Consider the following 111,270-nt stretch of genomic DNA (forward strand, 5'->3'; position numbering starts at 1 on the left):
GGTTATCTGACTGTACCACGTGTCCTCTCTGTTATATACAGTGCGGTTATCTGACTGTACCACGTGTCCTCTGTTATATACAGTGCGGTTATCTGACTGTACCACGTGTCACCTCTGTTATATACAGTGCGGTTATCTGACTGTACCACGTGTCCTCTGTTATATACAGTGCGGTTATCTGACTGTACCACGTGTCACCTCTGTTATATACAGTGCGGTTATCTGACTGTACCACGTGTCCTCTGTTATATACAGTGCGGTTATCTGACTGTACCACGTGTCCTCTGTTATATACAGTGCGGTTATCTGACTATACCACGTGTCCTCTCTGTTATATACAGTTCGGTTATCTGACTGTACCACGTGTCCTCTGTTATATACAGTGCGGTTATCTGACTATACCACGTGTCCTCTGTTATATACAGTGCGGTTATCTGACTATACCACGTGTCACCTCTGTTATATACAGTGCGGTTATCTGACTATACCACGTGTCACCTCTGTTATATACAGTGCGGTTATCTGACTATACCACGTGTCCTCTGTTATATACAGTGCGGTTATCTGACTGTACCACGTGTCACCTCTGTTATATACAGTGCGGTTATCTGACTGTACCACGTGTCCTCTGTTATATACAGTGCGGTTATCTGACTATACCACGTGTCCTCTGTTATATACAGTGCGGTTATCTGACTGTACCACGTGTCCTCTGTTATATACAGTGCGGTTATCTGACTGTACCACGTGTCCCCTCTGTTATATACAGTGCGGTTATCTGACTATACCACGTGTCACCTCTGTTATATACAGTGCGGTTATCTGACTGTACCACGTGTCCTCTGTTATATACAGTGCGGTTATCTGACTGTACCACGTGTCACCTCTGTTATATACAGTGCGGTTATCTGACTATACCACGTGTCCTCTGTTATATACAGTGCGGTTATCTGACTGTACCACGTGTCACCTCTGTTATATACAGTGCGGTTATCTGACTGTACCACGTGTCCTCTGTTATATACAGTGCGGTTATCTGACTGTACCACGTGTCACCTCTGTTATATACAGTGCGGTTATCTGACTGTACCACGTGTCCTCTGTTATATACAGTGCAGTTATCTGACTGACCACGTGTCCTCTGTTATATACAGTGCGGTTATCTGACTGTACCACGTGTCACCTCTGTTATATACAGTGCGGTTATCTGACTGTACCACGTGTCCTCTGTTATATACAGTGCGGTTATCTGACTGTACCACGTGTCCTCTGTTATATACAGTGCGGTTATCTGACTATACCACGTGTCCTCTGTTATATACAGTGCGGTTATCTGACTATACCACGTGTCCTCTGTTATATACAGTGCGGTTATCTGACTGTACCACGTGTCCTCTGTTATATACAGTGCGGTTATCTGACTGTACCACGTGTCACCTCTGTTATATACAGTGCGGTTATCTGACTATACCACGTGTCCTCTCTGTTATATACAGTGCGGTTATCTGACTATACCACGTGTCCCCTCTGTTATATACAGTGCGGTTATCTGAGTACCACGTGTCCTCTGTTATATACAGTGCGGTTATCTGACTATACCACGTGTCCTCTGTTATATACAGTGCGGTTATCTGACTATACCACGTGTCCCCTCTGTTATATACAGTGCGGTTATCTGAGTACCACGTGTCCTCTGTTATATACAGTGCGGTTATCTGACTGTACCACGTGTCACCTCTGTTATATACAGTGCGGTTATCTGAGTACCACGTGTCCCCTCTGTTATATACAGTGCGGTTATCTGACTATACCACGTGTCCTCTGTTATATACAGTGCGGTTATCTGACTATACCACGTGTCCTCTGTTATATACAGTGCGGTTATCTGACTGTACCACGTGTCCTCTGTTATATACAGTGCGGTTATCTGACTGTACCACCTCTGTTATATACAGTGCGGTTATCTGACTGTACCACGTGTCCTCTGTTATATACAGTGCGGTTATCTGACTATACCACGTGTCCCCTCTGTTATATACAGTGCGGTTATCTGACTATACCACGTGTCCTCTGTTATATACAGTGCGGTTATCTGACTATACCACGTGTCCCCTCTGTTATATACAGTGCGGTTATCTGACTGTACCACGTGTCACCTCTGTTATATACAGTGCGGTTATCTGACTATACCACGTGTCCTCTGTTATATACAGTGCGGTTATCTGACTATACCACGTGTCCCCTCTGTTATATACAGTGCGGTTATCTGAGTACCACGTGTCCCCTCTGTTATATACAGTGCGGTTATCTGACTATACCACGTGTCCTCTGTTATATACAGTGCGGTTATCTGACTATACCACGTGTCCCCTCTGTTATATACAGTGCGGTTATCTGACTATACCACGTGTCCTCTGTTATATACAGTGCGGTTATCTGACTATACCACGTGTCCTCTGTTATATACAGTGCGGTTATCTGACTGTACCACGTGTCCTCTGTTATATACAGTGCGGTTATCTGACTGTACCACCTCTGTTATATACAGTGCGGTTATCTGACTATACCACGTGTCCTCTGTTATATACAGTGCGGTTATCTGACTATACCACGTGTCCCCTCTGTTATATACAGTGCGGTTATCTGACTATACCACGTGTCCTCTGTTATATACAGTGCGGTTATCTGACTATACCACGTGTCCCCTCTGTTATATACAGTGCGGTTATCTGACTGTACCACGTGTCCTCTGTTATATACAGTGCGGTTATCTGACTGTACCACCTCTGTTATATACAGTGCGGTTATCTGACTATACCACGTGTCCTCTGTTATATACAGTGCGGTTATCTGACTATACCACGTGTCCCCTCTGTTATATACAGTGCGGTTATCTGACTATACCACGTGTCCTCTGTTATATACAGTGCGGTTATCTGACTATACCACGTGTCCTCTGTTATATACAGTGCGGTTATCTGACTGTACCACGTGTCCTCTGTTATATACAGTGCGGTTATCTGACTATACCACGTGTCCCCTCTGTTATATACAGTGCGGTTATCTGACTATACCACGTGTCCTCTGTTATATACAGTGCGGTTATCTGACTATACCACGTGTCCTCTGTTATATACAGTGCGGTTATCTGACTGTACCACGTGTCCTCTGTTATATACAGTGCGGTTATCTGACTGTACCACCTCTGTTATATACAGTGCGGTTATCTGACTATACCACGTGTCCTCTGTTATATACAGTGCGGTTATCTGACTATACCACGTGTCCCCTCTGTTATATACAGTGCGGTTATCTGACTATACCACGTGTCCTCTGTTATATACAGTGCGGTTATCTGACTATACCACGTGTCCCCTCTGTTATATACAGTGCGGTTATCTGACTGTACCACGTGTCCTCTGTTATATACAGTGCGGTTATCTGACTATACCACGTGTCCCCTCTGTTATATACAGTGCGGTTATCTGACTATACCACGTGTCCTCTGTTATATACAGTGCGGTTATCTGACTATACCACGTGTCCCCTCTGTTATATACAGTGCGGTTATCTGACTGTACCACGTGTCCTCTGTTATATACAGTGCGGTTATCTGACTATACCACGTGTCCTCTGTTATATACAGTGCGGTTATCTGACTGTACCACGTGTCCTCTGTTATATACAGTGCGGTTATCTGACTATACCACGTGTCCCCTCTGTTATATACAGTGCGGTTATCTGACTATACCACGTGTCCTCTGTTATATACAGTGCGGTTATCTGACTATACCACGTGTCCTCTGTTATATACAGTGCGGTTATCTGACTATACCACGTGTCCTCTGTTATATACAGTGCGGTTATCTGACTATACCACGTGTCCTCTGTTATATACAGTGCGGTTATCTGACTATACCACGTGTCACCTCTGTTATATACAGTGCGGTTATCTGACTATACCACGTGTCCCCTGTTATATACAGTGCGGTTATCTGACTGTACCACGTGTCCTCTGTTATATACAGTGCGGTTATCTGACTATACCACGTGTCCTCTGTTATATACAGTGCGGTTATCTGACTATACCACGTGTCCTCTGTTATATACAGTGCGGTTATCTGACTATACCACGTGTCCTCTCTGTTATATACAGTGCGGTTATCTGACTATACCACGTGTCCTCTGTTACATACAGTGCGGTTATCTGACTATACCACGTGTCCCCTCTGTTATATACAGTGCGGTTATCTGACTATACCACGTGTCCCCTCTGTTATATACAGTGCGGTTATCTGACTATACCACGTGTCCTCTGTTATGTACAGTGCGGTTATCTGACTATACCACGTGTCCCCTCTGTTATATACAGTGCGGTTATCTGTCTATACCACGTGTCCTCTGTTATGTACAGTGCGGTTATCTGACTATACCACGTGTCCTCTGTTATGTACAGTGCGGTTATCTGACTATACCACGTGTCCTCTGTTATGTACAGTGCGGTTATCTGACTATACCACGTGTCCTCTGTTATGTACAGTGCGGTTATCTGACTATACCACGTGTCCCCTCTGTTATATACAGTGCGGTTATCTGACTATACCACGTGTCACCCATGTTATATACAATGCGGTTATCTGACTGTACCACTTGTCACCCCTGTTATATACAGTGCGGTTATCTGACTGTACCACGTGTCCCCTGTTATATACTGTGCGGTTATCTGACTGTACCACGTGTCCCCTGTTATATACTGTGCGGTTATCTGACTGTACCACGTGTCCCCTCTGTTATATACAGTGCGGTTATCTGACTGTACCACGTGTCCCCTCTGTTATATACAGTGCGGTTATCTGACTATACCACGTGTCCTCTGTTATATACAGTGCGGTTATCTGACTATACCACGTGTCCTCTGTTATATACAGTGCGGTTATCTGACTATACCACGTGTCCCCTCTGTTATATACAGTGCGGTTATCTGACTGTACCACGTGTCCCCTCTGTTATATACAGTGCGGTTATCTGACTATACCACGTGTCCTCTGTTATATACAGTGCGGTTATCTGACTATACCACGTGTCCTCTGTTATATACAGTGCGGTTATCTGAGTATACCACGTGTCCCCTCTGTTATATACAGTGCGGTTATCTGACTATACCACGTGTCACCTCTGTTATATACAGTGCGGTTATCTGAGTATACCACGTGTCCCCTCTGTTATATACAGTGCGGTTATCTGACTGTACCACGTGTCCCCTCTGTTATATACAGTGCGGTTATCTGACTGTACCACGTGTCCCCTCTGTTATATACAGTGCGGTTATCTGACTGTACCACGTGTCCCCTCTGTTATATACAGTGCGGTTATCTGACTATACCACGTGTCCTCTGTTATATACAGTGCGGTTATCTGACTATACCACGTGTCCTCTGTTATATACAGTGCGGTTATCTGACTATACCACGTGTCCTCTGTTATGTACAGTGCGGTTATCTGACTATACCACGTGTCCCCTCTGTTATATACAGTGCGGTTATCTGTCTATACCACGTGTCCTCTGTTATGTACAGTGCGGTTATCTGACTATACCACGTGTCCTCTGTTATGTACAGTGCGGTTATCTGACTATACCACGTGTCCTCTGTTATGTACAGTGCGGTTATCTGACTATACCACGTGTCCCCTCTGTTATATACAGTGCGGTTATCTGACTATACCACGTGTCACCCATGTTATATACAATGCGGTTATCTGACTGTACCACTTGTCACCCCTGTTATATACAGTGCGGTTATCTGACTGTACCACGTGTCCCCTGTTATATACTGTGCGGTTATCTGACTGTACCACGTGTCCTCTGTTATATACAGTGCGGTTATCTGACTATACCACGTGTCCCCTGTTATATACAGTGCGGTTATCTGACTATACCACGTGTCCTCTCTGTTATATACAGTGCGGTTATCTGACTATACCACGTGTCCTCTCTTATATACAGTGCGGTTATCTGACTATACCACGTGTCCTCTCTGTTATATACAGTGCGGTTATCTGTCTATACCACGTGTCCTCTCTGTTATATACAGTGCGGTTATCTGACTATACCACGTGTCCTCTCTGTTATATACAGTGCGGTTATCTGACTATACCACGTGTCCTCTCTGTTATATACAGTGCGGTTATCTGACTGTACCACGTGTCCTCTGTTATATACAGTGCGGTTATCTGACTGTACCACGTGTCCCTAAAAGAAAGAACCTGGCACTCAACTTAATGCTCGTGAGATTTTAATGGTAGTAGCCAAAAAAAACGTTTCGGTCCTATATCTGGACCTTCATCAGTTACGTACTATGATGAAAAAGTGAATGACTGTAGTGTCATATAAGGCACAGCATGGTCTGCGTCTGGTATTTGCGCAGATAGGTTTAGGCACACAGATTGGACTTATTAACGCTGATAGGTGCTGTGCTTGTGTCTAGACACGGAATCCCCGCTTGTCTGGACACAAGCACAGCACCTATCAGCGTTAATAAGTCCAATCTGTGTGCCTAAACCTATCTGCGCAAATACCAGACGCAGACCATGCTGTGCCTTATATGACACTACAGTCATTCACTTTTTCATCATAGTACGTAACTGATGAAGGTCCAGATATAGGACCGAAACGTTTTTTTGGCTACTACCATTAAAATATCACGAGCATTAAGTTCAGTGCCAGGTTCTTTCTTTTAGTATCACATGGTGTGGGAACCTACCTGGGCACCACTAGTAGTAGTGCACACGGCTTTATCTTTGTACCACGTGTCCCCTCTGTTACAGTGCAGTTATCTGTCTATACCACGTGTCCTCTCTGTTAAATACAGTGCGGTTATCTGACTATACCACGTGTCACCTCTGTTATATACAGTGCGGTTATCTGAGTATACCACGTGTCACCTGTTATATACAGTGCGGTTATCTGACTGTACCACGTGTCCCCTCTGTTATATACAGTGCAGTTATCTGACTGACCACGTGTCACCTCTGTTATATACAGTGCGGTTATCTGACTATACCACGTGTCCCCTGTTATATACAGTTCGGTTATCTGTCTGTACCACGTGTCCCCTCTGTTATATACAGTGCGGTTATCTGACTGTACCACGTGTCACCTCTGTTATATACAGTGCGGTTATCTGACTATACCACGTGTCCTCTGTTATATACAGTGCGGTTATCTGACTGTACCACGTGTCCCCTCTGTTATATACAGTGCGGTTATCTGACTGTACCACGTGTCACCTCTGTTATATACAGTGCGGTTATCTGACTATACCACGTGTCCTCTGTTATATACAGTGCGGTTATCTGACTGTACCACGTGTCCCCTCTGTTATATACAGTGCAGTTATCTGACTGACCACGTGTCACCTCTGTTATATACAGTGCGGTTATCTGACTATACCACGTGTCCCCTGTTATATACAGTTCGGTTATCTGTCTGTACCACGTGTCCCCTCTGTTATATACAGTGCGGTTATCTGACTGTACCACGTGTCACCTCTGTTATATACAGTGCGGTTATCTGACTGTACCACGTGTCCCCTCTGTTATATACAGTGCGGTTATCTGACTGTACCACGTGTCACCTCTGTTATATACAGTGCGGTTATCTGACTATACCACGTGTCCCCTCTGTTATATACAGTGCATATATCCAGCGTCAGCATGGAGTACCTTGGGCCCACCAGAAAAAAATAATTCTTGGGCCCACTATGTAGCTACATAGAAATCAATTCAACTCCGTCTATTGTGTGATAAAACATGCTAATATCACGGTATAATACAACCCCTGGCAAACATTATGGAGTCAGCGGCCTTGGAGGATGTTCATTCAGACAGGGCACAAAACTAAAGTAATTTCAAATGGCAACTTTCTTGCTTTAAGAAACACTAAAAGAAATCAAGAACAAAAAATGTGGTAGTCAGTATTTGTTACTTTTTTTTAACCAAGCATAGGGGAAAAATTATGGAATCACTCAATTCTGAGGAAAATATTATGGAATCATGAAAAGCGAACAAACAAACACTCCAACAGATCACTAGTATTTTGTTGCACCACCTCTGGCTTTTATTACAGCTTGCAGTCTCTGAGGCCTGGACTTAATGAGTGTCACACAGGACTCTTCATCAATCTGGCTCCAAGTTTCTGATTGCTGTTGCCAGATCAGCTTTGCAGGTTGGAGCCTTGTCATGGACCATTTTCTTCAACTTCCACCAAAGATTTTCAGTTGGATTGAGATCCGGACTATTTGCAGGCCATGACATTGACCTTATGTGTCTTTTTTCAAGGAATGTTTGCACAGTTTTTGCTCTATGGCAGGATGCATTATCATCTTGAAAAATGATTTTGTCATTCCCAAACATCCTTTAAATGCATGGGATAAGAAAAGTGTCCAAAATATCAACATAAACTTATTGAAGATGTAATGACAGCCATCTCCCCAGTGCGTTTACCCGACATGCATTCCCATATCATCAATGACTGTGGAAATTTGCATGTTCTCTTCAGGCAGTCATCTTTATAAATCTCATTGGAACGGCACCAAACAAAAGTTCCAGCATCATCACCTTGCCCAATGCAGATTCACAATTCATCACTGAATATGACTTTCATCCAGTCATCCGCAGTCCACGATTGCTTTTCCTTAGCCCATTGTAACCTTGTTTTTTTCTGTTTAGGTGTTAATGATGGCTTTCGTTAAGCTTTTCTGTATGTAAATCCCATTTCCTTTAGGCGGTTTCTTACAGTTCGGTCACAGACATTGACTCCAGTTTTCTCCCATTCGTTCATTTGTTTTGTTGTGCATTTCCTGTTTTGGAGACATTGCTTTAAGTTTCCGGTCTTGACGCTTTGATGTCTTCCTTGGTCTACCAGTATGTTTGCCTTTAACAACCTTCCCATGTTGTTCGTATTTGGTTCAGATTTTAGTCACAGCAGACGGTGAACAACCAACATCTTTTGCAACATTGCGTGATGATTTACCTTCTTTTAAAAGTTTGATAATCCTCTCCTTTGTTTCAATTGACATCTCTCCTGTTGGAGCCATGATTCATGTCAGTCCACTTGGTGCAACAGCTCTCCAAGGTGTGATCACTCCTTTTTAGATGCAGACTAAGCAGCAGATCTAATTTGATGCAGGTGTTGTTTTTGGGTATGAAAATTTACAGGGTAATTCCATAATTTTTTCCTCAGAATTGAGTGATTTCCCCTATGCTTGGTTAAAAAAGTAACCATTACTGACTACCACATTTTTTGATTTCTTTTAGTGTTTCTTAAAGCCAGAAAGTTGCCATTTGAAATTACTTTAGTTTTGTGCCATGTCTGTGAGCTGCTTTTTTTCTACAAAATTAAACAACTGAATGAACATCCTCCAAGGCCGGTGGTTCCATAATTTTTGCCAGGGGTTGTATAAGGTAGTACATGTCTTAATTATGTAGCAGGGGTTTGGGTAGCCCCCCTCAGAATATAATGTAGCCCCCTCATAGAATATAATGCAGCACCCCACAAAATATAATGCAACCCCCTCATAAGCTATAATGCAGCCCCCTCATAGAATATATTGTAACACTCTCATATGGCATAATGCAGCCCCTCCACAGAAAATAATGTAGCCTCCTCAGAGTATAATGCAGCCCCCCATAGAATATACTGTAGCCCCCTCATAGTGCATAATGCAGCTCCCCTCATATAGTATGATGTAGCCCCCTGAGAGAATAATGCAACCCCCAAAGAATTATAATGCAGGCCCTGAAAGGGTATAATGCAGCCCCCCTCCACCACATTATTGTTCTCCACCTCCATCATTGTACTCATTACCACCTCCATCATTGCCTTCTCACCCACCACCTCCATCATTGCCTCCTCCCCCACCACCATTGTCCTATCCGCGAAAACCATCTTTGTCTTTTACACCACAACCATCATTGCCTTCTCCCCCACCACCCGACCATTGCCCATTCCACCACCTCATCATTGCCTCCCCCACCACCATCATTGCCTTCTCCCCCACCACCCCATCATTGCCCATTCCACCACCTACATCATTGCCTCCCCCACCACCATCATCATTGCCTCCCCCACCACCATCATCATTGCCTCCCCCACCATCATCATTGCCTCCCCCACCATCATCATTGCCTCCCCCACCATCATCATCGCCTCCCCCACCACCATCATCGCCTCCACCACATCATTATTGCCCATTCCACCACCTCCATCATTGCCTCCCCCACCACCATCATCATTGCCTTCTCCCCCACCACCCCATCATTGCCCATTCAATCACCACCATCATTGCCTCCCCTACCACCATCATCATTGCCTCCACCACCACCATCATTGACTCCCCCCACCACCATCATTGCCTCCCGCCACCACCATCATTGCCTTCTCCCCCACCACCACCATCATTGCCAATCTCCAGTATCTCCAATACACACACACACCACTATCACACATACAGCACCACACACAGACAGCACTGCACCACTCTCTCACACATACACACAAAGCACCTCACCACATACACACACAGCTGCACACAGGCAGACAGAGACACACTCACAGCGTCCACTCACCTCTCCCCATGTTCCCAGCAGCCGCAGCACATCCCGGCAGCTTCCTCTCTGAAACATCCGTGCTGAATGATGATGTCATCCAGCGGCGCTGAGTCAGACAAGAAGTGCTGGGCAGGAAGGAGGACAGCGTCAGATCCCTGCAGCTTGGGAACGGAGTGGAGCTGCAGGGATCTGACGCTGTCCTCCTTCCTGCCCAGCACTTCTTGTCTGACTCAGCGCCGCTGGATGACATCATCATTCAGCACGGATGTTTCAGAGAGGAAGCTGCCGGGATGTGCTGCGGCTGCTGGGAACATGGGGAGAGGTGAGTGGACGCTGTGAGTGTCTCTGCCTGCCTGTGTGCAGCTGTGTGTGTATGTGGTGAGGTGCTTTGTGTGTATGTGTGAGAGAGTGGTGCAGTGCTGTCTGTGTGTGGTGCTGTATGTGTGATAGTGGTGTGTGTGTGTATTGGAGATACTGGAGATTGGCAATGATGGTGGTGGTGGGGGAGAAGGCAATGATGGTGGTGGCGGGAGGCAATGATGGTGGTGGGGGGAGTCGATGATGGTGGTGGAGGCAATGATGATGGTGGTGGGGGAGGCAATGATGGTGGTGATTGAATGGGCAATGATGGGGTGGTGGGGGAGAAGGCAATGATGATGGTGGTGGGGGAGGCAATGATGGAGGTGGTGGATCGCAATCAGGGTTCACCGCCCTTTAGGGGCCCACCTCCGGGGTACCCAATTCAGCAGCAACGGTGGGCAGTGTAAGCTTCAGCCTGCGGCTAACACTCCCCACTACTAAATGGGGGCATGAGGAAGCATGAATATTCATTTTTCTTTAGCAGTGGAGACAGGCTCCTGTCTCCAGCTGCTGCTCTCTGCTCTCTTGACTCAGGGGCCCCATAGCAGCTGAGTGTGCCGCTATTATCGACATGCCACTGGCTAGGGGCCCCTGGAGCAGTGGGGGCCCTAGGCAGCTGCTGGCCAATATGCCAGCAGGTGCCAGTGCCTGGGCCCACCGGAGATTCCTCTGGTTCTCCGGTGGGCCAGTACGACCCTGCACATGTCACCTCTGTTATACACAGTGCACATGTGTCACCTGTGTTATATACAATACAATCCAAACCTACAGGGCCCTGTGTGAAAAAGTAATTGCCCCCCCACCTTAAAACATAAATTAACTGTGGTTTATCACTTCTTTGGGAAGCGGAATTCAATTTCCCTAGCTTTACCCAGCTCTGATTACAGCCACACCTTTTCTCAATCAAGAAATCAGTTAAATAGGACCTGCCTGACAATGTGAAGTAGACCAAAAGTTCCTGAAAAGTTAGACATCATGTCGTGATCCAAAGAAATTCTGAGACAAAGGAGAACCAAAGTAATAGAGATTTATCAGTCTGGAAAAGGTTATAAAGCCATTTCTAAAGCTTTGGGACTCCAGCGAACCACAGTGAGAGACGTTATCTACAAATGGCAAAAATAGGGCAGGGGAGGTTCACCACTTTTCCATATCACTATGCCCCTCCCACTATGAACTAGTCCCAAATGTTAACTCTACCGTACCCTATCGTCATTATCTAACTACAGTCAACTATCTATACTACCTGTCTTATGTCCTAAGACCTAATCTGTCTTATACTATACACTACCAACATTACTGCTACACTTCACTTCACATGACATAATATATACAAAAGCCACATAACACTATGTATGTTACAATACAATGTGATTGGTGTCTTCATCAGGGGTAGGACAGTCCAGTGCACACCCGTTACATAGTCATAGGACCCAACTCATGAAGCTGTTTACACTAGAATACTAGAGTAAAACTACTTGAATTGTTGCAGAGCTCGAAGTTGTGTAAACATTTTGTTAATTTTGGCATTTTTATATCTGTCCCGTCCTGCTCCAGTTAAAAGTTACAAAATGTGAGTCTTGATGAATCTTGGATATGATATACTAAGTAACATATCGACCTGTATATTGGCTGCATGATACTATGTGCACATAAGTCCAATGTTATACACCGGAGAAGCAATGGGTTATCCATGATTTTATTTTCATTGTTGAGGAGTTCAAGTGTACAGTGGTGAGTTGGTCCAGTGATTGGGTGTAATAATAATAAAAAAGGAGTTGAAAGGTCACGCTCTGCAGAGCCACATACTACAGTGACATGTAAAAGTTTGGGCACCTCTGGTCAAATTGACTGTTATTGTGAACAATTAAACAAGTTGAAGATGAAATGATCTCTAAAAGATCTAAAGGTGAAGATGACACATTATTCTTTGTCACTGCCATGCACCCCCGGTCATGTCCACATTGACATAAGCTGCTGGCTTCTGATTGGCCGGCAGTGTGTATTACGGTGCACAGACCTGATGGGTCTGTACGCTGCAATACACTTCAGCTGGGTGTGCGTCCGAGGCCGGGCAGTCGTTACGCCGCTGTTTCCCCATCTAAGACACTAGCTATAAGGTTATTTTTTCAGTGACCAGTGCATCAGTACAGGATTACACTGTTACTGACTGCTCAACGTGTCTTCAGGCGTGTGCGATCCCATCACCGCACCATCATATCTTTTTAAAGCCTTAAAGGGGTTATCCCACGAACAAAGTACATTTTACTCAATGGATCTAGTTCAGCAATTGCATGTGTTAAAAAAATGTTCCTGTGCTGAGATAATCTTATAAATGTGTCCCTGCTGTGTCTTACCATGCTGGGAGATGGTCTGATCATACCACAGCTCCTGGGCAGCGGCGGAAGGAAAATAATTTACTGACATTACAGCAGGGGATGGAGTATTGCGGGTGATACAGCGCCATGTTCTGCAGCTGTTAGCCAATAAACATGCTGGGATTGCCTGCGAAACTCGATGCGTACCCGAGCCCTCCGCTGCACCATGGAGTGCCGAGCACGCTCACTCATCAGTAGTAGTAACATTCAGGTGTCAGTTTATTGACACCTTTCTAGATGGAATAACAGAGAACACTATGAATTGCATTCAGATTTCTAAAAAGAGAATATTATCAACCTGCTAAACATTACAGTGACGATATTTCAGTATTTATCACCTTGCACAAATACCTACAAGTAATGTTACACAAAAGGTTTTCACAACGTGTTAAAATCAGGTTTTTATATTTAATGTACAGTCACGGCTGAAAGTATTGGCACCCTTGAAATTGCAATTACGCTACTCATGTTTTGTTGTACACAAGTATGTTTCCTTTGTGTGTATTGGAACAACACAAAAAAAAGAGAAAAAATGGCAAATTGGACATAATTTTACACGAAACCCCCAAAATGGTCCAGACAAAATTGTTGGCACCATCAACTTGATATTTGGTTGCATATCCTTTGGAATAAATAACTGCAATCAATCACTTCCTATAACCATCAACAAGCTCCTTACACCTCTCAGCTGGAATTTTGGAGAACTCTTCTTTTGTAAACTGCTCCAGGTCTCTCATATGTGAAGGCGTCTTCTCCCAACACCACCTTTAAGATCTCTCTACAGGTGATCAATGGGATTTAGATCCGGGCTCATTGCTGTCACTTCAGAACTCTCCAGCGCTTTGTTTTCATCCATTTCTGGGGGCTTCATGAAGTGTATTTGGGGTCACTGTCTTGATGGAAGACGCATGACCTAGGGCACAAACCAGCTTTTTGACACTGGGAACTACAAACCTTTGGTAGTCTTCAGATTTCATGATGCCAGCCATGAAACCAATTAATTTGTTTTACATTTTGTATTTTTTTTTTTTCAATTTTCTATATCAATATCTATATTTAAAAAAAAAACTAAATAGAAATCTTGCATTTTTTTACACAGACCATTAAGTTTTATATTAGATTATGCTCGATTCATCTAGCACAGAGGTCCCCAACTCCAGTCCTCAAGGCCCACCAACAGGTCATGTTTTCAGGATTTCCTTTGCATTGCACAGGTGATGCAATTATTACCTGGGCAAGACCAAGGAAATCCTGAAAACATGACCTGTTGGTGGGCCTTGAGGACTGGAGTTGGGGACCTCTGATCTAGAAGACAGACATTCTCATTACAGATGGGAATACAATGAGAGATGTCCACTATCTGCAGCAGACAGCACAGAATCCGCCATCCACAATAGGTGATATTACAGCCCTTTATAATGTAATATGGGGATCCTTTTTGTGGAAGAACATTTTGAAGAATTCAGGTTGACCTGATGAACGTATCTTTATTTTATTTTCAATCTCCATACAATAGTTTACATGTCGCTAACATGATCAAAATATAAATATCCAAACTGAAATATGTATGAACGTAGGTTTGGTGCAAGTATAATTTGGTTTCTAGAGATAATCGTACATTTTACTTATTCATAACACTTCAGACAAATGGTTAAATGCATTACATCTTATAATAGCGATTCCTTTTGAACATAGTGCTAGCGCCAGCGCTAACAAATATATATATATATGAGAGTTTCTAACCACAATGAATGAATTCTGGAGAGTGCATCTATAATCCTAATCCAACCAAGAACCTGTAGCGTTTGGGTCATTCAAAAAAGTAAAAAAAAAAAAAAATCACTTTAAAAAAAAGAAGAAAAAACTGTACCTAAAGGATATTGGTATGAACGATTAGAACAAGGTGTAAGTGTAACAGAAGCAAGACAATGTTTCCAATTTAGGTACACCCACTGTATAGCAATATCCCTGTTCTCAATGTCAAGCTATCACAGCAACAGGATCCATGTCCAGTGTTATCACACGCAGCCTCGCAGGCAGCGTAACCTGGATAGGGCCTGGTATATTAAAGGGTAACTGTACTGTCAAGTAACTTGTCCTGAATAAGCTGTCCCGTGGGTGCACATCAGGAATTACTATTTCTGGCCATTGTATGACTTGTATCCTGTATTTTCACCAGATTTATCCCTCTGAGGCACTCTACTCTGCAATTGACTCTGAGCTGGTGGCTGGAGACTAGCTGCTATGTCTTCCATAAACAGTACAGCACGCAGAGAGGGATTCCTGCGCTTCATTCCTTTTTTAGCACACGACAAAAGTAGCAGCAGCATATAGACCAATATATAGAGCAGTACTGAGGGTATTATACCAGTGGGTCTAGATGTTATACCAGGGTATTATACCAGTGGGTCTAGATGTTCTACCAGGGTATTATACCAGTGGGTCTAGATGTTATACCAGGGTATTATACCAGTGGGCCTAGATGTTCTACCAGGGTATTATACCAGTGGGTCTAGATGTTCTACCAGGGTATTATACCAGTGGGTCTAGATGTTCTACCAGGGTATTATACCAGTGGGTCTAGATGTTCTACCAGGGTATTATACCAGTGGGCCTAGATGTTCTACCAGGGTATTATACCAGTGGGTCTAGATGTTCTACCAGGGTATTATACCAGTGGGTCTAGATGTTCTACCAGGGTATTATACCAGTGGGTCTAGATGTTCTACCAGGGTATTATACCAGTGGGCCTAGATGTTATACCAGGGTATTATACCAGTGGGTCTAGATGTTATACCAGGGTATTATACCAGTGGGTCTAGATGTTATACCAGGGTATTATACCAGTGGGTCTAGATGTTATACCAGGGTATTATACCAGTGGGTCTAGATGTTCTACCAGGGTATTATACCAGTGGGTCTAGATGTTATACCAGGGTATTATACCAGTGGGCCTAGATGTTCTACCAGGGTATTATACCAGTGGGTCTAGATGTTATACCAGGGTATTATACCAGTGGGCCTAGATGTTCTACCAGGGTATTATACCAGTGGGTCTAGATGTTCTACCAGGGTATTATACCAGTGGGTCTAGATGTTCTACCAGGGTATTATACCAGTGGGTCTAGATGTTCTACCAGGGTATTATACCAGTGGGCCTAGATGTTATACCAGGGTATTATACCAGTGGGTCTAGATGTTATACCAGGGTATTATACCAGTGGGTCTAGATGTTATACCAGGGTATTATACCAGTGGGTCTAGATGTTCTACCAGGGTATTATACCAGTGGGTCTAGATGTTCTACCAGGGTATTATACCAGTGGGTCTAGATGTTATACCAGGGTATTATACCAGTGGGCCTAGATGTTCTACCAGGGTATTATACCAGTGGGTCTAGATGTTATACCAGGGTATTATACCAGTGGGCCTAGATGTTATACCAGGGTATTATACCAGTGGGCCTAGATGTTCTACCAGGGTATTATACCAGTGGGCCTAGATGTTATACCAGGGTATTATACCAGTGGGTCTAGATGTTCTACCAGGGTATTATACCAGTGGGCCTAGATGTTATACCAGGGTATTATACCAGTGGGCCTAGATGTTATACCAGGGTATTATACCAGTGGGTCTAGATGTTCTACCAGGGTATTATACCAGTGGGCCTAGATGTTCTACCAGGGTATTATACCAGTGGGTCTAGATGTTCTACCAGGGTATTATACCAGTGGGTCTAGATGTTATACCAGGACAGTTAGCCTCAGATTCTATGCACCAGTCTTATGCAGCCTTATTGCCAACCTGAGATCCTTTGATATTTTATGTTTGACATTAAGATGCAGCGGTACAATAGTATAATATGACAATTAGCTATTAAATATCTTAGTCTGATTACATATGGGATAGTTCTCAGCTGAATAAATCCAGCACGGACAAAAGATTAAGAAACTTAAGCTTATTTAAGGAATGCTTTGAGGGAAAACAGATTGTCTTAATACTGTACCTTGGTACCTCTCACAGGCAGCTGATTGCAAAACACAGAGTGCCTAAGGCTCCAGAGTAAGAAGTCTAACATATGTTGTAGCATGAAATAAAATCCCTATATATGTGGAAGTGAGCGACCACATGTAACGTGTTTAAAAGAAAATTATATATATATATATATATATATATATATATATATGCACACTGTACAACAAATGAACTGTGCAACTATGGGTGAAAAATGAATTTACATTTCTAGTGCAAATATAAAAGCACTAGGTTACATAAGAAAATGAAGCTACCGTAATATATATTTGCATGATATTTCAGCAGAGAATAAATGTGAACATGTATCGATGAAACGGTTATTGTACAAGGCTGTGAAAAACAAATGCATAAAAAAAAACTCATTGTTCCAAAACTCACAAAATATAGAAAAACATTTAGAAACGTAAACTCAAAATGTAAACTAATACAATGTGATTATATATTCTGAATATTTTATGATTTTTTTTTTTTATTTATTTTATTCACCCATAGCAGAATTCTTTGGTAATAAAGCCGTCCGCTGATCAGACACATCCTCGCTGTGTCTGCTATCTGTGAATTGTACGTCCTGATATAAAAGCAAAGTGAGCAACAATGACATAAAGTGAAGTACAACAATTTACTCACCAATATTACATTCCGAGCCGGGTGAATGCCGACATTCTCAATATATGGTATTATTAACCATTGCATAGTATTTAGACTGTATTTTGCAGTTATCCAAACTCTCTACATCTTTGGTTTAATTACCGTACCATTTAACTGTATGTATACATATTCAGAAATACTGATAAAAGTACTGCTGGCCAATTATTTGGTTAGTTATTACTGATAATTTGGAGAGAAACTATTTCAGAAAACTTTTTTCTGTGTTACAGTGACCGTTTTGCATGGTGTGTATCCAGCTCCTGAGACCAGCATTAAATGCTGAAACAAAGGGACCAGTACTCCTTTGGCTCTAATCTGTTTACAGATCCACACGTGATGGTGTGCGGATCCATAGATTAGTCTGTACACACTGGTCTGCTCGTGTCTCATGCGGAAAACCAAGCAAAGTTGATCAGAGCTGAAGGTCCCAGCTCTTAGTGCTCATTTTTGCATTCGTCTGAAGATTTCGGAAAGTTTTCTGAAACTACAGGAACAGTTTGATGTGATACATAGTTTAGAAGAAATGAAAAATGACCTGAGAAACCCCACTCTATAGTTTCCAAATTTGGAAAGTTGCCCTAACGACCTATTTATAAGCACCATTGCAGGAGCACTATAGAGCAGGGGTGTCAAACTGCATTCCTCGAGGGCTGCAAACAGGTCATGTTTTCAGGATTTCCTTGCATTGCACAGGTGATAATTTAATCACCTGCAGAGAATGATTCCAGCACCTTGTGCAATGCTAAGGAAATCTTGAAAACACGCATGGTTTGAGGCCCTCGAGGAATGCAGTTTGACACCCCTGCTATAGTGTCCTTATATTTAAAGAAGTTTTCTTTGTTTTTTTTCTTCAAAAACTGGGGAAAATACAGGAATGTATCCAGTGAACGTGCTTATGAGCTGATCTGTTGTACTGCATTGTACTAGCTTGAAACTGTTAATAAATATCGATTACCTTGTATTATACAGTTTATTGTTTATTGCTATTACGGTATATTCGGCATTACTGGCTATAACTATGGATCTATGTAAGAAGACCGGTAACGGCAATTACTAGGTGCGCAAAATCTTGTACCAAATTCATTTCACAGTTGAAAATTAGCGTGCGCAGGTCGAATATGTGTAAATATGCACAAATTTTTTTTTATGAATCTATATCTAGAGGACGTAGCACTTCTTATAACTTGACCTTTCGTGTTTTTTTTTTTTTTTGTATTTTTATAAGACTTTTCTCAAATATGAGTCATTAGCAAATGTGATGATTCCCCTCAGCATTTTACTTTTATTTTTACCAAAGTGAAGGCAAAATCTGGTGAGATGCCAACAATGTGGGGGTAAGGGGAAGACGGGGTACTGATTCTATGCAACACACACCAGAATTGAAAAGTGGAGACTTGTGCTGGCATCTGAAAAGGATTTAGGGTGAACAACTACATTTGCCCGATTCACTGTTTTGTAGAGTCAAAGTACCTAGAATACAATTGGAGAAATGATTCACGTATTTCTCTCAAAAATTCCCCAAACGTGAAGTACAAATATGGTGAATTGATTCACCAAGGCATCCTAGCGTGCTGCTGACCAGCAAAACGCAAATGAGGTGGAAATCTTGAACTTTACTTCATACAGAATATTGATATTGTTGTCACCGTGTATTATGCAAAACAAATAAAGAAGGAAGATGCATCTTCTTCCAAAGAGTTAAACAACAAAAAGAGGACACAGCTGCTTCTAAAGGTTTAATCTACAAGAACAGGACATAGCTGCTTGTAAGGGGTTAATCCGCAAGAAAAGCTATCAGATGCCTGTAGAAGGTTTATCTTAAGTCTCCCCTATACTTTAAATGATTGTCCAACAGCCCTGGGTCTCTCATATACAGGTTCACTCCGTATGAGAAACTCCTCTCGCCGTCTCTTAAGTACAAAAAACATCCTAAATTGGACATGCCAAATACTTCTATTCTCAAAACTCTTTTCGGGATCAGTTGGGAGGCCCCCATACACATTAGTCTGTCAGCCAAAGGCGTCAATATCATTGTTAGTCTAATGTGTATGGAGGTCTTGCGTCTCTCACTACATACACACAGAATGCACAGCAGATACACTGAGCAACTGTGATAGGTTTTACCTCTGCAGCTGATTCTTTTAGTATCTCTTCTTTTTACTCCATACTACAAAGGAAACAATATTACCTTGCTTTGCACATCAGTACATCGAGCATGAAGAAAGATAACAGCACAGATCTCCCCTGTGTTTAAATGCTGCACACAATCTTCCCCCCACACAGTGGTCTCTCCCATCTCAGAGGCAGGAAGTCTTACACAACTGTTAAGATACTGATACAGCAGAGAGCTGACTTCAGCCTCCCTCGTTTAAAGGGCTCAAGCTTTTATTTCTAAATTAAACAGAAAATTCTTCCCCTTTCCTAATTATATATATTTAATAAAGAGTTATAGTTTGGTCTCTTTTTTACTTTATAACGTTTCCCATGAGATTAAAGGCCCTCTTTACAAATATATTTCACTTGCGCTACTCACTCGAGATATAATAAAACAATGCTCACGCCTTTGAATGTTGTAAAACTTCCTGGAACTTAAGTGACTGGTTGATACTAAAAAACTATGCTATTTTTTTTTCTCAAATCCAAAATAGACAATTTTATTTGGTTCATTGTGAACTTAAAGGGACACTGTCACCTGAATTTGGAGGGAACAATCTTCAGCCATGGAGGCGGGGTTTTTGGGTGTTTGATCCACCCTTTCCTTACCCGCTGGCTGCATGCTGGCTGCAATATTGGATTGAAGTTCATTCTCTGTCCTCCATAGTACATGCCTGCACAAGGCAAGATTGCTTTGTGCAGGCATGTACTACAGAGGACAGAGAATGAACTTCAATCCAATATTGCAGCCAGCATGCAGCCAGCGGGTAAGGAAAGGGTGGATCAAAAACCCCAAAACCCCGCCTCCATGGCTGAAGATTGTTCCCTCCAAATTCAGGTGACAGTGTCCCTTTAATGGGGTTGCCCCAAAAATAAACTTTACTAGTTTTGTGCAAAACTTGCAGAACATAGCAGTTTTTCAGTTGGATTAATTTAAAAGAAATACAGCTAAGGGATCCAGAGCCCTGATTTTTAATTCCTGGCCTACATAATAGCTGGAATCACTCCACCATCCATGTATAAGAGGAACCAAGAAAGGACGTGAGTAACTGAGCTTGTGTGACCACAAGCACTGGATACATTAGATGGACTTTCCAACGTGAATTAAAGGACAGTAGGGGACGCCATAACAAGTCTATATCCCCAATATCCTAATTTTTGGTTACCTGGTTGGCTGAGGACACTCTTACTCCTGTAATTATTTTTTTTAAATAGTTGACTGGTTTAGGGAACCTATTATAATCTGAGTTAGTAGAGGGTGGTCCTCAACTCTTGGCCAATGTGTACGGTGGTTACAAAGAGCAACTCTCACTCTATCAACCCCTTTTGAATGACCTCAGTATGCTCAATAAAATTCGCCTGCCGGACTGGGACCATTCCAAGATCTGCATCGCTCGTCATCTCGTAGCATTGTTTGTCATCCGAACGCTGAGCCTGAAATGGGAAGGCTGTAAGCCCATCAGCGTCCACTGATAAGCTGCAGTGCTCGCGTGACATAAACTGAAGGCATTCACAAGGGGTTTAGAGTGTCGGAACAACCACTTGAAAATATTGAATATAGTATTTCCATATGGGTTATCAAATATTTCTAGGTAAGGTACATGCAAGCTTCTACCAGTAATAAAATGATGATAGACTTAAAGAGAACTTCTCAGTTTTTGCTCCCCTGCGTATTCTGTTTTTTTGTTTTCTTTTCTTTTGATTTTTTTTTTTTTAAATCCACCATATAGTTACAGAAATATGAGGCTTTTTTTTGTTTTGGGCTAATTTTTATAATGTTTACTAAGGGGGCGTGGCTCACATGGTAATTATGCAGAGCAATCTAAACACACCCCTGAGGATCATGTGAGCCACGCCCCCTCAGTAAGGACCATAAGGAGGATCACTAAATAAAAAGCCTTATATGTCTGGGACCGTATGGCAGATATAGGTTAAAAAAAAGGTATTCTCAGGGAACAATGGGAATAAAATAATAGCTCCTCTTTGAACCACTGTGTCAATTACTAATACTGTCTTAGCAATGCTTTTACTCGATGCTACTATACGTCAGGGGAGAAAACTAATCTGATACAGAGAATAGTTGGATTATAAAGCCTACTCTTATAGTATGTGAATTATATTAATCGAATGCAATGTCTTCATATATGATGCACACAGTGCAAAAATTGGATCCACACCCATATGATCGATAACCGACGTATGACAGAGAACCGTGAACTCTAGGAATGTAATTAGATGAGAACGCATGTGCACAGGTAATATAAGACAACGTGCTAAGTGACCTGCTGTTTACCTTCACAACTAAACTGAACAATAAAATATATATATTCCTGATTCAGACAATAGAATAAATTCATACTTGAACTGAATGCATTAAAAATACGAAAGTCCTTCCTGAAGTTTTATAAGACCCCCACGTTAATGGCGTCCGTACTGATATACACTGCCGTCGTAGGCATAGGAGATAATAGTTTTGTTTTGCTTTCCTTTGTTCTGGATAATGGCATGATCAGCCTGGTAGGTAATGGGTAACGGGCTTCACCCAAAAGCACAATGCACCTGTATGCTGTGACGTCCATACATAGTCACCCACATGGTCCCATGTGGTCTTTTTTTTTTTTTTTACGAAATTCCAATAAGAGCATCAAAGTCAAATGTTTCTTCTCTGATCTTTACAGACATCTACGACAATGAACGAACTGCTGGTTCACCTGGGTATTGGAGGCAAAGGAGGAGCACCTCTCTCTTTTCTGGTAGAGCCACCTAGAATAAAAGGAAAAGAGCATGGATGCAATTGGTTCTCTATACCCGTAAAAGTAGAATGGAGAAAGCGAAATGGTTGCAAACGGTCCTGTAGTTTCAGGAGAGTGCGTGAAAATTGGGAACCTTCTTACACTGGCCATAAAAAAATGATTTTTTTCAAGTTTAGATTACGGTACTTTTACATATTATTTTGACTGTAGTTATCATCATTTTATAGTTCACAATGAATGCAGCTCATGTCGTCATATCAGAATTATGGCCCGTAGGCATGTATCACTTATGGAAGTAATAACTTATCTAGTTTTCCAATGTGACCGTAAAAAATATTGTCTGTCCGTGATTTTGTGATAATCTGTCAAGAAAAATAAAAAGTCAAGTTGGAAACCATGGATAGCGGCAGTCATGCCTGCCCAGTCCACTTCATGTACTACTTATTGCAGTGTCACATAGAGATGAGGAGACCCCCATTCTGCACTGTCTGGTATCCTGGGGTCATAGGATCCTTCCCTGTCCCTAATGCTAGGGGAGCCCTAGCTATCCCTGCTCCCCGGATTACTTCTGATGGTGAACATGCCAGGGCAATGTACCTTGCTGACCTCCCGAAATAGCACTATATCAGTCCCTCTCCCCCAACCAGAGAAGTAAGGGAGTAATAGTGTATGTATATACAGTCATGGCCAAAAATTTTGAGAATGACACCAAAATTATATTTTCACATGATCTGCTGCCCTCTGGTTTTTATTAGTGTTTGTCTGATGTTTATATCACATACAGAAATATAATTGCAATCATATTATGAGTACCAATAGGTTATATTGACAGTTAGAATGAGTTAATGCAGCAAGTCAATATTTGCAGTGTTGACCCTTCTTCTTTAAGACCTCTGCAATTCTCCCTGGCATGCTCTCAATCAACTTCTGGACCAAATCCTGACTGATAGCAGTCCATTCTTGCATAATCAATGCTTGCATTTTGCCAGAATTTGTTGGTTTTTGTTTGTCCACCCGTCTCTTGATGATTGACCACAAGTTCTCAATGGGATTAAGATCTGGGGAGTTTCCAGGCCATGGACCCAAAATCTCTATGTTTTGTTCCATGAGCCATTTAGTTATCACCTTTGGTTTATGGCAAGGTGCTCCATCATGCTGGAAAAGGCATTGTTGGGTGTTGTGAATTCTGTGGCAGAGTTCACTCCTGTGGTCACAAGTGGTACTTCGGCTGATTCTCTCTGGGATCTTCCGTTTGTGGAGGAAAGTGGTACTGCAGCTTCTGAGTTTCCTCCCTCAGGTGATCTGGTGAGCTCGTTAGCTTCTTCTCTACTTAACTCCACCTGATGCTTTGATCTATGCTTCCTGTCAATGTTTCAGTGTGGGACTTGTTTTTTCCCTGGATCATTCCTGCGGCCTGCTGCTCTGCAAAGCTAAGTTTTGCTTATGTTATTTTGTTGCTATTTTTCTGTCCAGCTTGCTTTATTGGTTTTTCTCGCCTGCTGGAAGCTCTGAGACGCAGAGGGACCACCTCCGTACCCGTTAGTCGGTGCGGAGGGTCTTTTTGTCCCCTCTGCGTGGTTTTTTATAGGTTTTTGTGCTGACCGCAAAGTTATCTTCCCTATCCTCGTTCTGTTCAGCTAGTCGGGCCTCACTTTGCTAAATCTGTTTCATCTCTATGTTTGTGTTTTCATCTTACTCACAGTCATTATATGTGGGGGGCTGCCTTTTCCTTTGGGGAATTTCTCTGAGGCAAGGTAGGCTTATTTTTCTATCTTCAGGATTAGCTAGTTTCTCAGGCTGTGACGAGGCGCCTAGGTTCTGGTCAGGAGCGCTCCACGGCTACCTTTAGTGTGGTTTGATAGGCTTAGGGATTGCGGTCTGCAGAGTTCCCACGTCTCAGAGCTCGTTCTATTATTTTGGGTTATTGTCAGTTCACTGTATGTGCTCTGACCTCCATGTCCATTGTGATTCTGAATTGCCTTTCATAACAGTTGGGTGCCAAACTGCTCTTGGACGATTGGGAGAAGTTGCTCTTGGAGGACATTCTGGTACCATTCTTTATTCATGGCTGTGTTTTTAGGCAAGACTGTGAGTGAGCCGATTCCCTTGGCTGAGAAGCAACCCCACACATGAATGGTTTCAGGATGCTTTACAGTTAGCATGAGACAAGACTGGTGGTAGCGCTCACCTCTTCTCCGAATAAGCTGTTTTCCAGATGTCCCAAACTATCGAAAAGGGGATTCATCAGAGAAAATGACTTTGCCCCAGTCCTCAGCAGTCCACTCCCTGTACCTTTTGCAGAATATCAGTCGGCCTCTGATGTTTTTTCTGGAGAGAAGAGGCTTCTTTGCTGCCCTCCTTGAAACCAGGCCTTGCTCAAAGAGTCTCCGCCTCACAGTGCGTGCACAAGCACTCACACCAGCCTGCTGCCATTCCTGAGCAAGCTCGGCACTGCCGGTAGTCCGATCCCGCAGCTGAAACAGTTTTAAGATACGGTCCTGGCGCTTGCTGGTCTTTCTTGGGCGCCCTGGAGCCTTTTTGACAACAATGGAAGCTCTCTCCTTGAAGTTCTTGATGATGCGATAGATTGTTGACTGAGGTGCAATCTTTGTAGCTGCGATACTCTTCCCTGTTAGGCCATTTTTGTGCAGTGCAATGATGGCTGCACGTGTTTCTTTAGAGATAACCATGGTTAACTGAAGAGAAACAATGATACCAAGCACCAGCCTCCTTTTAAAGTGTCCAGTGATGTCATTCTTACTTAATCATGACTGATTGATCGCCAGCCCTGTCCTCATCAACACCCACACCTGTGTTAATGGATCAATCACTAAAACGATGTTAGCTGCTCCTTTTAAGGCAGGACTGCAATGATGTTGAAATGTGTTTTGGGGGTTAAAGTTCATTTTCTGGGCAAATATTGACTTTGCAAGTACAGTAATTGCTGTTAAGCTGATCACTCTGACATTCAGGAGTATATGCAAATTGCCATTAGAAAAAATGAAGCATTAGACTTTGGAAAAATTACGGTATTTTTCCGACCATAAGACGCACTTTTTTTCCTCCAAATTTGAAAGGAAAGTGTGGGTGCGTCTTATGGTACGGATGTAGCATGTGGGGAGGGGGGCAGCAGTGAGTGGGATCGCACTGTTATCCCACTTCAGGATGTCCCCGCTGCCCAGAATCAGGCTGGAGAAACCATGTGCTCCCGATGATTAAGTGCAGTGAATATTCATTAGCCGCTCCCCGCCCACCTATCAGCTGAGCGTGAGCCAGGAGCAGCAAATGCTTAAGCAGGGACACACATGGCTTCTCCAGCGCTGATTCCTGCAGCAGCTGGGCAGGTCTGTGTGTCTGGGGGAGAGGAGGCAGCAGCAGGGGCCAAGGGAGAGAGGAGACGGCTGCATACCTGCCTGCCATGCCTGGGCTGGACGCTGAGTTCTGTGCAGGAGGACCTGTGATGATGTCAGGAGTGGGCGGGCTGGAGCATCACATGGCAGCTCAGAGCCCTCCCTCTTCCTGACATCATAACAGGTCCTTCAGGCTCTCCAGTCTCCACTAGAATCTGCAGCTGCTCTGTGTGCAGTCATGGGACGCTCCAGCTTTAACCTCACCACACTGTGGCTGGCTGCCACATTTAAGAGGTTAGTCTTTACAAAACACAATAAAGCACTCTGCCACTCCTTTGGTGAACTATAACTCCCAGCATGTCATAGGATCTGCAGGACATGCTGGGAGTTATAGTTCTCCCATGGGATTTTAAAGCAGCACTCCAGTGTTATTTTGCAGTGATGGAGTGGTGCTTTAAATATAAGCCCTGTGCCCCCATTCTTATACTCACCCTCCAGCATCTTCATACAATACTTTACAGACACCACACTGGTCCTGCAGCTTCCAACATATTATATATAATAACACCACATATAATAGTATGTCATTTATGGTATTAAATATTTTACCACATTTTTTAGCTTCAAATATTTTTTTCCCTATTTTCCACCTCTAAAACCTGGGTGCGCCTTATAGTCCGGTGCGTCTTATAGTCCGAAAAATACGGTAATATTTGTCTCATTCTCAAAATTTTTGGCCATGACTGTACACAAACCAGACTAACAAGGGATGATGTAAAGGGATAAATGAAAATACCAAACATACAAATATGCAGTCACAGACAACAGAGGGGAACACCAGGGAGATAAAAAAGGTTAATCAAATAGCAGAGGATGAGGATATGCACACAGCCGAAACACAAAGTAACAATCGCAGATCAACACTACAAACGCCTCTACCAACAGCCAACACCTCCACTCCACACCAGGCAGTACAAGACTAACACTGGCAGTCCAGATTGCCGTGGGCAAGTATATATAAGAGAGGGGAGTGGCCAATACTGAACCACTGAGACCATCAATGCAGGAAAGCTTCAGAGACTCTAAGCTGAACAGTTTAACCCATGCACTGCTAACAGTAACCTGCACAGTTTAATATGAAGAAGTGCTTCTAATCAGTGCAGGAGTATGTGAAATCAGACGCTGCGGTCTTCTGACTCCTCTGTGTTGTGGTAAAGCCATGACAGCAACAGTTTGATACTTACTTCGACTTTCACCTCTCACAAGTCTACTGGGGTAGGTTTTACTTGATGGTACATAGGGCTCTGGTGGTGGCAGATCAGAAAATGGATGAAATGTAAACCTTCTCTCCCATTCATCTTTAGAAAAAAATGAAATAAAGAAAGTTATTTTAGTGGTTACTATAAGTTTTGCAAACTATCATCATGGTGACAAATCCAACGTTTTGCTAAATCCGATTACTTCAGTGGGACTGGACAATCAACTAATGTGTTTGGTGATGTCACAACTCTCAGACTATGGCAGATGTCACCCCTATGTCAAGGCTAGAAAGGGATTGAAAATCTTCAATTTCCGCAGGCCTGATCCTTTCTTAAAGTGTTTGGGTGGTTGGAAAGAAAAGCTGTCACCACACGAGTGTTCGTGCCTCAATGCAATTGTCGTGGAACTGAGAGCAGACTGTGGGGAAGGTGATTTACAAATCTTTCCATTGGAATATATAAATAATAAAATACAAAAAAATTTTTTACTTTCTACTCTCTTACTATATCACACATTTTAACCCTATATCATACGTTCCATATTCTACATGTATACAATACAAGACTTTATCTTAAAGTATCCAGTCTTCGAAATATCTAAAAAAAAAAAAATTTTGTTCAGATTTCCAAAGCAACCACATATTGTAAATTAAGGTCCCATACAATCAATTCTTACAAAGTAATCAAGATCCCACTATTCTTGTATCAACCAACAACTTCACATCTGGTGAGAAGACCGGGCAGACACCCATATGAAGGCAGGTGAATTATTGCTTCCCCACTTTGGAGAGGCACAAATCACACATTTATGGCAGATGCCCAGACACAAGTGTGCGGCTATCATTACGTGATGGGTTAATAAAGAAACATATCAGCCATCCTCAACCTTTATGGAGCCCATGCACATTAGATAAAACGTAATCGAAATGGCCAATTTTAGCCATAACGAATGATCGTCGTCTGGTTCATCAAACATTCTTTTCGATCAACCACTGAACGGTGGTGAGTGCTCAAAACACCGGTGTACTTTTTCAACCGATGGCTGCAAATCCAACATTGGCCGATGCAGCCTGTGAAGTGTTCGGGTCATCGATGAGCAAATGTTTGTGGTTCCATTTTTATTCAATGTCTATGGGGTCTCAAAAAATGACTAACATGTATAATAACGAGGCATGTGTATTTATAATGGGCGCCACCAAATGCTTTCTAAGGTACAAGGTGAATAGAACATCTGATTACCGATTTCCATTTGTGCCGAGATGCTACAAGAGTATAGTATTGATGAACCACTTCATTCTTACCTTCACCAGAGTCTTGGAAACCATTTCTCATTGATGAAGGTGGTGGAGGAGGTGGCAGCGGTCCCAATCCTGGCCTTTCTGGAGGTGGAGGAGGTCTGGTGGCTCCACCTCTGGGGGATTCCATTCCAGGTCTTGAAGGAGACTGAAGACCCAGTGACCCTCGATGACCAAATCCATTTCTGTTGGCAGGAGGAGGTGGAGGAGGAAGGTGTTGTCCTGGTGGGAATCAAACGTATGGAGTTAGCGGCGTTATGCCTGTACATTTGGCAGCGAATTTGTATTACCGCCAGGTGACTGGCTGTGGTAATGGTTAGTGTGCCCACACTTATGTATTCAGTATATTACCCCAAGGTACTGAGTGAGATGCAGGACTTGGCATTGCTTATCATCAATACAAAATAATTGCAATTTCATTTTTTTTTTATTAAATTCCAAGTCATGATAATATTAATATTATACCGTAATTACTTTTATTTTTTGCATTCCTGGGCAGAATTGTTTTCTTATGATGACTGACCATTCTCCATCCGAAAAAGGCAATATATACGCACAACCAAAGTACTGCCCATTTACTCCTTTTTTTGCAGCCCACCTACTTAAAAAAGTCTTTGGCCCAGTTCAGAATTGCATATGTGCCGTGTTTTGTCTCATTTTGGGTGTTTTTCACCTTTTTTTCATTTGCGCCTTGTTCTTCCTTTAAGTTGTGCCCTTTTTAAAGTTTTTTTTTTTTTTGCCTGTTTTCTTCATCAGTGTGTGTGTGTGTGTGTGCATTGTCTATTGCTAACTGCACAATGAGTCATCTTAAAGGGGATGTACACTACTTGGACACCCCCTTTTCAAGCCCTATGTTTCCCCCCAGTAAAATAATAACACTTTTACTCCCCTGCTGTGCCATTCCAGCAGTGTTGGCACTGTCTCTCCTAGGGATCTCGACACACTTTGTGTCATGCAATCACTGTGGCCAATCAGTATTGAGTTCACTCTCCCCTCCTTCCTACAAATCAGACATCAGGAAGAAATGAAAGCTGCTTCTGTTGCTCTGTCGCTTCTTCTGGATGTCAAGTACGTCCATAGGAGAGGAGAGTGAAGCCAGCGCTGATTTGCCGCAGGGACCTAATGTCACGTGAGCCCTGAGAGAGCCAGTGCCGACACCGCTGGAACAATGCCCGCATTGGAGGTGAGTATAAGTGTTATTATTTTACTAGGTGGAAACATAAGGATAGGAAATGGTTTCTCAAAATAGTAGACAACCCCTTTAAAATCCATTAGTGAACTCATTCTCGGAGAATATATAAATATATGGTATATATTTTTTAGTTCCTTTGTGATGCTTTATAATCACACAATTCATCAAACTTTGCGGTCATAAAAAGAGTTACAGATAAAAGAGTTATACAGATTAAAAAGTTATACTGCCTATCAAATCTAGCTCACTAACTAATTCTAAGTTAAGGCCCCTTTCACACATCAGTTTTTTTGCCATCAATCGCAATCCGTCGAAATATTTAAAAAATGGATCCGGCGACTGATGCCAACAGATCGTTTTTTTTCTCATAGACTTGTATTAGCGACGGATGGCCTCACGTTTCATCCGTCGTTCGCCGGATCAGTTGAAAATTGTTTGTCCGGCGGCCGGAGACAACGGACAAAGTAACATTTTTTGTGTACGTCGAAAAAATGGACAGCAACGGATCCGTTGCCGTCCGTTGTTTGCTAGAATGGAAGCCTATGGCGTCGGATCCGTCACTAAATGACAGAATCCGGCGACGGATTCCATTTTTTATTAAACTTAGCAAGCTCCGATTCAATTAGCCAGATCCGCTAGTCGGATCCATCCAAAAAACGAATCCGTCACATCAGTTTTTCAAAATCTGCGACGGATCCGTCGAACCAACGGATTGTGACTGACGGCAAAAAGCTGATATGTGAAAGGGGCCTAACTCATTAATCAGGCAGCAATATTCAAAGAGCATGTATGAAGCCAATGATTCAATATTTTTTAAGAAATCCAATTTCAATAACTATTTTTAGCCCAAATACGTTCATCTAAATACATAAATAAGCCTCCAAAGGTATTCATACCATATCATTTAGGTCCTGACTATCCTAGGCATGCAATCAGTAACATAATATAGATGTATTACTTAGTATCTGGTCAATTTAAAGAGTATCTGTCACTATTCTGGACGTGTCTCTTTTAGTAAATACTTGAATTCACAGTGCAATAACAATTCTGGAGCATCTTTTCTAACATTTCTGTGTTCTGTCATTCCTCTGTTATTCCGACTAGAACTATATAAAATGACAACTGGGTGATACCAGTTGGGGGTGTGTCCTGCATCCTCTGACTCTGTCCAATCAGTGTAGCCAATCTTAGACTGTGTAGGGACACACCCCTTTGACAAAGGAAAGGGAACACCCAACTTATGCATATATTTCTAGTAGAATAACAGAGGATCGGCACAATGCAGAGTTATAATAAAAGATGGGCCACAATTGCTGTTTTATGGCAAATCCATATATTTACTAAAACAGACGTGGTGACCTATCCATTTTACCTGTGCTTTATTCGGTATACATGTAAAACACATGCATTTTTAACATTTACCTGCTCTTCCAGATGGCTCTCTCGCTGGAGGTGGCGGCCTGTCCATTGACGGTGGAGGCCTCTCCATTGACGGTGGAGGAGGTGGTGGTCCTGACCGTATCGTAGGTGGGACAGGTGGCGGTGCAGCACATAGGGTTGACAAGGATGTATTTCTTTGAGGAAGTCTTGGCATATCATCAAAGTTAGAAGGGGTAGGTGGTAATGGAGGAGGTCCAGTCCGCCCTGGAGGAAGAGGTGGTCCCTGAGAAGTTGTATTCGGTCTAGGTGTGTTGGGGACAGGTGGTTTATTGTTCTGAGGAGGTGGAGGCGGTGGAAAATCTCTGGAAAGAGGAGGCCGGTTCCCTGTAGGAGGAGGAGGTGGCCTGTCATCCATTTGCCTAGTGGGTGTGTGTGGAAGTGATGGTCTATTCATGGATGGAAGAGGTGGAGGAATTGTTGGAGATTGTCTGCTGTTTCCTCCAAATCCATGTGCTTTATGAGATGATGCCGATGGAACCATGGGTGGTGGGTTCACTTGCCTATTTGGAGCTGGTACTGGTGGTGGTCCTCTGTTGTGAAGACTTGAACTTATTGGTCTAGGTGTATTTGGTACTGCAGGTGGACCATGATCTGACCTGGAATTAAAATCATTTCTAGGAGGTGGAGGCATTCGGTTTCTTTGAGGTTCAAAAGCAGGAGCCCTTATTCCCATTGTAGATGGAGGACCTCTTGGAGAGGAGTTTGGTGGAGTAAAAGGTCTAGGAGATGTCATACGTCCACCAGGTGGAAAGATTGGTGCTCTGCTTCCTGACGGCTCTAAAAGAAAAGAATGAGATCCAGTTAAAAAAAAATAACGAATGAAAAAATAAATAAGCCAACAGTAAATTACAACATAAAACAACAAACAACATTAAATCATATTCAATATGTGATGGTTATCTGCATAAAGAATAAATAAATCCTAATTTATCGTTACAAAGATATTTAAAGGGAATCTATTAGCAAGATTCCAAGCTCCAAACTATTTATATGAGCATGTAGCTCTTTCAAAGACAAGTCCAGCACTGACTTTACATGACCGGTCTGTTCCTCCATTACTGAGAAATCAGCATTTGAATTGGTATACAAATGAGGCTGAAGTGCTGCAGTAGGTCTGAAGCCTCTGTCACTCCGTCTCTATTCCCCGCCTACCACCTACTTGATTGATGGTTCCTTTACATATAAGCTGTCAATTAAGAAGGAGATGGCAACGCTTGATGAGGAATAGAACTGGAGCGACTATGGTTACAGATCTACCATAGCACTTCAGCCTCATTTACATAAAGCTAATAATAAGAACTCATATATTATAACGTATCAAAACCATGATATGTCTTACCACTTTCTCGGCTTCCTGAAGACCGTAGTTTTGGCATCCCTCCTTGGAACAAGCCACCTAATCCTGGAGAGCCTCCAAACCCCCCACCTCCCGTTCCTCCACCACCGCCTCCACCACCTCCCGTTCCTCCACCACCACTGCCTCCAGAAGACGCTTTGGGCTCTAATAAAAAGAAGTAAGTAATTACATGACTTTACATCAAAAACCAATAGTAAATGGTCATACAGCAACATTTCTCTATTTTACACCAGTGGCTGCCATATAACGTACAAGACTCCATAGACAAAAAGGTACAATTATTATCCCCCTTCTCCATGCTTCTCCATCAGTTTTTTTCTGGATCTGCACCAGAAAACTACTTAACAGATTATAACCATCTTTATACATTGGTATTGTTGGATAGTACATGTTAATACAAGTTATTTAGCAATTTACTGATTATTAAAATTTCCAGTCGTTCTTGAGATATTTCTGCTGACAGCTCGTTGCCTTGGAGACCGACCACTGCTGCTAGATAGCAGAACATGAGCAGAACTTCTAGTGAGCTTCTAAGCACTGCTTTTGAAGCTGACCAGGATTACTGAAGCACACTTTTACCTCCTGATCCCAGATAATTTCAGCGCAGTGTTTACAAGCTAGACAAAGGCAGTGGTCGGTCTCCTAGACAACGAACTGTAAATAAAAGAAAAATGTTAATTTCTTAAGAACGGCTGCAAATTTTAATAAGCAGTGCATTGAAAAAGTTCTTGTTTTAACTAGCGCTATCTAATAACAACCATCTATGAAGATGGGAAAAACCCTTTTAACTCACATTAGACAGCTGTGGGATAATCATTTGCCCAACACCTATCTCTGATACACAGGAGTCTTCGAATAGGCCGAACGCTCCTCATTGCTGGCAGCAGATTATCTCCAAAAGTAGTCGGAAATCCGATGTGTAGGATCATCAGAGAGACCAGTGTTAAAGGGGTTGTCCAGAACTATTTTTTTTCTATGGGCCTAAAAGTTTACAAACAAGTAGTTGCTAACGGAGGCAGCTACCTTCATGTTATGCTCAGTATTAGCTCAGACTGGTCACCGACCGCTCGTGCTGGCGATTTAGCTGCTCCACGTCACCAGAGCTGCTCTCTCTCTTCTGGGCTGCTCTGTTGACGGGATGTGACTTCTGACGTCATGCTGAATTGCAGCCGGCTCCCCGCAGTTAGGTAGCAGGGAGCCGGCTGTCAATCATCTTGGCGTCTGCAGTCCTGCCTGTCAACGGAAGAAAAGCAGCTGCTCAGCGGAAGTGCTGAATTGCCGACAGTAGCCGTCTCTAACTGCTCTGTGCAGGCAGAGATCTAAAAACCATTAGCTATGACCAATGCGAAATCTGCTCCATAGGTGAAATATTACTAGGGAGAAAAATATTTTCCATCCCTGGTGGGAAATATAGCAGAATATAACATGCAGACGTCCTTATGTGTGCGGACAGCCTTCTCTGAAGCAGCACAATAAACTAATTGTCCTGTTATTATTCTCTCCACATAGCATTTAATTATGTCGTAAAATTGGATTATTTTTGGACCAGTTTTGAGTGTAGCCTATTTTACCAGTAGATGTTAGCACGTGCCAAAAAGGTCACTATTGTACAATCAAATATAATTACTCAAAAAATAATTAAATATATAAAAGTTTTCTGAATTCTATGGCTCTGATCACACCTGCATTAAGCAATTCCATTTTTCTGTCCATCGTTTTTACAGTAAAATAATGAATATTATAATGGAAACCTAAAATAGGTCCTTTGTATGCTGTGTGCTTCCATCGTGTAATAGATCCGTCCACCCCATGAATTCCGCTTCTCTGTTTCTAGTGCGGGAAAGGGAAGAGGAATCGCCTAATTCTGGAGTGAACAAAGGCCAAGTGTTGTAGATACTAAACTGAACCAAACTTAATTTGTAGAGTAAACTTACTGTCCAGGGACGGTCCACTTCGGTCATTGGTAACGGCCTTCTTAAGCTTTCTACCTTTATGGATATCAGACAGTAGAGCATTTCTTCCAGACTGCTCCGATCTGTTGAGAACAGGCTTTTCTGTATTTGCCTGCGGAAGACAGACCGTAAAAATAAGGAAAAGTGGATATAATAAAACACATCATCCAAGTCAACATATTGGCCTATGTTCACACGTTGCGTTTTTTTTTTTTTCTGCAGGCAAAACCTGTTGTCCTGGCAGTAAAGAAGCTGCTTCCAAAAAAAGCAGGCTTGGGTGCGTGTGAGCATAGCTTTACACATTTATCAAAAAACTAGTAATTTATGTCAATTCACTAGGGTAATCATTAGGACATTAAATATCTATCAAATGTGGCGCCATAATGATAAATCGGGCGCAAATTACGGCAACGACCGTTTTTAGGCATGGTAACATATTTCCAAATGTTAGATAAGAGCAAGAGACCAATGTGTCAAATGTCGCAAGTCAATGCAAATATATATTTTTTTTGCAAATTATGAATTTTTATGCAGAATAATAATTGGCTTACTTCCCAATGTTAGACAAGAGCGGAACACCGAGGTGTCAAATATCGCACATTAAAGTGAAAATGCGACTTTTTATGCAAGTGAAAAATAGTTGCAACATAAATGAATACATCTATTTCTGTAGCTGGCATGATTAAAGAATTTATTTTTAAAATTCTGGAGATCCCTTTATTTGTCTCAGTATATGACTTTTCACATGCTGTTGGTGATCTCGTATTTATTCGCAGTGGTGCGCTCTGCCCACACACACACACACACACACACACACACACACGCACTTTTTCCTGCTTTTGTGTTATTTGCATAAAAAGTCACAATTCCACATTAATGTGCAATATTTGACACCTCCGTCTTCCGTCATATATTCTTTAAGACATTTGATCAGTCTAGAATATGTAATTTTATATATAGTCTTTATTAACAATTGTTACCATTTTGCTACTAAAGAGTATTTGGAAGTCCTTCATCTAGCTGAGTACTTTGCAAAAATCTTACACATCCATCAGAACTCCTTCTTCTGATGGCTCCCTGCTCTTCTCTCACTGTCAGAGATAGAAGCAGGGGTTGTACGCAGATGTCTACTGCGTGCAGAGGGGAGAAAGCATGTAAAGTTTCAGGGAGGGCAGAGAAATAAGGCTGAAGAGAAGGAGGAAAGCAGATGAAAGGGAAATAAGTTGTAGATTGTAAGCTCTCAGAAGCAGGGTCATCTTATTTTGCTTTAATTATTGTATTGTTAACATTGTTACCTATGACTGTTGTGTTTGAAACTGTTAAACTGTAAAGCGCTGCGGAATATGTTGGTGCTATATAAATAAAGATTATTATTATTTATTATTACAGGGTAGAAGCTGTGCTGAGGCATGAGCTAATGAAGGCAGCAGCACTTGGATATGTGCAGATGTTACATTTAGCCTGTGAAACTAAGTGAAACACTCCCACAAGAGAAAAAACACTATTCATTTTATTCATAGACCCATACACTTGATTGGGTGTGTTTGATCCCCACATTAGATAAAAAATGGACATGTACCCTTTTTTTTTTAAAGAGAATCTGTCTGAATGAGGCTTTAAAGATAGCAGCAGAGAGGGGGTTGTACACAAATATCAAGAGTTGACAGGGTGGAGAAAGCATGTAAAATCTCAAAAAAGGGCAAAAAAAATAGGCTACAGACTAGGATAAAAGCACATGGAGAGGAAATAAGTGCAGCATTGCAGCTGTACTGATATATGATGTAATGAAGACAGCAGCACTCTGGATGCACACAGATTTCACATCCAGCCTATATTACTGGGAGAGACACTCCCACAAAATATAAAACTGAAAATTAGATCAGGCTGCAAACTGTATATCAGGGGGTGAGGGATGGGACAATTCTGAAAATAAATTAAGGCATACAGTTTGCAGACTAAAACATAGTGCAATTGTATTAATTTAAAGTAATCACTATATATGTAAAAATCTTTTTGGCACATGGTCTTTAAGGACTCTCTGTATGTGTCTTAATAGCACGTGGCTACATTCAAATGGACATTTATGCCTTTATATTGCAGTTACTAAAGCCACCAGCAGGGGTCTTCAAATGAAACCGTAACCAATATGGGAAAATATCATTATTGTTTTTTAAGGGAACTGTTAGGTAGGTCCTCCATGCCCTCCAACCCAGCAGCATTCACTTATGTATGAGTAAATTCACTGCCTAACCAGCCCCGTATAATATTTTACAGTAAAAATTAGGTTTTAAAAAAGCATTTATATTCTCCCCGTTTCCTATGGTAATTAGTGCTTTGACTACTCGATGGAGCATTAGTTTCCCCAGACTAGTCGGCCCTCTTTCCATGTCATCATGTCCCTGTGGGTATGATAACATAATTTGCATGAGCTGACGTCATCGCCAGCTTCTGTAAATCTCACGTGCGCCTCACGTTTCGGCAGCGTCACTGTGCCTTTGTTGCAGGGCGAACGCTTCCAGGCTTCAGAGGTGCAGTGCGCATGACTGGAAGTTCGGAAGCATCATTGCCCCTCTTTAGCTGGGTGATCACTTCCAGGCTTCAGAAGTGCAGTGCGAATGACTGGAAGTTCGGAAGCATCACTGTCCCTCTGTAGCTGGGTGACGACTTCTAGGTTTCAGAGGCACAGTGCGCATGACTGGAAGTTCGGAAGCATCATTGCCCCTCTGTAGCTGGGTGACCACTTCCAGGCTTCAGAAGTGCAGTGCGAATGACTGGAAGTTCGGTAGCATCACTGTCCCTCTGTAGCTGGGTGACCACTTCCAGGCTTCAGAGGTGCAGTGCGCATGACTGGAAGTTCGGAAGCATCACTGCCACTCTGTAGCTGGGTGACTACTTCTAGGCTTCAGAGGTGCAGTGCGCATGACTGGAAGTTCAGAAGCATCACTGCCACTCTGTAGCTTGGTGATCACTTGTAGGCTTCAGAGGCACAGTGCGCATGACTGGGAGTTTGGAAGCATCACTGCCCCTCTGTAGCTGGGTGACCACTTCTAGGCTTCAGAGGTGCAGTGCGCATGACTGGAAGTTCGGACGCATCATTGCCCCTCTGTAGCTGGGTGATCACTTGTAGGTTTCAGAGGTGCAGTGCGCATCACTGGAAGTTCGGAAGCATCACTGCCACTCTGTAGCTGGGTGACCACTTCTAGGCTTCAGAGGTGCAGTGCGCATGACTGGAAGTTCGGAAGCATCACTGCCCCTCTGTAGCTGGGTGATCACTTCCAGGCTTCAGAGTGCAGTGCGCATGAGTGGAAGTTCAGAAGATGGATTTTGAACTTCCGGTGATACACACTTCACCTCTGATGCCGGTAAAGCGTACACCGTACTACAGAGGAGCAGGGACTCTTCTGAGCTTCCGGTCGTGCGCAATGCACCCCTAAAGCCGGGAAGTGTACACCTGGCTAGAAAAGGCACAGTGACTCTGCCAAAATGTGAGGCACGCGTGAGATTTGCAGAAGCTGGCGATGATGCCAGATCCTGCAAATTATAATATCATGCCCACAGGGACATGATAACATGGTAAGAGGGCCGACTAGCCTGGGGCAACTAACGCCCCATCGAGTAGTCAAAGCACTAATTAGCATAGAAAACGGGGACAATATAAATGCTTTTTTCAACCTAGCTTTTAACGAAAAATGTTATACAGGGCTGGTTAGGCAGGGAATTTACTCATACATAAGTGAATGTTGCTGGGTTGGAGGGCATGGAGGACCTAACTGGTACAAAAGGTAGTACGTTACAAGCTGGTAGAGGATCCAGTACACATGAATAGATAAAATCAATGTTTATTCCACAATTGTTAAAAACGTCTTCATAAAGTATATTCCACAAAAAGATTAGCCAGAAGGTGAGAGTTACTACGCATTTCGACCCTTTAAACTCACTGGTTCTTTAGTCATAACTTGACTCTTTGACTAAGAACCAGGGAGTTCAGAGGGTTCGAAACGCGTAGCAATTACCATGTCTTTCAGACCTTTTGAACAATCATTTTGTTGATTATACATTGATTAAGATTTTTTTTAACAATTTTAGAATAATCATTGATTTATCTATTCTCGTGTGTTGGATCCCCTACTGCCTTGGCACCTCCTGTGTGAGATCTCCCAAGGCCTCCTGTGCACCATGTTTCCTGTGATTGCTGGCTGATAGGAGGTTGATTAGAATAATTTTTCTCCTCTTTTTTTATGAAAAGGCAAAAAATTGTATATATACAGTATATTGGAATAATTATACATAATAACACAATCATGTCAACTATATATGATGGACAAGAAAAGACGGTGCGGTAAATTCTAGGATCCACAAGATTTAGGTAAATCGTAGTCTGTAATTTGAGGTTAGAAAGCTGGAAAAACTATTAGCGCAGTAGGGTCTTGTCCGAGTACAAATGAAGAAACCAAAGGCGCTGGTGTTCTACTGGTGTGGATGTGTGACCACAACCACTAAAAACCCTCGAGGATGCTGCATACTTAGGGCTAAGGTAACATCAAAATAAAGGGTTAACTCTATGCTGCCCGGTATAAAAGATGGAAAAGAAGAACGATATCCAGGAATGCGGTCTATTAGTGAACGCGTTTCAGAGTTCCAAACTTTTCCATTGGGCACAGTGGTTTGTCCCGATGAAGAAGTTCGGAACTTCGAAACGCGTTGACTAATAATAAACCACATTCCTGGATATCGTTCTTCTTTTCCATCTTTTATACCAGGCAGCGTAGAGTTAACCCTTTATTTTAATTCTGATGTAGTATGTAATATGGGTCCACAAGGGATTCTGGATAGTACTAAGCCGTACACGAGCTCTCGAGCTCTCCACCCACAGCACAGATATGGCTATTAGCGTTCTAACTTACGAGAAACACTTGTTCAGGCAAGAAGAAAGCACCTGCCATGGAGCTCAATGGATATTAATACCATAAATAATGCATTCAGTTCTGATTGTATGTATCTGTATCTGTTTATTAGTCTGCGATGCTCTTTAAAAACCTACTTGTGCAAGTGTAGGCGGAGGAGGTGGGGGAGGGGGCACCGGCATCTTCAACTGGGCTCACTGTACCGTCTCCAGGACCTGCAAATAATAATATGTCGTTACTGTACATGCATCAATATGCCCTATTTTTTGCAGTATATTTAGAAAACCAGATACATAGAATACATGTGAAATGTTACATTTTTTTCCTCTTGGGATACCACCCTGGCATCTAGATTGCAGCTGAGTTTTATGTTTATATCTCTATGAACAGTGTCTATTGCCAGTGAGCTGCTTATCACAGGGGGTGGCTGAGTCAGACCACCTGGCACGAGACAGCTAGTCTCAGTAATGATAATCTTCTAGTGATAAAACCTTCACTGTAAAGTAAAAAAAAAAAAACAGCACACAGCCTGATAAGTAACCCATCACTGAATTCAGTGTTTCAACCCCAACCACAGGCTGTCCTCAGATTACATATCAAAAACCTGCTCAGATTCCCTTTAGGAAGCACAGTTATCTATATGCGGCCATGCAGTCACCTACAGACACTGCTGATTTTAGGGCAGTATGTAGGCCGTGTCTATATATACATGAGATATTAGAAGTCTTGTGCGGGGCAAGTGCTAATCGATGGAGTTATAAAAACTGTCTGCTCTCTACATAGCATAGGGTAATTATCGCTTTGTAAAACTGTTTGCATTTTACCATTCATTTCCACGCAGTAATCTGTGCTTAGAATTGCATCAAGTTGCAGTAAAGCGCACAAGTGGTAGATGGCCATGCATCAGAAAATGCTGCCATTTGGCTCCCTCAACACACAATTTTTCAGCATTTTTTTATTTATAACATACAGTATGTAATATGTTTTCTTAGGTAAAAGCCTGAAGGATAACAATTCTTTAAAAAAATGCCATGCCAAAATCATGCTGACTATATTAAGAAACTATATTTCCTGAATTTTATTAAATAATAATTAAAAATAGTTGAAAATACAAAATTAAGACATTAAAAATACTAGCGATCTGTGAGTCATGACATCATCCAACAGGTGTATAACAAATCAGATGGAGAAAATTAAAATATATAGTCTCAGCATTGAAAACGGATACTACCATGAGAGTATAATGCCAAAATAGTAAATGCTAAGCATACGATATAAGTATCCAAAAACGCAATACAAACAAATAAGAAAATGATGTCACATATAAGTAAAGATACAAAGGGACATTGAGATAACCAAAAAATATGCACTCGACGCGCGTTTCGCATTAAGCTTCGTCAGGAGGTGTTAGGGGTATATTTTCTTTATAGGTCTTCTTTAAATATTGTGCTTATTAGCTCTTTACCTGCAGCTCACAATACCAATGTAGGCTTGTTTTAAAAAAAGCTACAGACTTCCAAAACCCCACAAACGAAACCGCTTTGAATTTTAGATTTCACAATAGACTTTAATGTTACATCTGACAACAATTTTTTGGCCCAAAAAGTTGACACGATAAAAATTGCTACGCAGCATGCGGACTTTGAAATGGATTTGGCATTAAAAGTGATTACGGTACATTTAGGCTGAAAATCTATGAATTTTCTGCACAAGAATGAGCATTCTGCGGATTAATTGATGATCAAGCATGTTTTCCCAAAATTTGTGGTATTATTCATTTCAGTAAAAAAAAAAAATTATTATGTAAACTTTTGTATTTATTGAATCCAATAAAAAGTGAGAATCTGAAGGCTGAAAATGCTGATACTTTAGGTCATTTTTATGTCTAATGCTTCCCGTCACATATACCGGCTTCCTGTAAAAAAAAAAAAAAAAAAAAAGCGCTATAACAGGAAGGTTAGTGTTCTCTGCAAACCCACAGCCATCCTGTTCCTCTGATGCACACTCATTTCAACTACAGGAACTAACTGAGAAGACACAGCCCCGGCCTCCCCGAGAGAGGGGAGTACAGAGCATGGCTCGCGGCTCAATCACCTCTCACCAAATTCATTTCAAAGTGCTAAAATTGTAATGCCAACCAAGTTTTCTTCCAGAAATTATAAATATTCAATGTACAAATCGTTTTCTATGGCGATTACATATATTACTAATTATCGTGAAAGCTCATTATTCTGGCTGTTGCTAATTAACATAATTCTGGCTATATTCGCACTGACAGGATACAGGCTGCTGTAAAGAGCGTCTGGATCCAGACTTTAAATTAATTTTCAGAGACTGATAATTAACTTTAATTTCCTATGAAGCATTGCCAATAAGACTATACTTAAAGGAGTTGTCCACTACTTTTTATTGATTGCCTATCGTTAGGATAGGGCATCAATACCTGATCAGTGGCAGTGCAGCACCCGACACCCCCGCCTATAAGCTGTTATCGGCACAGGTAAGAGGCGGAAGTTCTTGAATGCTGCTGAAACCTAACAGCTCCGCCAAAACTGTAGTGGGCGTGACCAGGTACTGCAGATCCACACCCTCAAAAAGGGTGGATCTGCAGTACCTGGCCGAGGCTACTACAGAAAGGATGGAGCTGCTGTGTTCTGGCAGCATCTGAGAACTTCTGGCCAATGCAGGTAACAGCTGACACTCAGCACCCCCACCAATCAGATATTGATAGCCTAGCCTAAAAATAAGCCATCAATAAAAAAGTAGTGGCCAACCCCTTTAACTTTTTACAAGCAGAATACCGTTTTATCACCTATCCTGGGCATAGGTGATAACTTCTAGACTGGTGGGCTCCTACCGCTGGGAACATCACCAGTCGCCACAATGGGGCACTTTAATAATGGAGTGGAGCAGCAGTGGTCGTGCTCAGCTGCCGCTCCGTTCATTCTCTGTGGGAACTATCGGAGCGCTGTACTCTGTTTTCTCTGTCAGTGTCACAAATATTCATAACAAAAGGGCTGGTTTATTTGAGTTATAATATAGACATATAGGAGCAGATTCACCATGCTGTTTTTGGACAGAATTTTGACGTAAAACTGTTTAAAATGCCGAACATTTTTTGTGCAACTCAAATCCATCTCTCTCCTCGCTACTCCTCTGCTTCCCCCCTCTGCAAATCTCTGCACTGGCTCCCATTCCCTCAGCGTATCCAGTTCAAATTACTAATACTGACCTACAAAGCCACCCACAACCTGTCTCCTCCATATATCTCTGAACTAATCTCCCGATATCTTCCCTCGCGTAATCTCCGGTCCTCCCAAGACCTCCTACTCTCCTCCACACTTATTCGCTCCTCACCCAACCGCCTCCAAGACTTCTCCATAATATCCCCATCCTCTGGAATTCTTTGCCCCAACACGTCCGACTACCAACCACATTCGGATCTTTCAGACGGAACCTGAAAGCCCACCTCTTCAGGAAAGCCTACAGCCTGCATTGACACCGCTACCGCCTCATCACTATCGAAGCTACCGTCTCACCAACACCGGAGCTCCTGCAACCCTCAACCTATTGTCTCCTTCCTCACCATCCAGTAGAATGTAAGCCCGCAAGGGCAAAGTCCTCGCCCCTCTGTATCAGTCTCGGATTGTTAGTTTGTTTACTGTAAGTGATATCTGTAACTTGTATGTAACCCCTTCTCATGTACAGCACCATGGAATCAATGGTGTAATATAAATAAATAATAATAATAATACTTCAATCTGTTACAGGTTTACCACAACAGAGAGGAGTCAGAAGACAGCAAAGTCTGATTTTTCCTACTCCTGCACTTCACCTTCATATTAAACAGTGCAAGTTTATTTTAGCAGTGTAGGGATTCATCTGTTCTGTTGAGAGCTCCTGGAGCATTAGGGCTCTCAGCTGTGCACTGTTAGCCACTCCCATTTCCTATACAAACTGGGTCATGGCTAGCACTCATTGTCAGAGATTGCTTATGCTGCATGGCTGGTTGTTGGTGGTTATTATTGGAGGAGGCGTTTGGTGGATTTATCTGTGACTTTGTCTTGGATTTGGGTGTGAGATAATTCCCTTTCTTCTCCTACTTTGGTTTAATCCCATCCTCCACTCCCCGGTGTTCACCTTTGTTGTTTATATAAGTACTAGATTGTGGCCCGATTCTAACGCATCGGGTATTCTAGAATATGCATGTCCCCGTAGTATATGGACAATGATGATTCCAGAATTCGCGGCAGACTGTGCCCGTCGCTGATTGGTCGAGGCAACCTTTATGACATCATCGTCGCCATGGCAACCATTATGACATCTACGTCGATACTGTGCCCGTCGCTGAATCAGAAACGTGGGATTTCTACCTCCTTTATGACATCATCGTCGCTGTGCCCGTTGCTGATTGGTCGAGGCCTGGCGGCCTCGACCAATCAGAGACGCGGGATGCCTACGTCCTTTATGACATCATCGTCGCTGTGCCCGTCGCTGATTGGTCGAGGCCTGGCGGCCTCGACCAATCAGAGACGTGGGATTTCCAGGACAGACACAGACAGACGGAAAAACCCTTAGACAATTATATATATAGACTAGATTGTGGCCCGATTCTAACGCATCGTGTTTTCTAGAATATGCATGTCCCCGTAGTATATGGACAATGATGATTCCAGAATTCGCGGCACACTGTGCCCGTCGCTGATTGGTCTAGGCAACCTTTATGACATCATCGTCGCCATGGCAACCATTATGACATCTACGTCGATACTGTGCCCGTCGCTGATTCAGAAACGTGGGATTTCTACATCCTTTATGACATCATCGTCGCTGTGCCCGATGCTGATTGGTCGAGGCCTGGTGGCCTCGACCAATCAGACGCGGGATTTCCAAGACAGAAAGACAGACAGACAGAAAGACAGACAGAAAGACAGACAGAAAGACAGACAGACAGAAAGACAGACAGAAAGACAGACAGAAAGACAGACAGAAAGACAGACAGAAAGACAGACAGAAAGACAGACAGAAAGACAGACAGAAAGACAGACAGAAAGACAGACAGAAAGACAGACAGACAGAAAGACAGACGGAAAAACCCTTAGACAATTATATATATATAGATGATTGGTATTTTCCTTTATCCCTGTTCGTATTACCTTGTTAGTCTGGTTGGTGTACCACGGTATACTACTACTCCCGTCTTCCCTGGGTGGAGGAAGGGTACAGTCTGAGGGTGGATTCAGGTGCTAAGAAGAGGTACGTGGCCCCGGTGTCTTCATCATCAGAAGTAATACGGGAGAACAGGGCGAGCTAGGGTGCCCCTAGCGTTAGGGACACGGAAGGAGCCCCTGGTCCTAGGACACCTGACAACAGAGTCGTGACACAATCTTTGACTGGAATACATTTCCAAAGGAGGCACACAGCAGCTAAAAGTTGCTTCCAAGTCGTATAAATTTGGTGCATCTTATACTAGAGCACTATTCATCGAGACTGGAATACAAAACTCTGGTCTTTATGAATCAGGACCATAGTACTTTAAAAGGGGTTGTCCACACAAAAAAAAGTTCCCCATGGGCTTCGAGCTATAAAAAAAATAGCAAACTGCATGATACCTACCAGCACCTACCTGGCTCCAGTATAGACCGCTCCATTATCTGAGCTTACACAAGAAGAGGTGATGTCATCGTTCCACCAGCGAAAGGACCACTGCGGGCTGTGATTGGCTGCAGCAGTCAGGTAACTTGAATAATGGGTCATTTTAAAAACAACCAATGATGCGCTGATCAAGTCACCTGACTGCTGTAGCCAATCACTGGCCACAGTGGTCCTGCTACTGGTGTAACGGTGACATTTCCTATTCCCGTGTAAGCTCAGACAACGGAGCGGCCTCTGCTGGATCCAGGTGAGTATTAATAAGTTTTACATTTTTACAGATCCAAACCCCTGGGAAACTTTTATGTTATTCCCAGACAACCTCTTTAATTATAACATAGAAGCACTGATTGCATGGAAACAATAACAACTACTAGGACTTGGATTGTGAAAACTGACCACAGTGACTGGGTGATTTAATACAGGGCAAGTGCGGAGCAGTGATCCTTAGCTCGGGGTGGAGGAAAGCCTAGCTACGGGTCTGTATTGTGGTTTGGGTTGTATTATTGGGTACTTTCTGAGATGCATATTTGAAGCTGATAAGTCATATTTTGCTATAAATGAAACAAATGGAAGTGCAATTCCAGTAATAGAGGCTCATTGTCTATACGGCAGTGTTTGTGAATATGGTCAGAAAGAGGAATGCAGAGATTAATAGTCCTCTTCAAGTTCAGACGCTCTCCAGCAACAATCCTGCCATTCAGGAAAGTTTAGCAGAAGTTACTAAGAGGATAAAAAATATGGCACAAGCAAACTCTGACCCAATGTCGCATCTGTCTGTAAGATACCCATGTAAAGCACAATTCCGCACAACAGTTAGATAAAGCTGCTTCTGTTTAATGACGTGATTTATAGAATATTGTGTGACTGTTTCATTACATAAGATCAGATTTTATCTTTTAACTTTTATATGAAAGTTAAGTTGTTTACTTAAAGTTCAGGGCGATTCTTCATGATTGTAAAAAATGATATGGTCCCCCTCTAGAAACATCACACCTCTTTTCTATGGTATTTGGTATAACGCTATGTTAGCTGAGAGTTTTTTGATGCTTTCCAAAATGACAAGTTTTTCAAGCAGAAACCCCTTAAATAACGGTATGCGCACAAGGGAAAGTGCCTAAAAAAAGGGCAAAAAGGAGTGAACATAGGCACAGCAATGTAAAAATGACTTGCTGTAGATATGACGTGACTGGTCAATTCTTTTATGCATTTTCCGCTTGAAAGATGATCACTATTAATACATAAAATAAAAAGAAAAAACCACCAGGGGCGAGGCCACTGCACGGGATGTCCGAGGAGAAGTAAAAAAAGAAGCTTAAAGAGGTTGCATACTACTTTTACATTGATGACCTATCCTACGACACCCAGCACCCCTGCCGATCAGCTGTTATCGGTGTCGGCGTCCGGAAGTACTCACTTGCGGAGCTGCCCGACACCGATAACTCCTGATTGGTGGGGGTTGGTCGATCAGACATTGATGACCTATCCTAAGGATAGGTCATTAATGTAAAAGTAGTGGACAACCTCCTTAAGGAAAGCCACCGCCGGCGTTTTCCTGAAGCGGTTTTTGCAGAAAAGAACTCAACATAAACGCCAGTGTCTAAAAGACGTCTCAAGCCCACTCCCTAGGGATATGTGGTCATGACATCTTTTAAAGTTTGACACTTCATGAAACTCTGGTGTTTTTTTTCCTGAAGCTCCTTTGGTGCTCTTTTTTTTTAGGTAGTTTCCTGAGTATTTTTCCAAATGTTTTGCCTGCGGGTGGTCTTTGGAGAGTTTTCCCATGTTTATTGTGATGCCTTTTTTTTACTGTCCTGTTCCAGTCGTGTTTTTTTTCCTCCATTGAATAATAAAAAAATAGTTAGCATTTTTTTACTCAAAAATTGTGGAAAAAGTGTCCAAAAGACATCCGGACACCTTTCAGGCACCTTTAGAACTTTCTATTGAATTGTAAGGTACAGAGCATCATCCGAGCGAGAAGCACCAAAAGAATGGTCAGGTCACTTCTCGTAACCGCTTGACGTTTTTAGAAACCTGAAGGACTTAAAAGACACTCAAAAGCCTGAACATATGAACAGTGAGACTTTTTGTTTACATAGAAGTGCATGTGCTCATTGTTTTGAACATTTACTGATTGGATTTTCAGGTGATTTCTATGGCGGGATCTGCATGAAAAAGATGTGTGCATATAAACCAAGGGAGTTTTTGGAAGCATTGGAATTGCTGCTGAACCAAGATTACAAATGCTGACAAGTACATTTTACTACTGATACCTTAAAATTAGATTTGTAAAGAGTTAAAATTATTTTGGAGATGAGAAAAAAAAAACACATATGAAAATATTATCCAAAGGATCATAAAGTATTATGTGCACGCAATTTTCTGTCTCATGGGTCTTAGTAGGGTAATGGTCAGCACATCTGTCCAGAGGTTCACTTCAGGTTACACGTCCCGTTCTTTAGAAGGTTAGATCAGGCCTGCAGTTAGAAAACATCTCACTTATTTTTCCCTGTTAAAAGAACGAGTTACTTACGCCGGTCACTGAACACCGAGCCTGCAGCTGGCATTAATCTGTGCTGACTCCAGGCACCCAAGGAAGAATTTCTATATTCTGGAGATTTAAAGGCGTATACGGTACCTATCAAAGACAGAATGCTGTTTTCACTTGTGACTATGCTGTGTCCCCAATTTACCTTCTGTTTTTTTTATATAAAAAAGTCTTAAAGAACATGTACCAGAAATGCGATGTAGCATGGGGATGTCCGAGTACGGACTGCGACGTATAGACCGGCCGTAGACCTCCAAATCCAAACTTGACAGTTTCAAATGTACCCATGAGGCTATAAAATTCCGGTCAGGAGGCCTGAAATTAGCCGTATATCATAGTCTGTACTCGGACTGTCAAATGTGGATGTGTGAATCCGGCCTTACAGAGAGGATCACGATACAAAAAGTTCTACAAAATACAAACTCAAAGTTGGGGGATTGTTTAAGGGTTTTACACCTATGATTGTTCTACAGAATAAAAGCTCATTCACGTCAGTCATTGTCACGTATGAGAAAATCAGAAATTCATAATTTACATTTATTTAAAGTCACTTTTTTGGTCTTGTTCTATTCATTTGATTTTTTTATGTCAAATTCTTCAAACTGGCACACATGATCCATGGGTTTGGCTCAAAGTCAAAAAAGCTGTTAATTTATGTCTCTAATAACCATTTTATTTGCCACTCTTGAGCAACAAAAGTCACAAAATCTTCACCAAGCCATACGTTTGACTTGTGACCTCAAATACACTCCCTGACAGAAGTTATGTCGCTTATCCATGTTATGTAAATAAAAGCTTATAACCTGACGTTAAATTCATCCATTGGTTGAATAAATTATTCTTTTGAAAGCTGAAACCCTCTGAAATGTGGTTTAGATTAAGAAAATAAATTGGCATCAATGCAGAAATATTGATCAGTTAATGGACACAGAATGGTCAGATTTTGGCAAGACAAAAGTTTTGTCGCCCACAGAAAGTAATGTGATATTCAAACAAATAATTAACTTAAAATACAAATATATGTTGCATAATATTGGTGAATGAAGTTGTGGTGCTATTAGAGTCATATTTAATATTTTGTGTGACTTCCATGAGCTTGAAGGACTGCATCCATGCGGATCAACAATGATTCATACAATTTATTAATGAAGTCATCAGGAATAGCAAAGAATGCAGTCTAACATGCCTCCCAGAGATCATTTAGATTCTTTGGTTTTGTCTTCCAAGCTTTCTCTTTCATCCTACCCCAAACATGCTCAATGATGTTCATGTCTGGTGACTGGGCTGGCCAGTCCTTGAGCACCTTGATCTTTTTTGCCAGGAGGAACTTTGTTGTAGAGATGGATGTATGCGATGAAGCACCATCCTGCTGCAGAATTTGGCCCCTTTTATGATTTGGAATATAAGAGGTAGCTAATACTACTTGATATTTTAGGCTATTGATATTGCCTTCCACCTTGCAAATGTTTTGCACACCCCCATACTGAATGTAACCCCAGACCATGATCTTTCCACCACCAAATTTCTGTTTTCTGGGTGTATTTTGGATCCATTCGGGCTCCAGTAGGTCTCCTGCAGTATTTGCGGCGGCTGTGGTGTAATTCTACTGAAGATTCAGCAGGGAAATCCACCTTCCGCCACTTTCCAGCGTCCATCTGTTTAGCAGGCTGTGGGACTTTGCAAATGCCACACGTTTTTTATTTGCCTTTTGTTTAGTGCTGGCTTCTGGGCACTGATTCGACCATGGAGGCCATTTTGAGACAGAATCCTACAAACTGTTCTAGTTAACACAGGGACTTGAGGTGACCAGGCCTGTTGGAGCTCTGCTGCAGTGGAAGAGGGGCTTGCTTTAGATTTTCTAACCCACAAACGTTCCTCCTGAGCAGTTGTCTTGCGGGGTCTGCCGGACCTGGGCTTGTCAAACACATCTCCAGGCTCTTCAGGGTATGTACACATGTATTTTGGAGCTCTGTTGATTTTTCTGCAGCGGATTTGAGAAATCCGCAGGTAAAAGGCACTGCGTTTTACCTGCGGATTTACCGCAGTTTTTATGCGGATTTAGTGCGGATTCCACCTGCAGTTTACACCTGCGGTTTCCTATTGTGGAGCAGGTGTAAACCGCAGCGGAATCCGCACAAAGAATTGAGATGCTGTGGAATGTAACCCGCAACGTTTCCGCACGTTTTTTTCCGCAGCATGTGCACTGCGGATTGCGGTTTGCATAGGTTTACATTGTACTGTAAATGCATGGAAAGCTGCTGCGGACCTGCAGCTGCAGATCCGCTGTGGATCCGTAGCAAAATCCGCAACGTGTACACAGAGCCTCAAATCTTTTTTAATTCTTTGTACTTGACGCTGAGACACATTAAAGGTGCCAGCCACCTCTTCAGTGGATCTGGTCTTCAGCCTCTTGATAATCCAGGCTTTGGTCGCAGGGTGGATTTTTGGCATGTTGTCAGAGCTCAAGTTGCAGTTCAAGTGAAGGTCTGGGGTGCTGGGTTTCTTTTTTTACACACACTAATTAACCGATCATTTACTGAGCACAGGTGAGGATGTAAACTAAGATTGGGTGCATTATATGACCAGGCGACAACTTTTCTCTTACCAAAATCTGACCATTCTGTGTCCATTAACTGATCAATATTTCTGCATTGATGACAATTTATTTTCTTAACCTAAACCACATTTTGGAGGGTTTCAGCTTTCAAAAGAATAATTTATACAACCAATGGATGAATTTAACGTCAGGTTATAAGCTTTTATTTACATAACATGGATAAGTGACATAACTTCTGTCAGGGAGTGTACAAGTATAATTCAGAACTTTATAGTAATGGCACACTGACCTCAGAGTAATAATGCCAGATATAAAGTATCCCTAAGATACTGCCCTTTTTGTGCCCCAGACAAAAGTAGTGCCCCACATGGTAAGCATGCCTCCATGATGCACCATGTTGGACTCTAGGAGGGTGAATAAACAGCAATTGTTTTTTTACTACTAATGGAGCTTATAGGAAAAATGTATCTGAATGGGGTCTATAATGGTCTTTCAGCTTTCAGACTTCGGGCTCGTGCAGATGATGGAATTCTCAGTCCGTGTGCAACTTGTATGCACCACAGACCGCACACGGCGAGTACGTGGACCTTTTATAGCTAGTGTGTCAGTGCCCCAAAGGTCAGAGTTGGAAAAAAAAACCCAGTATGCGCTCTTCTGGTCTGATTTACGGACTGGAATAATATATGCAGGAATAGGTAAGGCTGTAATACGAACAAGCACAGAGAGCAGCACACGGAGCCATTCATGTGTGGAATTTACGGTCACAACTGGCCCAATTTTCAAAGTGGCCGTTTGAACCTGGCCGTCCTCTAAGAGGAACCATATGATCCAACATTGCCGGCTCCAGCTATGATGCAGCACAACATCTAAAAATCACAGCTATGTCCATGACTTATTTCTTAGTTTCCTGCATGCACCAGCAACTAATTTTCTTGTAGAGAAGTAGAAGCTTGCAAAAGCAGAACTTCAGCCATCATTGGATCAGTTACGTGTACAAAGTCCAAGAGAAACTTTTTATTTATATGCACGTTGTCATAATCCAGCAGTAGAGTGCCATAAATAACCGCGCTCCGGTGCTAACACCGAAATCATTCTCAGAAGAAACATTTCCTGTGTTTAAATAACAGTCAGTAAAAAATGTAATTGGAAACGATGAGAAAACTAGAAATGAATAAGGAAAGACGCCGTAACTCCTGAATCGGCATTGTACAGTCATGGCCAAAAGTATTAACACCCCTGCAATTCTGTCAGATAATACTCAGTTTCTTCCTGAAAATGATTGCAATCACAAATTATTTGGTATTATTATCTTCATTTAATTTGTCTTAAATGAAAAAACACAAAAAGAATTGTCCTAAAGCCAAATTGGATATAATTCCACACCAAACATAAAAAAAGGGGTGGACAAAAGTATTGGCACTGTTCGAAAAATCATGTGATGCTTCTCTAATTTGTGTAATTAACAGCACCTGTAACTTACCTGTGGCACCTAACAGGTGTTGGCAATGACTAAATCAGACTTGCAGCCAGTTGACATGGATTAAAGTTGACTCAACCTCTGTCCTGTGTCCTTGTGTGTACCACATTGAGCATGGAGAAAAGAAAGAAGACCAAAGAACTGTCTGAGGACTTGAGAAACCAAATTGTGAGGAAGCATGAGCAATCTCAAGGTTACAAGTCCATCTCCAAAGACCTGAATGTTCCTGTGTCTACCGTGCGCAGTGTCATCAAGAAGTTTAAAGCCCATGGCACTGTGGCTAACCTCCCTCGATGTGGACGGAAAAGAAAAATTGACAAGAGATTTCAACGCAAGATTGTGCGGATGTTGGATAAAGAACCTAGACTAACATCCAAACAAGTTCAAGCTGCCCTGCAGTCCGAGGGTACAACAGTGTCAACCCGTACCATCCGTCGGCGTCTGAATGAAAAGGGACTGTATGGTAGGAGACCCAAGAAGACCCCACTTCTTACCCCGAGACATAAAAAAGCCAGGCTGGAGTTTGCCAAAACTTACCTGAAAAAGACTAAAACGTTTTTTGGAAGAATGTTCTCTGGTCAGATGAGACAAAAGTAGAGCTTTTTGGGCAAAGGCATCAACATAGAGTTTACAGGAGAAAAAAAGAGGCATTCAAAGAAAAGAACACGGTCCCTTCAGTCAAACATGGCGGAGATTCCCTGATGTTTTGGGGTTGCTTTGCTGCCTCTGGCACTGGACTGCTTGACCATGTGCATGGCATTATGAAGTCTGAAGACTACCAACAAATTTTGCAGCATATTGTAGGGCCCAGTATGAGAAAGCTGGGTCTCCCTCAGAGGTCATGGGTCTTCCAGCAGGACAATGACCCAAAACACACTTAAAAGCATTAGAAAATGGTTTGAGAGAAAGCACTGGAGACTTCTAAGGTGGCCAGCAATGAGTCCAGACCTGAATCCCATAGAACACCTGTGGAGAGATCTAAAAATGGCAGTTTGGAGAAGGCACCCTTCAAATATCAGGGACCTGGAGCAGTTTGCCAAAGAAAAATGGTCTAAAATTCCAGCCGAGCATTGTAAGAAACTCTGATGGTTACTGAAAGCGGTTGGTCGCAGTTATTTTGGCTAATGGTTGTGGAACCAAGTATTAGGGCTTGTTTTCACTTGCGAGGAACACGTCCGTGTCTCGCATGTGGAAACGAAGCTCTGGTGCCGGCACTCCAGAGCGGAGCGTGCGGCTGCATGTGTTGCTATGCGGCCGCACGCTCCGCTCCACAGTGCCAGCGCCAGAGCTTCGTTTCCACATGCGAGACACGGACGTGTTCCTCGCAAGTGAAAACAAGCCCTTAGGCTGAGGGTGCCAATACTTTTGTCTGGCCCATTTTTGGAGTTTTGTGTAAAATGATCAATGTTTTGCTTTTTGCTTCATTCTCTTTTGTGTTTTTTTTTTTATTTAAGACAAATTAAATGAAGATAATACCAAATAATTTGTGATTGCAATCATTTTCAGGAAGAAACTGAGTATTATCTGACAGAATTGCAGGGGTGTCAATACTTTTGGCCATGACTGTATGTACATGTCTGTCAAAGACTGCAGCGTCTACTTCCATCTACTTCATACTATCTACTTCCAAGGGTATGTGCACACCACGTCTTTTTCAGGTGGGTACTCTCCATCCGCCTGAAAAAAACGCTAGATGAAAAGCTCAAAAGAAGGAACTTCTACACTGCAAAACAAAAGCGATTTACTGTGGAAATGTTTTATCTTTTCAGATTCTTTTAGCTGTTTCAGTTTTCCTAAGCTGCAAAAGCAGTTAAAAGAAGAGACAGGATTGTTCCTTGGGCAGCTGCTGCTTGGAAGCCGCTCACCAGTTTATTCAATGCAAATTTTTTTCTTGAAAAAGTTGTCGGCCAAAGGCATTGTAAAAAATATAGCCGAAAAGACGCTGCAAAAACTTACCGAAAAGACGCTGCAAAAACTTACCGAAAAGACACTGCAAAAACTTACTGAAAAGACGCTGCAAAAAAGCCCCCCCCCCCCCCCCCCCGAAAAGATGCAGCAAAAAATAGCTGTGAAGACGCTGCAAAAAATAACCGAAAAGATGTTGCAAAAAATAACCAAAAATACACTGCAAAAAATTACCGAAAAGATGCTGCAAAAATGACTGAAAAGACGCTGCAAAAAAATAGCCGAAAAGACACCGAAAAAAAATGCTGAAAAGACGCTGCAAAAAGTAGCTGAGAAGATGCCAAAAAAAAGAAACTCAGAAAAAAAAGTTGCCTGCATGTCCTGTAACGTCTCCGTTCTGAAAAACTCATCGGGTTTGCACACGTGTGCAAATCCAGATTTAATTTCCTACCAGCACTAGCTGACACTATTTATGAAGATGGGAATAACCCTTTAACTTTAGTGCTATGTCTATGATCACATGCGAGTTCACATTGGTCTTAATTTACTCTTGTTTGGATATCAACCTGGATACTGGGAAACACTCTGTGGAATTTTATTCCGGAGGTCTCTAAACTGTGACTATATAAGCACTAAAAGTGAAGTGCGTAAGTTTCCAATCCTGCAGCAGATCTCATTAATCTTTGCTGTTTAGACTCTGGGGAGATATGTGCTCACTCAGTAAATTTCGAGACTGGGTCAATGAGAATCTAAAGGCTATGTTCCCATGATGAGCTTTTGGTGAGTTTTTGATGTTGCAGATTTTCTGCACCTATTGGGCTATGTTCACAAGTTGCTTTTTTTTTGCTCCTTTTTTTCTGCAGCCAAAACATAATCTGTTGGTAGTAAAAAGAAAAAGCTGCAGACAAAAAGAAAGTTTTGCTGTTTTTTGCTGCGTTTTTCAGGATCCCAAGTTCAGCTTTCCTTCCACCATACAAGCATGAACAATGCAAGATTTTAGGCCACCAATGCAAGACATATGTGAAACCATAGAACATTTTTTGAGAAAAGGACAATTTGATCAAATGATTTAGTGGAAAAAGATTTGTAAAAGTTTAAAAAAAATAGTAACTATTCTGAACAAAAAAGATCATATGAGTTCATGAAAAACACACAATTGCAAATGTAAAAACAGCAGGGGGAGTTGACTTGATCAGGCATAGTTTACCTAAGACATTGGCAGAGCTTTGAGTTGGCAGACGTTTTTTTTCACACACTGGCTAGGACCATTGAGTTGGTCAGGTATTATTCATACTGGTTTGCCATTGTTTACTTTCACACATTGGTCGGCCATTCTTTCACACATTGGTCGACCATTCTTTACTTTCACACATTGGTCGGCCATTCTTTCACACATTGGTCGACCATTCTTTACTTTCACACATTGGTCGGCCATTCTTTCACACATTGGTCGGCCATTCTTTACTTTCACACATTGGTCGGCCATTCTTTACTTTCACACATTGGTCGGCCATTCTTTCACACATTGGTGGGCCACTGAATTGCCCAGGCTTTGTTTGCTTTAACACAGAGGAGTCAAACTGCATTCCTCGAGGGCCGCAAACAGGTCATGTTTTCAGGATTTCCTTGTATTGCACAAGGTGCTGGAATCATTCTGTGCAGGTGATTAAATTATCACCTGTGCAATACAAGGAAATCCTGAAAACATGACCTGTTTGCGGCCCTCGAGGAATGCAGTTTGACACCTCTGCTTTAACACATCACTAATTTAATTAAACTGTACTAATACTAACTGCTAGGTGACATTTTGGTTTAAATTTAGGAGAATCACAAAAATAAATGGGTTTCACATGCTTCTGTACCAGCTTTTTTTCACTAAAAACGCAGCAAAAACGGCTAACAACGTTTTTTGCTGCGTTATAGCTGCGTTTTTTTGCACTTACCCATTGCTTTCTATGGGTGAAAAAATGCCATAATAACATCTAATGACAGAACCCCTAAAACTTTATCTCACAACTTATCTCTCCAGACTGCAGAGACACTTCCTATTTTAACTTCTGCTATAATTGTGAAATTATTGTGGAAGAAAGAAAGCACATAACGTAACTCCTGCAGTCAGAACTAGTAGGAAAATCACTTGTTTAGTTGGTACGGGTATAATCCTATTTTGCACCTTTCAGCATGTACCCGCAGGATGTGCCCAGAGGGTCAGATGGGTGCAGGTACCACCTATGAAGAACAAAGCTTCGGCTCCTGCCATCAGGAATGGAGAGATGGCTGACTGTCCTTGATTGCATGATAGCTGATCACGTCAAGACAAAAAAAAAAAACATTCTTACTTGCAAAATTCCACCACAAAAAATATTGCAGCATTATTTCGTTTTAACATTCGGCTTCCTAAAGGGTAGCCGTCTTATCAGAGCCTGAAATGTCACACTACTGATATGTAGTAATAATAAAGGGATATAAAAGACAATATCTGATAAGAAGATAGTTTTATCAGGGCGGGTACACCATTGGACAATTGCAGGAACAACCGCATGCTGAGAAGTGAATTAAAGATAGTCCCAGTTCCAATAATGCTGGCAGAATGCGGATGAAGAGAAGACAACCACTAAAAGAAAAGTGGATAACTGGACTTATTGAACCGGTATGTGCACAAAAAGAATTGTAGGTCGTTGTGGGTGGATGACAGGATTTGTATGAAAGGTACGCTTAAGTAATCATAGTTTGTGGGCTAACGATACGATGTTTAATTAATTAAGTAGATCTTTTATGTAAATACATCAGTTATTTTTAAGTTTGACTTTGCTACCTTTAAAGTATTCAAGCTATATTTGGAAATATAGATTAATGGATCGTGTTTTACTATTGACCTAGACTACTACAGCATCATTATTTATTCATGGGAAATGCCGCAAAAATGTCTCCACTGTAATTAGATGCTGATTATATTACCGTACCATCGTACTTCATGTTCTCTAACCGGAGCCACAGAAAACACAATATCAATGCAAACATCACTACTGGTACGAGACCCCCAGCTTCAGGGTAACCACATGCATGCAGTGAGCGATTAGCACTTGAGCATGCTCAGATAACACCCTATCCGAGCATGCTCGCTCATCACTACGCGTTTTTCTCTTACATGAAAAAAACTGACGTATGAATGAGGCCTACGGTGAATGGACCTGTGATTTGAGCTCTGTAAGCATGATGTAGAAAGAAACGTGATTTATCAGACCAGGCCAAATAATTCCATCACTCAATGGTCCAGATTGGATGCCCATTGTAAGCTCTTATGGTGGTGGACAAAGGTCCGTGTTGACCGGTCTACGGCTATACAGCTCCATACACAGCAAACTATTATGCCCTGTGTGTTGAGACCTTCCTATCATAGCCAACATCAACTGACTAAAGTACTAGTCATTTCTCTGTAAGTTTAGACCTGTAGGCTAGCCTTCGAATCAATGGGTTTTGGGCGGATTCCCTAGTTGTCCTTACGTGGAGACACTCCACAAGATCTGATGTTTGGAGATACTCAGATGCAGTCGTCTAAACCATCAAAATTTTGGCCCTTGGCAAAGTCGCTCAGCTCCTTATTCTTGCGTCTAACAAATAAAGAACTGACTTTTCAGAGTTATAGATCCCACCACTTCTCAGATCCATTTCACACGTTACACACATATATCTATTACATACCTTTAAAGCATTGCTCCACTATTTGTATACTGATGACCTATCCTAGTAATAAGTGAAGAATATTAGATCGGTGGCGCACCGACATCTTGAAGTCCAACTGTTCTTGGTGGCGGAGGTGAGGCCCGGATGTTAGTAGTTGCGGAGGTGAACAGCTCGTCAACTTTGTGTTGGCTGCTGCCGGGGACCGCAGATCCACTCTGGTTAATTGCAGATTCCAGCAGCGGCTACTACAAAGTTGAGGAGCCGTACTGTTCAGCTCCACAACGAACATTTGACCGCTGCCGGCAGTTGGTGTGCCTGGTGTTGGACCTCCACCGATGTGATATTGATGACTTACCCTTAGTATAAAAGTAGTGGATCAACCCTTTAATAATAAATACATATTAATGGTATTGTTACGTAGAACAATCAGTACTGTAGGATGAACATCGTTATACTTATGGCAACTCTTCGCACTCCTTGCCTAAGATCATTAGCCATGTTAGAGAACGTGATAGTTTTGAGTAAGTAGAGTCTTCTCCATGTGTAGAAGACATAAATGACTTAGAGAAAAGATGTAACATTACCGCTTACACAGCGTCTTACCTTACAGCATAAATAAAGGATTGATATCTTCAGAAGAAATATTAATGTAAATTCTCACTGACCTGAGTTACGGCTGTTAGTCTGTTAAAGCCCAAAATGTAAGTTCCTCTAAAATCAAGTAAGTAGTTCATTTCCTGTACAAACTGCAGATGACGACAAACTTCCTCTTCGCTGCACCTTATTATAATTCAGGTTTTTTTTTCCTGCAATCTGACACAGTGAGGCTACACCGTGGGTGCCGGGGCTGCGGAATCGCCCAGATGGGATGTTTTACTCACCTAGCACAGAAACCTCAGTGCTAAGCAGAGCTTAAGATGAGATGGGCAATCAGGTCATTTTCTTCGTAATTTCTAAGAATACCTATCTCTATGTATAAAGAATAATGATGCGTAAAGGGGGCTTCCCATAGGGTAAAAGGACATCGTTGGTGGGGTCAGAGAACAGAGCAGAGCTGGGTTGCTAACCATCCTTCACAGGTACTTTTCTCTGCCGTCGGTCGTGTTCGGCGGAAAAAAGCAAGGTGTGTGAATTTTTTAATTTGTGCAAGGACTTTTTATTCGAGCCTAAACACACACACGCATCTTATTAACTGCTCCAGGAGCCAAGTATTGAGGAGTCAAGAATAGGTGACATGGGTGTGCTGTCACTGATCGCAGTCTGCAGGGCAACAGCCGCATGTTAGGTGTGTAAGGGGGTGTGTAAGGGGGTTCAGAGCTTCACGAGAACATAAGAAGAAAAGATTGTCTCTCCACTGATAGATTGTCACTATATGGGGCATGGCGTAGACATGGGATGTCAGTATGCAGGGCATAGGGGATGGACTGTGGGTGCAGTCTGTATAGATTTACTAGATGGTGCATTATGGTGCACACATCTCAACTACTCCACTCACTCTTCAAAAGCAGTTCTGTCACCAGGTCAAAAACAAACAATTTTTGTTCTTATTTTATTCCCGCTGCTCCCATTGAGGATTTTGTTTTTTCAAATTTGCCATTCGGTCCATACCTATGAACTTTTTTTTTATCCAGTACTATATTTTATGCTCACAGGATCCTCTGGGGCGTGTCTTTAGGGTGCTCAGCATTATTGCCCTGTGAGCCACGCCAAGCCGCTAAGCTAAGTGATTGGCTACAGTGGTCATGCGCTATGTGGATGTGAGGTCACCACTGCAGCCAACACACCAAGACACGGGCAGTGGTGGAGATCCATTTTCCCTACAGTAGAAAACCCCCTTTAAGGTTTGTAGATCAGCTCTTCTTTTGTGGTGTTTTGAGGGCATGACATGGTGGTGTGGCTGCTATAAAGGGGCAGAGCTTATGTCCATAAAAATGTTGAGCCATCTGTGATTTTTGCTAAGTAGTCCATAAAATTTTGGGGGTAGATTGGCAATCTACCCCAAAACCTCAATCCAATCGAGAATCTGTGGAAAGAGCTGAAAACTGCTGTTCACAAACGATCTCCATCAAACCTCACTGAGCTCGAGCTGTTTGCCAAGGAAGAATGGGCAAGAATTTCAGTCTCTCCATGTACAAAACTGATAGAGACATACCCCAAGCGACTTGCAGCTGTAATCGCAGCAAAAGGTGGCGTAACAAAATATTAATTTAAAGGGGGCTGAATAATATTGCACGCCCCACTTTTCAGTTTTTGAATTTCCACAAAAATTTTTAAATAACCAATAAATTTCATTCATCTTCACAATTGTGTTCCACTTGTTGATTCTTCACCAAAAATTTACATTTGGTATCTTTATGTTTGAAGCATGATATGTGGGAAAAGGTTGAAAAGTTCCAGGGGGCCAAATACTTTCGCAAGGCGCTCTAAGGGCCCATACTCACTTGTGAGAAACTTGGATGAGTCTCGTATGTTAATACCCGGCGCTGCTGCTGGCACTCAGATCAGAGTGTGCGGCCGCATAGGAATACATACAGCCGCACTCTCCGCTCCTGAGTGCCGGGTATTAACATACAAGACTCATCCAAGATTCTCGCAAGTGAGTATGGGCCCTAAATGAGAGAAACACATGTGCGGCCATCTCCCCGGTCCTAGACAGCAAATGATGAGCCCACGTCTATTTCAGTCTATTATTTCAGTCTGTACTGTATGCTTCAAGAGGTAGTAACCGGGAATGGTCTTCCAGCAATCTTGAAGGAGTTCCCAGAGATGCTTAGCACTTGTTGGCCCTTTTGCCTTCACTCTGCGGTCCAGCTCACCCCAAACCATCTCGATTGGGTTCAGGTCTGGTGACTGTGGAGGCCAGGTCATCTGGCGTAGCCCCCATCACTCTCCTTCTTGGTCAAATAGCCCTTACACAGCCTGGAGGTGTGTTTGAGGTCATTGTCCAGTTGAAAATAAATGGATGGTCCAACTAAACGCAAACCGGATGGAATAGCATGCCGCTGCAAGATGCTGTGGTAGCCATGCTGGTTCAGTATGCCTTCAATTTTGAATAAATCCCCAACAGTGTCACCAGCAAAGCCCCCCCACACCATCACACCTCCTCCTCCATGCTTCACGGTGGGAACCAGGCATGTAGAGTCCATCCGGTCACCTTTTCTGCGTCGCTCAAAGACACGGTGGTTGGAACCAAAGATCTCAAATTTGGACTCATCAGACCAAAGCACAGATTTCCACTGGTCTAATGTCCATTCCTTGTGTTCTTTAGCCCAAACAAGTCTCTTCTGCTTGTTGCCTGTCCTTAGCAGTGGTTTCCTAGCAGCTATTTTACCATGAAGGCCTGCTGCACAAAGTCTCCTCTTAACAGTTGTTGTAGAGATGTGTCTGCTGCTAGAACTCTGTGTGGCATTGACCTCGTCTCTAATCTGAGCTGCTGTTAACCTGCGATTTCTGAGGCTGATGACTCGGATAAACTTATCCTCAGAAGCAGAGGTGACTCTTGGTCTTCCTTTCCTGGGGAGGTCCTCATGTGAGCCAGTTTCTTTGTAGCGCTTGATGGTTTTTGCCACTGCACTTGGGGACACTTTCAAAGTTTTCCCAATTTTTCGGAGGGACTGACCTTCATTTCTTAAAGTAATGATGGCCACTCATTTAATTACTTAGCTGCTTTTTTCTTGCCATAATACAAATTTTAACAGTCTATTCAGTAGGACTATCAGCTGTGTATCCACCAGACTTCTGCACAACACAACTGATGGTCCCAACACTATTTATAAGGCAAGAAATCCCACCTATTAAACCTGACAGGGCATACCTGTGAAGTGAAAACCATTCCCGCTGACTACCTCTTGAAGCTCATCAAGAGAATGCCAAGAGTGTGCAAAGCAGTCAAAGCAAAAGGTGGCTACTTTGAAGACCCTAGAATATAAGACATATTTTCAGTTGTTTCACACTTTTTTGTTACGTATATAATTCCACATGTGTTAATTCATAGTTTTGATGCTTTCAGTGCGAATGTACAATTTTCATAGTCATGAAAATACAGAAAAATCTTTAAATAAGGTGTGTCCAAACGTTTGTCTGTACTGTATATCTATATGGCAAATCCACTGGATAATACATATGCCCCAGGGTAATAACTTACACCCCAAAAAGTAATGCTTCAAGTTCACAAAAGAACAAAGGGATCTCGGTGATAGGTAAAGTGCGGCGGACACTTCCGACTTTCTTTTCTTAATTACATCACTCTGCATAATGATTACAACTTAGCTCCAGTCACTTAAAGGGGTTGTATTAATTGCATTTCCTTAGTCTTTAATATTTGATCAATGGAGATTCTATATCAGGCACTCCCACCGATAAGCTGTTACCGTTGTCCCAAGGAAAACAGAAGTAAGCAAACCAAACAAAGCCGGAATACCAGTGCACTGTGTAGTGGCCGTTCTCGCGTACTCAGCTCCTATTGAACTGAACGGGAGCTGAGCTGCAGTACCTGAGAACAGCCACTACATAGTGTACAGCGCTGTGGGGCTCCAGTTTTGTGCACTGGTCACTTCCAGCAGATTGGCAGGGGGGATGCCAGGAGTCTGATACCGATGACTTATCTTAAAGGGAACCTGTCACCCCGTTTTTTGAGATTGAGCTATAAATACTGTTAAATAGGGCCTGCGCTGTGTGTTCCTATAGTGTATGTAGTGTACCCCGATTCCCCATGTATGCTGAGAAATAACTTACCAAAGTCGCCGTTTTCGCCTGTCAATCAGGCTGGTCAGGTCGGGAGGGCGTGGTGACATCGCTGGTTCTTCCTCAGCTTTACGTTGGTGGCGTAGTCGCGTAGTGGTGAACAAGCAGCGCGCGATCTGCGCTGTCATCCCTTTCGTCGGTGGGGGCGGCCATCTTCCTGGGGCCGCGCGTGCGCAGATCGAGTGCTCTGCTGCACGGGGCTTCAGGAAAATGGCCGCGGGATGCCGCGCGTGCGCATTAGAGATCGCGGCGGCCATTTTCCCAAAGCCGAGTTTGCATCTCGGCTTTGGGAAAATGGCCGCCGCGATCTCTAATGCGCACGCGCGGCATCCCGCGGCCATTTTCCTGAAGCCCCGTGCAGCAGAGCACTCGATCTGCGCACGCGCGGCCCCAGGAAGATGGCCGCCCCCACCGACGAAAGGGATGACAGCGCAGATCGCGCGCTGCTTGTTCACCACTACGCCACCAACGTAAAGCTGAGGAAGAACCAGCGATGTCACCACGCCCTCCCGACCTGACCAGCCTGATTGACAGGCGAAAACGGCGACTTTGGTAAGTTATTTCTCAGCATACATGGGGAATCGGGGTACACTACATACACTATAGGAACACACAGCGCAGGCCCTATTTAACAGTATTTATAGCTCAATCTCAAAAAACGGGGTGACAGGTTCCCTTTAAGGTTGGCGGTGGAGGTCAGTCATTTGAGGGACTGGAGAACCAAACGTTAGGTCATATCCTAGCAGTAAACCTTAATTTCCTATGATGGAAAAAAAAAACAATTATGCGATTGTTAATTAATGAACAGATCTATCAGTGACGCTTCGTTATGTCCAAGCACAGGGCGAGATTTTGAAAAGTAAAAGAAAAGTTTTAAAAGTTTTATTCTAGGTCATTGATGTTGAAGCAGTCTGCCCCTTCAATAGCTATGAACGTGCATCTGGGCCCTTATGTAGATCGTCTGACCATAATCTCCAACTTCACAGGCAATAATGGGCACTTTATGAATCCACAACTCCGTTTACCTCGTGAGAGGGAGAAATCATTGTACAAACAGACATCATGTGAGCGGGTCAACTCCTGAGCAGCCTCCGGGGACAACATGGCATTAATCCACTCGTACGAGGAAGGAAATAGGGTTGTGGGAAAGACTGCAAATCAGCAGAAACCGTAAGAAATGATCAATTATTACCCGAAATAACGAGAGAGAATGGCCTCACTATTATACACTGCGAGCTGGAAAACTGGAGCTGAGCGCCAGAAACCTGGGGGATGACATAGAGTGCACTATAGAAAGATCAAATCAATCCAGTCACAGGTTTTAATTTTTGGGATCGGAACCGAATAAGAAATTGTTTCATGCAGCAATTTTTTTTTTTGCTATGGACACTGGAATGTTGCTCAAAGTGCAAAACTAGTCAGGTCAGGACTCGTGCACATGGACATACTACGCTACTCAATGCACTTACATGGACGAAAGTATTAGGACGCTGACACATTACACGTCAAGGAGCTTTTATGACCCGTTCTTCATCTACAGGACTTGGTCCTCACTTTGCAGCTATAACAGTTTCTACTTTTTGGGGGGAAAACTTTCTACAAGACTTTGGAGGTGTCTGTGGAAATTTTTGCCCATTCATCCACAACATAGGTGGGGTCAGACACTGTTGGCTCACAATATCCATTCTTGTGCATCCCAAAGGTGTTGGATGAGATTGAGGTCCAGGTCATGTTCTTCCGCACCAAACTCCCCAGCCATGCCTTTATGGACCTTGCTTTGTGCATTGGGGAATAGAAAATGGCTGTCCCATACCTACGTCCACAAATTATCCAAAATGTTGTATTGATAAGAGCTAGGATTTCCCTAAAAAGGCCTTGTCCAACCCCTGAAAAGCAACCTGACGGAATCATCCCTCCTCCTCACAAAGTAGTCAAGCAGGTGGCATTTGAAAAAAAAACAAAACCTTGGATGTCATTTAGAAAAGTGTGATCTGTCAATCCACAGAACATGTTTCCATTGCTCCAGAGTCCAGGGATGCCGCCTTTACACTACTCCATCCAACGCTAAGGGTATGTTCACACGTTCCTGATTTCCCTGCGGATTTTTCCGCACCTTTTTTGGAAAATCCGCAGTGAAAAATCAGTGCGGTTTTCACTGCGGATTTTCATGCGGTTTCTTCTGCGGATTCCTCTGCGGGTTTTCAACTGCACTTTCCTATTGGTGCAGGCTGAAAACCGCTGCGGAATCCGCAGAAAGAATTGACATGGTACTTCTTTTTTTCCGCAGCGTTTCCGCGCGGTTTTTTAAGGGAAATTCAGGATCATGTGCACAGCGGGTTTTGTTTTCCATAGGGTTACATTGTACTGTACACCACATGGAAAACGGCTGCGGATCCGCAGCGTCAAATCCGCTGCGGATCCGCAGCAAAACCCGCACCGTGTGAACATACCCTTAGCATTGCGCTTGGTGATGTAAGGCTGATTGGAGCTGCTTGATTCCAGAAACCCATGCCGAGGCTCCAGGGACAGGGTGTGATTACATCCCCTGCTTTTACTGTAGTTACAGCCCTGAATATCTTTACTCCTATTAGTTGGTCTCTTTAAAGGTACCTTCACACTGAACAACCTAACAACGATAACGATAGCGATCCGTGACGTTGCAGCGTCCTGGATAGCGATATCGTTGTGTTTGACACGCAGCAGCGATCAGGATCCTGCTGTGACATCGTTGGTCGGAGCAGAAAGGCCAGAACTTTATTTTGTCGCTGGATCTCCCGCAGACATCACTGAATCGGCGTGTGTGACGCCGATTCAGCGATGTCTTCACTGGTAACCAGGGTAAACATCGGGTTACTAAGCGCAGGGCCGCGCTTAGTAACCCTATATTTACCCTGGTTACCAGTGAAAATGTAAAAAAAAAAAAAAACAGTACATACTTACATTCCGGTGTCTGTCGCGTCCCCCGGCGTTCTGCTTCCCTGCACTGTGTCAGCGCCGGCTGGCCGTAAAGCAGAGCACAGCGGTGACGTCACCGCTCTGCTTTACAGCCGGCGCTTACACAGTGCAGGGAAGCAGAACGCCGGGGGACGCGACAGACACCGGAATGTAAGTATGTAGTGTTTGTTTTTTTTTACATTTACACTGGCAACCATGGTAAACATCGGGTTACTAAGCGCGGCCCTGCGCTTAGTAACCCGATGTTTACCCTGGTTACCCAGGGACTTCGGCATCGTTGGTCGCTGGAGAGCTGTCTGTGTGACAGCTCTCCAGCGACCACACAGCGACGCTGCAGCGATCGGCATCGTTGTCTAGATCGCTGCAGCGTCGCTAAATGTGACGGTACCATAAGGCTATGTGCACACGTCAGGATCCTTTGTAGAAATTTCCTGAACAAAACCGGACTTTTTCTGCAGGAAATACGCATGCGTTTTTTTTCACGTTTTTATCGCGTTTTCTTGTGCGGATTTTTCAAATTTTTTTCCCAGAGCTCCCCAATGCACTAAATAGCAGGAAATCCTTGAAAAATCCGCAAAATTAATGAACATGCTGCGTTTTTTACTGCGATGCGTTTTTTTCACGGAAAAAAATGCAACATGTGCACAAAAATTGCATTCTATTAATAGGATGCTTAATGGATGCGTTTTTTTCGCAGTTTTATCGTGAACAAATGTGAAAAAAAAAACGTGAAAAATCCGGAATGTGTGCACACAGGTTAAAAAAAAAAGTCTTGAAATATGGAATCCCCTCTATAATATCATCAAACATGTATCGCTCGTTTATTCTGAATACCGATGTCTTTTCCAATGGGAGCATATTGCAAAATACTTCAATGACGCTTGCTTGGTGGAATAGTATTTCAGACATCAGTTATGCTTTTTGTCCTTCACAGATGGCAGCGCTGAATAAAGTCTGGCTGGCGTGCCCACTGGACCCAGTAAATTCCTTGTTGCCAGTTGTTGTTCTTTACTTGCCAGGGAGAAGCGTCTCTTTTGTGAACGTGGCCGAAGCGTCTCTTGTTAAATCTTACTTCTCTTTATTTGCGATAAATCTCGTTTTTTTGGGGGCTGGTATTCTGTCTGATGTGTTATTTCCTCGCATGATATGTAAATATTTAATACTATTTTTATTAAATCAGTCTAGATATGACTATGGTTCCTCTAATGTAAACTTGATTGGGGGGTTTTAACATTTAAAGGGGAAATCCGATGAAAATGATCTTGACACGTCATACACTAAATGACCACTTTTTTTTAGCGACACCAATCTAGTAGCGAGTTGGACCTCATATGTTCTTTAGAACCACAGCATTCATTCTGCAGAATAATGGCCCATGTGAGCAGGATGGCTTCTCCCAGCTGCCCTAAATTACATGGAGGTAGTGACGCGCTCTGATCGATCCGTTCCGCCTCGTCACAGAGCTGCTTTATAGGATTTGGATCTGTCGTGTTGCTGCAGCTCATACATGACCATACGATCCTCGTGCCATGGAGCATTGTCCAGCTGAAAAACTCTGTGTGCTATTAAAGGATTATTGCTAAAATAGCTTGTGATATGGTATTCAGTGGATAACGTGCTGATCGCGGTCAGGGCTCGCTCCCACTTGCAATTAAATCGGACGAATGAAATCCGATTAAAAATCAGATTTCATTCCTACCAATTTAATCCTATGATTCAGTTCTCAATTGCGGGTTTTTTTCCTGCACCGATCGGACAGAAATAAAAGTCGCAGCATGCTGTCATTGCATGTTGAATTCATATCACACTCCCCCATGTAAGTCTATGGATGTGTGTGAAACATCGCACTGCACTCGGATGTCACCTGAGTGCAGGGCGATTACCGACGATGCCAGCAATGGAGGAGACGGAGAAATTAATTCCTCCGTCTCCTTCTTAGCTGTACTGTGATCCTCTCATGTTAGAGGATCGGAGAACTGACACCCGGCTCCCGCTCGCAGCAGAGAAGGAGCAAATGTGTCATTAGAATATAGCATCGGATGTGATACACTAATGTGACTCCGGCCTTATTCTGACTGATGGGACTCCCAGTAAGGGCTCATACTCACGTGCGAGAAACTCGGATGAGTCTCGCATGTTAAAACCTGGCGCTGCTGCCGGCACTCAGATCGGAGCGTGCGGCCGCACAGGAATACATGCAGCCGCACGCTCCGCTACTGAGTGCCGGGTGCAGTGACGGGTATTGCCGTCCAAGACTCATCCGAGTTTCTCACAAGTGAGTATGAGCCCTTATTCTGAGAATAGGGCTCTACGTTTTGAATGAAGCAGAGGCGCGCATGCTCGACCACTATTCCATTCATTGTCTACAGGACAGTCAGAAATACTTGGCAGTCCCATAGACAAAGAAAGGAGCAATGACCAAACATGTAAATTGTTTACTATACAGTTCACCCTGAAGCCGGCCGGGATCTCATGAGCACGCATTCTGGAGCATGTGCACTAGGTCTTGATCCCCGCCACCTTACTCCTGGCCCATTTAGGGCGCTGTTCACATTTGCCTGTCAGCTCCTGAGATGTCAAAAGTGGATGCAAATGGTGAGGAAATTATCTTTTAAAAATTTTTTAAACTGACATATGCATGAACAATTGAATTTTTTCCTTTAACTAAATGTTTTATTCTTTCCAAAAGTATTCTAAAAATGTAAACTGTATAAGCAGACATATGAACATAACGTTATCCGGTGTATCGATGACTTATCACAAGATCATTTTGACTTATTTTCCCTTTAAATAACTGCAATGTATCCTAATGATGGTGTGGCTGTCCATAGTCGGCCAGTACAGTTCTATTCCCTAAAAAGTCAAAATCTCGCGGCACTTCCAGACGGTTATTAATTTTGATGACTAAGTATTGCAATAAGAAAAAAAATTAATCCGTATGTTCTCAGGAAAGGTCATCAGAGTCACATCTTTAGCCATGAGAGTAACCACGTCACTGCAGCAGCTATCGTTTTCCAGAACAGTACTGGTCGGCACGTGGTAAATCACCGGAAGTGTTCATCACAGACCAGGAGTTCATGGATGAAGTGGTGACATCATTATATCATGTGAACATGTCCTCAGATGGATGAACCTTTAATCGTGGCCATATTTTTTCCATACTGCTGTTAGTTTGCAAACCTAGCAGGTTCCAAATCTGAAATATGTGTCTTGTTTCTGCCTTGAATTTTTGTATGTGTCTTCATTTTGTTATTTTAAGCTTTATTTAAATCTGGACCTGATAGTAGATTATTAACCGATCATTAGATACTTTGTGTTATGCACTTTAGTCATTTAGTAATTAGTTTATTTATATATTTCATTTATTATTTTTGTGACCCAGACATTTAGATTTTTTCCTCCTATTAAGCTAGATTTTTTTTTTTTCCTTTTTTTGGTTCCTTAGTCGTATGAGGGCTTGTTTTTTTGCATTTTTAAGACATGTGCACAGCCAGCCCCATAGAATAACAAGGGGATTGGTGCTATCCTTCAAAACCACGGATAACATTCGTCTGATTATTACGGTCTTGTAAACAAGCTCTAACAGTGTGAATGGTGCACAGTGTCAAAGACAGGACAGGGTCCCTGTGCAAAGACATTCTGTGTTCCCCCAACCCTCCAGTAGCTCATTATGGAGAACCCTCATTATGTCCCTCTAACAATCCACTAATCAATGCGATAAGTGTCTAAGCTCAGTCCTTTACAGCCAATCTAAGAGGTATTAGGAATGTTCTAGCTGTGTGCATGGGGGTGGTAGTCCCTATCCACCACACAGGTTGCATATATAATATGTCCGGCCCTGATAGTGCATACTGTGGATATACTCAGTCCCAGCCTGCTGCCATGATGCAGAAAAAGTTATCCCAGAACCGTATTGCAGTTTCTAGTGAGAGTCTTGATCTGTCATTATAGTGGGAGAGCTTCTATTAAGCATCAAGACCTATTAAATGGACAGCCAAAAGCACCAAGACCCATTAAATGGGCAGCCCAAAAGCACCAAGACCCATTAAATGGGCAGCCCAAAAGCACCAAGACCCATTAAATGGACAGCCAAAAGCACAAAGACCCATTAAATGGGCAGCTCAAAAGCACCAAGACCCATTAAATGGGCAGCCCAAAAGCACCAAGACCCATTAAATGGACAGCCAAAAGCACCAAGACCCATTAAATGGACAGCCAAAAGCACCAAGACCCATTAAATGGGCAGCTCAAAAGCACCAAGACCCATTAAATGGGCAGCCCAAAAGCACCAAGACCCATTAAATGGACAGCCAAAAGCACCAAGACCCATTAAATGGGCAGCTCAAAAGCACCAAGATCCATTAAATGGGCAGCCCAAAAGGTTTTTAGGCTCATGGACAGATAAAGTTCATGCAATGGGAGTAAGGAGTAATCATTCAGGGGCGGACATATTATTCCAGCCGCACAAGGGTCCCAGAAATAAAAGGGCCAATTTCCACCTCCACAGCAGAAAGCAGCTTCTGTCACAGACACATAGAGGGGTGCATTATGATGAGTTATTGGACTGTATGTGGTCCATATATAGTTCTTGCACAGGGATCTTCTTCTGTCTGTGTTCGTCCCAATATTCGCTTATTTATATCATTTAATCTACAGATATTAGTAGGGAATACTTAGTTGTACTATTGTTGGCCACCTTTGGTGAAAGTTTGGCTACTCATGAAATGCTGGTCTTTCCTCTGTTACATCTATAATGACTAATCACCGTGTTACCAGATAATAATTCATACAAAAAAGACCCTGAGATGGACGCCCCATAAGGCCCATGACCAACGCTGGAGGAGATATGGCATACTAATGACGTCAGTCTCCATTTTAGGCAGTATGATGTCCTCCTCGTTTCCCCCATTCATTACCACTTGTTTCCTACGATAGAGTAATTCATTCTTGTTTTCTCGAGTTGTCTGCTCCAGACATGACTCATAACTTGTATTCTACACATAAAGCATAGCGTCCAACAATAGAAACAGCAGAAAACGAACTCTGAAGCCAAACTTAAATCTAACATCTGAATAATTGCGTGAATATTCCAGTACGCTAATTTTCTAACTTTTCTTAAGATTTCACATAAACTTACATCGTACATGTAGAGAGTTCAAGACTACGGCACCAATCCACCAATTCCAGGATGGAAATCATCTCAAGGAAAACCGACTCTGCTCTAATTAAAGGGAGGACAAGTGTATTCTCTATTTTTGGAACTCTAAGGCAGTGAATGGAGAGAGACATGCGAGTAGAGCCACCTCTTCATTCATAGCGCTCTTTTCCTGATTCTATCAACGTTCAGTTAAATACTGCAGCCCTTGCCTCAATCGGGAAGTTTGAAAATTGCATATGAGTGATCATGTGATGACTGCTGGAAACGGCAAGCAAAGCCAAATCCTGACTATGAATATAATGCAAGCTCTTAGGACTGGGCATACTACAACCCCTGGTAAAAATTATGGAATCACCAGCCTTGGAGGTTGTTCATTCAGTTGTTTAATTTTGAAGAAAAAAGGCAGATCACAGACATGTCACAAAACTACAGTCATTTCAAATGAAAACTTTCTGGCTTTAAGAAACACTAAAAGAAATCAACAACAAAAAATGTGGTAGTCAGTAATGGTTACTTTTTTAGATCAAGCAAAGGGAAAAAAATATGGAATCACTCAATTCTGAGGAAAAAATTATGGAATCACCTTCTAAATTTTCGTTCCCAAAACTAACACCTGCATGAAATTAGATCTGCTCGTTATTCTGCATCTAAAATGGAATGATCACACCTTGGAGAGCTGTTGCACCAAGTGGACTGACATGAATCATGGCTTCAACAGGAGAGATGTCAATTGAAACAAAGGAGAGGATTATCAAACTCTTAAAAGAAGGTAAATAATCACGCAATGTTGCAAAAGATGTTGGTTGTTCACAGTCAGCTGTGTCTAAAATCTGGACCAAATACAAACAACATGGGAAGGTTGTTAAAGGCAAACATAATGGTAGACCAAAGAAGACCTCAAAGCGTCAAGACCGGAAACTTAAAGCAAGTCACATAGAATCACTGCAGACTCATCACAACTTGGACACCACTTTTAATGATTCTAACATACTGTACATACTGCCATACTGTCTCATCACAGGTCTCCCTCATTCCCATATACTGTCTGTTCACAGGTCCTCCTCACTCCCCATACTGACATACTGTCTCTTTGCAAGTCCTCTCACTCCCCATACTGACAATACTGTCTCTTTGCAGGTCCCTTCACTACCCATACTGACATACTGTTTCTTCACAGGTATCATTTGCTCCCCAAACTGCCATGGTGTCTCCTCACAGGCTCTTCTTGCTCACCATACTGACATACTGTCTCCTGACAGGTTCCCCTCGCTCCTCATACTGTGTCCGCACCGCTCCCCCTCCCCTCAAACTGTGTCCGCACACACCCATCCCAACCCCCCTTCTCATTCTGTGTCCACATCAATTCCCCTTGCTCCTCATACTGTGTCTGAAGCACCAATCTTCCCTGCTCCTCATACTGTGTCATCAGCACCAATCTTCCCATACTCCTCATATTGTGTCCACAGCAGCAATTCCTCCCGCTCTTCAAACTGTGTCCCTAGCACCAATCTTCCCTCTCCTCATACTATGTCAGAAGCATCAATGCCCTCCACTCCTCATACTGTTTTTATAGCACCAATCCCCCCACTCCTCATACTGTCTCTACGCTAATCCCATAACTGCTCCCTATAATGTCTCTTCTCACCCAACAATACATTTTTGGTCTCTTCAGCTGCAGGGGAGCATTTGCCTAACAGACGTTCATCTCGCTTAGGCAATGCCAGAGAGTGATGTCAGTACAGTGATCAACTGGCCTGATCACTTTGCTGACGTCGCCCTGACCCTGAAGTGCCCACGGTCAGGGCTTCAACTGTACTTGTGTCTGAAAGACGCAAGCACAATTGATTTCTGGGAGTCAGAACGCAGCACCCCTTGCTGAATCCCCCCTGCCAGCTGTAAAATGCCCCGTTCACACCACCTAGAGACAACCCTGTCTTTAGTTCGCTGTTCCATTAATTGGTCAACTTTAGGCTGAATAAAAGTTTGGGTTCAGCTGAAATGTTGCACATGAATAATAAAAGCAAGTACTTTATACTAATACGTTTGCTTCTTTGCAACTGGCACCATGGTACTGTGAAGTAGGAGGCAACAGCTGGGACCCAATGTAAACTCTGCAGCTGATTAGCAGCCACTGTTCGTCTGCAGCGCTCCTGTGATGCCCTGGATGGACGTTGTTCCCAGCTGAGGATGCAGCGTTGAGTACAGAGGAGCAGAACTTGCCCAGAAAGTTGTTTTTTTTTCCCACCTTCACCCTGGGATCATAGTAAAGGGTAAATGGACAACCCACTATAAATGTAGGCCCTGCTGCTTATTTCCCTGTAGGATTAATGCGGTTTTTCAATAAACTTTTTTAAATCAATGGATTTTCAGAGCAGAAGTGACACTAAGTACTGGAGGGAAGTCATATGTCGCGGGATTTAGGATTACAGCAGAAAGAATATATAATAGAATAAGCAACATTTTTGTCTAAAAGTTCTTAAACCAGTTTGTACATTTTATCAGCTTTTTATATGTAATTTGGGCACTACAATGCCTGACAAGAAAATATCCACAGCTGCAGGGGAAAAAGCAGCTGTCTATTTCCAAGCAGCTGCCGTGGCACCATCCAAACCATTGTGGGGTATTCCTCTATCTGATGATGCAGCCCATCTAATGATATCCTTCAGCAGCTGCTGTGCCTTCCTGTTTTACCACAACCCTCCAGCTCCAACAAAAAGTTTAATCAACATTGGATTGATATTTGTCTTCAACTTCTACTAAGTATAGTTTTTATTTACATACTGAAAGCAAATCTGTTACCAAATTTCACAATACAAACTACATAGATTGTTATATAAATCTCCTAGAGCTAATTGAGATGATGTATTTCCTTTCAAAATCCATGTCAGAATGGCTGTATAATCCTTTCTGAACGTTTATCTCAATCTCCACCCACTTACCCTGATTGGCAGCTCCTCAGCGTCTCACCTCCCTGCTGAGATCTCACACTACTCAGTATAAGCTGCCGCTGTCAATCAGGCTGGGTGGACAGAGACTGACTACATTGAGAGATATTTCATTCTATATCTGGACTCATAAAATTCTCATCTTAATATAAGGATCTAGTCTGACATGGGTTCTGAAAGTAAACACATCAGTAGTATCAGGTCTAAGAGATCTACTTAATAAACTATGCAGTTTTGTAATGTGATATCTTGTGGTAGATCATCTTTACGAGAGTGTTCTGGTAATTTTCCTTAAGATGTGCAATAAATGTCAGAACATTTGTCTGGTCCAATTGTCAGCACCTCCTTGATGAGCTGATTACAATGATCACAGCGCTCCACATGGGGGTTAGAGATAGTCATTTCATAATTTTATTATATTAAGACCATTCATCATGTTTCAAAAATTATTTGTCAAACAACTCCTTTAAGGAACAGATTCTGAGACTATCAGCAGGTTCCGACAACATTATTGGGGATAACTTACTGATTGCATCTGCACCTCAACTCTATTCAAGACGGCGCTATGCTGAGCCTGGTTGCGGAGTTCCTGAGCCCCATTTTTGGGATTGCTGGGGGTCTCAATCGTCAGATCCTCCAAGATCAGTAAGTTATTCCATATCCCAAAGATCGGAGATAACTTACTCTCTTGGAAACAACCCTTTAAACCCTTCCTGACATGGGAGATACAGGTACTGGTTGGGTTCCTGAGTATGGTGTGGGCTAAGTAACTGAGCTTGCACCATATCCGGAGGTGTTACCTTTGTTTCACAACCAGCATCCACCTCTAAGTATCAAGTGGAGCTGAGCTCTGTTAGATGCTGCTTTCAATCTATAAGGGGGAACACGATGCTGCATATGCCCATCGCTCCCTGTTCCACCCTACAATGCAGGGCTGGGATTCCCATGGGTTGTAAAGGCAGCCAAGAGCCTTCTGAAGGCATCCGTCCCTGCCGTGACAGTACTGTGAAGACCAGCCTGCGGCTGGGCTTCATACGTGACCGTGATTTTCACTATATGAGTATATAAGACAATTGATCATACAGTCTCAGGCTCTTATCTCCCAAAGGGACTTAAGTATAAAGTAAAATAAATGTTTTTAAAAATCTTTAAAAAATTATCAACAATTGTACTCACCCTTATTTTGATCCCAGTAAAAAAAACTAAAACATTTTTTGATATTGTCGCATCTGAAAAAGTATGTTCTACCAAAATATAAAAGTAATAAATCCATTCGGTAAAAACCATAAAGAGAAAAAAAATTCCAGAATTGCTTGTGCTTTTGTTGCTCTTGCTGTAACACTGCAATATGACCAAAACATTATATCTACCCAAATTTATGTAATTAAAAACGTTAACTCGCCACGCTCTATTGACATTATTGACATGAAAATGAACACATTATGGATATCGGAAAAAGGTGACATAAACCAAATTATTTTTTTTCACGAATTGCTGAATGTTTTTTTTCACAACTCGAGTTACTGAACTTTGCCGAAATGTTGATCTGCGCGTGTGCCGCCACCGATGCCATTTTATTGAAGTCCTGCACACAAGACGCCGCCGGCTACTTTTTCTTGAATTTTAAAAAGGATGCAGGTCACTGAATAATCAATGACCTGCACAAGAAGCAGAGTAGGCTGGTGGTGGGGCAGAGAACCAGAAGAAGACCCTGCCCCCAAGACCCACCCTCAAGCACACAGGACGCCATTTTCTGAAAATTTCATAAGGTGAGTATTCAGCAGTCACTAAGCGGATCCCTTCACATCAGGTATCATATTAATCAGCATCACAGCGCCATTATAGCTACGCTTTTAGTTTATAGGGCTAAATCCTGTTGACAGGTTCTCTTTAAATGAATGAGGGGAGGATGGCATGAATCCTGAATGAAACAACTCTACTTTCAATATATCTGGGACTGTTTCCAGAATTACCATGTAGGCGGATGATGCATGATATGACTTGTTCATTTCCTAAGCAGATTTGCAAGATATGCAAAGATATGTATCCTGTCCAATTGAGATCTGTCACCAGATTTCACAATACATACCACTAGCATTATTAAATAGGTCTATTAGACTTCATTAGATTGGTGTATTTACGTGAAAATCCATGTCAGAATGGCTGTATAACCCTAGACACCTGCTACAGACTGCTAAAGCCCATGAGTATACCTATACAGCCTGAATGACAGTGGCAGCTTATACTGAACAGTGTGAGGTCTAAACAGGGAGGAGGGACACTGAGGAGCTGTCGGTCCAGTTAGGTGGGCAGAGATTGAGTTATATTCATGAAAACTCTAGGACTAATTTTTAAAATGTTCACAGTCATTCTGACATGAATTTTCAAAGTGAGTACATCTACTTTGCATGGTAAGGTTTACAGTTTACATTGTGAAACCTAGTGACAGATCATTTTTTAATTAAGTAGTCACCACTCACCAGGCATTGGTATGTCCCTTGGTGCCCAGTAAATTAGCATAATTAAACAACAATCACTGTACTCTATATTCTGCAATCCATTCCTGGGGGTTGGCAGCCACTTGCCCCTCACTAGTGCTATAGTGGAAATATGCATAGCGAAGACTGGCAGTGAATGAGATTAAATAGATCCTGTAATGGGCAGAATTGCTATTTACCTGCAAGTATAGGGTTAGTCTGTACATAAAAAAAACATTAATATGTTGTCTGGTCACGTTACTGGAGCAGTGGCTACAGAGAGAAAATGAAGTTATATCCTCCCTGCAGCCTCTCACTTCCAGGCACCAGGTTAATCCAGGGAGCTGTAACACTACTCAACACTTTGATTGACAGCTCGCTCTTGCAGTTCTCTGCCTGGGTTAAGACTAATGATGCTAGGGCAGTTTCCTGGACCACAGGACTGGCACCGAATACGGGCCATTATCTAAGAAAATAGATAAGTAAGTTTTTCATTATTTCCATTTGTAAAATGTGCAGCTAACATTCAAATAGCCCCTTCAGCATCTGACCAAATGATAAGGTTCTTAGCTCAGTATTACATGCCAGTGATATGTTTTTGCCCTAGTGCCAAGTGCAAGTTTTATTTCTATGGGGCTACAAGCTGCCACATGTCACTTCCAATCCATGGACTGAAGCACAAGAGTGAGATGAACAGAATGCTGTGGTTTGAAAATCGATATGGTTCGCCTCATTGAGTTGTATTGACATGACTCAATTTTTTCACGAATACCATACCCCAATGTTCAGGCTTAGGCTACGTTCACATTTGCGTTGTGCGCTGCTGCGTCGGCGACGCAACGCACAACGCAAACAAGAACGCATGCAAAACGCATAGTTTTGCTTTGCTGGATTTTGGACGCAAAAAAATGCATCTTGCTGCGTCCTCTGCACCCTAACGCTTGCGGCAAAAAAGACGCATGTGTCGCAAAACGCATGCAAACGCATGTCCATGCGCCCCCATGTTAAATATAGGGGCGCATGGCGCATGCGTCGCCGCGGCTGCGCCCGACGCAGCCCGGCAGCACGCAAATGTGAACATAGCCTTAAAGAGATTGTTGGAAATGTTCAAAAAGTTTGAGACACATCGGAGACATTTCAGGTGACATGTTATTTCATCCAAATCTAAGCAGTCAGGTAGCGAGGGACAGGACCCCATTGATTAAGGCTACTGAAGCAGTCTGCGCTGGATCAACGGGGTTAGAGCCGGAGACTTTGACTTATTTTGTCTACATTTTTGCTACAGATTGGGAATCCCCCTTTATTTTTGATTTTCATTTTAAAAGCCTGATAAATAGGCTTTAATGTTCCCAGACCTAATAGCTGAATGCTTATTGGATTTCACTGTATAGGTGTATAGTGCCATCTGTCATTTATAGGCTCCTATTTGGCAATAAATGTTTTTATATTGGATGCCTCTTTATGAAAAGCGCAGTCTGCTGCTTTATTTCTTACCGCCAAAATAATATTCTTACATGTATACAGGCCCAACAGAGGCTGAAAGGATACTCTGTTGGTTCCTGTCTTAGGAATGGGGGGCCTATGGCATCGTCGGACACGGACAGAAGAGTGGCCCATGTGTAAGAACAATATATGGACCCGGCCCCCTTACCATTTGAGCCACAGGTTCTACTAATGGTTTGTCCACTCTTGGCCTATGAATGGCAACAGTATAATGCAAAAACAATATACAAATATCCTTAAAGGGAATTTGCCAGCAGGTTTTAATATCTAAACTGAGAGCAGCATAATGCAAGGGCTGAGACCCTGATTCCAGTGATGTGTCATTTACTTGCCTACATGATGTAATTTTGATACAATCGCTGTTTTCTCTGCTGCAGATCTAGCAAAGCTCAGGGTGCTGAGCTGTGCATAACCCCGCCCACACCACTGATTAGCTGCTTTCTGTGTTCTGGGGGCAGGGTTACACAGAGCAGTTGACTAGGAGGCACATGCCACCTAGTCCTGTAGTGATAATCTCCTGCTGATAAAACACCGATTGTATTTATACAGCAACACAGCCTAGTAAGTGACACATCACTGGAATCAGGGAGTCAGCCCCTTCATTATTCTGCTCTCAGAATACATATCAGAACTACTGTCAGATTCTATTTCAAAGCATTAGCCATCAATTATAGCACCAAACTAAATTGCCATTCATCAAGCCAATTACAAATTAGCATCAGTAAGGGTACGTTCAGAGTAGCGTTGTGCTAGTGTGCGTCGGCGCCGCGTCGGGCGACGCAGCGGCGACGCACGCGTCATGCGCCCCTATGTTTAACATGGGGGACGCATGCGTTTTTGCTTCTTGCGTTTTGCGACAAATGCGTCTTTTTTGCCGCAAGCGTCGGACCAAGAAAACGCAACAAGTTGCATTTTTCTTGCGTCCGATTTTCGGCAAAAAACGACGCACGCGTCGCAAAACGCAGCGTTTTTGCGTGCGTTTTGCCGCGTTTTTCGGTGCGTTGCGCCGCCGACACAGCGGCGCACAACGCTAGTCTGAACGTAGCCTAAGTGGAACCATTGTGTATACTACATATAAACGGTACATATGTTCTATACGATGTACAAGTCTGTTGATAACCCTGAGCCTAATTCTTCAGCTTTGTCTTAGTTTGTTGAACACGATCTGAGCAAAAGCCCCAAGTGTTTTGTAAATATTCAGAATTACAGAAAAGTTTCCACTTCTGCTTTTGAAACTACAAAAGTAGCAAAACAGGAGACCACCGATCTACCACAACAGCGGTGTAATGGGGACGTGGCGGTCTGTCAGGCGATGGAACCGTCAAACAAAACAAAAAAAAGTAACACAAAGTATCAAAATAAACACAAAAATGGCAACATTTCTATGTTAGAGCAGATGATAACCGCATACACCATAGTAACTGCCAGCTTTCCTCCAAAGAAAGTTCTGTTCTTAAAGGGGTTGTCCACTATTAGGACAACCCCTTCTTCATCAAAATGTTTGCCCCCCCCCCCCATAAAATAATAAAACCTGTAGTCTCCTCCCGTGCCGGCGCCGTTCCTGCAGTGATGGCACTTGCGGTCCCGGGGCTCTCGTGTGGTGTTGTGACATGTGACACTGGCGCCCAATCAGAACTGGCGTCACTGTCTCCACTCTTCCTGCTCAATTCGACAGGAGGCGGAGACAGTGACGCCAGCACTGATTGGACGCCGGCGTCATGTGCCACAACAACAGCACGGGAGCTCTGGGGAGAGCGAGTGCCGACAATGCGGGAACGGCACCGGCACGGGAGGCGAGTATAAGCTTTATTATTCTATTGGGGTCAAGCATGGGGTATGAGAAGGGGTCGTCACCCACAGAAAGCAATAAGAAATTGCAAAAAATGTTTCTACAACATTTGGATGGAATAAAACTAACTTTATTAAACATGTAATGTAGACAAAGCAGACGTAATCCACAGCCGGAAAACTTTGCAAAAAAAGGGTAAAAAATACAGTGAAAACGCCACAAAAACACAGCGACAACGTTGCAAAAGATGAACACAAGCATGGTTACTGCCAAGAGAGCGGCTCTTGGCTGCAGTATCGTGGCGTGTGAACAGAACCATAAGGCCGCATTCGCACGATGAGCTTTTTTTTGAGTTTTTGATGTTGCAGAATTTCTGCAGCTATTATTTAAAATGAGGTCACTTGTGTTTTTTTTATTGCATTTTTGTGTTTTTTTTAACATGTGTTATTAGCTTATTTTTCACTCTGCATTTTTTTGTTTCTGTTTGATGAGTCATGCTTTAAATAAAGCTGTTTTATTTTGGATAATTCCTGGTATTATCATAGAATGTATGATATCAAACAAAGTAGTATATTACAGTAATGATAATATATAAAATATAGTGATGATCACTGCAGCTCTGACTCCTGGAACCTTCAGGGATCATCTGTTAATTCTGGGGGAAATATTTAACGCTGGCCATTTAAATGAATGGTGATCATCTAATACGTGGATGGTCCAGGTTGGCCAAAATGAGAGCTGTTTTTATTTAGGTAAAACACCGTATAAAAGTGGGAACCCTCTATTATGTCCCCCATTCCTTAATAGAGGGTCTCTCTATTATTTCCTGCAGAAGGCAAATTTTAATTTTTAGGGTTTATACATCATATTTTATCAGATAGCACTCAGACCAATGTTATACTATGTGGCGGTGCAGATCTGCGTTTTTTCTCAGGACAGGCATGAAAAAAATTGCGTTCTGCAAGTTGCAGCACGAATCACACGCCTCTCATCCATTCACGTCTATGGATGCGTGGAAAACACTGTGCGTCACTCGGATGACATCTGAGTGCAGTCCGATTTCTCACACAATGGAGAAGATGGAGAAACCTTGTTCTCCATCTTCTCCACACCTGTGCTAGGATTCTTTCATCACACCAACCTGTAATTCGGATCAGAGTTTGATCAGGGTGCCATTAACATAATCGATCCAATTCTTTCAGAAGATTGAATCTACTTTCGTGTGACCCCGGCCTCAAATCAACTCTCCCCCTAATGTCTTCAATGGGAACAATATGGCCAAAATCATCTACCTCGTATCACCCTGTAAAGTCTCTGAAGATTGCTACATTTACAGTAGTGGTAACGACTTAACTAGAAAAAGTTTGAAAACGTGTCTATTAATGATCAGGTCTCCAATCAGCCAAAAATATGATCACTTGTCAGCACTTGCATAAGGATCAAAGGAAATGACTGCAATTACTTGTTACATCTGGCGAGAAAACAAAAATGACACAATATTTATATATATATATATATATATATAAAGTTAAAAATATTTCTCAACTACGGAGTACAGTAGCAAAAGGTCTCATTGAGGAAGAAGAGGTACAGATCTTAACGGAATGCGAATCAGCAGGAAAAAAAAAGTCATGAGAAGCAAAGAAAACTCAAGAAGCAGAAAATTGAGAAGAGTGCACTGAATGGGCGAAAAAGCGCACAATAGTTCACTAATGCAAAACAAGTGAGAAAAAGGCAAATACCTAGAGAGGATTGTCCTGAGTGTGGCCTGGGGGGACTGTGATTGTTGCTCTGCACTAGATGACATGGCAGTGCAAGACAAGTAGCAGGAAAGGGGATTAATGCCAGGGATCTGACAGCCTGAGTGTTCCCATCCCAATACCACACCCAGCCAGCACTGTCTTGTTGTCACTTACTGGCAAGGATGGAGATGGTGAGGACTCCTTCCAGATGTTCTTCTGCCTCTCTCCTGGATTGTCCCAGTCACCGGCAGTTGTGTCTTGTTTTTCAGACTTCTCCTAGAGTTCTGCAAAGAAAAAAAAAAAAAAAAAGAATTCTGACTTCCCCTCAGTCCGGAAACATTGAAGTGATGCAACAGTTCCCACATGTGGCTGTTCTGAGCCTGAGCTATTGTAGGGGAGCTATAAAGCGCCTCTGGATCAATACAGGATGGATGGCGGCAATGAATGGCTCATGTTTTCTGCCTCCCATCAGGATGGACTAAAGTTAGCACAAAGACACTACTATCCTCCTCACTGCTTCTTCCCATCCTTTTAGGGGTCCTGTAAACGAACACTAAACGTAACATACAAAGATCTGTCCGTGGGCCCCCTATACGGCTTCACGATCCAAGGTTTTCAGGTTTTGTTTCCATAGGATGTTGGTTTTTTTTTTCTTCATATGTTGAAATGTTCAAGCATCCAGATGTTAGCAAGGAGTGGATGGAAAAATATTGTTTTCTCGTTTCATTCCGCTGCTTTTCTCGCGTTGTGTGTTTTTTAGGGCACCCTTATGTTTTTTGGCATTGCACCGTGTTGTTTTTCTTGGCTTAAGTTTTCCTAAATACCACCCAAAAGCAACATTTTTATAGGATATTTCATATCGCCATCACATTTGTGTTACTGCAGTTTCTCCGCTGCGCTAAAACATTCCCAAAAGCGCTGATGGCTAGGCTGCAAAGAAGTCGTATCAGAGACAACCTTTGTGTAGGGGACTTGGCTAAATGGGTTGTCCAAAGATAGATACTTCGGAAAGGTCATTAAAGGGAACATATCACATTAACCTGCAGATATGGGGTTATTCTATAGCGTAAAGTCGGGAGGATATTAACTTTATTCCCCCCAGCATTGTTTGGCGTTCGGTCCAGAGGGTGGCATCGGCACAGGTTCAGTCACCGCGCCCCTGACACTGACTGACAGCCGGGCCTAATAATGAGTGGCTGTCAGTCAGGGCTGGGGATCTGTTACAACCACCGCTCTCTACATACAAAACGGTGACTGAACATGCGCCGGCGCCCCCCTTGTGACTGGACGCTGAACGGTGTCGCAGGGAACAAAATGAATTCATTTACAACAGCGGGGCTCTGTGTGGTCGCTGGGCAGGTTAAGAACACTATTAACCTGCAGATTAACCCCATATAGAATCATAGAATCATAGAATGTTAGAGTTGGAAGGGACCTCCAGGGTCATCGTGTCCAACCCCCTGCTCAATGTAGGACTCACTATACCATCTCAGGCAGATGTCTGTCCAGCCTCTGTTTGAAGACTTTCATTGAAGGAGAACTCACCACCTCTCGTGGCAGCCTGTTCCACTCATTGATCACCCATATCTGCAGACAATAGTGTTTCTTTTTTTTACGTGACAGGTTCCCTTTTAAGATCAGAACCAGAATTGTTGAGGTCCAACATCTAGCACCAGCCCCGATTAGCTATTTATAGTTGCCCCTTGTGGTATCAGAGTACAGGTCTAGAACAGTACAGCACACACCATTGATGCAACCCGTGCAGCCGCATGGGGGCCTACTTACCCCTCGAAAGCCACAAGTAAAGTCTTCACTGTCTCCTGACAGTCTACTGCCCTCCTTTCTTGGTTGCTTGCAGTTCTAGTTCGCTGTCTGTTTTGGAGAGCAAACTTATTTTACTGTAATTTAGCAGTAATTCTAAAATGTATGCTATGCTAGGGTCCTCCTTTCTTGATTAGTAGGCTGTATTGGGGGTGCATCGTTACAAAATGATGCATTACTTTGAATTTGTCACTATTTTGCACAATACAAACTGCGTACATTATTTAAAAGACAAAACCCTATTGGACTTGATGGAGTTGATGCACTTACTCTGAAGGTAATAGTACCTATAAAATGCCCAATATTATGACTATATCGTTTAGATAGTTTTATTTCTTTAGTGAAATTTCTTCATGTGCTAGGTATAATATAAAATTAAATTATAGTTGTGTCATAGTCACCGGTAGCTATCATCTCCCGGTAACAGCTCCGCTCTGGTCCGCTCCAGCATCATGTGCCTCTGTAACCTACCGGATCCTTGTGTTGAGCGGCGGTTGCAAACTCAATGTAAGTCAACAGGACTCAGAAGAAGGCTACAGAGTCTCTTAATTCCCATAGATTTACATTGAGAACAGTCAGAAAGTGACCTCGGCCCCATACAGCAATCAATATATGGCTCAATAGGTCACAAATGCGGTGGAAAGCATGTACTGAAAATGATCTTCTGATATGTCATAGATACTGTACATGTGGGAAGATATTTCTAGGAAACGGAATTCTCAATTAACTCTTACATATTTACTTAACTAATAGCATCATCTTTTGGGGGACAGTCGGGGGGCCCCTATACGCATTAGTCCCTTGGACGATCTCACTGATATTGGCAGCTTTGTTCAACTTTGGTCTAAAGATGGCCATGGACACACACATTAGACTTATGTCTTCCAATCCCGACAATATCAACCGGTCCGGCCTACAGTCCAATGTGGTGTTGTCCACGTTCCCCCTTGAAGACTCGTGTATTGTTACAATGGATTTGCATATGTAACTTGCTCAGTGATTTGAGTTATTAGCAAACGTATTGTGTTCTGCCCAGCCACAGGTAGTTGATAGGGACAGGTACAGTTAATAGTTGGGACTAGCCCAGAGTTGGGAGGGCCAAGGTGAAGGGACATATGAAGTTTCCTGTCAAAAAGGCACATAGGGCATAGCTTCCGGCTAGAGCAGACCTTCGGTCTGATTAGTCAGCACAGCTGTATAAATTGGGTGTCCCTGAAGTGAGCGGAGACCGAGGCTACAGATAACGTGATCCAGAGTGGAGACAAGGAAAAGTGTTAAAAGGAATGATTCTCCGGAAATGAGGTCTGGTGCAGGAAGCCTAGTGGGATGATACAGAGTTATCTGACAGTCAAATGATAGAGCAGCACTGAGGATAGTGGGATGAAGATAGACTGCCTAGTGCCACCGTTCCAACGCATCGGCAAGCAGAGACGTTAAGTAATGGCCATAGTGGCACAAGTAGCTCCCCTAAGGGGAAAAGGACGTGATTGAAATATAAGACTCTCGGTTACTGGATAGTAATGCTATTGTTGGAGACCAAGGAAGCTCCCGAAGTGCCATGCTGGGTTTTGGTGAAGCTAGAGAGAGAGGCTAGTGTGTATGGCCAGCGTAAGGTATATTGGGGCCTTCTAACCCAATCTGTAATCAACCTTCACAATTATTTTTGGAGCGATCCTCCATGACATGCTGCAAAAGCACTAAGGCTGGTTTCACATTTTCGTTTTAAACGCAAACGCATTTGGTGAAAAAACGCATTTAAACGCGTTTAAACGCTGCGTTTTTTAGACGCATGCGTTTTTGCATGTTTTAATACAAACGCGGCGTTTTGATGCGTTTACATGCGTTTTTCCTGCGTTTGCGTTTTTGAAACGCATGATGAGAAGTGTGTGACAGCTGCCAATCATCAAAATCATCAAGAAAACCCACTATAAACAGAAATAGCTAGGGTTAGAGTTAGGGTTAGGATCCCTAGTAACCCTAGGGATCCTAACCCTAATGGATCCTAACCCTAACCCTAAGGGATCCTAACCCTAAGGGATCCTAACCCAAACCCTAACCCTAACCCTAAGGGATCCTAACCCTAACCCTAAGGGATCCTAACCCTAAGGGATCCTAACCCTAACCCTAAACCTTAGGGTTAGGATCCCTTAGGGTTAGGGTTAGGGTTGGGGGTTGGCTTATCAGTGTGTATTCTTGTGTTTTTCTATTAAAACGCATGTGCTTAACCCCTTTACTCCCAAGGGTGGTTTGCACGTTAATGACCGGGCCAATTTTTACAATTCTGACCACTGTCCCTTTATGAGGTTATAACTCTGGAACGCTTCAATGGATCCTGGTGATTCTGACATTGTTTTCTCATGACATATTGTACTTCATGACAATGGTAAAAATTCTTTGATAGTACCTGCGTTTATTTGTGAAAAAAACGGAAATTTGGCGAAAATTATGAAAATTTCCAAATTTTCCAACTTTGAATTTTTATGCAATTAAATCACAGAGATATGTCACACAAAATACTTAATAAGTAACATTTCCCACATGTCTACTTTACATCAGCACAATTTTGGAACCAAAATTTTTGTCGTTAGGGAGTTATAAGGGTTAAAAGTTGACCAGCAATTTCTCATTTCTACAACACCATTTTATTTTAGGGACCACATCTCATTTGAAGTCATTTTGAGGGGTCTATATGATAGAAAATACCCAAGTGTGACACCATTCTAAAAACTACGCCCCTCAAGGTGCTCAAAACCATATTCAAGAAGTTTATTAACCCTTCTGGTGCTTCACAGGAATTTTTTGAATGTTTAAATAAAAATGAACATTTAACTTTGTTTCACAAAAAATTTAATTCAGCTCCAATTTGTTTTATTTTACCAAGGGTAACAGGAGAAAATGGACCCCAAACATTGTTGTACAATTTGTCCTGAGTATGCCAATACCCCACATGTGGGGGTAAACCACTGTTTGGGCGCATGGCAGAGCTCGGAAGCGAAGGAGTGCCATTTGACTTTTCAATGCAAAATTGACTGGAATTGAGATGGGACGCCATGTTTCGTTTGGAGAGCCCCTGATGTGGCTAAACATTGAAACCCCCCACAAGTGACACCATTTTGGAAAGTAGACCCCCTAAGGAACTTATCTAGAGGTGTGGTGAGCACTTTGACCCACCAAGTGCTTCACAGAAGTTTATAATGTAGAACCGTAAAAATAAAAAATCATATTTTTTCACAAAAATTATCTTTTCGCCCCCAATTTTTTATTTTCCCAAGGGTAAGAGAAGAAATTGGACCCCAAAAGTTGTTGTACAATTTGTCCTGAGTACGCTGATAGCCCATATGTGGGGGTAAACCACTGTTTGGGTGGATGGGAGAGGTCGGAAGGGAAGGAGCGCCGTTTGACTTTTCAATGCAAAATTGACAGGAATTGAGATGGGACGCCATGTTGTGTTTGAAGAGCCACTGATGTGCCTAAACATTGAAACCACCCACAAGTGATACCATTTTGGAAAGTAGACCCCCTAAGGAACTTATCTAGCGGTGTGGTGAGCACTTTGACCCACCAAGTGCTTCACAGAAGTTTATAATGTAGAACCGTAAAAATAAACCTAAATTTTTTTCCCACAAAAATTATTTTTTTAGCCCCCAGTTTTGTATTTTCCTGAGGGTAACAGGAGAAATTGGACCCCAAAATTTGTTGCCCAATTTGTCCTGAGTGCGATGATACACCATATGTGGGGGGAACCACTGTTTGGGCACATGGGAGGGCTCAGAAGGGAAGGAGCGCCATTTGAATGCAGACTTAGATGGAATGGTCTGCAGGTGTCACATTGCGTTTGCAGAGCCCCTAATGTACCTAAACAGTAGAAACCCCCCACAAGTGACACCATTTTGGAAAGTAGACCCCCTCAGGAACTTATCTAGATGTGTGCTGAGCGCTTTGACCCACCAAGGGCTTCACAGAAGTTTATAATGCAGAGCCGTAAAAATAAAACAAATTTTTTCCCACAAAAATTATTTTTTAGCCCCCAGTTTTGTATTTTCCCGAGGGTAACAGGAGAAATTCGACCCCACAATTTGTTGTCCAATTTGTCCTGAGTGCGCTGATACCCCATATGTGGGGGGGAACCACTGTTTGGGCGCATGGGAGGGCTCGGAAGGGAAGGAGCTCCATTTGGAATGAGGACTTAGATGGAATGGTCTGCAGGTGTCACATTGCATTTGCAGAGCCCCTAATGTACCTAAACAGTAGAAACCTCCCACAAGTGACACCATTTTGGAAACTAGACCCCCTAAGGAACTCATCTAGATGTGTTGTGATAGCTTTGAACCCCCAAGTGTTTCACTACAGTTTGTAACGCAGAGCCGTGAAAATTAAAAAAAAAAATCTTTCCCCCCAAAATTATTTTTTAGCCCCCAGTTTTGTATTTTCCCGAGGGTAAGAGGAGAAATTCGACCCCAAAAGTTGTTGTCCAATTTGTCCTGAGTACGCTGATACCCCGTATGTTGGAGGAAACCACCGTTTGAGCGCATGGCAGAGCTCGGAAGGGAAGGAGCGCCATTTGGAATGCAGACTTAGATGGAATGGTCTGCAGACGTCACATTGCGTTTGCAGAACCCCTAATGTACCTAAACAGTAGAAACCCCCCACAAGTGGCCCCATATTGGAAACTAGACCCCCCAGGGAACTAATCTAGATGTGTTGTGAGAACTTTGAACCCCCAAGTGTTTCACTACAGTTTATAACGCAGAGCCGTTAAAATAAAAAATCCTTTTTTTTCCCACAAAAAATATGTTTTAGCCCCGAGTTTTGTATTTTCCCAAGGGTAACAGGAGAAATTGGACCCCAAAAGTTGTTGTCCTATTTGTCCTGAGTACGCTGATACCCCATATGTTGGGGTAAACCCCTGTTTGGGCACACGGGAGAGCTCGGAAGGGAAGAAGCACTGTTTTACTTTTTCAACGCAGAATTGGCTGGAATTGAGATCGGACGCCATGTCGCGTTTGGAGAGCCCCTGATGTGCCTAAACAGTGGAAACCCCACAATTATAACTGAAACCCTAATCCAAACACATCCCTAACCCTAATCCCAACAGTAACCCTAACCACACCTCTAACCCAGACACACCCCTAACCCTAATCCCAACCCTATTCCCAACCGTAAATGTAATCTAAACCCTAACTGTAACTTTAGCCCCAACCCAAACTGTAGCCCTAGCCCTAGCCCTAACCCTAGCCCTAACCCTAGCCCTAGCCCTAGCCCTAGCCCTAACCCTAACCCTAGCCCTAATGGGAAAATGGAAATAAATACTTTTTTTTTAATTTTTCCCTAACTAAGTGGGTGATGAAGGGGGGTTTGATTTACTTTTATAGCGGGTTTTTTAGCGGATTTTTATGATTGGCAGCCGTCACACACTGAAAGACGCTTTTTATTGCAAAAAATATTTTTTGCGTTACCACATTTTGAGAGCTATAATTTTTCTATATTTTGGTCCACAGAGTCATGTGAGGTCTTGTTTTTTGCGGGACGAGTTGACGTTTTTATTGGTAACATTTTCGGGCACGTGACATTTTTTGATCGCTTTTTATTCCGATTTTTGTGAGGCAGAATGACCAAAAACCAGCTATTCATGAATTTCTTTTGGGGGAGGCGTTTATACCGTTCCGCGTTTGGTAAAATTGATAAAGCAGTTTTATTCTTCGGGTCAGTACGATTACAGTGACACCTCATTTATATCATTTTTTTATGTTTTGGCGCTTTTATACGATAAAAACTATTTTATAGAAAAAATAATTATTTTGGCATCGCTTTATTCTCAGGACTATAACTTTTTTATTTTTTTGCTGATGATGCTGTATGGCGGCTCGTTTTTTGCGGGACAAGATGACGTTTTCAGCGGTACCATGGTTATTTATATCTGTCTTTTTGATCGCGTGTTATTCCACTTTTTGTTCGGCGGTATGATAATAAAGCGTTGTTTTTTGCTTCGTTTTTTTTTTTTTTTCTTACGGTGTTTACTGAAGGGGTTAACTAGTGGGCCGGTTTTATAGGTCGGGCCGTTACGGACGCGGCGATACTAAATATGTGTACTTTTATTGTTTGTTTTTTTTTATTTAGATAAAGAAATGTATTTATGGGAATAATTTTTTTTTTTTTCATTATTTTGGAATATTTTTTATTTTTTTTTACACATTTGAAAATTTTTTTTTTTACTTTGTCCCAGGGGGGGACATCACAGATCAGTGATCTGACAGTTTGCACAGCACTCTGTCAGATCACTGATCTGACATGCAGCGCTGCAGCCTTCACAGTGCCTGCTCTGAGCAGGCTCTGTGAAGCCACCTCCCTCCCTGCAGGACCCGGATCCGCGGCCATCTTGGATCCGGGGCTCGAGCAGGGAGGGAGGGAGGTAAGACCCTCGCAGCAACGCGATCACATCGCGTTGCTGCGGGGGGCTCAGGGAAGCCCGCAGGGAGCCCCCTCCCTGCGCGGTGCTTCCCTGCACCGCCGGCACATCGCGATCATCTTTGATCGCGGTGTGCCAGGGGTTAATGTGCCGGGGGCGGTCCGTGACCGCTCCTGGCACATAGTGCCGGATGTCAGCTGCGATAGGCAGCTGACACCCGGCCGCGATCGGCGGCGCTCCCCCTGTGAGCGCCGCCGATCGCGCTGGACGTACTATCCCGTCCATGGTCATAGGGGCCCACCCCACATGGACGGGATAGTACGTCCGATGTCAGAAAGGGGTTAAAAACGCATGCGTTTACATAGACAGCAATACTTTTTTTTGTGGCAACTACATGTTGCATTTCTGCAACAAAACGCATGCATAGAAACGACGCATGCGGCAGCAAAACGCAAAAAAACACATGCATTTTTAATGTTAAGTATAGGGAAAAAACGCATGCGTTTTTTTGCGCTAAAACGCAGCGGCAAAATACGCAAATGTGAAACCAGCCTAAGATGAAGCCACAAACACAAACATTTGTATGTAAAAGGGGTCATTTGGTGCCACTCGCTAGCACTGATGACATGGCGTCTGCACCTACAACATTCCTTTTTGTAATTTTTAAAATATAAAAAATTACAATATATGTATTTTCTTGCCTAAAATACAAAGGAAATATGTCATCTTTAACTTCAGCCCTTTTAGAGATCAATTCATCTTCAACTTGCTTAACTGCTCACAATAACAATAATTTTGACCAGGGGTGCCCAAACTTTTACATCAGGTCACTGTAGCTGCTGAGATGCAATCATGATTGGCAACATTGTGCACATGTCCTCTTCTAATGTGATGCAGAAGCAAGGAGCATCAAACTGTCCCTATAAGGACTGAGAAAGGCTGAAAAACTGTGATAAAAAGAGTGTGCACATCCAGTCTTTTTTTTTTTTTTGCTCAATTTGCTAATTGAGCAGCACATTATAGCACTTATATCTGCTCTTTTTTTATTTCATCAGATCATTCATTCCTTTCTAGAGTGAGGTTGTGACGCCACCAACATATAGGAGTAGTCGTCTGATAACCCTGGAAATTGCAGTGACATAAGGCTCGGCCTGGGGAAAGTAAACTTTCATACGCCGACCACATTCGGCCTTTTTGTTACAGACTGCAAAAATATAATTAGCAATTAATCAGAAAGTGGTTATTACACCCCATGGGTTATTAAGAACAAGAAACCACTGGATGGATTGTGAAATAAGAACCAGGGTAGGATTGTAGGGAGGTAAAAAAAAAAAAGAGAAAATGACCCTAGACCTCCACCAAGTTTGTGCCCCCACTACACCTGCCCTGGACAATTGGTGATGACTTTATAGATGAAAGATTCTAGATCTAAGCACTGATACCAAGGCGTCACACTTACACATGTGCATGTAGTTATCAGTATGGCAGCATTATTTATGCACTACATAACTTGGTTATTTTAGTGGCATTGTGTTGTGCATGGCATTGTGGCATTATCTGGACATTGCCTGTTTGTGCATCTTATGGAAATTTTGAAAATGAGGTGAATGTTTACCATTGTTTTAATATTTTGTAGTTGTAAAACTTTTATATTTTACCAATAATCTGATATCACTGTGTCTTCTCTTCCGTTCACGTATTGTTCTTCTTAAGGGCCTCTACAGATCCTGATCCAGTCATTATTAAAGCCACTTCGCCAGCAGAGACCGAGATTAACAGATATTTACAAACTCTTAACCTCCAAAGATTCTTTGGACCACCAGGGCTGTATATGTAGTAGAAATCCATGGTTATTATTAAACAATTGGACTACGATCAGTGATTACGGATCCACTAAAAATGACGACAGCATCACTAGATAAATTGCTGGCACAGGTGGCGACTGTGGTTCATGGACACACTGGGCCACAGGGCCGGACCTACCTAGAAAGGGGGGTAGCTAAGCAGCTACCTGGTGTTCGCTGGAGCCCCTGATGGTGGAGACAGACTGGGCTGCTGGTAACCTCCAAGTACCACTCCTAGGCCGGTTCTGCAGCTGCCAATCCCAGGGGTCAGGTTTACTGACACGGGGAGACCGAGGTCACCGACAAGCAGGTAACAGAGACTGACGGACTGTATGGACTACTTGGATATTGAAGACAGGTTCTTGCTCACACACATAGATATCAGGAAACAGTTCTGGAGCTGGCCGCACTAAGACCAGGAAAAACAGACTTAAGACTGGCCGCACCGGGACCAAGAGACTGGGTATAGGTATCGCAGATGTGGTTTCAGGATTAGGATACCGCCAAAGCAATTACAGGAACATTGACAAACTATACTAGGCTAACGGGAACACAGGATACATATCAACTAAATACCCTGTTTTTTTCCATCGTTTGAGTAGCACTTGCTTATTACTGTGTTTTTTTTACAACAGAGTATTTTTTACCTCACTGTGCTCTTTTGTGTCTTCAAGTTTCTTTGGTGGTGTGAACAGGTTTCTACAGACTTGCTCAATGTGCAAGTAGCCTATGTGTTTCTGGTTCTATAATTGTTCTCTTGTTTCTACAAGACTGGGGAGTCCATCACTCCTTTGTGGGTCATTTGCATTCAGCTGTTCCATCCTGCATGTCCACATGGATTTTCCTTCTCTGAACCCTGCTTATACAGGTACTATACACATGATCAGGTTTTAAATACATCAGATAGGGATTATATACATTAGTTAGGACTGCTCTATAAGGGTATACCTTGACGATTGGTGGAGCAGCTTAGTATTCATTTTTCGCAAAAAAACGTATCAACTAAATACCCTGTTTTTTTTCCATCTTTTGACTAGCACTTGCTTATTACTGTGATTTTTTTTACAACAGTATTTTTGACCTCACTGTGCTCTTTTGTGTCTTCATGTTTCTTGGTGGTGTGAACAGGTTTCTACAGACTTGTTCAATGTGCAAGTAGCCCATGTGTTTCTAGGAATAACTTTAGCAGACTAGGGACACACCAACAACACTAAGACTGAACTATAGAGGTTGCTCAGGCACCTCTCTATTGAGGAAGGTGCCTTATGTACAAGATGTCTCCCAGCTATTGGCTGGAAGACACCTTGCAGGTGATTGCTTTACCTAAATGCCTCCCAACTGTTAGCTGGGGGAATTATATCATGTGCCCGTGTTGCCCCTTCAGGAGCAGGGAAGTGCATGCATGCACACTATGCCCGTCGGAACACAATGCAGCATGCACAGGGGAGGAAGAAGCAGCTCCCGAGGAAGCTCCTGAGGCCCTGGCGGTAAGACGTCCCACATGGTGGGAGGAGGGAAACCATGCGGAGGCTCCAGCAGACATCATACATATAAAGTGGAAATTCTGTTTTTGGGGATATTGTCCGGGGACACAAAAGAGGGTAATATTTCTGTGTAGGGCACCATGGTGTTTGTGTAGAAGACAATGAAAAATAGGCAGGTTGCTGGAAAAACAATGAGTTAAAGGTGTCAGTGTGTCATAATCAGCAGAGATGAGTTGTGGCTGTTAGAAGTCGTCATGACAGTCTGGGCTAGATGGAGAAGAAAGAGCAAGATGAATACTTTAAGCAGAAATGATGTCCCATATGGATCGCTGGCTTTACCTGCACTGTATGCACTTGAAAGGTATTCATAGTGTCCAAGCACTGGTATCTATCTATATGGTCACTGGTGAGAATATTGACCTGGTCACCGAAGATAATTTTCCCTTCATTGTTACACACGCATATTGGTGAATGTCTTCTCTGTATGGGCGGCTTTGCTTGGTATGGTAGATTGCTCCTATTCAAGTGAATGGGGCCGAGCTGCTTTGTATAGTGTTTCTTTTTATTCAGCAGCAGTATAGAGATGATATTAGGTCGCTTCTACTGATTATATGTGGACATAGCAGGACACTGTATTGTGACATTACTGGTAATACTGGTGTTAGTATACTGGATTGTATATAAGCGCACATTTTGAAAACTGAGAGCATAAATTTATAGAACTGAGCAATCCCCCCCTTCTAAGGAACTTCCTTGTGGTAGTGGGGGTCCTCCAGGTCCAATATTTGGGGCCCATTGGACTTTAGTGACACCCCAAACTATAGTGCCACAAGCAAGAAAAGTATAGTTTTAATGCTGTTTTATGCCCTGAATTTTTTTTAACAAACTACCTTGCCCCTGTCCCCGGAATGTATATTTTGTGTGAGTCCATTAGATTTTGAGGTCGTTTATTTGCTATTTTTTTGCACTCACCAACATTTCTTTCAGCAGTTTCTGTAACCGAACATCATAAAGATAACAGGAAACCAGAATACAGAAAAGGAAATGGTTTTATAGCTACTGTGCAGAGTAAAATTAGAAAACTTAAATGTGCGCGCAAGAAAGTTCTCTGCCAACACAACTAATCACTCCGGCGTAACATCTTGTGTGATTGGGTTTTAAATGTTTTTTTTGTGTATAACAGGTTGTGCTATACACATAGTGTAATGCACCTCTGGATGTAAGAAAAGAGTAGAATACACACATGGTTAAACATAACGAGAGGAGCAAAATGTATTTACAGGGAGATGACTACTGTCATGTTGCTCACAATTCAATTGCTCAATTTTCCTTTCTACCCAGTTAATTCTTCTATTTTCTATTAGGTCTATGACATCATGTGATTAATACCTGACTAGCTGAATCCTTCTAAGCTCTATGTAGAAACAGGAGGTCAATTTTCCCTGCATGAGTCATCATTAGAACTACAATTCTACATCCATCATTAGAACTACAATTCTACTGGGGAGGAGGAAGCAGCTCGATCAAGAGATGAAGACAAGGTGGAGTTGGGCTGCCAGGGAGTTTTCCCTGCTGAATCCTTCTAAGCTCTATGTAGAAATAGTAAGCCTCTTTTCCATGCATGAGTCATCATTAGAACTACAATTATGCCTAAGTGAAAATTCCCTAGCAGTCCAACTCCACGTCGTCTTCAACTCATGACCCAGCTGCTTCCTCCTCCCCACAGAGGGGATGTAGAATTGTAGTTCTTATGATGACTCATGCAGGGAAAATTATGCTCCTGTTTCTGCATAGAGCTTAGAAGGATTCAGCTAGTCTGTTTATAATTATGTGATGCAAGACAATAAACATGGAAGAGCGCAGCATGAAAAGTACCAAGTGGTTTAATTGGGATGTTTCAATGAAAGGTGGGGGGGATTAGCCTCTCACCTGGAAGGGTTGTGCACCCCTGCACAACTCTGGTAGTGAATGTCTCCGTGCACTCCTGCTCTGTTGCTCTGGCACTGCTCCTGTGCTGTGCTTTCTGATCTGGTCACGTGGGCCCAAGATCCAGTCATGTGATGCCACTTCACAGGATGTGACGTCACTTCAGGTCCTGTTATCTGGAGGCGAACTTTATGGCCCCAAGCTGCTCCAGCCACAATCCCTCAAGGGGAATATCAACGTTTTTTGGAAAAAAATATGTATGTGGACAATTAAATTGACCACATACATATTTTTTCCAAAAAACATATCTTTTCCATGAGGTCTATGACATCATGTGTAATTATAAGAATTAACTGGGTAGAAAGGCAAAATGAACAATTGTAAGTACAAAGAGCTAAATAATATGACTGCAAAATATTAATAAAATCTTTGATTGGGGGGGGGCTTCTTTAATGTGACAGTGCACTGTTTGTTAAAAATGCTGGCAACACATGTACAACAAACACTGTTGTGCGAATGAAGCCTTAAAGAGTGTCTCACACTATTCAATACCACAGCAAAGACTCTGGGGTATTTGGAATAGTTAACACCAATGGCGTCAACTAATGAAAAGTCCATACTACATTCCCTTCACTATCTACATACACACACTGGGACTGGAGCACTACAAGATACTCTGATAACACCTGCGCCGCGCAAGCTCGGATAACACCTTGTTTGAGCACGCTTGCTGAACACTAATAGACAGTGATTGTGTGATGAACGCACTTCACCTTGCAGCTGGAGACAGCACCAGGAGAGAAGCCATTCAGGAACTAAGTGAGTTAACAAAATGCAGGATTAGGGGCTGGGTGTCAGTCCGCTACCCGATAAAGAAAGTAGAATTCACAGCGAATAGTTGGTCACCTTTATTGGAAGTCCTCAGTTCAGAAACCAGTTTTCGGATCCAAACAACAGGAGCCTTTGTCAGGTGATAGACAAATGAGCACCCCGCCGCTAATCCTATTAAAGTAAATCAAGCTGGGGTGCATTACAAGACAAATCCGCAGTATGGTGTACATGGTAGTGTTGTGTGGCTAGTGTGATCTAACAAAATGAGTACATAACAATTCAGGCACACTCCTGAAACAAATGGTGCTCAAGTAGGGTTCCGGCCCGTAGTACAGAGAGAAGGGGGAGAGCCAAACGTTGAGGGAAAAGTGTTGGCATTCGCTGTGCACTCCACACAGCGAGAAGGCTGCTGCGTTTCTCTCAGCTTTTTGTCTCTCCTTTCTTCTAAATTATGTCTGAGGAAGGTCTTACTGTCCCGACCGAAATGTCACATGTGCGCTATCTTGGATTGCCAAAACTTAAAACACTTCATTCTGCTTTAACAATTTATTGCCAAGTTCTCTTAGTTATGTCCTAACAATATTAATATCATTAACAGGCTGTGAGCCATCATGGTGGACTACATGTAGCGGTGTGGCTGGCACTCTATAGATGCCATATTTGAGGGCAATTGTAGTAATGTGCAGCCACCGACCTCATGAATGATAGGATTGTGAGTGGCTGTGCATCAGTATGTTCCACGGCACCTGTTGATTAGAGATCAGAAAACTCACAATATGACCCATGCATGTCACCAGGAGTAATGCCCGTGTCAAAGTACTTCTCACTGAGGTTGTCTTGGTCACTAATTTCAGACAGAAGAGGCGCGGTGCCAGGCCCTCAGGATCCGTTGGCACACTAGCACATTCTAGCAGGAGACTTTGTAACTAAGATCTAAAAGTAACTACCACTTCCGCATCTTCTACTACGTGGCAGGGGACCCGCAGATCCTTCAGGTGTTTGTGCCGGAGTATGATAGCAGCTTTCACACCTTTTATCACCAGGAAGCATCACCACACAACATAATAAGTAGGTATATTTAATACTGTCACCTCCGCCTCCAGTTAATGCATCTTTTAACCAACTATATCTGTTGGAGGTTTTTTTTTCAGCATGAAGGAACATTTACACATCTAGAACTTCACACTTCCTCTTCTTCAGGAAGCAACACTTTTTTTTTTTTTTTCATTTTGCAATGTAATCTGCATGTGGGGTGTAATAGCGTGTCAGATGTGGATCTGGTAACTGGTTATTCTATACTGGGCAGACAGTGGAGTAGCTTAAAGGTGTGGGGCAACTATGAAAACTACATGTCACCCCAACTGCTATGTAGGTATTCTCAAATTAGAAAGTTATCCCCTATTCATGGGATAGAGAATAACTTCTTGATCCTTGAGGGTCCGAGCACCGGTACTCCCACCGTTCCCGAGGACATGTGCACTGCCTCTCCAATTATTCTTAATAGTACCAGTGAAGATTGCAGAGCTCAGTTTATATTCAACCCCCCCATCTTTATTGTTTGCACATGTCCCCGCTTAAATGTATTATTATTGTTATAAGAAGGAATGGAGTAGGTTTGCACATGATTGACCACTGCTCTATTTACACAGCACTTTCTATAGCCCTGGCTCTCGAAATTGGTGGGGGTCCTAGTGGTCTTTTAAGGGGGTACAAGAACTATATTGTGTCTCCAAGCACGGCCCGTTTCCATTTTGGTGAATGTTGCTTGTATTACTTTGTATAATTCTTAATACTCTTTAATGTATTACTGTATGTATAGTTTTGCCCTATAATGTTTCTTAAACGTACATTATACTTTGTGTATATAAGGAGAGTGCAGTACCAAGGTAGCCCACTAGAGGGGGCACATTAAAATGAAATAGTAGAAGGAAAGGAATAGAAGCTTAGTATAGTAAATAGTTAACATAGGAGGGGTCACCTGTGGGATAAGATAGGAGTATTTCCTTGTTGGAGTAAAGTAGGGCCAGGGACAGCCCAGGAGGGCCAGAGAGCCCAGGCAGTCCTGGATGGCCCTAGAGCCCAGGGCTACACAGTGGGCCCCGTAACGTTGGAAGCTAGAAGCCCAGACATTCAAGGCCAGGAGACTAGGAATTGCAGCAGCACAGGAATGCACGTGGCTCTATCATGTGGCAGCTTACTACGTGGGACGATGCCCTTATGTCTGTTGTGAAGCGAACAGGGGAACTCCTAAGAGTAGTAAAGCTGGACAGGGAGGATCCTGTTATGGACCTGGTGGTTAGGAGCACCCGGAACGACCTGATGGTTAAACTCACACAGGACAAGCTCTGGGAAGTGGGAGCTCTGCTGACCACAACCCCTAATCCTATCACACAACTAGAAATAGCCGTGGAGCGTACCTAACATGACCTAGACGCCTCTTCACAGCCTAAGAGCTAACTAGCCCTAAAGATAGAAAATAAAGCCTACCTTGCCTCAGAGAAATTCCCCAAAGGAAAAGGCAGCCCCCCACATATATTGACTGTGAGTTAAGATGAAAGTCACAAACACAGAAATGAAACAGGTTTCAGCAAAGGGAGGCCAGACTTACTAAACAGACTGAGGATAGGAAAGGCATCTTTGCGGTCAGCACAAAAAACTACAAAAAACCACGCAGAGTGTGCAAAAAGACCTCCGCACCGACTCACGGTGCGGAGGTGCCACTCTGCATCCCAGAGCTTCCAGCTAGCAAGGCAAAATCATGATAGCCAACTGGACAAGGAAACAATCAACAAATAATAACTAGCAGGGACTTAGCTGCTGCTGGAGTAGACAGGTCACCAGAAAGATCCAAGAGCGAACTGAACCAGTACAAGAACATTGACAGCTGGCATGGAGTAACGATCTGAGTGGAGTTAAATAGAACAGCCAGCCAAAGAATAAACTACGTCACCTGTGGAAGGAACCTCAGAAGCAGCAGCTCCACTCACAGCCACCAGAGAGAGTCCATGGACAGAACTCGCCGAAGTACCATTCATGACCACAGGAGGGAGTTCGAAAACAGAATTCACAACAGGATGCTGCGATACTGGACAAGACAATATGATCCGGGAACGTGCTGAATGACATGAGGGAGAGCACAGGGATAGCGTAGGATGTAAACTGTTTGGAACCCTATGTTTAAAGTGAACTTGTTAGCAGGATTTATCACTGTAAAGGTGTGGCCATACTGGTGCTATTACACTGATTAAATTGATACCTTTGTTGAAGGAATCAGATCAGTGGTTGTTTTTTATTCATGGTTTTAAGCTTTCTTCTGATTACGTCTTCTGTGCATCATGGTGGGCCTGAGGAGATTGGCTTGTCTTCTAATTTTTGTTATTTTTTTTTTTTTCACATCACAATCTCTATGACAAAAAAAAATTGTAATCTTGCAATTTTTACTTTGGCTACTGGAGCTATTTAAGACTTTTACTTTCTATCTTTTTTTATACAAATTTAACTTTTATTAAGTTTTGGGAAGGAAAACAGATACAAGTCATAAAAGAAGCCTTAATTGTAACATCAGAAGCGTGTCAAATATAACGAAAAGAGAAGAGTATATACTGCTGTAAAATTTCAAAGTGTACATTGATTCAACGTTTTTTAGAATAAAACAGCAGATTTATGACTCGTACTTAATAGTGATGAGCGAATATACTTGTTGCTCGGGTTTTCTCGAGCATGCTCGAGTGTCCTCCGAGTATTTTTTAGTGCTCGGAGATTTAGTTTTTTTTTGCCGCAGCTGGATGATTTACATCTGTTAGCCAGCATAAGTACATGTGGGGGTTGCCTGGTTGCTAGGGAATCCCCACATGTACTTATGCTGGCTAACAGATGTAAATCATTCAGCTGCGGCAATAAAAACTAAATCTCCGAGCACTAAAAAATACTCGGTGGTCACCCGAGCGTGCTCGGGAAATCTCGAGTAACGAGTATATTCGCTCATCACTAGTACTTAACAAAAGAATCGTTACCGGCCCAAATAAATGAACGCAGAAGGGTGAGATAGAGAGAAGAAAGAGACATAAAAATCCAAAAACACTCAATGAAAAGGGAAATGAGGGGAGGAAACATGAAGGGAAGAGGGTGAGGAGGAGGGAACATCAGAGAGCATCTCGAGGTGTAAGCTTACTCATCTCCCATATGGTCCAGGTAATCCACTGAGGATCTAAATTCCAGCCAATAAAACCATGTTTTATAGAATTTATCATGAGTATTGTTGATCGTTGAGGTCAGCTCCTCCATCAACATGATCTCGTTTATTTTAGAGAACCAAAGTGAGACTGTCGGGGTGCTGTCACTTTTCCATAATAGAGGGATACACGCCCTAGCAGACATAATCAAATGTCTCAGAATCGAGTTTTTATACGTTTTTAAAGAGATGTCACTGTGCTGAAGGAGAGCGACACCCGGATCAAGGTCAGAAATGAGATCCGTGAATCCACGAATGACTAGTTGTACTTTTTCCCCAAAGTGCGACAGGAGTTTTCAAGCCCCCAAAAATATGAAGAAGGCTGCCTTCCACCTCCAACACATAGGACTGGCCTCTGGAAATATAGTGTAGGGGAGTTGGAGCTCTGTACCATCGAAAGACTCATTTGTACCCGGCCTCTTGAAATCGTGAGCTGCGATGGATGTTTTATAGGTCAAGGTAAAGATACGCCTCCATTGATCCTGATGTTAAGATGCAAATCAGGTCCCTCTCCCATTGGGTTTGAAAAAGTGTTTTTGTCTGGTCTGGGGGATCAGGACGGAATGTGACAACGGCAAAGTGTTTCTTAAGGGGCCATTTTTTTTGAACATCCCATCTCAAAAATTGTTTTCTTATTATTATAAAAGGCTCTAAGTGGCTACTTTCTATCTTTTCACAAAGAGCATACAGCAGTTTTGTTATCATCAGAGGCAGGGTTACAATGACAGGTAACATTTCCATGTAGCTGATAACACTGGATCCACCAATCACAATACGAGAGTTCGTAGCTGACTCTGCTCCCCTTCCCTTCACAATGCCATTTGAGCATGCTCATCACATACTTCAATACAAAAGATAGGATCGGAGTCTGTTCATTGTGGATATATAAATGTGGATTTCCTGATACTACAGGAAATTAGGGGCCAATTCATCAAAGCTTTTATACTAGAATTCTCACATAAAAACCTTTGAAAAGTCACAAAATTTTGCTGCAACACAAGGCTGCGTTAAAATTTTTCTATTTTTGACGTTCTCACGACACATTTGCCCAGCTATGGCAAAGTGGGCAAATCTGGAGCGGGATGAGGACGTCGCAACCCCTGCTCATCATGAATTTGCTCCTTAGGCTAAGGTGACATGACTGATTCTCTCTCATAAAATTGAGTCGATTATGCTAATCACATTCTGGTCAGAGTTTGATCAGAGTTTGAGCACATTGTGATCCAATTTTCTCGGTTGTGGAGAAAGGGAAAAAAATCTCCATCTTCTCCATTCTGTCAGTCTGGGAAAATCGTACCGCACTCAGATGCCATCCAAGTGCGGTCCGATTTTTTTTCCACGAACTACTAGATTAGCATGGTTGAATGCGATCCGATAATCACATGCAAATCGTACATGCTGCTATTTTTTAGTTGGACTGACTCAGTCTGTTGAGAAAGTCGAATGTGCACAGCACTATTGAATAACATGGGAACGAGTGCTCTCCATTAAAACATCGGATATCACTCATCCGATTTTTACGGTCATGTGCACAAGCCCTTACGCCACAAGTCTCACTCCAGTCCCTGATTAGAGTAAAATTTGCGGCGAGTCGCATACTGAGGCGCATTCCACTTCTCAGACACACTGGATTCAGGAGAGTTTGACTCCAGCACACCCCCCTCATCAAGATCGGCGTAAACATTGCTGGTATTGATGAATTGGGATCTTAAAATCTAAAAAGCCCCAGTGGACAGTGTTAAAATTGTAAGATGCTTTTGTTTAATTTTCTTTGTATTAAGATTGTGATATGGAAACAAAAAAAAACTTTGCCAAAAATGTAAAAAAAATACATTTAAAGAAACACTACTGCCATCAAACTTTGTATCCTCTAAATATATTGCAATCATCATATTACATATTATATATCACTGTGTACTTACAATTGCTTATTTTGTCTTTCTACCCAGATAATTCTTCTCTTTTCCATTAGGTCTATGATATCACATGATTAAAAACTGACTGTCTGTATCCTTCTACGCTCTGTGTGGAAACATGACTCATCAGTCACAGCAAAATTCAATGGCAGGGAGTAGGGGCAGAGCAGTTAGGTCAGGAATTGAAGAGGGGAATGAAAGATGCAGGGAAATGAGACTCCCTGTTTCTATATAGTGCAGAGAAAAGAGAAGAATTAGATGGGTAGAAAGGCAAAATGAGCAATTGTACGTACACAGTGCTATATAATATGATGACTGCAATATATTAAGATGATAAAAACTTTGATGGGAGGGATTCTTTAACACAAAAAAAAAAAAACAGATAGATCATTTTCTAATGATGGCTTGTCTTTAAGTAAATGTGCTGGTCCTTGCTGTATATATTTGCCCAAATCAGTTTTTCGAATGGCACTAACATTAGAACAGCAATCGTTATGATATTGATCATTCAGAAGCACATAATACAGTTTAATTTCCGCTGAATTAAAAAAAATGTGCGCCTACCCCAATCATCTCAGCTGTATCTAATTTGACAGGCCCGCTCCCTCTAGTGGACAAGACATTTCTCGTTATGTGGAGAAGGCACAATCAAGGGATTATAAAAGGTCTGCATTGTTTTTAAAGGGAACCTGTCACCCCGTTTTTTGAGATTGAGCTATAAATACTGTTAAATAGGGCCTGCGCTGTGTGTTCCTATAGTGTATGTAGTGTACCCCGATTCCCTATGTATGCTGAGAAATAACTTACCAAAGTCGCCGTTTTCGCCTGTCAATCAGGCTGGTCAGGTCGGGAGGGCGTGGTGACATCGCTGGTTCTTCCTCAGCTTTACGTTGGTGGCGTAGTGGCGTAGTGGTGAACAAGCAGCGCGCGATCTGCGCTGTAATCCCTTGCATCGGTGGGGGCGGCCATCTTCCTGGGGCCGCGCGTGCGCAGATCGAGTGCTCTGCTGCACGGGGCTTCAGGAAAATGGCCGCGGGATGCCGCGTGTGCGCATTAGAGATCACGGCGGCCATTTTCCCAAAGCCGAGTTTGCATCTCGGCTTTGGGAAAATGGCCGCCGCGATCTCTAATGCGCACGCGCGGCATCCCGCGGCCATTTTCCTGAAGCCCCGTGCAGCAGAGCACTCGATCTGCGCACGCGCGGCCCCAGGAAGATGGCCGCCCCCACCGATGCAAGGGATTACAGCGCAGATCGCGCGCTGCTTGTTCACCACTACGCCACTACGCCACCAACGTAAAGCTGAGGAAGAACCAGCGATGTCACCACGCCCTCCCGACCTGACCAGCCTGATTGACAGGCGAAAACGGCGACTTTGGTAAGTTATTTCTCAGCATACATAGGGAATCGGGGTACACTACATACACTATAGGAACACACAGCGCAGGCCCTATTTAACAGTATTTATAGCTCAATCTCAAAAAACGGGGTGACAGGTTCCCTTTAAGATTTTTATTTTTTTAAGAAACAGTGCCACTCTTGCCAAGTGGCAATGTCTGGTATTGCATTGTATCTCCTTTCTAAAAGTATCTAGCCAAACCCAATTCATCCTGTAGCAAAGTTCAAATATCTTTTGACATTTGATATTTTATTCTTTAATATTTAATCTATAGTTTATGACAATAAATTTTACTTTTTCTTACTTTATTTCTGTCATTTTAAACCTATGCACTAACAGAGAATTGTATTCATTGGAAAGCCGGTTGTGCTGGTACAGCCCAGGAAATTCTCCAGAGATGAGTCTGAACACTGGAAGAAGACGGGGGAATTTCTGCAAATCAAAGCAATTCCAGATGTGGGTTGTGCACTAGAAGGCCGCATGGCTGCAGATTCTACAGATGCTATTTAGAGTTTTGTGTGATGTTTCTTTAACACTTTAAAAACCTCGTAAAAAGGACTGAAATGTGTAATAAATAAGCAAATAACAATATAAATAACTGAGACACAAAGTGTAGTCTACATAGCAGCACCCATGAGAGCTTAGTGTGTTGAGATATGGAAGATACTTGCAGATTTTGCAGATGTGCAAAACGTGGTGGAGTTCAGCGTTATAAAATCTGCTCGTGTCATGTAGTGTGGCCAGATGTTTTCTGATACATGTGGACGGCATTTTAAAGGGAGCCATGGTCCATCCACTTGGCGTTATCTCTGCCGCGTCTGTGCTTCCTCTCTGCCCCTAATCGCCATCTGATTGATGTGGATGATGCGCCCTGCATCATCCACATAGGCCAGCAAAATCTCGCACTTATGCAGTAGCATCACCAGCTCTCACTGGGCACTTTGCTCTGCCCTACTTCGAGCAGTGCATAGCTGAGCATTCACCGAGACGAGTATTTCCGGCTCCTGTATACCGCAACCAGTAAAGCAGAGCAAAGTGCACCTGCGCAAGCCGGCGATGGTACTGCACAGGGGTGAGGTTTCGTTGGGCTATCTGGATGATGAAGGATGGGTCATCCACATCAATCAAAGCCGGAGGACGGTGATTAGAAGCAGAGAGGAGGCACAGATGCCGCGATGATGCCCGTTGGACCGGACCACCCCATTTACATGCAGCACGGGAGAAATTGGAAAGGTTCTTTTGGGTGATATACAGGGGGAGTCAGGAGACAATCGGCAACTTTGGGAACGCAGTACCGGAGCTGGAAAAGTTGGTGGCATTTGTTCAGACACCAAAAGCAAAATAATTCTTACTACGGATCGGTGTAAGCTCTTACATGTGAACGGACCTCACTTCTACAAGTCAACTAATCTATGGTAGTAATATTTATGTGACCCACTGTCTCCTCGCTGTCAGGTACAGCATATAAACATACGCACACGGACTATTGTCACATCAACACTAGAGACTTTACATAGACGCGGACAATATAAGGACATTACCGAAATAAAACTCCGTTTAGGAATACACACACATCTGGGAGGATTTACTAACTAACCACCCCAACATGGAAATAGCAACACCTAGAAGGAAAAGTCGTGGAATTATGGAAGTCACAGGATGGATAGACATGCAAATGATGAAAAAATTGAAGCAGCATTTCCAAAACTTCACAATTTATCCACTATTAAGAAATCACCACACTTACATCCTCGGCTGCTATCAGTGAGGATATTAATGGTTGTCTGATGAATGTCAGGGACAAACGTGTTGAACGTCCATTATATGGATATGTACCCCATCCTGTTATATATGACCCCCATGCTGGGCTCATCCTGGTATATATGTTCCCCATTTCTATATATATGTCTCCCGTACTGGGCATATCCTGTTATATGTTCCGCATGCTGGGCCCATCCTGGTATATATGTCCCCCATCCTGGTATATATATCTCCCATCCTGGTGTATATATATCTCCCATACTGGTATATATGTTCCCAATCATGGGCCCATGCCGGCAGTGACAGACATATCGCTGATTCAGGTGGTGCCGCTGTATCGGGGCCTGGAGGTGGAGGGGGGCCCCCGGGCAACATCAATGAATTCTGGATGTCTGTAGACAGCAAGTTGCAGACAAGTTGAACAGATGTTTTTGATGGTAGAACTTGTCTAAGAATTGCTATCACAGGACACATGGCTCTGTAGAGCCAAACCGAAAAGAGAAATGATCTTTTTAATGGCTAAACATGTAAGTAGGGACAAAGCACAATAAAAGTTTAGGATGTATTGAAAAGAAGAATGATTTATTAATGGCATTGGAAATACAGAATCACTCATGTAGCATGTCTGTGCTCTATGGACAAAAGTATTGGGACACTCTTCTCCACCTTTGTCCTGATCATTGACTTTGTGTTTTTTCTTCATTCTCATTTCCACAGGTGGATAATATTCAGCCCTTCGCCTGCCATCTGCCTTTACTAACATTTGTGAAAGCATGGTCCATTCTAAAGAGCTCACTTATACCACCGCATCCGGTAATTAGATGGCACCTGTGTAATTCATTCTTCCCTCCTAAATATTCCACGAACATCTAGACTGATATCATTGAAAAAAGGAAGAGTTCAGGAACCACAGCAACGCAGCCACAAAGTGAAGACCATGTAAAGTGGGGTCAACTCCTGTGGTATTAATTTAACAGCTTAACACCGGGAGCTTCACGCAGCCTTACATCACCAAGCACAATAGCAAGCGTCGGTCCCTGGGGCCGTGGAAACGTGTTTTGAGGAGTGATGACTCAACACTTCTTTATCTGGCATCTGATGTCTTGATTTGGTGCATGACAAACAAATGAGGTTGCCCTATGTAGTGCTAAAGCATGTAAATATGTAGTATATGAAATATGAATAGCATTACTGCTCTAGATAATAAGAAAAAATCTAGATACTTAGCACATAATTTGGCCAATTCATGCGTGCCCAGCAGCCAACGACAAGACGGTCTCTGGTTTGCTGGGAACCTATCTAGTGTGAATACTTCTCTGTGAATTATTTACTAAGTATCTCCATTTTTTGTTATACCATTATATTTTGCATCATTTTAGCTTCCAACTTTGTGGGAACAGTTTGAGGAAGGCTCTTTTCTGTTCTAACATGACTGTGCCCCAATACACAAAGCGAAGTCCATAAAGACATGGTTGAGAGACTTTGTTGTGGAAGAATGACCGGCCGCACAAATCCCGGACCTCAACCCCATCCAACACCTTGGGGATGAACTAGAAAAAAATTGTGAATCCGGCCTCTCCTCCAACATCGGTGTCTGACTTCACAAGTACTCTTCTGGATGAATGGGAAAAAATTTCCACTGACACCTTCAAAATCTTATACAAAATCTTCCCAGAAGAGTAGAAGATGTAAAAGCTGCAAAACGGGACTAGCTCCATATTAATGCCTATGGATTTAGAAAGGGAAGCCAGAAAGGCTCCCGTAGGAGTCTGTTATGATCTGGTAATTCAGTACCACAATGGACATAGAAGTCAGAGCACATACAGTGACCTGACAATAACCCAAAAACATAGAACGAGCTCTGAGACGTGGGAACTCTGCTGACCGCAATCCCTAATCCTCTCCAACCACACTAGAGGCAGCCGTGGATTGCGCCTAACGCTCCCTATGCAACTCGGCACAGCCTGAGAAACTAGCTAGCCTGAAGATAGAAAATAAGCCTACCTTGCCTCAGAGAAATACCCCAAAGGAAAAGGCAGCCCCCACATATAATGACTGTGAGTTAAGATGAAAAGACAAACGTAGAGATGAAATAGATTTAGCAAAGTGAGGCCCGACTTTCTGAACAGAGCGAGCATAGGAAAGGTAACTTTGCGGTCAACACAAAACCCTACAAACAACCACGCAAAGGGGCAAAAAGACCCTCCGTACCGAACTAACGGCACGGAGGTACACCCTCTGCGTCCCAGAGCTTCCAGCAAGCAAGAAAAAACAAATAAGCCAGCTGGACAGAAAAAAACAGCAAACAAATAGCAAAAGCGGAACTTAGCTATGCAGAGCAGCAGGCCACAGGAACGATCCAGGAGGAAACAGGTCCAATACTAGAACATTGACTGGAGGCCAGGATCAAAGCACTAGGTGGAGTTAAATAGAGCAGCACCTAACGACTTCACCACATCACCTGAGGAAGGAAACTCAGAAGCCGCAGTACCACTCTCCTCCACCAACGGAAGCTCACAGAGAGAATCAGCCGAAGTACCACTTGTGACCACAGGAGGGAGCTCTGCCACAGAATTCACAACAGTACCCCCCCTTGAGGAGGGGTCACCAAACCCTCACCAGAGCCCCCAGGACGACCAGGATGAGCCATATGAAAGGCACGAACAAGATCGGGAGCATGGACATCAGAGGCAAAGACCCAGGAATTATCTTCCTGAGCATAACCCTTCCACTTAACCAGATACTGGAGTTTCCGTCTTGAAACACGAGAATCCAAAATCTTCTCCACAATATACTCCAACTCCAACTCCCCCTCCACCAAAACCGGGGCAGGAGGATCAACAGATGGAACCATAGGTGCCACGTATCTCCGCAACAATGACCTATGGAATACGTTATGAATGGAAAAAGAATCTGGAAGGGTCAGACGAAAAGACACAGGATTAAGAACCTCAGAAATCCTATACGGACCAATGAAACGAGGTTTAAACTTAGGAGAGGAAACCTTCATAGGAATATGACGAGAAGATAACCAAACCAAATCCCCAACACGAAGTCGGGGACCCACACAGCGTCTGCAATTAGCGAAACGTTGAGCCTTCTCCTGGGACAAGGTCAAATTGTCCACTACATGAGTCCAAATCTGCTGCAACCTGTCCACCACAGTATCCACACCAGGACAGTCCGAAGACTCAACCTGCCCTGAAGAGAAACGAGGATGGAACCCAGAGTTGCAGAAAAATGGCGAAACCAAGGTAGCCGAGCTGGCCCGATTATTAAAAGCGAACTCAGCCAAAGGCAAAAAGGACACCCAGTCATCCTGATCAGCAGAAACAAAGCATCTCAGATATGTTTCCAAGGTCTGATTGGTTCGTTCGGTCTGGCCATTAGTCTGAGGATGGAAAGCCGAGGAAAAAGACAAGTCAATGCCCATCCTACCACAAAAGGCTCGCCAAAACCTCGAAACAAACTGGGAACCTCTGTCAGAAACAATATTCTCTGGAATGCCATGTAAACGAACCACATGCTGGAAGAACAATGGCACCAAATCAGAGGAGGAAGGTAATTTAGACAAGGGTACCAAATGGACCATCTTAGAGAAGCGATCACAAACCACCCAAATGACTGACATTTTTTGAGAGACGGGAAGATCTGAAATAAAATCCATAGAGATATGTGTCCAAGGCCTCTTCGGGACCGGCAAGGGCAAAAGCAACCCACTGGCACGAGAACAGCAGGGCTTAGCCCGAGCACAAATCCCACAGGACTGCACAAAAGAACGCACATCCCGCGACAGAGATGGCCACCAAAAGGATCTAGCCACTAACTCTCTGGTACCAAAGATTCCAGGATGACCAGCCAACACCGAACAATGAACCTCAGAGATAACTTTATTCGTCCACCTATCAGGGACAGTTTCTCCGCTGGGCAACGATCAGGTTTATTAGCCTGAAATTTTTGCAGCACCCGCCGCAAATCAGGGGAGATGGCAGACACAATTACTCCCTCTTTGAGAATACCCGCCGGCTCAAATAAACCCGGAGAGTCGGGCACAAAACTCCTAGACAGAGCATCCGCCTTCACATTTTTAGAGCCCGGAAGGTACGAAATCACAAAATCAAAACTGGCAAAAAAACAGCGACCAACGAGCCTGTCTAGGATTCAACCGCTTGGCAGACTCGAGATAAGTCAAGTTCTTATGATCAAACAAGACCACCACGCGATGCTTAGCTCCTTCAAGCCAATGACGCCACTCCTCGAATGCCCACTTCATGGCCAGCAACTCTCGATTGCCAACATCATAATTTCGCTCAGCAGGCGAAAACTTCCTGGAAAAGAAGGAGCATGGTTTCATCACCGAGCAATCAGAACTTCTCTGCGACAAAACAGCCCCTGCTCCAATCTCAGAAGCATCAACCTCGACCTGGAATGGAAGCGAAACATCTGGTTGACACAACACAGGGGCAGAAGAAAAACGACGCTTCAACTCTTGAAAAGCTTCCACAGCAGCAGAAGACCAATTGACCACATCAGCACCCTTCTTGGTCAAATCGGTCAATGGTTTAGCAATACTAGAAAAATTGCAGATGAAGCGACGATAATAATTAGCAAAGCCCAGGAACTTTTGCAGACTTTTCAGAGATGTCGGCTGAGTCCAATCATGGATGGCTTGGACCTTAACAGGGTCCATCTCGATAGTAGAAGGGGAAAAGATGAACCCCAAAAATGAAACCTTCTGAACACCAAAGAGACACTTTGATCCCTTCACAAACAAAGAATTAGCACGCAGGACCTGAAACACCGTTCTGACCTGCTTCACATGAGACTCCCAATCATCCGAGAAGATCAAAATGTCATCCAAGTACACAATCAGGAATTTATCCAGGTATTCTCGGAAGATGTCATGCATAAAGGACTGAAACACTGATGGAGCATTGGCAAGTCCGAATGGCATTACTAGATACTCAAAATGGCCCTCGGGCGTATTAAATGCAGTTTTCCATTCATCGCCTCGCTTAATACGCACAAGATTATACGCACCACGAAGATCTATCTTGGTGAACCAACTAGCCCCCTTAATCCGAGCAAACAAATCAGATAACAACGGCAAGGGGTACTGAAATTTAACCGTGATCTTATTTAGAAGGCGGTAATCTATACAAGGTCTCAGCGAACCATCCTTCTTGGCCACAAAAAAGAACCCTGCTCCTAATGGCGACGATGACGGGCGAATATGCCCCTTCTCCAAGGACTCCTTCACGTAACTCCGCATAGCGGCGTGCTCAGGCACAGATAAATTAAACAGTCGACCCTTTGGGAATTTACTACCAGGAATCAAATCGATGGCACAATCACAATCCCTATGCGGAGGTAGGGTATCGGACTTGGGCTCATCAAATACATCCCGGTAATCAGACAAGAACTCTGGAACCTCAGAAGGGGTGGATGACGAAATAGACAGAAATGGGACATCACCATGTACCCCCTGACAACCCCAGCTGGACACAGACATGGATTTCCAATCTAATACTGGATTATGGATTTGTAGCCATGGCAACCCCAACACGACCACATCATGCAGATTATGCAACACCAGAAAGCGAATAACCTCCTGATGTGCAGGAGCCATGCACATGGTCAGCTGGGTCCAGTACTGAGGCTTATTCTTGGCCAAAGGCGTAGCATCAATTCCTCTCAATGGAATAGGACACTGCAAGGGCTCCAAGAAAAACCCACAACGCCTAGCATACTCCAAGTCCATCAAATTCAGGGCAGCGCCTGAATCCACAAATGCCATGACAGAATAAGATGACAAAGATCAGATCAAGGTAACGGACAAAAGAAATTTTGACTGTACCGTACCAATGGTGGCAGACCTAGCGAACCGCTTAGTGCGCTTAGGACAATCAGAGATAGCATGAGTGGAATCACCACAGTAGAAACACAGCCCATTCAGACGTCTGTGTTCTTGCCGTTCAACTCTGGTCAAAGTCCTATCGCACTGCATAGGCTCAGGTTTATGCTCAGATAATACCGCCAAATGGTGCACAGATTTACGCTCACACAAGCGTCGACCGATCTGAATGGCCAAAGACATAGACTCATTCAGACCAGCAGGCATAGGAAATCCCACCATGACATCTTTAAGGGCTTCAGAGAGACCCTTTCTGAAAATAGCTGCGAGCGCACCTTCATTCCATTGAGTGAGTACGGACCACTTTCTAAATTTCTGACAATATACCTCTATCTCATCCTGACCCTGACACAGAGCCAGCAAATTTTTCTCTGCCTGATCCACTGAATTAGGTTCATCGTACAGCAATCCGAGCGCCAGGAAAAACGCATCAATATTACTTAATGCAGGATCTCCTGACGCAAGAGAAAATGCCCAGTCCTGAGGGTCGCCACGTAAAAAAGAAATAATGATCCTAACTTGCTGAACTGGGTCACCAGAGGAGCGAGGTTTCAAAGCCAGAAATAGTTTACAATTATTTTTGAAACTCAGAAATTTAGTTCTATCTCCAAAAAACAAATCAGGAATAGGAATTCTTGGTTCTAACATAGAATTCTGAACCACAAAGTCTTGAATATTTTGTACTCTTGCCGTAAGCTGATCCACACATGAAGACAGACCTTTAATGTCCATCGCTACACCTGTGTCCTGAACCACCCAAATGTCTAGGGGAAAAAAAGGCAAAACACAGTGCAGAGAAAAAAAAATGGTCTCAGAACTTCTTTTTTCCCTCTATTGAGAATCATTAGTACTTTGGGCCTCCAGTACTGTTATGATCTGGTAATTCAGTACCACAATGGACATAAAGTCAGAGCACATACAG

At 42.9% G+C, this 111,270-nt stretch overlaps 1 protein-coding gene across 4 annotated transcripts; it reads right to left on the reverse strand.

Annotated features, from left to right (window-relative positions):
• Positions 1-22,051: 22,051 nt before the first annotated feature.
• WIPF1 (WAS/WASL interacting protein family member 1) lies at positions 22,052-81,103 on the reverse strand. 4 transcript variants are annotated; one of them, XM_069733177.1, is made up of 8 exons: positions 80,992-81,103; positions 39,820-39,897; positions 34,761-34,890; positions 32,809-32,970; positions 31,452-32,246; positions 28,844-29,059; positions 27,528-27,641; positions 22,052-22,943 (listed from the first exon to the last, which is right to left on the reverse strand). In XM_069733177.1, exons 2-8 carry the CDS (start codon positions 39,862-39,864, stop codon positions 22,888-22,890), a joined length of 1,518 nt encoding a protein of 505 aa, XP_069589278.1. In that variant the 5' UTR covers positions 39,865-39,897; positions 80,992-81,103; the 3' UTR covers positions 22,052-22,887. The 4 variants fall into 4 exon arrangements, with proteins under 4 accessions (XP_069589278.1, XP_069589280.1, XP_069589279.1 ...); XM_069733179.1 differs by lacking the exon at positions 80,992-81,103 and adding an exon at positions 80,818-80,872 and having other exon boundaries at positions 22,742-22,943; XM_069733178.1 differs by lacking the exon at positions 80,992-81,103 and adding an exon at positions 58,171-58,214 and having other exon boundaries at positions 22,742-22,943.
• Between the last annotated feature and the right edge of the window lie 30,167 nt (positions 81,104-111,270).

The sequence above is a fragment of the Ranitomeya imitator genome, chromosome 7 (assembly GCF_032444005.1).
Source record: "Ranitomeya imitator isolate aRanImi1 chromosome 7, aRanImi1.pri, whole genome shotgun sequence".
In the NCBI taxonomy this organism is placed as follows: Eukaryota; Metazoa; Chordata; class Amphibia; order Anura; family Dendrobatidae; genus Ranitomeya; species Ranitomeya imitator.

What these genes read in the sequence shown, in the direction of transcription:
- WIPF1 (XM_069733177.1), bottom strand. Translation starts at nt 39,864, where the DNA reads ATGCCGGTGCCCCCTCCCCCACCTCCTCCGCCTACACTTGCACAA. An exon ending in CTCCGCCTACACTTGCACAA is followed by an intron (nt 34,891 to 39,819) that starts GTAGGTTTTTAA and finishes TGTCTTCCGCAG; the next exon opens with GCAAATACAGAAAAGCCTGT. An exon ending in TGTGAGAGGTGAAAGTCGAA is followed by an intron (nt 22,944 to 27,527) that starts GTAAGTATCAAA and finishes CTTTTATTCTAG; the next exon opens with GTGGCTCTACCAGAAAAGAG.